The sequence below is a fragment of the Lissotriton vulgaris genome, chromosome 9 (assembly GCF_964263255.1).
Source record: "Lissotriton vulgaris chromosome 9, aLisVul1.2, whole genome shotgun sequence".
Taxonomy (NCBI): Eukaryota; Metazoa; Chordata; class Amphibia; order Caudata; family Salamandridae; genus Lissotriton; species Lissotriton vulgaris.
In genome coordinates this window covers 782,519,498-782,663,676 of record NC_141697.1, presented here as the reverse complement: position 1 = coordinate 782,663,676, position 144,179 = coordinate 782,519,498, and the positions used below count along the sequence as shown (strand labels likewise).

The 144,179-nt window shown below is 44.7% G+C and overlaps 1 protein-coding gene across 2 annotated transcripts; it reads right to left on the bottom strand.

The window, feature by feature from the left end:
- Window positions 1-28,021: 28,021 nt before the first annotated feature.
- On the bottom strand, window positions 28,022-124,996 carry CDCA5 (cell division cycle associated 5). Of its 2 annotated transcripts, XM_086938508.1 has the most exons (8): window positions 124,861-124,996; window positions 97,505-97,575; window positions 78,238-78,300; window positions 76,858-76,896; window positions 74,176-74,214; window positions 71,692-71,730; window positions 62,832-63,413; window positions 28,022-31,327 (listed from the first exon to the last, which is right to left on the bottom strand). In XM_086938508.1, the coding sequence occupies exons 1-8, from the start codon at window positions 124,994-124,996 to the stop codon at window positions 31,247-31,249; spliced, it is 1,050 nt and encodes a 349-aa protein (XP_086794634.1). In that variant the 3' UTR covers window positions 28,022-31,246. The 2 variants fall into 2 exon arrangements, with proteins under 2 accessions (XP_086794634.1, XP_086794635.1); XM_086938509.1 differs by lacking the exon at window positions 76,858-76,896 and having other exon boundaries at window positions 124,861-124,977.
- Window positions 124,997-144,179: the final 19,183 nt, after the last annotated feature.

Sequence of the window (144,179 nt, the reverse complement as noted above, 5' to 3'; positions counted from 1 at the left end):
GTCTGAACCATCGTGCTTTTAAATATAAGCAACTATCTCGAACATACTGTATTATTACCATCATATTTTGATAAAACACTAATGTGGCGAGACCAATTGGCATGGCCAATGCTTGTGCCTATAATGGACGACTTGTGACTCACCCAATTCGCTGATTATAAAGACATCAGAACTCGACTAGTATAAGTTATTGCACTCGAGTTCTGACAGCACAATGCCTGCTGCCTGAGCCGGCAGCAGAGGTGACAGGCAGGTCAGGTCACGAAACATAACTGAAGTCATTGAAATATTGCTTTTCTTTCTTCTGCTCCATGTTAAGTTTACAATTACAAGGAGCGAGAATTAGTATTTTTTGCACTCCTTAAACAGAGAAAAGCTAGACTCTAACTGGATGTTTTCATACATTCCAAGCTACTGCAGCTTTATTTTTTTTTAACAGACTTGTATTGAAGTTTTTCTAATATTTGTTTGCCACAAATATTTAACTGTTTTTCAATTAGTTCAATTTTGCACTGTAAGTTTTATTTTTATTAGTCCTCAGGTTTACAAACATGCTTGCTTTTTTATTTGAAAGAGCGATTCACCAAGGGGCCTATATATCATGATTTGTCATCGACCTTTCTCCATGCCAGGGGGCACAAAACCTAGAATGAGATTAACCAACCATGCAAGGTTTGCCTTGCGTGGCCCTTTGTGGCTTGGTGTGAGGTAACGCAAGGCAGCGCAAGTCACTGGCTTGCATTACTCTGCCCTAGGGAGGCATTCCATGGGTGGTCCACACACCCACTCATGGATTTTGGCACATTCCTATATTTATTATTGGTGGCAGACCTGGGACTGTGGCCAAATACTACACCTCCCCAAGGGAGGCATAACAAGGAGAAATATGCTTATTTCTACCTAGTTTTTTTCCTCTTTATGTGCGCACTGCGGTGTGCAGCACACATAGAAACAGGAAAAGGCTAAGAGGATTGTTTTTGTGCAGGGAGGTGTCCCTTCCTGCACAAAACCAATCCTTCTTACTACGCAGGCACCCTTGCACTATACCTGCGTTGGCACTAGGCAGCAGTTAGTGCACCAGTGCAGACAGAGAGTAGGAATGCGCTGTATAATGTTTAATACAGCACATTCCCCTTCATGCAGCACAGCAAGCTGGCCGGCGGGGTTGCATTGCATGAATATTTCATAAATATGCCTAACGGTTTTAAGCTGTTTGTGGGAAAGGTGTTGGCGTGAGCATGTATTATATGTAGAGCTCCCGGTTTTATGGTATCTTTTTTTTTTAATTTTTCCATCTGTATTTATCCATATTTATTTCATCAACTTTATCTGTATTTTATCCATATTTATTATGAGTTTGGTGCAAAAAATAAAGGTGAAACTGGAATATTTCCTCATTTATTTAACCAATAAATATGCAGTCATGCTTGAATGCCTGCCAGGTTTCAGTGATATGAACACATGCAGAAGATAAATCAATGCATTTATGTGAAAATATGTGCATTTTAGTATCAGCCTTGTGCATATTTACCGCTGTTTAAGCCTCTTTACTAAAATTCCTTTTTTTAACCACCTTACCCATCTATCCACACAGTTATTGGCCTGGCAAAGTGTATTTCGAATGACTCAAAAATCACCTAATTTCTGTTGTTATCCACATTTAAAAATAAATACAGATAAGAAAGTAAACTGTTTCTGTCTGTATTTATCTGGTAAAGTCAGTAAAAACGGAAAACAGGGAGCCTTAAATATATGGAATTAAGTACCCCTGCCATACATAAGGATATTGCAAGTCACCCCAGAGTTCCTTAACCTTATAAACTAACTCAGCTTTCGGCCTCGTTCCTCTATATGGTTATGTAACTCCTCAGAGGCCTGCAATATCCTTATAATGTATGGCAGGGGGTACTTTATATACACAAATAAGTGATTGTGGGTCTAAGAAAAACTGTTGAATTGAGCCTGACTATCAAAGGACTATAGCAAAAGAAGAAAGAAAGCTAAAAACAATCAAGTACCACAAAATATCTCCACAGTTGTAAAGGTACCCATCAGTTTGATAGGTTCCGCCCTGTTCCTCATTTGGGACTCCTCACACCAAGGAGAGCAATCCTGCAACCACTTGGTGTTGAGAATAGTGGTTGCCCTAGTGTGTCATTTGGTGTAAGGCTGTTAACCGTGAAAACTGAGTAAAAGCAGTGCATATAAATAATAATAATAATAATGGTGTGATAATAGTGAAGGGATATCAAATTGGAGAAATGGGAGAGAAAAAACTTTATTACGTATCGCCTATGTTTCCAACGCTAAAAAGTGTGCTAAGATATAGTAGAAAAACAAATATCTACTATTAATGATCTAATAAGGTCAACATGTTTCTGCAGACTCTGGACCCGCCTAGGTGCCCTGCTGCATTCTTCAGGACCACATCTTGCTACTGCTTGTGCACCCCAGTGAAAGAAAAAATGGAGGTGTTTTAAAATGCACTGTTTGCAAAAGGTTTTTTACATTACGTTACTGCAAGCGAACCGATTGTCCCTTGACTGGTTCAAGTCCTCCTTGCTAGAGTACAAAAATAATAGACAGGCGCAACACAACATTTAGAAAAGATCAGTTAGAGGCTCAAGAACACATTTGTTGTTTACAGCATTGTATTTGGTATGTAAACTACATATCCCTATACTTTATTTTACAATACCGATTTCTATATCGGCCAGCCCCGGCTTACCTTAGGGTAAGGAGGTACACTCTACGCCTCACCTGGCTAATGCTCAGGTAGGTGGAGCCCCGCGCTGAGAAAATAAGAGAACAAATACATACAGAGAAAGAGTGTCAATCATACAGCACATAGTGTAGGTCCATGGAGTTTAACAAATCATTGTATAAATGTATTCAGTTGCTCGAGTTTCCATGTAAGGGAAGAGTGTAGTCAAGAACCCTTTCTATATAAGGTCACGTCACCCAAATGCAGTTTTATTAAAGTGACATGTACCTCACAATTCTGGGAGATAATACAAAAAAGCGCATGTAGCCTGGTGATGAAAAAGCTCTCACTCTCGCTGTTTATAGTAGCCACACTAAGGGAAAACAAGGCGAATGCCATGAATCTTTCTTTCAGGAGCGAACTATCTATATGTTGCCCCTGCTGGAATATGATCAAAAAATGCATCTCGTCACTCACATAGATACAGGCGCAAAGAAACCTCAGGGACGCCTACTAGCCCCTGCCAGAAAACCCAGTCATACAGCCTAAGAGGCCTTGTAATGATGTCTTGCAAAGCCCACGAATCACCCCACATGGGGTATCTCCGCGCTGTAGACCACTGGGCTGGGGAACCTGTCCTGGCTTTCCCTGTGAGATGGTCCCTACTGGGTATCTCCAAGGTGAAACCAGGCATCCCCGGCGTATGTGGGGGGCCGTTGTGGAGATGAGGCAAGCTAATGCCCAGAGTTGCCGAGTGTGATCCCTGGTTAGAGTAGGCACAGAGGCGAGAATGATTGAGTCAGCTGATCTTGGTCCACGACCCTGCCGCGTCGGGAATTGAACCCTGGTCCCGGGCCGTCCTCTGCTTTCGGGTCTGCCGCCTCTAACCAGTGCGCCACACCACTCCACTAAGAGGCCATGTTGCCTCGATAGACAAATACAAAAGCTGGCACTATGAAGGAAACCTGCTCGCACCTCGCAGACACCCCAACTCACGACTTACAACGAGGGCTTCAACAAGTTTAACAGGCGCCCTGGGAGCACTCTCTATACTTCATGGGAGCAACAGCGGAACAAACCCAAAACTGATAAATGATGGGTTAATCAAGGTCACTACAAACCTGGGCAAAGGCACCCGGAGCTGCTCAATACAAAACAACGCTATTGAAGATTGGTCCTGGGTGCCCAGGGCCTTAATTCACAACTCCTAACTTCCTCACCACTACAACCAGGGACAGACCAGTGCACCGACAGGCAGACTTATCAGGTATAACACAAAAAATGGAGATAATTGGTAGACAGACCACGACGATTATGTCCTGGAATGTAGCTGGAATATCTAAACTATTACAACAGCCGGCATCACCTCCGTTCCATGCAGGAATTGATATACTCTGCATCCAAGAAACATGGGCCATCAAACCAGTTTCAATAAGGGGATTCGCGGATTACCACAAACCAGCTATTAAGGAGAACATCTTTGGCAGACCGTCAGGAGGCATTTCAATATATACCAGACTTTCACGGAAGATACAATTTAGGGAAATAAAAACAACATCCAATTCGTACATGGCCGGCATTTTGAAAGGCCTCTCATCAAATAAAGGCCCATTGACCATACTGTTAATCAATGTTTACTACAATCCAAATGGACCAGGAGCAAAGGATAAGCTCTCCGAGTTATTAGTAAACATTGAAAATCTCCTCTTAAAGTTTGCTCACATGGATTCAATAATCCTCGGAGATTTTAATACCCATAACATTGGGGTAAAGTCTGCTGAAAGCAATATTTCTTCCGCGACGGAAGCATTTAACTCCCTTTTGCTTGCCTACCAGTTGTCAACAGCCCACTCCGTACTCCTAAAAAACTCCCCAGAAGCGCTCTGCCCGCCAACATACAACAATCATACTACAATTGATTACATCCTGCTAAGCAGCAGGCTACAGAGGCTAATGACAGGGTACGAAGTTGTACAGCGGAAGGAAAGCGACCATGCGTCTCTAATAACAACTTTAAATTCTACAGCAGTCAACCATTTTACGCTAAAACAAATTGGATCAACAAACTGTATTGAACAGTATATTTTGGTGAGAAGGATCAAATGGGGCACGGCTCCTATACACAAGTTTGAGGAATGGAAAAAAGCATGGGTGGAGGGCACACTAAAGGAAACAAATAGGGGCACAATCAAAGAATGGGACCGGTTTGCTCACAATCTAGTATTATATCTACAAGGAGGAAAAACAAATAAAGTTAATCCTTATCCTAGGCATAACCTTGGTTATATCCCTGCAATCCGTGAAAGTGCGAAACAAGTGCGAACCAAACGAAGGATTTACCTGAAAACTGGCCTAACTCGAGACAAAAAACTCCTTCAGGAAACAGCAAAACTACACTCAAAGCAAGTTTGGATCGAAAAACTGAATCAAATCGAAGCAAAATGGCTAAAGATCTTTGGATTGTTGAGTCCCAGCAAAACACAAGAGTTCTGGAAATACCTCAACACCCTCAACCAAGGGAGCACGCTGAGGGAGAACTCAATTGACTCTGACATCTGGACAGCTCATGTGATATCTTTGTACCAAGAGGAAGGTAGCTTAACTCATCTAAATATAGACCTGGACAATGCAACCCAACTGACCAACCTCAAGAACTCTCCAAATATTGCGAAGCAGCCGAGTTCATCAGAAAAAAAATTAGTCAACACAATTTTAAAAAAAATCAGACCCAATGGGGCGCCGGGACTTAATGGACTGCCAGGCTCCCTGTTCAGGGAAGATACAAACTTCTGGACTGAAAACCTGACCATGTTATATGCCGAATGTCGAGCAACAGGGAACGTCCCGGACTCATGGCGAGGGTCACTTCTGCACCCTATTTATAAGAAAGGGCCGAAATCAAACCCACAAAACTACCGCATGATTGCTCTCCTTGATATTGAGGATAAGGCCTACGCAAGCACTTTACTAGCGGAGCTTTCAAATTGGGTCAGAAAGGAAGGCCTTCTGCCTTTCTACCAAACAGGGTTCAGACCAGGAGCCTCAACAGTGGACAACATCATTTCGCTCTCATACCTAACATATAAGGCAGTGGCACGAAAATCTCTTCCCATCTTTGCCTGCTTTATCGACTACACTGCAGCCTTTGATGGTGTCGACCGCTCTATTCTCTGGCAGAAATTGGCAAGCTGGAACATCGACCCCCTTCTACTAAAAGCAATCATATCATTATATTCAAGAACGTGGGTCAGAATTAAACTGTCAAATACAGCAGCCACAGAAAAAATTGACACCAATCGCGGCTTGAAGCAAGGATGCGTTTTAGCCCCGATGTTATTCAATTTATACACCGCAGACATGGGCAAAGCTTTGACTGGAGCATCACTAGCAACACCCCGGGTTGGGCATACTAAGATTCAATTATTGCAGTACACCGACGATTTGGTATTACTAGATCACACCAAAATCGGGCTTCAAAAAAGCTTTAACATCCCTGGGCAATTATAATACAAAGAATAAACTGATCGTGAATGCAGCCAAATCAAAAAATAGTAATATTTGGTTCTTTTCCGAAGAAAAAACTGTTAAAATGGAGTATAGGAAAGTTGACGTTGGACAGTACACAACAATATAATTACTTGGGGGTATGGTTAAGTGAGACAGGGCGCCCAGGAGTTCATCTGGGTAGCAACTCACAGCTTAACTCCTCATGCCACTTCGCTTACCTCTCCGTCGGTACTCCAGGCGTCCTGTGCCATTTGGGGAGGTACCTCGGAAGAGGTAAGCACCATCTTTGTATCTTCAAAACAACGTCGTCATCTCGCAACAGTCACGTGTGCTTAGTGCCTAATGGGAAATGTAGTTTAGTCACCTAGCAACACGGTGTTACCGTGTTAAATCGATTGAGAAAGGTAGTCTATACTGCCAATTTATAAGTCTAGTTTAGTGAGAAAAGAGCTTTTTTATAAAAGAATATTTCTCGATGTTTAAAACGCCATCTTCAAAACAGCAACGTCATCTCGCTCGATGTCGTGGAGGTCACGTGTGCTCAGTGCCTAATAGGAAATGTAGTTCAGTCGGCTAACGACCCAGTGTTGCCGTATTTATTTAGTCGATTGAAAAAGGTACTCCATACTGCCAATTTGTTAATCTACTTTGGCGAAAAAGCATGCTCTATTGTCAAATTTAAAAAAATGCTTTTTTGTAAAGGAATATTTTCCGTTGTTTAAAGGCACAATTATTTTGCTTTTTAATTACCAGATACAAGAACCATGGTAAGATCAACCTATAGCCCTCTAATATTGGTGATATGTATGGTGCCCTTATATTGTAGTGCACATTCACCCAGCATTCTATCTCAACAGTGCTACGTGCAGGCCTTCACAGCCTGCTAGGTCATGTAATTCCGCAGCTGCGAGGCCCAAACATGTGAAGCCAGGAATACTTAATCCTGCAGATTTTAACGGCAACCAACCTATTGATCATTCCATAGCTCAGTGGAACTGGTAGTTTGGCAAGCTATGATATTCTATATTTAGACCCAATTGTTGAGTATCAATTTGCGACCCTACAGTTTCAGAAATGGAGTAAAAGACCATCTTCTATACCGAATCTCACTCTAAACAATAACAATCATATTGGTTTTGGTTCGGCCCAAGCACAAACATCTATCATGACTGGCCCGTATTTATTATTATCCATCAATATCCTGCCTCAATTGCATAATGATTCAGTAGAATGTCATACCTGCAATCGGATTACACCTGTTTTAGAACCAGTGTCTTGTGTTCTACTTTCAGCTTTCCTTTATGACGAGAGCCCTCACCCCATAAGCTGGCCCTTCTCATATGAACAAACAATGTAATCTTTTTTATAGTGAAATATATGCTTGAAAAATGTAACTGTACCTTTGTTGCCAAGTGGATATGTACCCATCATAAAGACATCCAAGGGATGTCTTAGTTTAGACCAATCTTATCAGTATTGAGTTTGTAGACCCACTTCTGTTCTTTTTTGAAGAGATATCTACTGGTATCCAAAACATGGGCTGGAATTACTGGTTGTTCAATGACTGTCCATGTAAAATCGGTGGGGCCATGACCTACTTCTAAGAAGTGGTTTGTCAGCCGGGTCGCTTGTTTTCTGCACCTGATGGTGCTTTTATGCTCAGATATGCAGACCCTGATTTTTCTGGTGGTCATACCCACATATTTGAGCTGACAAGGGCAAGTAATTAAGTAAATTAAATTCTGGCTGTTGCAATTAGTAAAACGTCGCTGCTGCCAGGGACGATTCCTGCCGATGTCCATACTGGTGGATTTTGAGGTTCTCTTCCAGGGGATCCTCATCAATAGTCATAAGCATTAGAAAATTCCCGCCCATGCGCGGGACCCCGGAAACATTATATTATATGTGCCCCACATATATATATATATATATATATATATTACCTACTGGCGGTTGCCAGTAGGTAGTTATAGTTAGGATTTTTTTCAATGTTAAATCTCAAAATTCTATTTGGAATAACTTTGGCACCGGTTGACGAATCTGCCTGAAAATTTCCTGAAAATGGCCTCGTCGAGCTCCGGTCCTTCCTTGAAAGTTTGGGGGGGATACGTCAAGCGGGGGCCGAGATAAAAGGGGGGTCCCAAAACGCGTTTTCCCCATGTTAATTTCCATAGGGCGGTCGATTTCACTTTTAACCCGAACGGCTGAATGGATTTCCACCAAATTTGGCAAAATTGTAGGGATTGGTAGCCTGATGTGCCTTTGCTATGTCTCAAGATATGTGCTGCAGTGGATTGTTGAGTAATTTAGGTTCCAAAAAATATATATATCTATAGCAGCGCACCGGTGCGCGCACCAGGGAGCGCTCCGGGCGCGTGACGCGAGGTGCGCATGGAAAGCTGATTGGCTCTCGGGTGTCTGTAAACATTCGAAACAGTCCAGAGCGGCCACCATCTTGTGTCTCGGTAAAATCGAGACATAAGAGGTGGCTAAAACAAAGAGGGAACTGACCATAAGGCGTCAGGGATAGACCCCTTTGACCCCCTAGGTTTGATGTGGGGGCTATAAAAGGGCCCCGCGGGGCATTTAAAATAAATTTTTTTTCTTCGTTTTGCGCGGGGGAAGCGCCCGGTACGCGCACCAGGTAGCGCACCGGGGAGCGTAAAATGAGGGAAAAAGATGACAGAGTTTTAAAAAAAATGAAGTTTTTATTTAGAAATTGGAGGTAGTTCTAAAAAGAACTTTTTTTTTTCTTCTTTTTGTTGTTTTATATTTTTTTTGTGTTTTTTGAACTTTTTTTGGCTTTTCAAAACAGTTTTATATTTTTTTTGTATTTTTTTAGGGGGAGAAACAAAAAAAGGGAATTGAAACTGGCTCAACTGGAGCAAAAAAACAAAAAACCCAAAAAATTACTTCTTTTTGGGGCACTTGTGATTATCACCTGCAAGGACGATGAGCTTAACGCTTTTTTCGCCATAGGCGATAAGCTTGCCACATGCAGAACAAGTGATTTTAAAATCAGCAAATCTCGGCTGAATGCAAGGCATCACCTCGGATGTTTCTGGTTCTGATGAGGTGGGTTGGTTTCTTTGGGAGGGGGTCCTTGATGACTGGGGGAGGTTACTGGCCAGTTCCCTGAACTCTGCACGAGAGTAGTTGTTTGGGTGCTTTCTGGTCATGTGCCGAATCATGGTATAGTTACCAAAAGAATATTTTTTGTTTGGGTTGCCCCGTGAAAGTTCATCATTGCAGATGAGGCAAGTCACCTTGGGCGCATTCACCTTTTTTTTCCCCTCTGGGATTGAAAAAAACTGCCATACAATGTGTGGTTTGGGTTTGTAAGGTGTATTTTCTTCTGGCAGCCATCTTCTTCTCCCCTCCTCCTCTTCCTCTTCCTCCTCCTCCTGTTCTTGACCACCAATATAATTTGGAGCTGGTCCTCTTGGTGGTTGTGGTGGTGGGGCAGATGCACCAGCTGATGCTACTACTGAAGCCATTATTTGGAGCAAAAAAGTAGAGAGAGCAACAAACAGGTCTTCCTCAGTCAAAGGACAAAGTCAGAATAAGGAAAAAAGGTGGGGTCTTTCATCATTTAGAAAAAAAACTGTCCTGAACCAATGAGAAGTGTTATTTTCAGGTCACAAGACCAGGGGCTTCATCATTATGAAACTAAAACTGTTATGAACCAATGAAAAGTGTTATTTTCTGCTCACATGACCCGACGCGCTTACGCTACGCGCCCGGGGGCGCGCAGCGTAAGCGCGTCGGAAGTTTACGTTGTGCGATCGTATTCGCTCGAGTACTTCCGGGTGCGCTTACGCCGTGCGTATCACGCGGTCGCGGCTACGCGATACGTCACGATCATGTTTTCGTTTGCGATATTGGCGCTCACGGGACGCTCCCCGGAGCGCGCCCGGGGGCGCTTTTCAGAAATACGCTTTTCGGGGCGCACTCCGGGGCGCGCTCCGGGAGCGCTCCCCCCCAAAAAAAAAAAAAAAATGGGATAATTGTAGGGACAGGTAGCCCTATTCTGAAGTGGTTTGTAAAAAAATTAACTTTAGAAAAATATGTATTGTGCTACATTGGGCTTAATATATGTTAGAGCCAAAATGTAGCCCAAATGTAGCCCAAAGTAGCCCAATGTAGCCCAAAGATGGCCACCAGAGACCAAAAATTGTAAATGTAGCCCAAATTTCAACTAGATGTAGCCCAACTGTAGCCCAATGACAGAATGTACCAGAGTGTTAAAAAGAACAACTAGAGTGCTAACAGTCTTATTTATAAAGTGAAACTTATAGTTAGGAATTAGCATTAACAAAACCTATGAAATTCACTGAAAAAACCATAGGTTTCACACCAGTTATAGTTAGGAATTAGCATTTAAAAAACCTATGAAATTCACTGAAAAAACCATAGGTTTCACACCGGTTATAGTTAGGAATTAGCATTTAAAAAACCTATTAAATTCACTGAAAAAACCATAGGTTTCACACCAGTTATAGTTAGCTGGAAATTTTACTGATATAAAACCATTGAAATTCCCACGTTATAGTTAGTCGGACTCACTATAACTTGCGCGTGCAATGCACTGCTGATGACATCACATATTACATCACTCATGACATGGTGAGTGACATCACTCATGACATCACTGATGACACCATCCTTGTGACACAGTGACAGACCTCCTCTCAGTGTAAAGTAACCCTTGAGACACATATTCAAAAATAGAAACTGAAATTTTTAAAAAATGGACATACCTATATCAGTTACAACAAGCAATTCTGTACTTCCACTATCTATATACACATCCACTCATTCACCAACAGTTCTATATAGTCACTCATACATATACTCACTCATCATATGAAGAGATACACCTATACATCCTGTTACACACCGACATTCATCCAAAAGTTACTCACACACATATTCACACGTGCAAATAAACTATTGAACAACCATTTATTTGAATATAGAGTTATACACACACTTCCACCTTACTTCTATTGAAAATTACACATATTTATTCTCTTAAACAATCACTTATAGAAACACATACTTATTTAAACAGGAACTCTTACAATCTCTTACTCTCACATATACTCACTTATATACATCAATATTCATATATACTAGATTAAAACATATGTAGTTACTGATAAAGACACTAGTGAGACAGCCATTCACTCACTAACAAACACATATAGACACTCATCCACCCATACAGTCCTGTACATATGCTGTCTTCAAAACACATACAAACAAAGAGTCAGTCACTCATGCATCTATGTGCTAAGTAATACCCCCACCAAACCATATAGACACTCAAACTGATACTAATAAAAATATCAAATAACCCATATACATACGCATGTAGCTACTTATCAACACATGTAGCCACTTATACACAAAGTGAAACACTAATATATGTATTTAAATATTTAAACATAACTCACTAATATTTATTTTTCAGAAAGACACATATTCACTGGATGGTGTCATCAGTGATGTCATGAGTGATGTCACTCACCATGTCATGAGTGATGTAATATGTGATGTCATCAGCAGTGCATTGCACGCGCAAGTTATAGTGAGTCCGACTAACTATAACGTGGGAATTTCAATGGTTTTATATCAGTAAAATTTCCAGCTAACTATAACTGGTGTGAAACCTATGGTTTTTTCAGTGAATATATATATAAATGAACAATTGCAGCCTAATAAACACCAGGGCTGAATTATGCTGTAAAGAATTTCCATAAACCATGAACAAACATGCATTATAAACATGAGAGACAACAGTAGTTTTGTTTTAGAACGGTTTTAATGCTCAGAAAGCAGTGAAAATTCTCATGAAACACTGAAAGCATAGGAAGCTCCCAGGCTGCATTGCAAAACTACAGTCTAAAAAGACTGAAATGCTAACCTGCATCAATATGCAGTAAACTGACACTGTGCCTTTAAGGCACCCATGACCCCCAGCTTCCCATCATGCCTCAGGGGTGACAGTTAGGTCAGTTGTTCTTTCCGGCTCCTTCAGGAAGGTCCCTGGTAACACAGCTCCACTCTTTTCCGGTTTTCGGGCAGAAAATTCCTTCATTTTTCTGATTTTTTTTGGCTTACTTTGACATTTTACATCAAGTCAAGTAGGTATCTGTCTTTTATTGACAGTTTTTTGAGGCATTTTCACTCAAAATGCCCTCACTCTTTGATAACTGCCCTTCTTGTGGCAACAAGAAGGCTTCAACAGACAGTCACGATGTCTGTATACTTTGTTTGCCTGATCATCATGACCCACAGACCTGTCCTCACTGCGAGCGCCTGTCAGAAAGAACTCTTAAGGACAGGGAGAGGAATCGCATTTATGGCCTAGCCCAAATGTGATCCAGAGGAAGATCTCTGGTAAAGAAGGGCTCCAAGAGGGCTAGATCACCTTCAAGGGACAAGTCTTCACGTCCTTCAGCTTCGGGCTCGGAGCTGAAGAAACAGCTAACGGCGGGTCATTTATCAAACAAGCATTAGAAATGCAATAGGTCTCGCAGCATTAGAGTTAGTGCTTTTAGAATTGTTTATGGGTTTTTTTGTAAATCTTTAGCATGAGGTTGAGGGTGAGTGAGGGTGAGGGGTTGAGGGTGAGTGAGGGTGAGGCTGAGGTGTTGAGGGTGAGTGAGGGGTTGAGGGTGAGGGGTTGAGGGTGAGTAAGGGTGAGGGGTTGAGGGTGAGTGAGAGTGAGGGTGAGTGAGGGGTTGAGGGTGAGTGAGGGTGAGGGTGAGGGATTGAGGGTGAGTGAGGGGTTGAGGGTGAGTGAGGGTGAGGGAGGGTGAGGGAGGGTGAGGGTGAGTGAGGGTGATGGGTTGAGGGTGAGTGAGGGTGAGTGAGGGTGAGTGAGGGTGAGTGAGGGTGAGGGTGAGTGAGGGTGAGTGGTTGAGGGTGGGTGAGGGTGAGTGAGGGTGAGTGAGGGGTTGAGGGTGAGTGAGGGGTTGAGGGTGAGTGAGGGTGAGGGGGAGTGAGGGTGAGGGGTTGAGGGTGAGGGGTTGAGGGTGAGTGAGGGACCGCAAAGCTATGGGGGGCAGAAATACCACAGGAGGGGGCTATAGCATAAATACCACTGGGAGTTGATAGAGCGGGAAAACGGCCAGAGATTTGCAGGGCAGAGAGAGCACCACAGCGAGACAGCAAGGTGCGAACTCTGTGAGATATTGTGACCGGCGCACGGTGGGGCATTCCCAGGGTAGAAACGCACTGGGACAGTGGCAGGACAGAGAACCCGCGCGTAATCTCAAATGACGGGATTACGTCCAAGTCTTTAAACTTTGAATAAGCAGTGTGCCATGAAAATACGTTTCAGGAAAGAAGAATGTATGTTTCTTGACTTAGATTTCTTCTAAGAGCCAGCGGCTGTTTTTTTTATGTTCTCGACGGGCCTGACAATGTCTTCTAAAGCACGGTGAGGGTGAGTGAGGGTGAGGGTGAGGGTGAGTGAGGGTGAGTGTGAGTGAGTGAGGGTGAGTGAGGGTGAGTGAGGGAGGGTGAGTGAGGGTGGGTGAGTGAGTGAGGGTGAGTGAGGGTGAGTGAGTGAGGGTGAGTGAGTGAGGGTGAGTGAGTGAGGGTGAGTGAGTGAGTGAGGGTGGGTGAGGGGGTGAGAGGGTGAGGGTGAGTGAGGGGGTGAGGGGTTGAGGGTGAGTGAGGGTGAGGGGTTGAGGGTGAGTGAGGGTGAGGTGTTGAGGGTGAGTGAGGGTGAGGTGTTGAGGGTGAGTGAGGGTGAGTGAGGGTGAGGTGTTGAGGGTGAGTGAGGGTGAGTGAGGGTGAGTGAGGGTGAGGTGTTGAGGGTGAGTGAGGGTGAGGCGTTGAGGGTGAGGTGTTGAGGGTGAGGCGTTGAGGGTGAGTGAGGGTGAGTGAGGGGTTGAGGGTGAGTGAGGGTGAGTGAGAGTGAGGGTGAGTGAGGGGTTGAGGGTGAGTGAGGGTGAGGGGTTGAGGGTGGGTGAGGGGTTGAGGGTGAGTGAGGGTGAGGGTGAGTGAGGGTGAGTGAGGGTGAGTGAGGGTGAGTGAGGGTGAGTGTGGGTGAGTGTGGGTGAGTGTGGGTGAAGGTGGGTGAGGGTGAGTGAGGGTGGGTGAGTGTGAGGGTGAGTGAGGGTGAGTGAGGCATCACAGCAAACCTGTAGAGAAGAGCCACTATAGTTTAGTACAGCAGTGTCCAAATATGCACAACTCTTGGTACTTAAGAAGGAGCGTTTGCGACCATTTTAGCCGCTCTTCAATGTCACGTTGGGTGTTGACGATTACAAAGTGGCCTATGCTAGAATCAAATTCCTCCGTTTGAAATGACATGGTAGCTGCATTTCAACATGCTCACATATGCACATTCCGCAGTATTCATGTTGTGATTGTGAACACTGTAATGGGGAAACCACCATAACCTTTAATGATGCGCCCACCCAATAAATTGATAAAGCCCAGTGGGCTTCCTTGCACAAAGTCAACAATGTATATAAAAACATCATCTCGAATACTTTGGGCGCCAGGTTTTAAAACTGCTAGTAAATTGTGAGGATAAACGGGGTATACCTAACGGCTGGGGGTTGTTCATGCTGATTTAGTATCTGCGCCATGACTGATTCATCTGTTCCAGTGTTTGTCACAGAGAGACCCGTGGCGTTTTGTGCTTCAAAAGATTGACAATGTAAATTTACATAGCCGCGTGACGTGCCAGCTTACTTCAGAGCTGCCATGTCGTCTTTATCAGGAACAGCAGTTTGAGTGTCGGGGATTAGTTCGACCGAGGGGCGGGGCTTGCGAGTTTACCCAGCAGACTGCAAGCACGCAGACAGCGGTGATTGATGGGATGGGAACAGGCAGGCTGAATGCGGAGATGCCCCTGCGTGCATGTCCTGAAGGGCTCCGCTTGGCCCTTCCTGAGCAGACATTGATACTGGGACACACTGATTACCCCTGGAAGGAGCTGCCGTTGTGCAGACATTCAAATGCAAATGTTTGCAAAGTCTCCCCTGAAGGTAGCCCACCCTTGTAGTTGTGCCTATCAGTTGCAGGGCATCTCATGTCGCTGAGAAAGGAGAAGGTATGTTAATTGGTAAGTAGCCGTCCACTCAGTGGCTTAAAACAAGAAACATTAAATCAGTCCTGTCTGCAGGAGGAAGTGTTAAAGAGACCCCTTGCCGAGATACTTGTGTGTGTGCTATTTAATTAGTAGCAGCTCGGTAATGTAGGAAAAAGCTTGTTTTTTTAATGATCCGTGTCAGAAACGCATTCATTTTTTCCGCAATGCTCAATGCATTATAAAACTGACCAGTCCTGGTGGCTGTCTTCGGGCACTGTGTCGGTAGGGCTAAGAGGAAGTTCCTTATGTACACGTGTCATGTGTACCTACAAAAAAACATTAAAAAAGATCGGGAGGCGGAGAGTTGAGGCAGGCAGGCAGGCATGGGAGGAGAATCGTGATGAAAGGAGACGTGAATCGTGATGAAAGGGGAGGGCAGGAGTGACAGGAGGCATGTGATGATATAATGCGAGGAGTATGGAGATAAAGGGAGCCTTAAATGAAAGAAAATACAGGGGAGGAGAAGAGAAGCACCGTTGTGATGGAAACGAAAGCATAGAAAGTAAAGAAGAACAAGTCGATGGTTTTCATTACGTTGTTTTTAAGGAGGGAAGAGAGGGGAGGGGGGAGGAGAAATGCGAGACGGCGGGAAGGGGGCAGACATGGCGGGGAGGGGGCGGAGCGGGGGAGAGGGTGTGTGTGTGTTGTTAGGAGACGGACGTGCACGCGCACGCGCTTTTAAGGTCAATGCGCATGCGCATAAGCTCAATGCGCATGCGCATTGACCTTAAAAGTCACGGGCACTGCAAGGAATCGCCACGATTCCTTGCAGTGTGGATAAAGAGTGGATAACTCGCAATAGTCTCGCTTGCTCGATGCGCATGCGCATCGACAGGCGAGACCTAAAAAACGACCATCGACGGTAGGCTCGCCGCCGAAAAGAAGATCAGGTTCATTGCCAACGTCGAGGATTCCAGCTCCGTCGTCTAAATCCCCTCTGCTGTCGTCAACCAGGCAACGATCGGCGTCGAGGGAGGTCACACCTCCGCCGTCAACAGGGCGACTATCGGTGTCGAGAAAGGTGACTCCTCCGCCGTCAACCAGACGACGATCGGCGTCGAGGGGCGTTACACCTCCGCCGTCGTCATCTAGACGACGATTGGCGTCGAGAAGTGTGACCCCTCCGCCGTCGTCAACCGGGCGACGATCAGTGCCAAGGGGCGTTACACCTCCGCCGTCATCTAGACAGCGATAGGCGTCAAGAAGTGTGACCCCTCTGCTGTCGTCAACAAGGCGACAATCGGCGTCGAGGCCCAAGATCCCTCCGCCGTCGACAACCAGATGTCGAGGAGGCTATCTTCTTCGGCGCTCGGCGTAGAGGGTGGCCGATACTCCTCCGCCGTCGTCGCATAGACATTCGACGTTGAGAGAGGAAGCTCAGTCGTCGGCTGGTCATCGCCGTTAGGCGTCGAGAGACCATCTTCGCTCGCATCGCTCGCCGTCGAGACATTCGACTCAGAGATTACTTGCTCCGTCAACGCCCCAGAGGTTTGACGTCGAGAGAGAGGGTTCCATCGTCGGCAGTGCAGCGCTGTTCGACGCCGAGAGTCCAACGTTCGTCACCGTCGAGGCATTCGACGTCAGAACACCTGACGTCGAGGCCTCATGAAAGGGCTGATTCAACGGCAAGGGACTCTGTGATTATGGTGACTGAATCGGCTTCGCGCCACTCCTCTTCATCTTCTGGCTCCTCAAAATCACCCTCAAGATCCAGAAGTCCGGTCAATAGATCACCTTTATGACGGACAGAACCTTCTTCGGAGGTGGTGAGGTTGTCCCCTAGATGGTACCAACCGTTGGCGAGAATCAGGGGCTGCCAAGCGGATGCGAGAGTACGCCAGTCCTGAGCACAGGTCTCCACTCCAAAGATTGGTGGCAGAAGTGGACAGACGCAGCCCTCCCAGGCGCCAAGCAGAAAGATCGCCTGTGAGGAGGACATCCAGATCTCGAGAGCCGGTCAGGTCTCGTTCTCCCAGAAGGGAAGATCTAGCCAGATCTCGCTCTCCCAGAAGGGAGGAAAATCCAAGAAGATCACGTGAAAGGAGGCATGGTGCTCATCGCAGGAGTCGAAGAACTCCATCTTCTTCTTCTTCTTCTTCCTCCTCAACCCGATCTTCCAGGAGAAATTATTCTCCCACGCCCCATCTCTAGAGTTTTTCCAGTGGACAACATCAACATTTATCTAGATGTCCTTCAGAGAGGGGCTAAGAAACTGAACTTAGAAATGTCTGTCCCTCAAGTGGCTACGACAGTGATTTTTGAAACACTGCATCAAAAATCTGTTTCTCGCCCATTACTACCCTTGGTCCCGGGAATTATGGATCCTGTCAAAGGCATTTTTCTAACTCCAGCGACTATTAAGGCGGTGCCGGCTCGCATCCAGAAAAAATACAAGCCAGCTGACTCCGACCCAGTATTTGCAAAAGCTGAACCTCCAGCAGACTCTGTGATTGTAGCAGTGGCTCAGAAGACACATGCAGTGGCTGCCTCCTCCTCAGTTCCACCAGATAAAGACAGCAAATCGCAGGACTCGTGGGGTCAAAAAGTATGCAATTCTGCCTCTTCTTCTCTGAAGATCTCCAGTGCAGCCGCTCTATTAGGTAGATATGATAGAGCCCTATGGGATTCCATGCATCGGTTCAAGTCCAAACTGCCAAAAGAGGACCAGAAGGACTTTGAGGAAACACTGACAGAAGGCTGCCTAGTGTCTAACCAAATAATTAGCACAGCGGCGGACGGCGCAGTGCTAGCGGCTCATTCTTATTCCCATGGAGTTTGTGCCAGGAGGTCTTCTTGGCTGCGCCTGACAGGCCTCAAGCCCGATGCACAACAACGCATCTTAAACCTCCCTTTTTCTGGTTCCTCCCTTTTCGGTGAACACGCTGACGAGGAGATGAGTCGAATGAAGACCGAACTGGACACTGTGAAAGCGGTCGGTCTAGAGAAGAAAAAGGAGTTCAAGTGCCGCTTTAAGACCAACAAGGGCAAAGGGGCTCAACAGAGGGTTCAAACCCCTCAGTGGTCCCAAAACAAGAGTCAAGGCAAGACCCAATTTCGAGGAGGCAAATCGGGCAGAAGTAAAGGTCACCAGCAGTCCTCAAACACGGCGAGGGGAGGAAAGGCTTGAGCAGTGGCTTCCTCTGGCGCCGTTGCCCACTCCAGTGGGAGGAAGTGCTTCACAACATCTGGCAGAGTGGGTCAGCATCACAAAAGATAGTTGGGTGCTGAATATACTGCGCAATGGATACATGCTACGTTTCTGTGCGCTCCCAAAGAACATTCCTCCGAAGAAATCTCTTCCCCATCTGCTGGACCTGCTCCGGAGAGAGGTGAAAATTCTTCTGCAAAAAAGAGCTATAGAAGAAGTACCTCCCTCTCAAAGGGGAAAAGGAGTCTACTTCAGATATTTTCTTGTTCCCAAAAGAGATCAGGAGGACAAGTTCAGACCCATCCTAGACCTTCGTCTTCTAAACAAGGTCATTGTCAAGGAAAAGTTCTGCATGCTAGCTCTTCACCAAATATGTCCACATCTGCAAGTCGGGGATTGGATGTGTTCGGTGGATCTGCAAGATGCATACTTTCACATCCCGATTGCACTGCGTCACCGAAAGTACTGGAGGTTTGTGATCGGCAACAAACATTACCAGTACAAAGTGTTGCCCTTCAGGCTCAAGTCTGCACCACGAGTCTTCACCAAATGCATGGCATTGGTGGCGGCTTTCCTTCACAAAAAGGGACTTTTCATCTAGCCGCACCTGGACGACTGGCTCCTAAAAGATCCATCTCCTGTACAGGTAGCAAATGATTTCCAGCTTTGCCTGCACCAGTTGCACAAGCTCGGGCTCCATGTCAACGTGGAGAAGTCAGTCCAACGGCCAACACTGTTCATCCACTAACTAGGCTCCGTTCTGGAAACAAAATTAGGAAAAGCGTTTCCTTCGGAGGAGAGACTTTTTTCTATGAGTCAGAAATGCAGAGTTCTGCTCGAGTCTCGAAACCCAACAGTCCAACAGGTTGCCCCCCTGCTAGGTTCCATGGCGTCCTGCATCTTTCTCATACCGAATGGCAGGTTGAGAATGTGGCCTTTACAGCAGGCCCTGGAGGACCAATGGGACCAAGCGACAGGATGTTGGGAGGACCGGTTCAGTCTGCCTCAAGCAGCGAAGACGTCCATCAAATGGTGGACTCGACCGCAGAATGTTCTGGTGGGAGTACCTTTTCACCAACCTCTCCCAACGCAGTCAATAGTGACAGACGCATCTCTACAAGGCTGGGGGGCACACATGGGGTGCCTTCAGATTCAAGGTCGGTGGTCGGCGCAAGAGCAGACCTACCATATCAACATGCTGGAGCTCCGAGTGGTGCATCTTGCTCTCAAAGCTTTTCTTCCAGCGATCAAGACCACCTCAGTCCTGGTTTAGACAGACAATACAACCACCATGTTCTATATGAACAAACAAGGAGGCACACGGTCAGGCCCTCTCTCCCTGGAGTCACAGGCGATCTGGCACTGGCTTCTCGCTCGGAATCTCTCAGTGGTAGCAGTGCACCTTCCAGGCGAGTTACACATCAAGGCAGACTCACTCAGCAGGCACTTCGAAGATCAGCCAGACTGGGTGCTAAACGACGAGGTAGTAGACAAGCTTTTTCGTTGTTGGGGTTGTCCAACTATAGACTTGTTTGCAGACGACGAAAACAAAAAATGCCATGCCTTTACTTCCAGATACCACCGGCCAGGGACGCAGGGGAATGCTCTGTTGATGGATTGGTCAGAGACATTTGCTTACGCATTTCCACCCCTATCGCTGATCCCAAAGGTGGTTTCCAAACTCCTCAGGTCGAACATGGAGATGATTCTAATAGCTCCGGACTGGCCACCGCAGTGGTGGTACCCGGACCTTCTTCATCTGTCTGTGTGTCCACACAAACGGCTGCCTTGCAGACCAGACCTGTTGAGCAAGATGAACGGGAGGATTCTGCATCCCAACCTCCCGTCACTGAACCGGACAGCATGGCTCCTGAAGTCCTGCAGTACGGACCTCTGAACCTGCCTCTTGAATGTATGCACATTTTCAGAGAAGCTAGGTGGCCTTCCACACGAGCGTCTTATGCGTTCAAGTGGTAGTGGTTTTATATGTGGTGCAGGGAGCGTCATCTTGACCCTACTACGGGGCAGGAGGAGGTTGTTGTACCATAACTCCTTTCCTTAGCAACATCTGGTTGAAGTATGCTTCCATTAGAGTCAGCCATTGTAGCGTATAGTAAATCACCAAGCCAAACTTCTTTCTTTCAAGTTCCAGTGGTCAAGGAATTCCTTCAGGGGTTGAAGAAAGTCTATCCCCCTGTGCAAAATCCTTCTCCTCCTTGGGAGTTGAACCTGGTGCTATCCAAGTTGATTGGGCCTCCTTTCGAGCCCATCCACAAGGCCTCGTTGCAACACCTCTCTTGGAAGGTTCCGTTCTTGATGGCAATTACATCAGCGCGAAGAGTAAGTAAATGTGTGTGTCTTGTAAAGCGCACTGCTACCCGGAGGCGTCCTGGCGCTATAGACCGCTGGGGAACCCGTCCTGGCTTTCCCTGTGAGATGTTCCCTCCTGGGTATCTCCAAGGTGAAACCAGGCATCCCCGGCGTTTGTGGGGGGCCGTTGTGGAGATGAGGCAAGCTAATGCCCAGAGTTGCCGAGTGTGATCCCTGGTTAGAGTAGGCACTGAGGCAAGAATTATCAAGTCTGCTGACCCTGGTTCACGACCCAGCCGTGTCAGGAATTGAACCCTGGTTCCGGGCCGTCCTCTGCTTCTGGGTCTGCCGCCTCTAACCAGTGAGCCACACCAAGCGCTGTGTACTAAAGAACCCTACACTGTTTTCCACCACAACAGAGAAGTCTTAAGAGCACATCCATCCTTTTTTACCTAAAGTGGTCTCTGATTTTCATATTAATCAGTCCATTTCTCTTCCATCCTTTTTTCCAAACCCTACGACCCCTGCTAAGCGGTCTCTGTACTCTTTAGGTCTCAAGAGAGTGCTTAAGTTTTATTTGGAAAATACCAAAAGTATTAGGAAGCCTGATCAGCTCTTTGTCAACTATGGTTCAATGAGAACAGGCTTTCCAGCTGCCAAAAGATCCATCTCCAGATGGATTGTTTCCTGTATTAAATTAGCTTATCAGCTGGCGGGCAAGCCATTACTGTTGTCACCTAAAGCACACTCTACTAGGAGGAAAGCGGCCACAGTAGGTTTCTTACATGATGTCCCTATGTCTGAGATTTGCAAGGCTGCAACCTGGAGATCAGTTCATACCTTTACAAGGAATTACTGTCTTGAATCTGATTCCAGGACTGATACTCCAGTAGAACAAGCCTCTTTGAGGAATCTATTTGGGTAGCCTGCGGCCTGTACAAGCTTAGTTTTTCTAGGCTTAGTATTGATATTACTGTTTTCATTACTCCTTTGCCCGCAGGGAGATGAGGTGAGGCTCGCTATTCTATTCTAATGCTTATGACTATTGATGAGGATCCCCTGGAAGAGAAGAGTTTTTACTTACCTGTAATCCTAGTTCTCTTCCAGGGGTATCCTCATCAAAGTCATAAGCAACCCTCCCGCCTCCCATGGCAAAGGATTATTTTAAAAGTTGGAGATATGGTAAATCTAAATGTTTCATGGTTTTTTCAGTCTCCGCAAAGAACAACTGACCTAACTGTCACCCCTGAGGCATGATGGGAAGCTAGGGGTCATGGGTGCCTTAAAGGCACAGTGTCAGTTTACTTCATATTGATGCAGGTTAGCTTTTTAGTTTTTTTAGACTGTAGTTTTGCAATGCAGCCTGGGAGCTTCCTATGCTTTCAGTGTTCCATGAGAATTTCCACTGCTTTCTGAGCATTAAAACAGTTCTAAAACAAAACTGTTGTTGTCTCTCATGTTTATAATGCATGTTTGTTCATGGTTTATGGAAATTCTTTACAGCATAATTCAGCTCTGGTGTTTATTAGGCTGCAATTGTTTATATATATATATGTGGGGCACATATAAAATAATGTTTCCGGGGTCCAGCGCATGGGCGGGAATATTCTAATGCTTATGACTTTGATGAGGATACCCCTGGAAGAGAACTAGGATTACAGGCAAGTAACTAATCCTTTGGGGAAATGCTGCACAGTTTCCACAAGGGTGATGACCCTCAACCGCTGGCATGTCCCACATGGTACCTACAGCCCGTGTGTTTGTAGTCTTGGGTCTGGTATGCACCAATCTGTCTCTTAAGTTTGTGCCCCGTTTAAATATAAATAGTGGTGGTGGTAACTGCTCTGACCCTTTGTTCAAAATTGACCAGTGTTTTTTTATGATTTTCTGAATATTATTTGATTGAGTGCTGAAGGTGTTCACACACGTAATCCTCTGCATTTTTTCTTTAGGGGTGGACAGTTCTAATAGTGCTTCCCTATTGTTATTCGCAGCTCTTTTCATAGAGCGGTGCACTAGCTTTTTTGGGTATTTTCTGGTGCACAGTTGATTTTCAAGCGTTTTTGTATGTTCTTGGAATGCTTCTTTGGTTGAACAATTCCGTTGAATCCGCAAGAACTGTCCATATGGGAGATTATCCCGAAGTGCCTTAGGGTGACAGCTTTCATAGCACAATAAAGAATTTCTATCCATAGGCTTTCTGAACAGTTCAGACTTCAGACCTTCTGGAGTAGTTGTTATTAGGAAGTCCAGGAATGCCAGCTCTTTCTTACTATGTTCAATGGTGAACCGCAAAAAGTTGTTCCTTGAGTTAAACCACTGATGGAATCGTAATAACTCATCGGTATTGCCCTCCAAACGACCAGGATATCATCTATATATCTACGCCATACCCGTAAGGATGCGTGGTATGGGTTTTCTGTTGTTAAGATCTGGTCCTGTTCACATTTGTGGACATATAGATTGGCTACACTTGGGGCAAAGACACTGCCCATACTGGTCTCAGATGTTTGTAGGAAGAGTGTCCTCAAACAGAAAAAAGTTCTCTTTCATGGCAATGGTGGCTAGATTCATGATCAGGTGTATTGGGGTCATGGAAACCCAGTCTCTCTCTAACAAGAGGTTTTCGATCACCTGTAGAGTGTCGTCCTGAGGGATGGATGTGTAAAGAGACTCGACGTCGAATGATACCAAAGTATCAGTCGAAACGTCGAAATCTATCTCGGGAAGGATCCGAAAAATATCCTTCATGTCCTGGAGAAAGGTCGGCATCTCCTTGACCATAGGTAGTAAGAACACATCTACAAAAGGCTCTAGGAGTGACCGAATCCCAGATATTATGGGGCGGCCTGGAGGCGGTCTCTGTGCCTTATGTATTTTTGGTAGTACATAAAAATAAGGCATGATGGGATTAGTGACCCTCAGGAACTGTACTTCATTAGCAGTTACCCATCCCTCTGCTTGGGCATCCTCCACTATATGGCCTATGGTCTTGGTAAGCCTATCTGTAGGGTCCTCCTTGAGGAGTTTGTATGATCTATTGTCCTTTAATTGTCTCAAACATTCTTTCCGATACATAGTTGTATCGAGCAGGACAATCACCCCTCCTTTGTCTGCAGGTTTTATCGTGAGAGAGTCATCATCTGTAAGACTCCTCGGTGCTTTTTGTTCACTTTTGGGCAAATTCATAAAGGGGTGATGTGCTTGTTGGTATAGCCTTTTTAAATCACTCTCCACGGCCTGTTCGAAAGTCACAACTTTTGCCGGTAGAGCTGCTGTAGGAGGATTAAAAGTAGATGGTCTTTTTAACCCAGTGTTGGTATCAGACAATAACCCATCTTCCTTTGCTTTATTTGCAAAGAAGAAATGGAGACGGATTTTTCTAAAAAACTGTGCCATCACCATTTGAGTCAAAAAGGGGTCTCCGGTGTTAGTGGCTACAAATCCTAAACCCCTATCAAGGCATGCTCGTGTTCTACGTTCAGTTGTTTAGAGCTCAGATTAATTAAGAGGCTGTCCACGCGCTGGATCCTGCCTGCTCCTGTGGGACCTTCCACCTGCTCCGCAGGTCCATAGAGGGGGGCGGTAGGTTTCACTGGACCTGGCCTTGCTGTGTCCGTCTCCTGCCTTGTGATCGACCCAGACCATAGCCTAAAAAAGGCTGCATGTTGAATTTGGGGTTAAATTGCGGACCATAGGCACCTAATTGTTGTGGAAACGGTGGTCCACCATGCATCCAAGGGTTAGGTTGCCACCAAGGCATATATTGAGTCTGGCGAAAGTTTGGTCCTCTCCATACGCGGCGATTACCTCTACCTTGGTTTCTATTGGTTGCCTGACCCGGGTTGGAGGAGTCTGAATCGCTCGATAGATCATCGGAGCTAGATGTGCCATAGGTGGAACCCCCTCTATGCCCATTCTTGTTGAATGCAGATGGGTACATATCCACTTGGCAACAAAGGTACAGTTACATTTTTCAAGCATATATTTCACTATAAAAAAGATTACATTGTTTGTTCATATGAGAAGGGCCGGCTTATGGGCGAGGGCTCTCGCAATAAAGGAAAGCAGAAAGATGAACACAAGACACTGGTTCTCAAACAGTTGTAATCCGATTACAGGTATGACATCCTACTGAATCATTATGCAATTGAGGCAGGATAATAATAAATACGGGCCAGTCATGATAGATGTTTGTGCTTGGACCGAACCAAAACCAATATGATTGTTATTGTTTAGAGTGAGATTCGGTATAGAAGATGGTCTTTTACTCCATTTCTGAAACTGTAGGGTCGCAAATTGATACTCAACAATTGGGTCTAAATATAGAATATCATAGCTTGCGAAACTACCAGTTCCACTGAGCTATGGAATGATCAATAGGTTGGTTGCCATTAAAATCTGCAGGATCAAGTATTCCTGGCTACACATGTTTGGGCCTCGCAGCTGCGGAATTACATGACCTAGCAGGCTGTGAAGGCCTGCACGTAGCACTGTTGAGATAGAATGCTGGGTGAATGTGCACTACAATATAAGGGCACCATACATATTATCACCAATACTAGAGGGCTATAGGTTGATCCTACCATGGTTCTTGAATTTGGTAATTATAAAGCAAAAAAATTGTGCCTTTAAACAACGGAAAATATTCCTTTACAAAAAAGCAAATTTGACAATATGCAATGCTTTTCCGCCAAAGTATATTAATAAATTGGCAGTATGGAGTACCTTTTTCAATCGACTAAATAAATAAATACGGCAACACTGGGTCGTTAGGCGACTGAACTACATTTCCCATTAGGCACTGAGCACACGTGACCTCCACAACATCGAGCGAGATGACGTCGCTGTTTTGAAGATACAAAGATGGCGTTTCAAACATCGAGAAATATTCTGTTATAAAAAAGCTGTTTTCTCACTAAACTAGACTTTGGCAGTATAAACTACCCTTCTCAATCGATTTAACACGGCCACACCGTGTTGCTAGGTGACTAAACTACATTTCCAATTAGGCACTAAGCACAAGTGACTGTAGCGAGATGACGTCGTTGTTTTGAAGATACAAGGATGGCGCTTACCTCTACTGCGGTACCTCCCCAAACGGCACAGAGGACGCCTGGAGTACCGACGGAGAGGTAAGCGGAGTGGCATGAGGACTTAAACTGTGAGTTGGTACCCCTTACAGGGCGCCTGTTAAACTTGTTGAAGCCCTCGCTGTAAGCCGTGAGTGGGGGGTTTCTGCGAGGGGCGATCAAGTTTCCTTCATAGTGTCCGCTTTTATATTTGTCTATCGAGGCAACATGGCTCTTAGGCTGTATGACTGGGTTTTCTGCCAGGGGCTAGTAGGTGTCCCTGAGGTTTCTTTGCGCCTGTATCTACGTAAGTGGCAAGATGCATTTTTTGATAAACGAGTGACAGCATCATATTCAAGCAGGGGCAACATATGCTATGTAGATAGTTCGCTCCTGAAAGAAAGATTCATGGCATTCGCCTTGTTTTCTCTTAGTGTGGATACTACAAACAGCGAAGTAAGAGTTTTTTCAGCACCAGGCTACATGCGCTTTTTTGCATTATCGCCCAGAATTGTGAGCTACATGTCACTTTAATAAAACTGCATTTAGGTGACGTGACCTTATATAGAAAGGGTTCTGGACTACACTCTTCCCTTTCATGGAAACTCGAGCAACTAAATAAATGTATACAATGATTTGTTAAACTCCAAGGACCTACACAATGTGCGGTATGATTGACACTCTTTCTGTGTATGTATGTCTTCTTATTTTTTCAGCGCGGGGCTCCACCTACCTGAGCCGTAGCCAGGTGAGGCGTAGAGTGTACCTCCTACCCCTAAGGTAAGCCAGGGCTGTCCGATATTGAAATCGGTATTGTAAATAAAGTACCTCGATAGGGATATGTAGTTTACATACCAAATACTATGCTCTAAACAACAAATGTGTTTTCTTAAGCCTCTAACTGATCTTTTCAAAATGTTGTGTTGTGCCTGTATGTCTGTTATTTTTGTATTCTAGCAAGGACTTGAACCAGTCAAGGGACAATCGGTTCGCTTGCAGTAACGTAATGTAAAAAACCTTTTGCAAACAGTGCATTTTAAAACACCTCCATTTTTTCTTTCACTGGGGTGCACAAGCAGTAGCAAGATGTGGTCCTGAAGAATGCAGCTGGGCGCCTAGGCAGGTCCAGAGTCTGCAGAAACATGTTGACCTTATTAGATCATTAATAGTAGATATTTGTTTTTCTACTATATCTTAGCACACATTTTAGCGTTGGAAACATAGGAGATACGCAATAAAGTTTTTTCTCTCCCATTTCTCCAATTTTATACCCCTTCACTATTATCACACCATTATTATTATTATTTATATGCACTGCTTTTACTCAGTTTTCACGGTTAACAGCCTTACACCAAATGACACACGAGGGCAACCACTATTCTCAACACCAAGTGGTTGCAGGATTGCTGTCCTCGGTGTGAGGAGTCTCAAATGATGAACAGGGCGGAACTGATCGAAAACTGATGGGTACCCTTACAACTGTGGAGATATCCTGTGGGACTAGACTGTTTTTTCTTTCTTTCTTCTTTTGCTATATTCCTTTGATAGTCAGGCTCAATTCAACAGTTTTTCTTAAACCCACAATCACTTATTTGTGTATTTACTGTTTAATTGGGGAGTGTCATTGTATGTGGTCTTTAAACTTTCCCTTGGACCCCCTCTCTAAAATGGTTGTGTTATAAGGGGGTACTTTGTCCCTTATAATATTTTCCCAGTTCCCACACACACATTCAAGAGTCATTTTCAGTTTTGTTCTTTGTTACAAGATAGAGATCCAGTTGTGATAATACAGACCTCAACACATTGTGCGATTAATGAACCAGGAATAGTACTAGCATTTCATGCTATGATTATGCACAATGACACCGGATTAGAAAATGCAGTTGCTAGTCCTCTAACAGGGGTGAATGTGTAAAAACGTTGGAACTCTCCAATTAGGCATGTCAGCTAATATGTTAAGAAAAAACTAAACATGGTTTGTTGTTCTAACATTTTTTTACTCCCATCGGAAGGACGACAAGCAACCCAATAACGTAAGCAGTTGACGCAATAAAAAAGAAAAGGGTTTAAAGTTAGTTTACTTTTGCTAATGAAATTCGATCACTTATTTATTAATGAAAGTTAGGACTGTGTTAAATAAAATGTGGAAAATAGTCACACACTTTTGTGATTGTTTTATTAAGACCGAAGGCTATAACTAGGTCCAGGCAAAATATCACAAAATTAACGTGTCCATACATTAATTTTATCCTGCGGAACCCTGGTTCAAGAAGAAAGCGTCTTGCGGTAACTATAAAACTTATATCAACAACGCCCGAGAGTTTTTCAGCTCAAAGCAGTCTCCTGCCGATATTCTGCATGCAAGTTTTGCCCTCTTGTTCAGATTTCACTCAATATATCGCCAAGTTAATTTGTTGGAATCCGTTGTAAAAATGACTAATTTTGCGAGAGAAGGGTTAGGGTACTCGCGGCTTCTGGCACCTTTGACTTGACAAAGCCAAAGAAGGCAGACAGCCCTGGAGTGGGGCCTGTTACCACACAGTTTCTTATACATACACTTGGATTCTGCGCTTAAAGGTAGAGTATGATGTAGTCAGCAGCAAGTGCACCCAAGTGTGGAGAGGGAATATGTGCTTCCTCCCAGCGCTTTCGAGATGGTCCTGAAAGATGCATCAAGCACATCTTGCCAAGAGAGGAAGAAAACATTCATAAAATACATTAAAACAAAGCAGAAAACCGATGACGAGTATTACAGAAGAAACTGGAAACCTGCAACCTACAGAAAATACCAGTGCAGCATCTAGTAAACATCTTGCAGAACATGAAAACAGCAAATGTTGTCCCAACCAACTGCAAAGGTTTTTGAACAAGGAAGAACATGGTCAATTCTCTGAAGCTGGTTCTTGTGAGAAACGTCTTTCTTATATTTGTAACAATAGAACAGTCGCGAGGCAGTGTCCAACATCATCATCACCAGACATCATCCGAAAGCTCTTTCTGGAGCTTTTCAACATAATTACGTAAAATATGTATTTCCACACATGTATGGGTGTTATTCACATGCTCTGCGAAGAGAGTGAAAACCAGACCGGCTGTGAGGACCTGAAACACAAAAAACGTGGAAACGCCAATGCTGGTGGACCAAGAGTGAAATGGAGATTGCTCCGAGGTAGGGTGGCACCTTTGAAAAGCAAGCAGTGTGGAGACAAATCTAAGGGTCAAGTTGCACACACAGACATGCAGGAGCAGGGCAGACTTTGTAAAAGCCCCGGCGCAAAAAGGGAACCTTCCGTTGTTTTTACATGCCAGTTCCACTACAAGCTTTGTAAAAGCACCAGCTCACACGAGAACCTTCCCTGTTTCTCTACAGGCCAGTCCACATCAGAAAAGGCCGGAATGCTAAAGAACATCCCCCTTGCACGAACAACTGTCCTTACGTCAGATATATAGTTCCGCGAAATACATTCTAAACAGAATTTCGCATTAGAATGTTCTAGCTTATGAGTTTCATGCCCCTACATCGTTTTTCAGAGTTTTGTGATTTTTGCGAAAAACAGTTCTTATTTACATTACACCCTTTTATAACTTTCCACAAAGTTGACAGGAGGCCGTTTTGGCTGCACTTGGGCGTGTACACCCCCACCCTTATGTGCCATCACTATGTAATGCAAGAGTCCTCCTTTCCACAGTCCCGGAGGTACAAATTCTGTTTTGCTACTTAAAAGCAGAAACACTGTGTTGCTTCTTAAAAGCAGAAACGGGGTTTTGTTACTTTAAAGGATAAAAACTCGCCCTAACACTTGAGAGGGTTGGGGAGCTTACAGTCCTCGTTATTCTACTGCAAAGGGAGCAACTGTTTAACACCTGGGACAAAGAAAAATACGTTTTCAGATCAAAACGATGACACCCAACAGACAGGCTGCTGCAAACCAGACTTGCGTGATGTTCGTCATATATCCGAGACATCCCGGTGCAGCTACTGGTCTGGCCTTCTTAAAGCATCTGAACAAAACTATCCAGACACATGCACTTGACAGGCTGGTATGTTTTACTCTATGTACTACATAGGCCCTTTTAAACACGCACTGGTCGTCGAGTGTATTCAATCAACTTGAGCGGTTGAAGCGAGTCAGTTTAGAAGAGGGCGGTCGGTGGCCCTGTAAAGGTACAAAAATACATCTATTTCACAGAAAAGTCAAGAGAACACATCAATGATTTAAGCTAGTAGCATATGTTTGGCTTCCAGTAGTCGGACTTTCTCCCAGGTAGGCGGGTCACCAGCTCCCTTATCAAGGAGCCGTGCAGTTGTGATGTTTTATTATTGTGATTATGGGTTAGCACCGTGAGACATCTGGTGCACTATGAGGTCTTCTTGCAAAGAGCTTCAGGTTCACAGCTGGTCCCTTGGGCGGTTTGTTAGTTGCTTTGATCCCAAAACACAATCTTCAGAACATTAGCTTGCTCATTTTCCGTGACAAGCAGCGGCACGAGCCTGGGTTGTGGCATGTTGGGAAGTTCTCTGCAAGTCCTCCTGGTATCCCCTTGGACATGCCAACCACAGACCTCCATCCTCGGGACCGCACACACTAGCCACAGGCTCTATGCGTCCTATTATCACACTGAGCAGATGCCCTTCCTACTACCCTTTAGAGACAAAGCTTTAGTGGGTCTCAGAACATCTGATGTTAGCTAACATGGTCAACGTTTTGAGGCTGGAACTACTTAATACTCCAAAAAAAAAAAACAACTTGATCAACAAATGCAGATTTCACCAAGAGAAATCTGCCATTACGGGTTTCAAAATTAGATTACAAGAGCACAGCATCTAGGACATTTCACTGCCTTTAAAATGTACCACGCCTTACCAGTTTGCATAATAGTCTTGAGCCAGCGTTGTATAGACCAGCCTCGGCCCCCTAAAATGGCGCATTTTAATTCTACTAAGAAACTGAAGCAAAAATTCAAACCCGAAGCCTAGGACAGCCGATCATTACAGCAGCTTACAATACGACATCGCTATCATTGTTTCCTAATAAAACCGTTCAGCATTTCCTGACCAGTAACTGAAGATACCATTGGAACCTCGTTTCAAAAAGCATGATGGCTCACAGACGGCAGTACGCACTCTCCAACAGGTCACAAGAGGCAAGCAACATCAAGGTTGACAAATGGCAAAAAAAAAACAACCCCAGAACCTGAAGCCAAAGCCGGATCCTGAAAGACAAATACATGAAGGAGAAAGAGACAGACAGGCCCAGTTCACCATAAGTTAGTTAGTGAATGTCCATCAGGTGCATATTTACAAGCGACCTCCTACAAGAGTTTATGGGCGTTGATGGCCATGCGCAGTTCCAAGAGCTGAGAGGCAGTAAACAATGGCCATTCACTCATTCCACCAGAAGGTCAAACTTCTCCGCTTCTTCAAACTGTGCGTTCATCTGTGCTGCCCAGTGATCCAGGTCAGATTTCTGTAACAAGATAAAGACAAAAAAATAACAGTCAGGACTGCTTATTTCTAGTGGCCAATCTGCACGAAAATGGTTTCCAATATTGTTTCAAGGTCATGACACAGAAGGGTGACATCTTATTGTTTAGCTTTCTGGTAAGGTCCATTTATTTTGCAACAAACATCTATTTTACTCTAGAATAAACACTTATTTTACAGCTGAGAATCTTTTTAAACACCATCCCTCTTCTGGAAAACGTATCTGGTCAGCTAATACCATCCATTCAAAGACCTGGAAGCAACACATTCACTAAAAGAACACAAGACAGCAGAACCTAATGACATGGTTCTCACCAATGTCTGAATGCTGGTTGTAGTCTTCGTCATCAGTCTCCTTTCCTCTTACACATTTGATGTACATCTCTAAAACCAGAGCCGCTGATCTTATAGTGTTCTGTTGCCCCCAACCCCCAACTAAGTTTACCCACTATAAATACCCACATCCATACAGGTCATTGCAACCTAGAAGCTGCAGCATATGCCCACCCTGACCTCCAGTCAGGCAGCAGCTCAGTGTCCCTTGTGCCAAGTCACACACTGTCCTTCTCCTTGATTTCCCCCTGCCCCAACTATATTTGGCAGACGGGAAATCTAGGAAAGCACATGAGCCACAAGTCCACCTCTCCAGGTACACCACTCTCAGCTTCGGTGTAGGGTTGGGTGGATTATCGATAAATCCAGAGCTTCCAAGAACCCGCCCTTTACTAGTGACTTACCAGCAAACCAAATCTGCCACTCATGGAGGACAAATCAGAATTGTAGTTTACAGAGGGAGCAATTGTACTTGCCACTGATCAGCAGTGGCAAAGTGCCCAGAGTACCTAAACCAGCTAACGAAATGCAGCACACAGTCAAAAATACAGGAGGTAGAGGCAAAAAAGACAGGGAAAACCACGCCAAGGTTGCTAGGACCAACAATAGGGACCAGAATCCTTGAAGGAGAGAGCAGAAGAAATAGCAGAAAATACAAAAACGTGTGGACATAATAAATAAAAACAAACAAAACTGCTGTAACATTTTATAGAAATACTGCAACCTAAAACTACGCAACAATCCCGGACCAACCGGGAAACGACCCAGAGAAGTTGAAATGAAAGTGGGACGTGTAGATAGGTTAGTGATCCACAACGCCAGGGCAATTATTGAGGCACAATTTCAACAGCGGTTAGTCTGTTATGCGAAAATGAGAAGAAATGCACACAGATTTCAGCTCTTGCATTATGGCTTGCACTAATTCATCCACTGTGGAAAGACTCTCTATAGATCGTTCTACCGGCTCAACTTGAGACTCTTTTTGACAATGTGTGGCACAGTCTGAGAATATTCAAAAGTGACAAATTGTACACTTATCCACACGCCTCTATGCACCGCAAGAACACTTTACCCATTCACCAAGCACCCTAAAGAGTTATACTGCTGAAAGAAATGCTATGAGTTAACTCAAAGCAATATGTACTCTACAGGAAAAATCAATTTACAGGCTAGTGTTTGTGAATAATTAATGTATATGTATGCGAAAATGGATTGTTTAACCGCTTATGCAAATTGACAATCACTGAGAAAAAAAAATCCAACAGAACAGCATATGTAGGTATGTTGTACTGTAAAAAGCCCAGATTGCATAGATTTTTTAAATATAATAATTTTAAAATCAGCCCTGTACCTTTCTTTCGAAGGTCAGCAGTCTCATAGGCTAGGAGTCTAAAATGCTGCGTCCAGCCTCAGAGGAATGGAAAACACAGTTTACTATAAAATAAAAAATGTGAATAATCTTTGCTAATGATGGTTTTTAGCCACGTTGCACAGCATGGCTAAAGTTTAAAAAGCATATGGGTATCTAGAAAATGTTTTTTTTTTTTTAATGGGCATGGGATGAACAGCAAAGCAACATGAAAGGGAACGCTGACCCATTGCACATAAAGTTGTTGAACATAGCTTTCGAAGCCAGTATGCTACGACGGCTAACAATCGATTGTAATGCTTTTCTGTCGATTATGAGCCACACTGGACCACAATCCGTTTTCTAAAATTCATCAAGAATTTAACAAAACCTACACTGTGTGCTATATTTGGAGGGCACTTAACGGGACGTCTACAAGTGTGAACCCCCAGAGCAATAAGTGGCTTTCTCAAAAAATGTGTATGTTCAACCAAACGAATAGCAAAAATACTTATTGTAAGGAGAAGTTTCTTCTGCGTTGCTGCTCAACCTGCAAATTGTATAAGACATTTTTGTCAACCAGGGAGCTAAGTTAACCAGTGCTGGCACAGCTTTAAACGATATCTCATGGGCCTTGTTTTTAGAAAATATGAGAGGGATGAGAACAGATAAGGTTGTGGACCAAAGGAGTGGTAACTATTTGTTATTTACCATGAGTTCGGTCGCTTTGCCAGTTTGTCTTTTTTTCCCCTCCAGGAATGACAACCTTTGTATTTGATCTGATAGAGACATCTAGTCGAATATTCCTTATGTTTTCCTGTAGTGGGCATTGTGTTGCTGTTTTCCAGCCTTGTCTTTCTGTCTCCACCTCAGTTACTGTTGTAACTTCTTCACAACTGTAAGACTTATTATCTCTGTCCTCCATTGGTTACCTCTGTTCTTAGAGTACCTTTCATTCCTTCACTGCTCATCCTCCCGCTCACTGGCGGAGTACGTGGGTTACCTTTGGTAGAGTTGGATATGCTTTTGCTTACCCCGTCTGGCTTGTGTGTCTTCAGTAATTTCTATGCCGATTTATCCTTCTATAAATTTTTCTTGGATGTATAGGTCTTGGCAAGTATATACCCATCTCTTATAGATGTATTTTAGTGTGTTAGTGTGTTAGTGTGTTAGTGTGTTAGTGTGTTAGTGTGTTAGTGTGTTAGTGTGTTAGTGTGTTAGTGTGTTAGTGTGTTAGTGTGTTAGTGTGTTAGTGTGTTAGTGTGTTAGTGTGTTAGTGTGTTAGTGTGTTAGTGTGTTAGTGTGTTAGTGTGTTAGTGTGTTAGTGTGTTAGTGTGTTAGTGTGTTAGTGTGTTAGTGTGTTAGTGTGTTAGTGTGTTAGTGTGTTAGTGTGTTAGTGTGTTAGTGTGTTAGTGTGTTAGTGTGTTAGTGTGTTAGTGTGTTAGTGTGTTAGTGTGTTAGTGTGTTAGTGTGTTAGTGTGTTAGTGTGTTAGTGTGTTAGTGTGTTAGTGTGTTAGTGTGTGTGTGTGTGTGTGTGTGTGTGTGTGTGTGTGTGTGTGTGTGTGTGTGTGTGTGTGTTGTGCACATATGATCATCTGGCCTTCTATACGGTGTACATGCCTTCTTGGTGAACTGATTCAGCCTTCTTGCTTGCACTTGTCTGCTTCCTTTCTTCTCTTCAGTGAACATCTGTTTTTCAGAGAATGCCTTCTATACCCTCAAGGTCCTCAATGTAAGGACGGTTTCCTTTACTGTTCTTGTTCTCTAGCTCTGCTCTTCAGCATCCATTTTTCTCCATCATTTTATCATTGGAAATCTTTTTTTCCCCTTCAAAATCTTTTTCTCAGGATAGTTTCACCGACGTTCGGTGGGTGCTTTTTATTCGTTATATGTGTTGATGTGGCAGAGCATGCTGTGAATGCTCCTTCCATTTGTTTTTGGCCTGCACTCTTTGGACTATTGTCATTTGGTCACTTTGCATTCCCCGATCTTATGTTGCATTCCCTTTTGGACTGCCTCTATTCCTGGTTCTATACAGTGTTCTTACGGTCTTGTAGCTTTCTACGCCCTATGGGCGCCCATAGTCTTTCTTGGAGATCAGTCCTCTCTGTGAGGATCTTGCTTTACCTGTAATTTTCGGACAGTCCCTACTTTTGTTCTTTAATTTTGTACTTGTTGATACAAATTTTCCCCTTTTTGTCACACTGTTTCCAAAGACTCATTCTCTAAGTGGCTCCCGGTTGTTTGTGCTAAAATAGTCACAAAAGAAACTGGTGTCAGTGGGAGGGAATATATGGACTCCATCTACGTCACATCTGGGAGATGACATCGCGTCGCTCAACGCCCTCTGCCAACGCGCAGTGGTACTGCGGAGAAAAGTTCCAGATCCAGTCTGATGCCTGGGGAGGAATCTAACTAAGATAAGGAATATGCAGCTAGATCCTGTCTCTACCAGATAGGGACTTACCAAAGGTAAATAACTTGTCCTTTAGGAGAGTTTGTAATTCCTTCCCAGAGCATGGTAGTGCTAGCAAATAAGATGCCTGTAGTAATAATAGGAAGTACTCTGTGTAATCCCTGTATGGTGAGACACTTGTGGGGCTCTTAGTTCTTGCCATATTAAATTATTCAGAGCACCCATTGAGGCATTCTTAAAAACGAATGATATTCCTCAATGTCTATGTTTTTAACGTAAAGTAATAGTGGGAGAGTCCCGTTCCCCCCCCCCCCCCCCCCCCCACATATTGGGCTTCGGATCTCCGTCCCTAGATAGCTATACATTTCTTTCTGTAATAACTCCCAAACTACTGAATGGATTTACACAAAATTACAAAAATGTCGATTTCTGGACTAAGATCTACTTCTCTGCCACATTTGGTGTAATTCTGTTCAGCGGTTCAGGCTGTAGACCTGTTCAAAACAATGGGTTTATGAGAATTTGAGAAGAACTGAGTAATAATCCCTGAATGCTTTGGCTAGTGCTTGAGGTTGAGATACTAATAAACCTGTCAGATGATTTGAGATAGTTTTTATGCAATAATGTTGGCTCTGCAATTTGCAAGCCTGTTGGTTCTGCGACTTGCAAGCCAGGCTAGGTACTTACCCATACGTTCGTTCTCCTTATACCTTTTTGGAAGTTATTATTTGCTATTTTGTGCAATGCGAAAAAGTTCTGAAAAAATAAACTTGCCTGAGCTACCACTCTTAGTTTGTGCAAATGGAGTGAGATTGTATGCTCTGCACGCCTCATTCAGAGCCATCTGCAACTGCTGATGGTTCACGTTTTCCAGCCCTCTAAGACTTACCCGAAAGATAATAGCCTCGCCCTTAAAAATAAGCTTTTAGTGCTTCCCAGACCGCAAAATCGGATGAGTTCACATTACGATTTAGGAATTCCTCAAAGGTTTGACGCGTCTGCTCTACCCAAGTTTCATTAGTGAGTAATGTTTTATTGAAAGCCCTTCTATAGTTTTGAGGCTATATGGCTGAAACAGCAATATCTAATGTGTTTACAGAGTGATCTGAAAATGGATTAATAATTATCTCTGATTTCTCGCGACAAGGTATGCAATGTTAAAAAAAATAATACATGAGGCAGAATTATAACTTTTAGAGTGACATGGATATTATTCTCTAATGGGTTATCCAGTTGTAATATCTTGATGTTTTGGGGTTTATTTTGGTTTTTATTGATATGGGATGAATCTAGGGAAATGTACTTGAGCAATTTAAAATCTCTCCCTATCACGAGAAAGCCTGTGGCCTCTTGTGAGGCATTCTATAAAGAGCTAAGCACGAGGGGGAATCTTCTATCAGGCCTTAATAGCTCAGGAAATTAAATAGATTTTGTATCCTAACTTTCACCTAAATCCATCTGCCGTTTGTGTCTGTCAACCCTGATTATTTCGCAAGACAACTCCAGGCATCAAAAATCTACTCGCTGGAGGAGGAGCTACAACAGCAAGCAAGATGGCCGCGAAGTCTCCTGGCTCCGCTGACCTCCGTCTTTCGCTCGAAGATCCTGTCATCTATCCTGATATTCCGCCCCATATCCGTGTCTATGAACTAATCTGCAGTCCGATGGAGCAATCCCGAGACTTTTCAGACATTGTGGAGTGGAGTAATGTCGAAGTTTGACTTGAGGCCTAACCCAGTCTGGAAGCCGGGGTCTCGAGTGCTGGTCCAGCCGGGTCCTAGTTGAACAACAGCGGACCGGTGAGGGCGGCAGGGTCCGGTCCATGGAACTTTCGACATATTTTGGATTGCTTTGCTGCCGATCTGCTACCTGGTCTCGTATCGAAGGTGAGGAGACGAGTGACGCCCGAGGCGGTGTGGCGGGGTCCCTGACCCGGAGGCCTAGAGTTTGATTCGCAGGTGCCTTTGGGTTGGAGACTTGGCGCGCACGAACGCATGTTGACGATCTGTCCCTCACCGTTCATTCCTGCTCCGACTAATCTTCTCCCGGGGAGGGTGACTCTCCGAGGGGATCACTATGCCTGATGTTATGCGAAACCCGGCAGAGCGGGCTAAGTGCGGCCCGTCATTGCGGTTAGTGTTGGCAGCCCTCGAGGCACTTCAGGTGACTATGGAGGCCCAGGTCTGGAATCTGATGTCGGCAGTGGATGGAATTAGAAAATCGGGACCAGACCCTGACTCGTTGCCCAGGACCCGGCGGCCAGCTCAACTCTCGACAGACACCCCAGCGGTGCATTCAGACCCAGTGCATGGAGCTGTGCCTGCCCCTACAGAAGTGGAACTGATCGAACATGCTGAGATTTGCGTATCAACTATATGGTCGGAATCTTTGGTTTCGCAACCAGCGGAACATTTAACTGCTGTTCCCACTCTGGAAACTTTTGGTCGGAACTGTGAGCTGTGTTGGATTGTGTCGCACCCCCTTCCCAGCTGGTCCATCAAGATGGCGGATGGGACAGTGTCTGGCCTCGGAGTTGGGAGGCGCATTGTTGGAACCGGCCATCTACTTTGGGATTTGCCATCCTTTTTCCATCTAACAGACTATATTTCGGCAACTTCTGTGTATATTTTGACAATTTGACGATGGGGCTCTACTTATCGGAGGGAATCAGCAAATTTGATCGACGGGGCCAAGGCTGAGACTGTTGTTTTGGGTTTCACACTATGGTTTCATCGGTAACGGGATTGCTTTACTGCCTGTGCTCTGCTCCTCCACACGTTGTCGTCCCTTCTTCCTACCTCCGGATCGTCACGCCTCCCCTCCCACTACTCAGTACTATTCGACACAATGCCTGTCTCCCCCCTCGGTAGGTTGGACCCTCCCTTGGAGTGGTGCTCCGCTGAGTTTCGACCCACAGTAGACAAGTTAGTGTTTCCTGCACTACTAAGCGCTCAGAAGACTTCTCTCACATCCCACGTCCGATTGGTTTTCTTCCCTCCACTACCCTCCCTCTCCTTCACCTCAGCCTACTTGGTACTGGCATACTGCATCTTTATCGCACCGACCCAATACATTCATCTCTCCCTCTCCTTCCCATTGCCTTATCTGGCAACACAGGTTTGTTAGATCTAATAAGGGCCTTCCTCTGCCTACCAGAGGGTTTGACGACTCAACAGAGTTACACCCCACCGGAGAAGGCCAGAGGGTACCCTATATTAGCACCCTCTCCCCTCCTTTGCCTCTCCGCAACCCTGTGAATCACTCCTCTCGCTGAGCCCGACCCCCCTCACCCCACCTTTTTCCAACCCCATCCTCCTGACATAGGATATTTTTATTCTTCCTTTCCCTCCACCCCCTTCTATGTGGGCAACTTATCCTCTTTCGTGTGCGCCCCTCTCCATCAGCCCTGACATAACCTCCCAGGCAGCCTCCCCTTCCTTTATAGGACCAGGGTTCCCCTCAGGATCTTATTATATCTGCTCTCTGCAAGAAACTCACCACAAACCACTGGACCCCCCCCCCGCTGTGACTCCACACCATGAGTACTTCACACATGCTGCGAGTTACAACTTGGAACATCCATGGCCTCAAGCATTACATGTGGAAAAGTATTCTGGCCTATCTAAAATCCAAGTGGGCGGATAGGGCACACCTGTAGGAAACTCACCTTGACATCATTGAGTCGGCCAAACTGCGTAGGGAATGGGTGGGAAGGGTGATATATAGTAGTGTACAGAATGAGGGAGCTGGGGATGCAGTACCCACTCGAAAATGTGGAGTGGCAACCCTCTGCCGGAAGTCTCTCCCTGTGACGTGGACTAAAACATGGACAGACTGATTGACGATATGTATTTGCAAAACTAAAACTAGGTGACCAACATATCTGTGTGGGGTCGGTCTATGCTCCAAGAGGAGCGAAGAAACCGTTCCTATTACAGCTCAACAGGGTTCTGACGGAAATAGGGACTTTGCAGCTTCTCATAGCAGGGCATCCAGTTCTGGACAGAACAAGGCCATTGGACAAGAACAATGCAGCAGGTAGGGCTCTGATGGGGAACGTGATGCAAGATAACGTTCTAGTGGATAATTGGCGCCGGAGTCACACCACAGAAACAGACTACACCTTTACCTACCCGACTCCCGGTACGCTCTCTCGGTTAGACTACAAGGAGTAGTTTCTTTTCTGTAACTCCAGTTCTGTAGTAGGGGTATCTCTGTTATAGTCATAATCTAGTGAATAGTCCCACCCATGTGCGTGGACCCCGGAGCAATCAATAATAATCTCTAAAGTGTCGAAAAAATGCAGAACTGCATAGACACTTAAGAGAGAATTTAAAGACATATAATGCAGCCCATAACAGGCTACACTGTCCAGTACTTCAGCTAGACATTCCACCAAAAATCCACAAAACAGCAAAGCCTGTCCAGATTTTCATTGTCTTCAGTACAAACCCCTCTGGAAGATAGAGAGGAAGACCTGGACAGACAAGCCCCATAGGCTGCCATTATGTGTCTCAGAATAGGGTACTGTGCCTTTAAGAGAACTTTCCAGAACTTCACAGTATCCCAGAATGCCTTGCAGGTCTCTCCTACTTTCAGTTCTTTTTGAAGGCATAACACGCCAGACCTGTAGCATTTCTTACATGAATATCTCTCTCCACCGGGGAGGAGGGCGGGCGCTTATGACTATAACAGAGATACCCCTACTACAGAACTGGAGTTACAGAAAAGAAACTACTCCTTCTGTAGTAGGGGATCTCTGTGTATAGTCATAATCTAGTGAATAGAATGGCAAGCCCATCCCCACACCAAAGCGGCGGTGGAGAAAAGAGAACCAACACCACTATTGTGCGAACAAATTCCGCAGCGAAGCCTGTCCCACCTGAGCATCTGCTCTGGCATCAGCGTCCAGACAGTAATGCTTAGCAAAGGTATGAACTGACTTCCAAGTGGCGGCCTTGCAAATTTCTGCAATCGGCACATTACGGAGCAAGGCTGTCGTGGCAGCTTTGCCCCTGGTGGAATGAGCCTTAGGCTTACCTCCTAAGGTCTTATTAGCTTTCTGGTAACATAGTTGTGTGCAGGACACAATCCACCTACAGATGGACTGCTTAGAGGTCGCAAGACCCGTCCTGACCGATCCATAATTGATAAACAATTGGTCTGACCTACGAATACCTTTGGTCTTATCCAGGTAAAATTTCAACACCCTCCTAACATCCAGGGAATGTAAAGACCTTTCCGCTGGAGATGAAGGATTCTGAAAAAACGTAGGTAAAGTTATGGTCTGGTTGACATGAAAGTCAGAAATAACCTTGGGAAGAAATTTAGGGTGAGTACGCATAACAACCTCAGCAGCATGAAATACAGTATAAGGTTCATTACAACACAACGCCTGAATTTCACTCACCCTGCGGGCTGATGTAATGGCCACGAGGAACGCCGCCTTCCAGGACAGGTGCTGCAACGAAGCCTTATGAATGGGTTCAAAAGGCTCCTTCATCAAACTGGACAGCACCACATTCAATTCCCAGGAAGGCGAAGGGAGCCTGACAGGAGGGAACACTTTCTTCAAGCCTTCCAAAAAGTCTTTGATCACAGGGATCTGAAAGAAGGAAGTCTGTGAAGGGCTTTTCCTGTAGGCAGTCAATGCAGCGAGATGAACCCTAATAGAGTGAACTTTAAGGCCAGATCGCGCCAAATGTAGAAGGTAGGGAAGGATGACATCTTCCTTGCACGTCGTAGGATCACAGTTCCTGGACACACACCAGATACAAAACCTCTTCCACTTGTAAGCGTAGGACGTCCTAGTGGAGGGCCTCTTAGACTCCTTCAGTATGTCCATGCAATCTTCTGGTAGATTCAAATGACCATATTGCACTACCTCAGGAGCGATGCCGCCAAACTCAAGGATGAGAGGTTGGGGTACACCATCTGCCCCCCGAACTTCGTGAGAAGGTCCGGCCTGCACGGCAACCGTATGTGTGGAAGGAGGGACCGGTGTAGGAGATCCGTGAACCACCACTGTCTGGGCCATTCCGGGGCAATCAGGATCATCCGTGCCCTGGACCTGGACAGCTTGATGAGCACTGCCGGAATCAGAGGGATGGGAGGAAAAGCGTAAACAAAGCTGTTCGACCAGTTGATCCAGAGTGCATTCCCCAGCGTCCCTTGCTGGTAGTACCTGGAGGCGAAGTCTCGGCATTTGCTGTTTTCGGCGGGGGCGAACAGATCTACGTCTGGAGTCCCCCACCTTGCGAAGACTTCTCCTAGTACGTCGTCGTTTATGACCCACTCGTGGTTTTCCTGAATCAGTCTGCTCAGTGCGTCCGCCTGAACATTCTGCACACCTGGCAGATGTGTCGCCGTTATCGTCAATCCTCTGGCCAGAAGCCAGTGCCAGATCGCCTGCGCCTCCCGAGACAGGGTGCGCGATCTCGACCCCCCCTGCTTGTTGAGGTAATACATTGTAGTCATATTGTCCGTCTGCACAAGCAGAGAGTTGGTCCGGAAGGACGGATGAAAGGCTTTCAGCGCCAAGTGAACAGCTCTGAGTTCCAGGAAATTGATGTGATACGTGGACTCCGTCTGAGACCACGTGCCCTGAATCTGTAAGTCTCCCGAATGCGCTCCCCAGCCCTGGAGAGAAGCATCCGTCACGATCGTCTGAGTAGGGATGTCCTTGTGGAAGGGAACCCCTCTGAGGAGATTCTCCGCTGAACACCACCACTTCAGAGACTGAAGAGCATGCAGAGGCAACCGTATCTTGTCGTCCCAAGATCCTCTCCTCTGGTCCCATTGATCCTCCAAGCACTCCTGCAGAGGCCTCATGTGCAGTCGCGCATGAGTGAGGAAGATACAAGAGGCCATCGACCCCAGTAGAGAAGACACCGTCCTCACTGTTGTAGATGGAGCGGTCATAAGAGCCTGAGCCTTCCGAAGGAACGATTTCCGTCGCTCCTCCGAAGGAGACACGCTTGCTGACAGCGTATTGATGGTGGCTCCCAAGTATTGAATACATTGGACCCGGATCGGGACAGACTTGGACATGTTGATGTGCAACCCCAGCTTGTTCAAGAGAACGCACGTCTTCCGGAAGTCTGCTTGAGCTTCTGAGAAGGAGGAGGTCTTGATCAACCAATCGTCCAGGTATGGGTAGACAAACACCCTGTCTTTCCTTCGGTGTGCCGCCACCACTGCCATGCACTTCGAGAATGTCCTGGGTGCAGACTTCAGTCCGAAAGGTAGCACCGTGTATTGGTAATGATTGGCGCTGACTTGAAAAACGCAGAAACTTCCTGTGCTTGTGTGCTATGGGCACGTGGAAGTACGCATCCTGTAGGTCTATGGCGCAAAGCCAATCCCCCTGTTGCAACTGAGGATAAATCTGATGCAACGACAGCATGCAAAACTTTTCTCTGCGAATCCACTTGTTTGCCTGTCGCAAGTCCAGAATGGGCCTGAACTCGTTCTTGTCCTTCTTGCGAACCAGAAAGAACCGGGTGTACAGACCTCTTCCTCTTTGAGACAGAGGTACGTCTTCTATCGCCCTTTTCTTTACCAGGATATCGGCCCCCGCCTGGAAATTGAGCAGTTGCTACTGCGAGCTGACCGGAGGGATCACTGGAGGAGGGCTGATGAACCGAAGACTGTATCCATTGCAAACAATATTCAGCACCCACATGTCCTGAGTAATTTTTCTCCACTCTGCCAGAAAAAATTTAACGCTTCCCCCCACCGGAGCGGGTAACCGATGACGGGGAAGTAACCGCTCAGGGTCGAGACCCGGCCGGGCCCTTGTTCGCGGTAGAGGGCTGCTGCCCACCTCTACCCCTCTGACGTTTTTGGAAAGGTCTCCGGAACTGCTGCTGTTGTTGCTGCTGCTGCTGTTGTCCCGAAGATTGTCCTCTTCCTTTCCCTTGCGAGCCGAACCGCCGTTGGAACTGGCGGTAGGGTATCTTGTCCTTGGGCTTCTCCAAGCCCACCGCCGTCAGGGTTTCTGCCTCGGCCTTCATCCTGGCCATCTCGTCATCTGCGTGTTTACCGAAGAGCGTGTCCCCGGAAAACGGCAGGTTGGCCACTCGCTGTTGCGCCTCAGGCTTGAGAGACGTAAGCCTGAGCCATGCATGGCGGCGCTGGTTGATACCGTGGCAATAGCCATGTGCAGCTAACAAGGAGATATCCGCCGCGGCACTGATGGCCTGGTTCGAGACCAGCATACCCTCCTTGACAATCTCCATGAAGTCTTCCCGCCTGTCCTGCGGCACAAGGTCCGCGAACTGCTCCATGGAATCCCAAAGCGCACGGTCATATCGTCCTAGCAATGCCGAGACGCTGGAAGCCTTCATCGTGGTGGAAGAAGTCCCACACGCCTTCCTTCCTGCCGAATCAATCCAGAGGCTCTCCTTGTCCGGAGGCCCGGTGGAGGACGGAGAGGTGGAATGCTGTTTTCTGGCCGCCGTAACTATCACTGAGTCGGGGACTGGGTCCATCCTCAGGAAGGCAGGGTCTGAATCCGGTGCCCTGTACTTTTTCAACAGTCTAGACGGGGCGGCATTCACCACCGCAGGTGTAAGGAATAGTTCCTGTGCCGGTTCCACCAGTCCCGGAACCAAGGGCAACAGAGGGCGAGACAGGTGTTCTTGTGCAGAGTCTCGAATATCACCGACGTCGTAGGTGTAGGAGCCGTCAACGTGATACCCAACTTCGCGGCCCCCCTCAGGAGAACCTCCTGGAATGTACCAATGTCATCAATAGGAGACACCCTAGTCTCCGGGGAATCGGACAACGTAGGGGAATAGGAGTGGGTCCTAGAAGAAGTATCGGTCCTGGACCTGCGTCTCCTATGGCGCCGTCTGGAACGGGTGGAGGACCTGTGCCTGCTCCTCGAACGTTCCCTCTGTCTGGAGCGAGACTTCGATCTCCTGGGCCTCGGCCGGTCCACCGGCTTCTCCGGGGTGGCCGACTTGGGCTTCCGCGGTTCCTTGGATTTAGGAGTCTTCTTGGGAGGGGTCGGGAGATCGGGCAACGAGGCCGACCTCGGCGGAACCGGTGGAGGCTTGACGGGCAGAGGAGGCAAAGGAGGAGGGGTAGGAGTCCTCGGACGCGGGCCTCTAGGTAACGGAGGAGGAGGTGGAACTGACTTCTTTGGAGTATATACCTCCGAGTACACCGATCCCGGTGACCCACCATCCTTCCCGGGCTGAGGGGAGCCCCCCACAGCCCTAGGCCGCGTAACACTATCCTTCGACGCCGCTGGCCGGTGTTCAGGCGTCGACCGCCGGCCCCTCGACGTCGACCGACCCCTCGGCGTCGACCGTCTCTTCCTCTTCGGCGTCGAACGACTGCCGTGTCTCGACGTCGATCCGGACCATCTTGACGATGACCCTCGGTGTCTTGACGGCAATCTCTTGTGTCTCGACGGCGATCTCTTGCGCCTCGACGGCGACCGCCCCGACGACGCCTTGGAGCGTCTCGACGTCGACGTCGACCTCCTACGCCTCGACGGCGAACGCCGTTTCGCCGGCGAGTGCTTTCGCGTCGACGGCGGGCGACGGTGTCGCCTAGGAGGCGAGCGTCGACGCCGATCCGGTCGACGCCGAGAGCTCGACGTCGATGACAGCGACGATGACAACGTCTCTGTGTCCGACGTTTTCTCGACCCAGAGCCCTGGGGAGATGGGGAGCCGGCCTTGGACTTCCCCCTCGACGTCTTGGTGGGGGCCACCGACCCAGACGGAGAATGGGGACGTGTGCTGGGCTTCCTGCCCCCGGGGAGCCCCCCAGGGGCCTCAGCATGGGCAGATGAAGCCCCTCCAGACCCACCTTGCGTCTTCTGTCTTCTTTCTTCTAGTCCCTGAAGCCTGATTTTCAGTCTGTCCTTCAGGGTCCTGCCAGTGAAACCTTGGCAGATCTCACACTCCTCAGGGATTTGGGAAGAGGGAAGGCAGAGGATACAGACCTCATGGGGGTCTGTCTTGGCCTTCTTCCTGGAGCACTCCTGGCATTTGTCGAATAATGCAGGCATCATGGACTACCAAGGGGTGCAAGAAACCAAGAAGAAAGCTTTAAAGTACTGAAAAAGTACACAAAATCGAATTTAGTGCAAAAATCTCCAACAAAACCCTTGAAAAGGGAGAGCTCAATGCTCCAGGGTCCTGCTAGCAGGAGCCGGAAAAAAGAACTGAAAGTAGGAGACCTGCAAGGCATTCTGGGATACTGTAAAGTTCTGGAAAGTTCTCTTAAAGGCACAGTACCCTATTCTGAGACACATAATGGCAGCCTATGGGGCTTGTCTGTCCAGGTCTTCCTCTCTATCTTCCAGAGGGGTTTGTACTGAAGACAATGAAAATCTGGACAGTCTTTGCTGTTTTGTGGATTTTTGGTGGAATGTCTAGCTGAAGTACTGGACAGTGTAGCCTGTTATGGGCTGCATTATATGTCTTTAAATTCTCTCTTAAGTGTCTATGCAGTTTTGCATTTTTTCGACACTTTAGAGATTATTTTTGATTGCTCCGGGGTCCACGCACATGGGCGGGACTATTCACTAGATTATGACTATACACAGAGATCCCCTACTACAGAACCTCATTTCTCACAGAGTGGTGAAGCTCATCCAAGAATCCCAAATCCTGGAGGCAGCCCTCTCCGACCTCTCCCCGGTTCTCCTTTCCTTAGAACTGGGACTTACCAGTCCCGGTCGCAAATCCTGGCGGATGAACATCCAGCGCTACTGGACCCCTACTAGCAAATCCCAACTGCAGACTCACGTTAATTAATATCTCTCCGATAACCGCAACTCCGTTGACTCAGGCAGGACACGCTGCAGGGTTATCCAGGAGGTCGACAGCCAGTAGGATTGTGGCTGAGTGCTGCTTTAAGGTGCAGTAGCTGGGTAAAGCATGGATTGCCGAGGAACTTGACAGGCAGAAAGCGCGTCTTGTCACACATACGTCTGAGTAGGCCGATCTTTCTCGTGGCCCAGATGGCTGCCGACATGCCGAGCTCCCTATCCAACGAGGAGCTTTGGCGTGTACTTTAAACTTGCTGGGAGTGAAGTTGGAGATCAATAAATTGTGTAGGCGGTGTTGCACATGAAAGGGGGGTCCGGAGAAATTCCCACCGCCTACCTCTACACCGCCGCTTTCCCTCTGACTGACATCGTTTTGGCCATCGAGGCTGCAGGAACGCATTGTAACATACTTCTTGGGAGGTGCCAGTCAAGGCTCGTGATGCCTCGCACGCTGAAGGTTCGTCCGACTCGCCGCCAGTTTGTAGAGTCAGGCTCTCCCTCAAAATGAAGCACCTGAACACCACGCATAGTTGTGACCCTTCTTTATTCAGGAGAGGGAGAGCGGGGCAACCACTACAGCCCGTGCTCCGTTGCGTACTTCGAGACTCCACCTATCCCACTAGGCATAGCAGTGGTCACGTGGTGCAAAACAACTAGAATGTGACACCAGAAACACAGAATTGAATCTACACGCTGCATTATTGTTCAAGTGCCCTGAAAGGAAATGTAGATATGAGCAGTTTATAGAAATAAGACATTTAGAAAACAATACCATTACGAGCCTGCTAAGACGACCACTTGTGATCATTCATCTATAATCCCAAAAGTTATCCAGAGGGCATTTTTAAGGTCTAGTGAGGGTGGGGCAAATACTACTCTAATAAGGTGCCATCTAAGTGACTGCAAAGCTTAATTCAGATTGCTAGCTACATACCAGGGACTTTGGGAGGCAACCCAGAATTGACAGTTTGGTGTGTTTGGAGGCGAGGAGAGCTAAAGCTTGTCCAGTTGAAACAGCCCTACTATTCCATAGATAGCATGGAATGGCAGACTCCAGTGTTCTTTCGGGTACCGGCTTGAAGTTCGTAGTGAGACACTCGGAAGGACACCAGCAGACTAACAACTTCTTACTGATCCATTTGCTCTTTAATTATGACTTTTGTGCATAGCTGCATTGAGCTTATGGTCATTGCGGACATTCATTTATTTTATGTGTGCTGCACTCTTAAATGCACTTTTCAGCTAATGTCACACCAACAGGGATCTAAATTCTGTATTGGGTGAATGCTGCAGCATGATCAGCACATAGATTATGTGGATAATTTCAGCTGTCCTCTTCACTGACATTTAGTACTTTAACACGCCTCCCAATGTTTGTAATGGGGAAAACCCTTGAAATGCACCAATCAAAATGTTGGCTAGATTGCAGAAACAGTGAAAAGAAAAATCATGTCCGGGCCGCACCTATGCCGGGCATTAATAGAGTTGGGCCATTTATTCCTAGACCCAACTAACATTTCACACTACTTCATTTCACTTTGGACATTTGATAAATAAGTTTACTTTCAAAATTTGAGTCTACTTGCTTAAAAATCTCAAAACAACCTTCCCAAAAGCAACAGATCAAGCAGAACCCCTAAATGAGCAGAAACACAATTTAGTGGAGCAAGTGGAAGGGGTCCATGGCTAAGGATGTAACTGACTGACAAAATATTTGCGAGGTGGCTTCATGGATGCAGAGTGAGGAACGCACACTTTTGTGTCAGGTAAGTAATCTTGAGAAAATGTTAAGTCTCACCTCATTTTGGTGTCAAACAAGTGGGCGTTACCGAAAATGTTTCTGCACCCTGTAGTCCCTTTTCAGCAACCTAAACAAATAGGCTGGATCACCTAAAGGTAGAGGGTACTGCAGGAAAGAACATGAATGACCAGGCACTGCTATGTTATAGTCTTAGTGCAGACTTCAAGGAGGTAAAGTTTCAGAGCCGGGTCTTCAGTCACACTCTGGGGGGGAAGAATATATTTTTACTTCAGCTGTAACTTTAAAGTGAAGACACAATTCAGTGCTGTTAGGGGTACACCTCAAATAAAAATTTGCTTTAGTACTATCTTGCCAAATTTAGGCTTAGGTTGAGGCTCACCCATTACCATGAAGGTTTTCAGTACTGTGGTCACACGCACCTCGCTTGGTGTGACATTTTATATTTCTATTCTGAGTTAAAGATAACCCAGGAGGGAAACAAACCCCATAAAAACGTTAAACTAAACCCAGTCCGAAGATTGCAATTGACTAAAGGACGTTAACCCATTATAATACCAAGAAATACAACCAAGAAAGTAACATGACAAGAAAGTAACTTTGAAACATGAATCTGAAAGGAACAAAACACCTGACATGTAGACATAATTCTATATAGGATTAAAAAGCAACTCCTGCTCACATGAGGGACAACCTAGATGGAGTCTGCCACAATCTATTTGCAGCACGCCAGCTACTCCCGCAATACTAGGGACACCCGCCCTGGCAACAGTGAGCAGAGTGTTTCCGGTTCAAGCAGGCTTGCTTGCCAGTGTTCGCTGGAGCTCTGAGCTGGCAGCGCTAAGGGAAACCTGCTGAAGCCGAACACTGCACGAGGAGATGGTCTGAAGACCGGGGGCCACCGTAGTCTGTGCCAGTAGCCCTCTGCTCTCTGCCAAGATCCCCCCGAACACTGCATTATTTCACCAGCTCTGGTGCCAGCAGCAGGGCAAGCAGCCGCGTGTCGGCGCGTAGTCGGTCAGTGGCCCTAGAGTCCCCAGATTGCCTCAGCCGGCCACTCACAAGCCGCAGCTGAGGCTTATGGAGCGCAATGCAACACAGTTGAAGGCCCCAGTGTTCCTTGGTGTCCCCGCTGACTGAGGGCGTTTTTTTCTCCTTCCTACAGCCACCATCAAGCAGGCAGAACCACCATTCTACCATTGGGGACAAGGACAACAAGGAATATTAAGGGAGCCGCCAAGGGGAGAGATGGAAGAGATGGCAAGAAAGGCAAAGCAGTGGCAAAATATAGGCTGAGAGTAAACTCTGGTAGGACAGTGGCATTAGAGTCTCTGTACAAAGTAGAGCCCCTTTTTCTGCGAAGGCAGCCCGCCTAAGTGCTGCTTGAGGTCAAGGAGTACTCCAGGCCCCTGTACTCGCTTTGGCATACAGCCCACACCAATTTTGTTCCAACTTTTTGCAGTAACAGCCAGATAGCAGGAAATAAAAAACCCCAGTAAAAGTTTGAGGCCTCGAGTCACGCTATGCCCCAACACGACTGGAGCAACAAGTGACCATACAAGCAGTGCAGAATATGGAGCAATGCAGCCTGAGCCTCAAGCCTTCAACCTCCAGTCTGAGCGCACTGAGCTACCCCGACTACGCCTCAAAAATACCCAGAAGAAATCATCTGTTCCAGCAAGAGAGGCCAAAGGAAGTCAGCAAGCCAGAGCCATGTGCTATGCAGTGGGCTGGGAAATCACCCACAGAGTCTTCTAGCAGAGAAGAGCGGCAAGCTTGAGAAAAGGGGGAAACAGAAAGCAGCATGGAGGGAGAGCCCAAGGGAGTGCACTAGGGCATAAGACACCACGCTTTGGGTCAATGAAAATGACAATGATAACGACAAAGCACAGTCAGGCAGCTATCATGAGGCGTCCCAGAAAAGGAGGGGTAGATCTGCCATGACCGAAAGAGGTCTATAGGCCTGCAAGGGTGAAAGTGCAGTTAAAGTCCTAATGCATGAAATACACATCACGGACAACGCTAACTAATTCGGTACCTCTACCATTTGAACATGGGCACGTGTGGATGATGCCAGTGTGATAGAACTTTCTTCAAGTTCATTAGTAATGCCTTGCCTAGAGCGTGTTCCATTCAGCGATCTGCCTTTAAAGACAGGTGACAGGCCACCCGCAACAGAAAAAGAACAAAGCAGCAGACGTGGCTAGTGACAATATGGAACCAATTGAAGCCACTCAAACCACCCCGTTGTCCTTAAAGAGATGGGATGACATGAGTGGAAGCAGATACACTGTATGGTTGGATGAGGAGGTGCTACAGCAAGGACCAAGGTTGTCCAACAGGATGGACACAATAGACATGCCATCTAAATATTATGAGTAGAAGGCCAAAGAGACAAGCCATAACCTGTTCAAAAATCAAGATAACCTTTTGTCCTCGATCAACGTCACTCTAGCGGCAGCTACCAAACTCCCTCAAGTGGCAGTCACACAAACTAAAGGTCCAAATGTACACTATGCAAACTACAGCATTGGCCATTGCAAACAGTCACCAAGCTGGAAAACCTGGAAAAAAAAGAGTAATCATGAAGGACTACCACTGTAGAGCCATTGCGGATAAGCTCTCAACAATGCCTGAAGTTTTGACAACCATGATTTCAGATCTGAAAAATCTAAAGTTAAACAATGGACTAAAAACAAGCTCAGAACCAAACGCTGAAAAAGAGGTAACAACCGTAAAACAAGACACACAAAATTCAAATAATATCATGGAGCCCGAGGAAAGAAGCACGCTTTAGCTGAGTTCCAAGCAACAGTCACCACCCTACAGAGAGACTCTACGACAAATATTGCTGGAGCAAATAGAACCAGCAGCCACAATAACAACCAACCCCGGCGGACTGGCATGACCTCAGAGGGCAACAAGACTGGGACTAAAAGCAATACAAGCCCCACAAACAAGGATCACAAACCTTTATCAAGACATGAGAAAAAAAGGCTAAAGAAAAAAGAAATGCTGGAGACTGCGGACTAAGCCCCTGTCCAAAACCAGAAAGAAAAGAGCTCAGGCTAGCCCAAGTGGCAGCCAGAAGGGACCCCAAACAATAAAGAAATGGGGCAACCACACAAAGCTTGCTACAAGACATCCATTACTCAGAGATCACTCCCAGCTTCCACAATTTCATTATAGAATACAGTGAAAAAGGGGACCTAAGTGAGAAAAAAGTAACTGAAGGTAACAGCAGATAAAGGCTGGCAAGGGATCCAGACTCGCAAGGCCTCTACAATGCAGGGCTCTGCAATGCCGGGCAGATTCAATCACACTAAGAAACATTGGTGAAGGCCCTCCGAACAGAACAAAAAAAAATCTAGCCTCAAGCTCATAACATGGAATGTGGCAGGAATTGTAAGTACATTAAACAGCAAATCGGAGATGAAAAAGATGCAGGAGGGTGAAATTCTCTGTATATAGGAAACATGGGCAACTACGGAAGTACACTTACGTGGCTTCGCTAGCCTATACATACCAGCTAGAAAATAAAATTTCTACGGCTGGCCCTTGGGTAGCCTTGCAAAATATGTAAAGCATGCAATAGAAGTTTCCATCAAAAAGGTTAGGAAACCGCTGGACATGCTACAGCGAATCGTGATAAATGGGATATTTGATGGCAAAACAAGAAAGGAATTTTTAATCATCAACATGTCTCTCAATAGCAATGGCCCCTTGAAGCTGGAGACGACAAAACAGATTATCGCCACTTTAGAAGAAGTGCTATGTGAAAATGCCGCATTGGATACAATCATTACAGGGGATTTTAACCTTCGCCACATGAGCCCGGATAACAGAAATGGTACGCCTACAGAAAGAGCATTCAATAACTTCCTATGTGTTTACAAACTAATTTCAGCAGAGGCCTGGATTGAGGAATAGAGTCCTAAGGAATCAAATTTTCTCACCTTCAATAATCATACAACAATTGACTACACCTTCACTAGATAAAGCATGAGGCGCCGGATCCGAGGCTTCAAGACGTACCAACATGAGGCAAGTGACCATGCAATGCTCATTACAGAATTCAACCTCCATAGTGAACATTGAGAAGAATTAGAGGTCATAAACCACACAAGAGGAATAGAGAACTATAAATTACTAAGGAAGATCTGATGGAACCCACCTACTGCAGCAAAATGGGAGACTTGGAATCAGGAATTAAGATGCACGGGAGATAGTGTGCCACCCACTCCATCCATCCAGAATTGGACTACCTGAATAGAAGAGCTGCGCGCAGTCTTGTTGAATGGAGCTAGAAAAGCAACCCACAAGACGGCAGGGAACCCAGAATGAAACTGGAAACTGAAGCCTGAGGAAGAGCACCCGCACCCTCAGACACGTCAAAAGGGTATATAAAAAACAGGGACTACAGAGGCAGAGAGCATTTATAAACAAGCCAACCGGAATCTTAAACACCTCATATTGAAACAAAAAGTTATGATTATTCAGAGGGAATGGATTAAAGTATTTGATCTATGTAAAAACAACAAACCAAAGCAGTTCTGGGAGTACATATCCAAGATGGAAAACAAAAAACAGACAGGCAAAACAGAGTGACGGCGGAAGCCTGGTTTGTACACATCGATACCGATGGGGATGATGGACGGAGCGTTGGAACAAATCAAACACTCACCTCTACTCAACAGATCTGGGTTTAATCCATCATCATTCTTTAGCTCACTCCACCACCCCAGTTCAGACATGGCCATATGCAAATCAGTCTGACCCAGTGCCTTATGGGAACAGTCCAGCCCGAACTGCCAAGCCATGTCTTCCCTGGACCCGAAACAAACATCCTGGGACCGGTTTCTGGCTAATCAGCCGTAATCAGCCAGGCTAGCTTGAATCCAGTGGCAAAGTGAGCAAGGGACCCACATCTGGGCATACCCTGCCAACTCAGGGCGAACAAAGCGATACCAAAGGGGATGATGGATGGTTTGTTCGCCCTAAGTTGGCAGGGCATGCTAGACGTGGGTCCCTTGCTCACTTTGGCACTGGATTCAAGCTAACCTGGCTGATGAAGGCTGATAAGCCAGAAACCGGTCCCGGGATGCTTGTCTCCGGTCCCGGGAAGACATGGCTTGGCAGTTCGGGCTGGACTGTTCCCTTGAGGCCAAGGGTCAGACTGATTTGCATATGGCCATGTCTGAACTGGGGTGGTGGAGTGAGCTAAAGAATGATGATGGATTAAACCCAGATCAGTTGACTGGGGGCGAGTGTTTGATTTGCTCCAATGCTCAGTCTATCATCCCCTCTGGTATGGTTTGTACACATGGCGGAAATTTACACGACAAAATCAGGGTGCCAAAGTAGCAGACGTTCCCCATGGCCTGAAGGCGCTGCTCTAGAAGAAGAGGTCTCATCGTATGAGGCTGCACAGCACAGGAACCCAAAGGCTTACTGGGCGGTCTGTGCAAACAGGATACCAAAGCTTGGGCGGAGATCCTATCCACTCTGTACAAGGAATGCAGAACTTCGGGGGACGTACCGGACTCCTGGCGAGGCTCCTTGCTACAACCAATTTACAAGAAGGGTGAAATAACAGACCCAAGTAACTATAGGCTTATCGCCTTGCAGGAGATAACTACCTGGATCGAGGACAATGGACTCTTACCTTTTTAATCAAACCAGGTTCCGAAAAGGCTGCTCGACCACAGAGAACATAGTGACATTATCTTTCCTAGCACAACAGGCAAATTCAAGAAACAACCTGCCAGTATTTACATGCTTAGTTGACTATTCAAAAGCCTTCGATGAAGTAAATCGAAGCAAGCTATGGAATTAACTGAACAGCTGGAAGTTTCCAGATATTCCTTGGTGAGAATCAGACTGGCAGGGGTCACGGTCACACACAAAATGTCTACACACCGAGGCCTAAAACAGGGCTGCCCTTTTGAGCTCCAACTCTTTTCAACTTGTACATGGCTGACCCGGGGAAAGCCCTACAAGGTGCAACATTGCTAATTCCGAAAATTGGACAGTAAAGGCTACGGGTGCGCCAGTACGCGGATGATCTGGTGATTTTAATCACTCCAGAGTCGGATTGCAAAGAGGTTTGGATGCACTGAACACCTACAATGAGGAGAACGAACTTCTCTTCCAGGGGATCCTCATCAATAGTCATAAGCACTGAATATTCCCGCCCATGTGCGGGACCCCGGAAACAATATAAAAATAAATATGTAAAAACACATATCTCGCTCCACATATATGTACGTACATATATTATTTTTCTCACACCAATGCAGCTCCAAAACGGAGGCTAAAACAATGTAAACACATGTACATGTACTGCAATTAGTAAGGAAACAAAAAACACATTAGGTCAAATATCCCTTGAACTTTGTGTTTTAATGAGTAAAACCACTCAAAAATCCTGTAAATTGCTTATAAATAGACATTGTTAGCCCTAAGGCTGCATTGTAAAACAATAGCATAGAAAATAAAACCATTTTCAACAAAAAACTGGCACCGTGCCTTTAAGGCAGCCATGACCCCAGGCTTCCCATCATGCCTCAGGGGTGACAGTTAGGTCAGTTGTTCTTTCCGGCTCCTTCATTCAGGACCCTGGCGAAACAGCTCCCTTTCTTTTTGACTCTGTCAAAAAATATTCTTGTTAATCTACAATTTTTGCTTTCACTCAACGTCTTTTAGACCTAGGGTGCTACTGCTACCTTTTTTAGGCTTAAAAAAGGGATTTTTCTGTCAAAATGCCTTCCCTCTTTGACAAATGCCCTTCATGTGGAAGGAAGATGGCCAAGACTGACACACATTCAGTGTGTATCCTGTGCCTACCAGACTCATTCTTCGAAAACCTGTGAACACTGCCAGGTTTTAACATCCAGAACTCTCAAAGACCGAGAGAGAATTCGAGTTTATGGACTCTGAGAGAGGAAGATCTCCCAAGAAGAAGAAAAGTCGGAGGGCGCGGTCGACGTCGAAAGAAGCCCCGACTTGTACACCTTCGGCCTCGGGATCGGTGCCGAAGAAGCAGTCGACGGCGACGAAGAAGACGTCTTCAGCGTCGAAATCCAAGGTACCTCCGCTACAGACAGCGTCGAAGGGTAGGTCGCCGTTGAAGCAGAAGAGCTCGATGGCGAGCCAACCGGCGTCGAAGCAGCATCGTCATGCTGTGACGTCGAGGCATTCTCCGTCGACGCCTGGCAACCGGCATTCGGCGTCGAGACAGCCTTAGTCAACGACTAGTCGTGGTCGTTCGGCGTTGAGGGAGCCTGTGCCGACACATAGTCGATCGACGTCGAAGCAGCCCACGTCGACGCCTTGTCAATGGCGTTCGACGTCGAGGCAGCCTCCGTCGCATTCGGACAGGCGGCATTCGACGTCGAGGCACACTCAGTCGCCGCCAGAGCATCGGCGGTCGACGTCGAAGCAGCCTCCGACGTCATAGAGCGTCTCGCCGTTGAAGGATGCCTGCTCGATGTCGAAGGACAGTCATCGACACTCTAGGTCGGCGTCGAGGAGATCACGGTCGACGTCGAGAGAGCGTCTAACTGCTCGGCGTCGAAACAGCCACCGTCGACGGATCAGCGGAGATCCAGGGAGCGGGGCGACTCGCAGTCAGTGAATATCTCTCCTACAAGATCACAGGATAGGTCGCCTTTGAAGCAGGTGGTGCAAGAGATGGATAGTGAGCCATTGGACCAGCCTCAAGTCCTAAGGTCTCAACTGGGTTCCCCAGGATCAGCATCGGCTGCAGAGGTGGAACAATCACCAATACAGGATCCTCCCACCCAGAGAAGGAGGGTCTCAGAAGAGAGGTCGGTCGAGGTCTTCCTCTAGACGGTCTCTGGTGAGCCTGTCCTCATCCTCCTCGGCATCTCGAAGTGGCAGATCCTCGGATGAAGAAATCAGCTCTTCGGATAAGGAGAGGTCCAAGTCTCCCGCAAGGTCGCAGCAGGATCAAGCGGATCAACCTCCTCCACGTTCACGTTCGCCAGTGAAGGATCGTACCCAAAAATCTCCTCCTGTTCGTATTTCCCCATGGTGGTATAGACCTCTTCACCACTGGGTCAAGGACAAGGAGACAGCGGATCGGTTGAGGGCGTATCGAGATCAAACCTCCCGCCGCAAAGAACGGTCTCGTTCTAGAGGGCATTCAAGTGAAAGAAGATCTAGTCACAGGGAGCGATCTCGTTCTAGAACGCGCTCAAGTAGGAGAAGATCCAGGTCCAGGCGGACTCATAGCTCTTCAAGTTCATCTAGGACCCGATCTCACAGGAATTACTCTCCGACCCTAACAAACAGTCCACGCTTGAGAATATCTCCAACTGAATATATTTTCTCGTTCTAAGACATCTTGGGCAGGGGAGCCCTGAAGCTAGGAGTGCCTATGACCGCTCCGCAGGTCAAGAAGACGGTCATCTTCGAAACCCTGCAGCACAGAACGGCACCCAAACCCTTATTGCCGTTGGTCCCGGGTATCATGGAACCGGTGAATGAAGTCTTCCTGACTCCGGCAACGGTGAAGTCAGTCCCAACGAGGATTCTCAAAAAATATCGCCCTCCTGAAGAGGATCCTTTGTTCCTCAAGTCTGACCCACCGCCACATTCAGTAATCATTGCGGCGGCTAAAAAATCCAATGCGGTGGCCTCCTCATCCACGGTACCGTCGGATAAGGACAGCAAGTTACAAGACTCATGGGGGAGAAGAGTGTGTAACACCTCAGCCTCTTTCCTCAAGGTCTCCAATGCGGAAGCTCTGCTGGGCAGATATGATAGATCTCTGTGGGACTCGCTTCAGAGGTTTTCTGCAAAACTTCCTCAGGAAGATAGAAAAGACTTTGAGGAGATTCTGATGGAGGGCAGTCAAGTCTCCAATCAGATTATAGGGGTGGCGGCAGATGGAGCAACGCTGGCTGCGCATGGTTATGCGCATGGAATCACAGCGAGGAGATTCTCGTGGTTGCGCCTAACAGCATTGAAACCAGAGGCTCAAGCCAGAATACTGAACCTTCCTTTTTCAGGCACATCTCTCTTTGGGGTCAGTGCTGATCAGGAGATGCAACAGATGAAAACGGAGTTTGACACCCTTAAAGCCGTGGGACTTGAAAAGAAAAAGGAATTCCGGAAGAAGTTCCATTCAGACAACAAGGGCTCTTCGAAGCAGAGGGTTCAAACCCCTCATTGGCTAAAGGGCCAGAACCAGCAAGGCCAACAAAAATCGCAATATAAAAGCAAGCGCAATTCCAAAGGAAACAGGAATCAGCGCCAAGGCAACAGTTTCAATAAGCCTCAGCAGAAGCAATGAGTCTTCACTTCCCCCAGCGCCGTTGTCCACTCCAGTGGGGGGGAAGCATTGCACATCACAGGACAGAGTGGCAGGCCATTACAAAAGATCAATGGGTGTTGTCTACGCTGCAGAATGGGTACTGTCTTCGTTTTCATAGTCTACCTCCACCCGTTCCTCCAATGTCAACGTCAAGCCACCAGCTACAAATGCTAAAGAAAGAAGTTACGACACACCTCGAAAAATCAGCCATCGAGAGGATGCCGGTGGCTCAAAGGGGGAAAGGAGTCTATTCGAGGTATTTTCTGGTAAGAAAAAAGGGCCAAAAGGCAGAGTACAGGCCCATTCTGGACTTGAGAACACTCAACCCAAATGTCAGAAAAGAAAAGTTTCGCATGTTGGCGCTTCATCAAATATATCCACATCTCAGGAAGGGGGATGCGTACTTTCATGTCCCGATACGGCCCGATCACCGGAGATTCCTTCGATTCCGGGTGGGGACCTCCCACTACCAGTTCAAAGTCCTGCCGTTTGGGTTGAAGTCGGTCCCCAGGGTGTTCACGAAGTGTGTCGCAGTGGTGGCGGCAGCTCTACGCCGCAGGGGGGTCTTCGTATGCCCATACTTAGACGATTGGCTGTTGAAAGGTCCTTCTCCAGACAACGTAAGGAATCAATTCCAGACATGCATAGAACTCTGTCAGCGTCTAGGCCTGCATGTCAACTACAGCAAGTCTGTCTCCAAACCCACTCAGAAGATTCACTTCCTAGGAGCTCTGCTAGACTCCGAGGTAGGAAAAGTGCTTCCTTCGGAGGAGAGACAGTTTTCGATAACGCTCAAGTGCCAGCAAGTTCTTCGCAACAGGACTCAGAAAGTGCGAAAGATAGCCTCCCTCTTAGGGTCGATGGCTTCATGCATCTTCTTAGTACCGAACGCCAGACTTCGGATGCGTCCTCTTCAGCAGGATCTGGAGGACAAATGGGACCAGCAATCAGATCGCTGGGACGATCAGATCACTTTGTCGGAGGTAGCTCGAACTTCCATCCCGTGGTGGACAAAGAAGTAGAACATGCAGGTGGGAGTTCTCTTCCATCAACCTCCTCCTGTACAAACGATCATCACAGACGCGTCTTTACAAGGCTGGGGAGCGCACATGGGGCCTCTCCAAGTGCAGGGTCAGTGGTCGTCCAAAGAAAGCACCTACCACATCAACTTGCTGGAATTGAGAGCAGTCCACCTGGCTCTCAAAGCGTTCCTTCCCTCGCTTCAGGAGGAAATGGTTCTAGTACAAACGGACAACACCACCACGATGTACTATTTGAACAAGCAGGGAGGAACACGCTCAAGGACTCTATCACTGGAAGCTCAGCACATCTGGCATTGGCTTCTGGCTCGCAAGTTGTCTGTTCAAGCAGTCCACCTCCCAGGAGAGCAGAACGTGAGGGCGGACGCACTAAGTCGGCACTTCGAAGACAGAGAGGACTGGGTTCTCAACGACGAAGTGCTAGAAGACATTTTCCAGTCTTGGGGTCGTCCTTCCATAGATCTCTTTGCGGACGACGTAAACAGCAAATGCCCAAGCTTCGCCTCAAGGTTCTACCGACCAGGAACGAGAGGGAATGCTCTTTTGATCGACTGGTCAGGGGAATTTGTGTACGCCTTTCCACCCCTTCCGCTGATCCCGAAGGTGGTGAGCAAGCTGAACCACTCGTACACAACAATGATCCTGATTGCCCCCGACTGGCTGAGGCAATGGTGGTACACGGACCTACTTCACCTGTCAGTGTCTCCTCACAAGAGGCTTCCATGCAGGCGGACCTGTTATCGAAGATGAACGGGAGGATTCACCATCCCAAACTTCCGTCACTGAACTTGGCAGCATGGCTCCTGAGGTCATTCAGTACGGCCATCTAGGACTGCCACAAGACTGAGAGAAGCACGACGTCCTTCCACAAGACACTCTTACGCATGCAAGTGGAAGAGGTTCTATATGTGGTGCATGCAGAATGGTCACAATCCGGTGAAGGGTCACGAAGAAGCAGTTCTTCCCTACTTATTGTACCTGGCTAAAGCAGGGTTGAAGTTTAATTCCATTAAGGTGCATTTAGCCGCTATAACTGCTTATAGGCGATCACCTTCACAAACCTCTTTTTTCCAGTTACCAGCGGTAAAAGATTTCCTGCAGGGTCTGAAAAAGGTGTACCCTCCTGTACGTCCTCCTTCTCCTCCCTGGGAGCTGAACCTAGTACTATCAAAGTTGATGGGCCCTCCTTTTGAGCCCATTCATAAAGCTACTTTACAGCATATTTCCTGGAAAGCAGCATTTTTGGTAGCGATTACGTCAGCCCGTAGGGTGAGCGAGATTCAAGCTCTCTGTACCAAGGAACCATATACAGTGTTTCATTTGAATAGAGTAGTGCTGAGAACGCACCCTTCTTTCCTGCCGAAAGTGGTGTCAGATTTTCATATCAATCAGTCGATCTCCCTGCCCACTTTCTTTCCAAATCCCTCTACTCCAGCTGAGAGGGCTTTACACTCTTTGGACCTGAAAAGGGTTTTAAAGTTCTATCTGGACAGGTCCAAGTCTATTCGGCATTCTGATCAGTTATTTATTAACTATGGATCAATCAGAACTGGTCATGCAGCATCAAAACGTTCCATTTCCAGATGGATCGTTTCGTGTATCAAACTTGCTTACCAATTGGCGCAAAAACCTCTGGGGTTTACCCCTAGAGCGCATTCCACTAGAGGTAGAGCTGCCACGGCAGCTTACTTGCATAATGTGCCCATGTCTGAGATATGTAAAGCGGCGACCTGGAGGTCTGTCCATACATTTACCAGACATTACTGTCTAGATTCTGACACGAGAGCAGATACCCAGGTGGGCCAGGTCTCTCTGAGGAATCTGTTTAACAACTGAGTTATTGGCTGTTATGGTTTGGTTGGGTCATGTACTACTCATTTACCTGCAGGTGGTTGATGGGCTTGCTATTCTATTCAGTGCTTATGACTATTGATGAGGATCCCCTGGAAGACAAGGATAAGTTACTTACCTGTAATCCTAGTTCTCTTCCAGGGGTATCCTCATCAAAGTCATAAGCAACCCACCCGCCTCCCCAGGTAAATGAGATTCTGTACTATTACAATCTTATGGTTGAGCCCTGTCTTCACGGTTATGCAAAGAACAACTGACCTAACTGTCACCCCATATGCATGATGGGAAGCCTGGGGTCATGGCTGCCTTAAAGGCACGGTGCCAGTTTTTTGTTGAAAATGGTTTCATTTTCTATGCTATAGTTTTACAATGCAGCCTGAGGGCTAACAATGTCTATTTATAAGCAATTTTCAGGATTTATGAGTGGTTTTACTCATTAAAACACAAAGTTCAAGGGATATTTGACCCAATGTGTTTTTTGTTTCCTTACTAATTGTAGTACATGTACATGTGTTTACATTGTTTTAGCCTCAGTTTTGGAGCTGCATTGGTGTGAGAAAAATAATATATGTACGTACATATATGTGGAGCGAGATATATGTGTTTTTACATATATATATTTTTTTATTATTTTCAGGGTCCCGCACATGGGCGGGAATATTCAGTGCTTATGACTTTGATGAGGATACCCCTGGAAGAGAACTAGGATTACAGGTAAGTAACTTATCCTTCTAGCGAACCCTAGCAAAACCAAAGTCGTGGTCTTTGGCCACCACCTGAAAAATACTCTTCTAAGGTTGTGGTTGGGCAGCAAGAACAAAGCCACAGAAAGAGCATACCACTACATGGGTGCCTGGCTAAATGATAAAGGAAAGGCAACCATGCACCAGTTAAAGACAAAAGCCAAAATACAAGCCACCATATATGCATTGTTAAAACTACAGGGCAAATTATAATACAGTGCCAATAAGAAAAAGTCACAAATTTCAAACTGCTCGCAGTAGCTGGGTGCGCAGCACAAGCATTCCCAGGGAAGATGGAGAAGATAATGGATAAAGCTCAGTGCCACAGTTACAAAAGGCTTTTTGGACTTGCTAAATATACACGTAATGGCCTGATCCGGCTAGAGTTTGGCCTGGTGCAACAAAAATATAAATGTAGGAGCACCCTGGTAAAATACTGGTTCAAGACACTGTGGTAGAGTTGGACCCATCTACAGCTAGTTGGCCCCTAGAGGACATAAACTACACAGCAATAAAAAAAAGGTGCTAAGCAACCAAATCCTTCAACTTTCAAGAAAGGACAACATGGCCAGATTCAAGGATATCAGGCCGCTGTCAGGCCTAATGAAATCATATGAGGCAAACAACATTCAGCCATTAATGAATAGAACCTTAGGAAAGAAATGCCTAAAAGAGATCCAACAGGTGCGCACAGTGTTGTTGCCAATAGAGGACTTAAGTCCTGGCTGGAAATCCCTGCTGAAGATTGTCAGATGCAGGATGTGTAACTTTCGATCAGAGTCTATGGAACATCTAATATATTGCTGCCCCGCCTTACTTCAAAACCACCGGAAGTCGCTAAAACCAAGGTTTATAAGGTATGGGGTTAAAACATGCACAGACACAGTTGCTTTGCTCTCGTCTTGCACAGAGCCTTCGGACAAGGCCGAATTTGCCAAATTCATTAGTATCGTTCAAAGGGACCTGAATGAAACAAAATTAGATGCAAACTGCCCCGCACAAAATTGATCAATCCTAGACCATGACACAGGGGACATGTTCGGCAAAGCCTGGACAATGGTTGGATTGGAGGCCACAGAACACATTTGGCAACAGCACACCAGAAAACAACCCCAAGGCGCTCAACAATCAAACGACGAATTGAACAGTCTAAACTAGCATTAAGGTAACGCTTTAGGTCTCACAACACACCTCTTCAGGACTAATGGACCACGGGTTCACACTGTGCAAAGCTTTTTAATAGGCCACATTTTAAACATCATTGATATTGACAGGATTCCCTGAAGTCAGGAACGTCGCTGGTATAAACAGGCTTTTAACAGTAGAATCTTTCCTCGAAAGCTGGGGTATTGAGGAGGCGCCAAGGACACATTTGAAGGCCAGAATGGGGGCATGTAGCACACTATTTTTGCACCAAGTCATCATTTACAAAAGGTGTGAGGTTCGTTTTTAACTGCCATTTTATGTCACTGATGCGCAATTTGCAAAGAAGGTCAGAATAAGGGCATGTATCACGTATTTTTGCACAAAGTCATCGGTTACAAAGGGGGTGAGGTCCGTTTTTAACGGTTATTTTATGTCACTGATGCACAATTTGGTATGATTTTAAGTAATTATGCAATCAAAATATTAATTCATTGAGTTCTGAAGGAACCCTAAAAATGTAAACCAAAGATAAACTAGAAACCTTGCAACCTGGAAGCCTGAATCCTGATGAACCAGACTCCAACCTAAGAATATGAGCGCATAGGGACATGAAAAAGTCTGGCACATCCTTAGAGTTCCTTTAAAAATTCCCATTCTCAAAGATTAAACTAGATTAAAAAGTAAAGAGGAAACGCCAAAAATAAACTCCACTGGACTCACCTCAATTTGTGGAATCTTTCGTCTTTTTCTCTTCTCTTTTGCCATGGCAATTCCCGGAATATTAGTGTCCAGTTCTTGTGCAGCAATGTGTGACATCATCGCTGAAGAATCTGCTTGCTTATCAGGTCCAGACTCGCGCCTTACTCCAGTCTTTGCCGCCACAGGGGAGACGTTGGCTAAAACCTCCTGCGAAAGGAGGTTATCAAATCCAAAGAAGGACCTGCGACTCAGCCTGGACTGATTTGGTGTTGATGTATCCGAGGAATCCTCCTGGGAAGCAGCATGACTTTCTGTGGCAAATGAGCTGCGGTAGAGGGACATCTCAAGGCGGCTGTAAGATCTTCGCACCTTCTTGGCCATGCCAGAGTCCTCTTCTCCCAAGCAGGGCAAGGCATTGACAGGAATAGGTGACAGTACATTACTGTTGTTGTTCTCTGCAACCTGATCAATGAAGACGGCTGAATTCTGCAGCGATGATGAGGTTGTGCTCAGCACAATGGAAGCACAGGAATTTTCCCTGTTGCCAATTCCACATTTAACTGCTTTCTGTTCCGTGTTTTCTTTTCCGGCCTTTGAAGAAACCTGCAATTAAATAAATATTTTAAACTGGTATAAAAGATGAATGGCCTGGTAAATTAGGTAAATAGCTGTTTTTTTCTAAAGCTCATTTTGGTACAGACCAGCAGGCACTCTCCAAGTTAAGCCTCAACGACCTTCTTTCAATAGGAACGGATATATTTAGGATTAAAATCTCGCCATTTGACGTTCTAAAAATTATATAAATTGCCCGATTACCGGTTTTGTAACCCTCTCCCTCCACTGTCCTGCTTTGAATTTGCTTGTGATCTAGGTTGCAGCTTGAAACTAGAGCAAGAGGGCAATCCTGCTTACGGAAATTGAAATCTGATCCTCAGATGAAACCACATTGCATCGCAATCTAGCTGCCTTATGAAAGCAGGCTCTTAAACAGGTGGGAGTTTATGGCGATCATAGGCACTGACGCTTTTTGAAGCAGGACTAAATGTTACTCTGGTAAGTAGAGGAACTCTGCATACCGACTTAAGCTCAAGGTGACTGTGGGGAGGGTGGTGAACTTGCTTTAAAAGGCACTGCGTGGCAGGCCAACTTATTTTCTGAGCTTAGGGAGGTCAAGCATTCTGGTTGCCTCTGGATCCGAATGAACCAAATACCAATGGAATCTTCCTGAAGCCAATTACCTCATTTTTGGCCTTTGACATTCAAGGGGGGGGGGGGCACATCTAGATTGTATAAATGAATCAAAAACACTTCTTGTGCCCATGACTATCTTGTCTAGCACATCAAGGCCAAGTCCGCTCATTTCCACAGTAATAATGAAAACTTTGTCAAAGAGGATCAGATTGAACACAAGACTGTCTAAAAACTACAAGGTCACACCACAGGACTGGCTGATGAAATAACTTGTTTGCACAGGAAATCTCTTTTTAGTCAATCACAGATCAAATAGTGTTTATATTTATCAGACTAGTCTCCCAAAATTCCTTAACAAATAATACTTTCCTGACCTGATCAACAATCTATAAAGACCTTGATAGAAGTGGAAAATTAGAAAAAACTTGGTAGGGTAGGTTGGAGATTTTGTTTTAAATTGCCAATACTGCGGTCTGGGGCACAATCTTTACAAATAAAATCCTTCCTCACAGCCATCAAACAGACGCAAACAAGAATATTCAAGATTAAATAGGCTTTGCCTCCACCCACATTTCCACCCCTCCTGCCTCCCCCCACCAGGGACATATTAGCGCTGGCCCTCATCAACTGTCATGAGCACACGACCGCCTAAATATCTTCACGCTTAACTTCAATGGCTTGACGTCCTGCATTAAAGTGAAAAATACATTGACCTTCCTGGCCTCTAAGCACATTGACAAAGCCCTTATAACAAGAAACGCACCTCTCACCAAAAGGATCAGATAAGCTGAAAAGAGCCACACCCCTGTGAACTCCGCAACTGAAGAACCTGAAGCTACTCCCACCAGAGTAGGCTCGGTCTACGCCCCAACTGGTGGCAAATATGCCTTAGCCCCACACCACCCCTCCCCCCCGCCCACACCAGCCTCAACCAGCCCCTCATGTAAGTCGGGGACTCCCATGTGATAGTGGTTGGGGACTGGATTTTAGCCCTAGAAGCTGTTCTGGACCGCACCGGCCCCATGGACGCTCAATACACGTAGGACTGGGCAATCCTCCAAGACCTCCATGATGCCCAGGGCCTCTATGACATTTGGCGGTGCCTCTGTCCCACCAAGAAGGAATACACGTTCCTCTCCACAATACATGGCACCCAGTCCCAGCTTGGAGACTGCTGAATCTCCCAGCCAGCCATCCCCCACAGTACTAGAATGTACTATCCAACACAGCTCCCTTTCAGACCATGCGCTGGTCTGCCTAATTATTGACTGGGACATCGAGAAGCACTGAGGCCTCCACACAGCACACTTCAAGTTTAGACAGGAGAAGGCCCAATTGAAGTCTCACATGACGACCCACCACACAAATAACAAAGGCTCAGTGAACTTGGCTTAGCTTCTTTGAGCAGCAGCCAAGGCCACCCTTAGGGGGCCAATCGATGTGGAATGCTGCACTGACAAACTTGGAGTGCAAAGACAGACAGCCCTGGAAAACCACATCCATGCCCATACTCGGACTTGCATCAGAAGGCAATTCCCCGAGAACAGCCACAAACTAGACAAGGCAAAAATGAAGCTTAAATCCCTTTACAAGTCCCAAGCAGAGTACGTGCTTTACAAAACCCACCAGTCCAAAAAGGGGAGAAAACGGGGAGGCTTCTGGCCGCTGAACTGAGGCCGCAGTGGCCATCTTGGCAATTAGGGACGACACAGGGAGTTCTCCACACCCCACAGTAGATCGACACTTTTGGGACATATTATACTAAGCTGGATGGCTCCGACTTTAACAGTGACGTAGACCCTGTGAATGCCTTCCTGGATGTCTTGCCTTTTCCAAGGCTCAACACCGATAGGCGGCACTTCTCGAAACAGAGCTCTCTAAAGAGGAAATACCTCAGGCCATCTCCTGTCTTCCAAATAATCAGATACCAGGGAGGACAACTTTACTGGTGACTTTTACAGATGGCTTCGTGAGGACACTGTGAACGGTCTCAAATGCACCTTCTAGGATGCAGACATCACCACACCCCCCTTTACAACTTCCAAACAAGACTGTGATCTATGTCCTCCAAAAACCTGGAAGGGGCGTTTTACTGTGAAGTAGCTACTGGCCTATTTTCTATCTCAACTCAGACATGAAAAACCCACAAGAATTTCAGCAAAATGTCTGAAGTGGGTGATCCTCCACCATGAAACATTGTTCTCGGGTGGGGTTCGTACTAAGCTGCTCGCCTCGCTGTCAAAGCATAAAATATATGTGAACCATTGTTCAACGATTTTGAAATAGTCCTCCATTTTATATCGGCCTGTAGACTGTTTTCGTAATATATGCTCGGGTTATGTTAAATGCTCGCTTAGCAGAAGCCTGTTAAAAGAAACTTGCAGGTTTCCACTCTGTGATCACAAACTGTGAGAATGCAGGTGCAGGGTGTGAGTATATCAATAGAAGAAGTTTCCACTCAGGTTTAAAGAATGTAGGGGCAGGCACGTCAAAGCAGCTTTATCTTATAAATGTTTGATTGGGGCCTTAAAAACTAAGAAAAATAATTAGGAACAAACCACGGATTTTGTGCTAAGACACTCGGATGTGAAACTAGGATCTGCTAGATTCTGAGTGGAGTGCTTTCAAGTTCTTGATAAGGGTGTCCTTGCAGCTGCAAGTAGCAGATTTAGCCCTAAACATTTACCCTAATGTGTCACCTCATGTAAAAAAGGCTTAGCGTAACCCCAGTGAGGCAGAACACTTGGCAGTTTGGTCAACTGCGTATTCTCGCTTGAGCTTGGGGCAAATAATCTTCTCTTTATTCCCATACCAAGTCAGAGTACAGTTTTTTTTTTTCAGATAATTGTGTTACCACACCGTGACCACTTACGAATCCTGGTAAACCTACTCGGGATAGCCAAAGACTTTGCGGAGGAGACTACGGCTCTTGCACTAGACGCAGAAAAGGAGTTTGACCACATTCAATGGGACTACATGTTTTGCACTTTGAGGCAGCTTGGTATTGGTGAGGACTTCATTTCGAAAGTCAGGTGGTTGTATTCATCCCCCACAGCACAAGTTAACGGCAGAGGTTTCCTCTCGGGTCTATTCCTAATCCACAGGGGCACCCGTCAGGGCTTCCCACTCTCCCTGCTACTATTCCTATTGGCGATGGTAAACTCCAGGCAGCTGTCTAGAGTTTCAAGGCTCGCTCATCTCGGGTATCATCACCCCAGTGGGACAGTCAAAACTCTTCTTATATGCAGTTGACCTTTTACTCACTCTTATGGGCAGACTTTTTAGCCCTCAGGCTATAAGATCAACTGTGACAAAATGAGGCTATACCCATGTTCATCTTCACGACCAGAACGGCCATTGTGAACTTACCATTCCAATGGACACCGCAACACCTGAAGTACCTAGGTATCCTCGTACCCAGAGGCTTGGAGAGATGGTCTCTATCAACCTGGATGTGCTCATTGCCCGACTGCCGCAGACTACGCCAAGTGGACCCATCTCAAGGTGTCTATGTGGGGGCGCTTACATAGTGGTGAAAATGATGGTGGCACCCAGATTCATCTTTGTCCTGGGCATGTTGGCCATTATAGTGCGGCCCATCACTCTCTGTTCCATTGACAAGAACATACGCTCCCTTGTCTGGGGCACAATAGGTCCCTGTTTAAATACATGTAAACTGAGCGCCCACTGTAGCAGTGGGGGCCTTGCGCCTACCCAGTATTGAACATTATCATATGGCATTGCACCTTGCCCAGCTGTCCTCTAGGAGACCCGGTGTTGAGCCCCTGCCCCCATCTCGGTGCAACTTGAACGTAATGCAGCTTTATGTGGCTGGCCTAGACCTGCTCTATTGTACTCTCCTCAGCACTGCTCCACAATCCATCATACTAACCATAGGGGAGCTTTTGAATCGAGTCCACAAACTACTGAAAAGCCTCGCACAGCTACATTTGCATGCCCCCATATGTAACAACCCTGCCACAAATGTCGAGGGTACACCAGTGCTTTGGGGAGCCTGGTGGACCTCTGGGATCAACTTCCTGAATGACCTTGTGGTAAACAGAGACATGAAATCATTCAAGACCCAGCAGAAGGAATTTCACCTCCCTCGCTCACAGCCCCTGCTGGCCCGACTCTGTACAAAATGGTAGAGACGACTTCAAACAGAATATGAGGAGCAGGACTCGAAGGAACAGATAGAGAAACCCGTGAGAGTCCAGGATGAAGTGTGGTCTTTTTGAAACGATTCAATATTGGTATTGGACACCTCAGAAGTCGGCAAGTCTGGCCTCGCCACCACTCCCGCTGCTGGTGCTGCCCCGCACGTACTCCGAAATAACACACGTCCTTTATGATTACACAGTAGAACTCCAGCAGTAGTCAATGGTCGGATCCATACTCCATCTATTAACCTGCCACATATTTTACCAGGCGCACTTCTCGTGTTTCACTACACACAAGACCTCCCTGGCTTCAAGCCACACCCATAGCTCTCTCATCACGGCACTGACCAGAGCCAAACTCTGCATCCTACGACATTGGAGGTCACCAGAGTTGCTCATGAGACGAACGGCTGTCTGCAATGTAAAAAGTGGGATAATACGACATATATATATATATATATATATATATTCATTCCAAAACCTCAATCACACTCGAAAAAGGGTCCGATGCGCCAGGATACAGTCGTGAGGGTTTATTTCAAGATAGGTTCACAGCGCGAACAGAGTTTCAGCGTTTCCGCTTTCTTCAGGGCCTGTTACAGATGGCAGAGCCTCACACCTGGAGGCCATTTAGATGTATAGTTGACCAATTACAGTGATGTCTTTGCCGAGGCCCCTCCTCTACCTTGAAGATGGGTTTTAAATTGCGATGGTAAAGCAGGCTACTGCATGCTCGTACTTGCAGTCCGTGTATGGATCCCCCTTTAGTAAGTGGGAAATCCAGAGCACCATGTGGTGTCCCATCACTGTGACCCTCAGAATACAAATCCCCAGCGGCTTGCTTTCCTCTGTAAAGTCCTCACTGAGACTTCTTGATGCTCCCTGCAGTCAATGCTGCTCCTCTCTCCTCACGCAGTGGTATCATCACACTGTGGTGCTTTGATCTGCAAGAGGGGGCACAGCGTTTGTGCTTTCAGACATCATTCCAAAGATTTGCTGACCAACGCGGTGCTCCTGACTGAGAGGGCGTGTCGGAGAAGCCAGTGCCTGCAAGACTGGCATAAACACGTCAAAAACCCCAATCACACTCGAAAAAGGGTCAGATATATATATATATATATATATATATATATATATATATATCTCGACTCCAAGACCGCATTAAGCTTTTTTTCTGCAATCTGCCCCCCCCCTGCCTTGACCCACATCAGCCCCATCTGGTTTCATTCAATTCCATGCGGCACTCACAGTCCGGCCTGAGGTCCCCGCCAACCACAGCAGGCTGTGCAGATAATAAGGCTCAGAAGCTGCTTATCGCTGCCACCCTTTGTCCATCGAAGGTGGTGCAACAGATATGCCCTCGGCCTCCCTTACCTCCTGGGCACAGGAGCCACCCAACCATACCTCCTAAAATATTATATACATACCCTCGCTCTATGCCTCCTCCCTCACTCCAAACCCTCTCTTCCCAGCGTGGGTCTCCCCCTCAACCCTACCAGTCAAACCCCCCCCATCCTCATTCTTCTGCTACCAAATCCAATTCGGCTTAGCCTTACATCACCATCAAATAAGCAGTTTGCCTTAACTCTGTCGCGATCAACATCAGCAACCTCTCTACTGCTCACTGAGGGCAAGTTTGTATTACGAAGAACCTTGTCTTTCTGAATCATCATCTCAAATACAAAATGTTCACTTGTTGTGAATGTGGTGTTCACTTTATAATATCTTAATTAAAAAAAATCGAGACAAGGAAAAAAAGATTAAAAATGCTGATAAAATACAGTGTTCCCAAGAAGAGAAAAAATCTGTACACTACCCCAACACTGGTACTTCAGTGGTGCCAGACGAATGGCACTATTTGTTTGTATCACAAACGATTGCTGCCCTTAAAGAGAATAGAAAGTAAAGGACAAGGGCTGGATGCAAATCATCAGAGTACTGAGGAAGGAGCAAGGCATCTTCCTCGTCATCCTAGGATGCATCTTTCTGTGGCAGAGAGTCAGAATAAGAGGCAAAACGTTAATGGAGGCTCTGCTTATAGCTACAGTGAGGTAGACGCTCATGATTAGTCAGGCTCTATGACAACTGTTTGAGCTTTTGTAATTTCGAAGCATGACAAAGGTAGAGCTCGGGCCAAAGTCAGTTCAGATTTCAACATGGGCGTCTGCAACAGATCATCCTCTGGTGGTGGCGGGGTGGCAGGAACCAATGTGGCTCTTGGGGCTGGAGTAGAAGTATGTACAGGCCTGGTAACCGGTCCAAAGTAGACAGACTGCACCATTAAGGGACCCACTGGTGACAACCAGACAGGAGTCCATCCGCAGTTTAGTGGAGCCAGAAGTGCACTGAATTTTTACAATATGGCCGTATCAATCTGCTGGGAGGTCAACGACGTCCCGGGGAACTCGATGCACCGTGGAACCAGCTGAGGAATCCGCTCAGTGACTAGTGACCTCGACAGAGTGAGACTTTAATCTTGGCACCTTTGCACCTTCTCAGTCATCAGACAGGCAGGATGGTGCAAGGCACTGCTGCAAAAGTTGCACAAATATCAAATAGATGAGAGAAGCAGGGATTGCGACACAGTTAACTTTCAGTAAAGAGTTTGCTGTCTGCTGCACAGGACTACAATCTGCTCAGACGATTGAAGACTTACAAGGTTTTATAGTAGGAAAGGAAGTGCTTCCCAAGAACGATCTATCTCAGGCACTGTGGCTCACCCTATTTTCAAAAAAAGGACAGGAAATGGGAAAAGAGAGAATGGGTGGGTGCAATTTTCTTTGACCCATATTCTCATCCAAAAGGAAGCACTGTCCAAGACTAATCCCTCCTGCGCAACTATTTATGGCAATTAAATACTACACATGCAAGGAGAGACTTTAACAACCCAGGAAACCCCATCTAAGACAGCAAATAAGCCATTTAGGTTCAAAGGCTCACCTGGCAGGAATGGACACCACCTTTTAAACACTCTCTGAAGAATAGGAATGTTCTACTCGGGATTTCTGCACATCAAACATGTACGAAAAGGTTGAAGAAAAGAGAGACTATGTATACTGCTATAAAGAGGCCATGATGGTCTTATCTCCGACACCCCACCATTCATGAAGCCTCTGATTGAAACTGGTTCCTAACTAAATTCTAGTAATTTTGTAAAAGAGGCCAAAAAGACACCTCACAGTCAAAATTGTTTCTCAACAACTGTATTTTGCCTCTGGAATTCACAGACAGACAAGTCATTCATGGTCTTAAAAAACAGAAGATTTGGGGACAATCTCTATATGAAGAGAAATGTTCCAAAACAGGTATTTTAAAAAAACACCACTTGGCCAGGCAGGTTCAAGAGGGTACTAATAAGGTAGCCCCAATATTCCTAACCATTTGCCCCACAAACATGTTAAACTAACTAAATTCGGAATCAAAGGCCATCATTCGGTCCCATTAATCTGCAGTTTCTATAAGTGGCTCCGAAGCCAATATCTGGCTATAGTGTTAGCATGCTACAAAAACAGATTAAATGGCCTTACCCTTGGACTGCATCGCAGGACTGGTGTGGAATTTAAAACCTGTCAGGAAGGGAAAAGTGTTACAATAAAAATAATCACAAATACTTTGGCACATGATAAGAAGGAAACTGGAGAGGGAAAAACATGACATGATCAGCTCAGGCAGTGGGTCCCATGCTACCTGCAGTTATGCCATTGCAACATAGACTGGATTATCAGAAAGGAACAAGGCCGGAACAAAAAGCAATTTACGAAACAGCAGACACTTTACATCAAAGCCACAGTACCACCCACATTGCATAAAAACACAGAACAAGGAAAAAATAAAAAAATAGACACTAAAGGCTTCAAATTAAACTCTCCTCAGTTTACTGTTTTACAAAAATTATCCAAAACATCCACTTATTATGGGATATATTAAATAAAAAAAGCATCAGGGCATTGCATGAATAAAGGGCAGGATGTCTAGAGACTCCACACCATGCACTGCAAGTCCGTACTATATGCTATTTGTATAGCGCACAGCTAGTCTAAAGGCAGTGGATCACTGTACTGAATGCAAATCTCACACAATATACAATCCTCTTATACTTTAGGTAGAAGTGGATACTAATCACCCTCTCTCATTTGTTTTTCATTTAATCATTAAGCATCCTGAACAAAAGTACTGTACAGTGGATCACTGCCCATAGACCTTAGCAAGCAATGGGTAAGAATATGACACTGAGAAGATAAACAAGTAGTGGTGTACAGCGAGATAGGTGCAACAAAAACAGAGGTTGGTGTAATTGCTGCAGTCTCACATCCCACAAATTGCTTTTGTCATAATAGCATCTCCTTCACAACTATTTTTAGTACATTTTACAAAGAGCTTTATTGAAAGTCAGAGACAATATTAAAAAAAATTACATAACAATTCAAAGCACAAGTGAAATCGATTGCCAGCTAGGCAATATATGTAGATGCATACATTTGAGACAGTAAACAGCCGATTTAAGAAAGCCTGCTTCTATGCAGCACACATCCTCATTAATTAGCAAATGTGAAAACCTAAGGGCGACTGCATTGTGTAAATCTATTTTGCCTTAAAGATGGAAACATTTTTTTTTCTTAAAAACTACAGAAAATGTACAGAAAGAGATAAAATGCAAAATATTTTGGGCAGAGACGCTACCACAAGAAACTACGCATAGTCGGTCTACTGAACTGACCCAGAATGAAGAATAAGTGGCCATAGCTGTAGCAACATTTTTGGGTTGGACATGGATCATTAGAGCAAGGCACCCGTCTGACACCTGTTAGTCGTCTAACTGATTGTTTTAATTGTACTGTATTTTTGGTACGTCTTTAAGCGTTGATTTAATCCTGTTTTATGTATCTTAACTAATTACCTTGTATGTTTGGTTTAATTTATTACCTGGTATGAAATGTGTTCTGAAATCAATGGCTAACTAAGTTTCAATGTGTTTTTATTAAGTAGGGCATATGCTGTAATTAGCTAGAACACAGTGTTTTAGGATTGTCGAAATAAAGACGTATGAACTGAACTGAATAAAACATGGCAAATTGTTCTAGCTCTAAACCTCCGTTACAGAGGTCTCTGCCAACTACCTCGTACAAATGTCAGAAGCAGCTCAGTCCAACAGCAAGATCAAAAAAAGAATTACATATTTGCCCCACCGATGGCTTCCTCAGCTCTGCACTCTCTCTCAATTGACACTTTTGTTCCAAAAACATATACTTAACATGCTTCTTATTCTCCTTTCACATAAATAGTGGATTCTAGAACAAGGAGAACCTACCTGCCCAACACTTCTAGGTTCTGCTTAACAAATGCGAATCAAGGTATTTTCTTTTGGTCGCACTGTAAGCAATCTTTAAATATAGTCCGATTTAGGACAGAGTAGGAATTATTCCAGATGAAAGCCAGAACAGTAGGATGCCAGGTTTTACATAATTCTCAATGTAGGATAAACCTAATTCTTCATGACAAACAAAACGGGGGGTAGAATGGGGGAGGGAAAGAAGATTGATGCAAAACTGTATTCCTCTACTTGCAGTGCAGGGCAATCTGTGGAACCCCAAATTCCATTTCCATAGGTCGCAGCCGGTGCACACTGGGACTTGTAAATCTCCAGAAAGGGGGCAATGGGCTTGGCATTCAAGGAATGACAGATTAAAATAGAACTAATAGCTTGAGTAAGCTTTGAACAGCGATTAAAGAGGTTAATAGCCCAAGATTCAATAACTACCTCCAAACATGGAATGTTAGGAACACTTTTTATTATTAACATTTGTGAAGCTTACGAAATCGAAGTAACGTGCATCTGGAATGGCAACAAGTGCTAAGTCCCAATACACAAGTAAGTAGGCTACAACCTTTTCAATTAAAACGGAATTCATCTCGTTTTTGATGATAGAAAAAGTTCACACTGGGTGTTTACTCTCTAAAGCAGTCTTCCATATGAATGAAAAAAGAAAATGCAGCTTAGCAGGTATACTTACTCTGGGACTTGATCGAGGCTCGCCCACAACATGAGATGGCTGTAAGAGAAAAGAGATCCAAAGTGAACACCCCTTCTACACTTCACATCATTCTATTGATGATGTACAAATCCTGGTGCATGAAAGCGCACATCACTTTAGGTATCCGATCCCGCTCATTGGCCAGAATCTCTTTGTTGATCAAGTCCTTTAAACGGTTATAATAACAATAATCTCTAAAAACAACTATTTTCAATGTGCAGCCCACAATAACCAAGTATCCTTTAGTAAAGTAAACAAACCCCATTAATAGAGTTTGTCTGGAAGGGTAAAATAACCAGAGGTGCTTTACTTTCCCAAAGAGAAGGGAGGACTCCGTTTCCCAAACTGAAAGGGTCATAATAAAAGGAGCACAATTAATGATCATGGGTCAACTTACCCCTTCCCAATTTATTCATCATAGGGGCACCCCTTTTCCTTCTATGACAGTGACCTGGTAAACTACACAAACTGGTTAATAGCACAAAGTGGGCCGAGCAGGATAATATTTGCAAAAAGCAATGATACAGCACTTTGAGAATCTGCAAGGTGAGAAAGGAGGTGATGTTAGAGATTACCGATATCTAGGGGTCAAAAAGTATTGAGAGATATAAAAGGGTTTCTGAGACTGCAGGTATTTATAAAGGATATTTGTCTAAGATTCGTTAAAGCATAATAGCGTTGCAACAGACTGGATTAGCAGAAAGGAACTAGGCAGGAGCAAAAAGCAATTTACGAAATAGCAGACACTTTACATCAAAGCCACAGTACCACCCACATTGCATAAAAACACAGAACAAGGGAAAAAATAGACACTAAAGGCTTCAAATTAAACGCTCCTCAGTTTACTGTATGACAAAAATTATCCAAAACATCCACTTATTAGGGGTTATAATAAATAAAAAAGCATCAGGGCCTTGCATGAATAAAGGGCAGGATGTCTAGAGAAACCACACCAAGAGCACTGCAAGTCCGTACTATATGCTATTTGTATAGTGCACAGCTAGTCTAAAGGCAGTGGATCACTGTACTGAATGCAAGTCTCACACAATATACAATCCTCTTATACTTTAGGTACAAGTGGATACTAATCACCCTCTCTCTCAGGTGTTTTTTTCATTTAATCATTAAGCATCCTGAACAAAAGTACTGTACAGTGGATCACTGCCCTTAGACATTAGCAAGCAATATGACAGAGTGAGTAAATAAATAAGTATTGGTGTACAGCGAAATAGGAGCAACAAAAACAGAGGTTGGTGTAATTGCTGCAGTCTCACATCCCACAAATTGCTTTTGTCATATTAGCATCTTCTTCACAACTATTTTTAGTACATTTTACAACGAGCTTTATTGAAAGTCAGAGACGATTTTAAAAGTATAAGCATAAAAATACAAAACACAAGTGCAATCGATTGCCAGCTAGACAATATTTATAGATGCATACATTTGAGACAGTAAACAGCCGATTTAAGAAAACCTGCTTCTATGCAGCACACATCCTCATTGATTAGGAATTGTAAAAACCTAAGTACGACTCTGCATTGTGTAAATGTATTTTCCCTTAAAGGTGGAAATAAAAATTGTTTTCTTAAAAACTACAGAAAATGAATAGACAAAGATAAAATCCTAAATAGTTTGGGCAGAGACGCGGTCACAAGAAAATACGTATTCCCTCTGTCTACTGAACTGACCCAGAGTGAAGAATAAAACATAGCAAATTGTTCCAGCTCTAAACCTCCGTAACAGAGGTCTCTCCCAGCTACCTTGAACAAAGGTCAGAAGCAGCTCGGTCTAACAGCAAGATTAAAACATTTTTTATCTATTTGCCCCACCGAATGCTTGCTCAGCTCTGCGCTCTCTCTCAATTGACACTTTTGTTCCAAAAACATTCTTAAAATGCGTCTTATTCTCCTTTCACATAAATAGTGGATTCTAGAAGGAGAATCTACCTGCCCAACACTTCTAGGTTCTGCTTAACAAATGCGAATCAAGGTATTTTCTTTTGGTCGCACTGTAAGCAATCTTTAATTATATAGTCCGATTTAGGACAGAGTAGGAATTATTCCAGATGAAAGCCATAACAGTAACATGCCAGGTTTTACATAATTCTCAATGTAGGATAAACTTAAATTTTCATGACAAAGAAAACGGGAGGTAGAATGGGGGTGCGAATGAAGATTGATGCAAAACTGTATTCCTCTACTTGCAGTGCAGGGCAATCTGTGGAACCCCAAATTCCATTTCCATAGGTCGCAGCCGGGGCACACTGGGCCTTGTAAATCTCCAGAAAGGGGGCAATGGGCTTGGCACCCAAGGAATGACAGATTAAAATAGAACCAATAGCTTGAGTAAACTTTAAACAATGATTAAAGAGGTTAGTTGCCCAAGATTCAATAACTACCTCCAAACATGGAATGTTAGGAACGGTTTTTATTATTAACCTTTGTGAAGTCTACAAAATCAAAGTATTGTTCATAACGTGTAGATGGAATAGCAACAAGTGCTAAGTCCCAATACACAAGTAACTAGGCTACAACCGTTTCAATCAAAACTGATTTCATGTCATTTTTGATGATAGAAAGTGTTCACACTCTGTGTCTACTCCCTAAAAGCAGCCTTCCATATGAATGAATAAAGAAAATGCAGCTTAGCAGGTATACTTACTCTGGGACTTGATCGAGGCTCGCCCACAACATGCGATGGCTGCAAGAGTAGAGATACAAAAGTGAACACCCCTTCTATACTTCACATCATTCTATTGATGATGTACAAATCCTGGTGCATGAAAGCGCACATCGCTTTAGTTATCCGATCCCGCTCATTGGCCAGAATCTCTTTGTTGATTAAGTCCTTTAAACAGTTATAATAACAATAAAACAATAATAATAATCTCTAAAAACAATTATTTTCTATGTGCAGCCCACAATAACCAAGTATTCTTTAGTAAAGTAAACAAACCCCATTAATAGAGTTTGTCTGGAAGGGTAAAACAACCAGAGGTACTTCACTTTCCCAAAGTAAAGTGGGAGGACTCGGTTTCCCAAACTTAAAGGGTTAGAATACAAGGAGCACAATTGACAGTTTTTGAATCTCGCAAGCGGATCATTTGTGAGGCCACACACATTTTCAGGTTTTGATTACACCCTACAGAATAAGAGATCGTGTAAAAGCCCCTCACAGTAAGATTCTAGACCTCGAAAAGAAGAACTAGAAAAATGATCTGAACTGAACTGATCTAGAGGTGGATATGGAAACTATGGAGGGAAGGAGTTAATGATCATGGGTCAACTTAGCCCTTCCCAATGTATTCATTATAGGGGCAGCCCTTTTCCTTCTATACCAGTGACCTGGTAAACTACACAAACTGGTTAACAGCACAAGGGCCGAGCAGGATAATATTTGCAAGAAGCAATGATACAGCACTTTGAGAATCTGCAAGGTGAGAAAGGAGGTGATGTTCGAGATTACCAATATCTAAGGGTCAAAAAGTATTGAGAGATATAAAAAGGTTTCTTAGACTGCAGGCATTTATAAAGGATATCCTCTAAGATTTGTTAAAGCATATTAGCATGTTTTAGAATTAACATGGTCAAGAACATGGGTCAGAATCTTTGTCAGTGTGGGCAACGTAAATGGAAAGCAATCTTTCTCAGATCACCCGCCACACATTCACTAACCCTGGGGTCTAAATTGGCTCAGTGAGTTTGCATAGAGGTCTTGATCTTCGTTCCTATCCAACCAAGGTGCGTAGAAGTTACAAATTATGTCAAAGGAGGCAGAGGTGATAGCAGTTGCAGCGGAATTTGTCCCAGATCACTTGACTCCGAGATTACCTCGGGGATGGAAGGAGGGAGAATTTAGCCGTGGGGTATTTGCAGGTCACACAAAATTGCTTGCCTTTACTAAATTATGGCTCTGTGACATCACTAGATTATACAGAATTCGGACTATAGGGAAGTATGGACATAGGGAAAATAAACACTTATTTATTACACAACTTTTTATCTTAAAATATTCAATGCCTAATCCGTATAGAGCACTTACCAGCGTCTTACGAGGGAGTATCTTTCTCACAGTTATGGAACGCTTTTCAATTAGAGCCAGAGCCTAAAGAAATGAAATAGTGTCAACTTGGAAGATTACATTTTATTTCACCATAACATCAGCACTCTAGAATAGTTCTCTGGAAAATTAAGTGGGTGGGAAACAAAGCAAACCATTTTTCCATCTCTCACTGATCACAGAAGGTATCAGAAAAAAACGTTACATACCTCCTGTGAAGCTGGCTCTGATCGATACTCTGATCTCTGCAGATTGCTCATCTCTTGAACAGAGATACATAGAGATAACCCCCACCACCCCCCAAAACTTTTCACAAGTTTTTACAAAACACTTTATGCACCAGGGCATTATACAACAGAACAGACAGGATGATACACAACCACATAACGGATGACATTTGATCCGACAAATTACATTTCTCAGATGTTTCAAGCCAAGCAGAAGTGAAAAGGTCATAGGACTGTGAAGGGAGAGAAAGGGAATGCCTGAACCTAGAGAAACACTATACATCAGAACCAGTGTCAATTAAGATTAGGGCTCCTAATTTTAAGGTATTTTTTAAAAACTTTTGCATCTATATTAATCCAAATTTATTTTGCGCTTGCTGAAAAAAAAAAAAATAACGTGCAATGGGTATATTTCCATATTTTTTTTTAAACAAATTTTATTGACAGATTGCACATATATTGCAGCACTCCGCACTCCAAAGTAAACTGCACAGTAAATATAGAGAATCAAGAAATTGGCAATCAATGCATCATTTTGGATGCAAATGATTTATCAAACAGAAGAACTCCAGCCCCCCCCCCCCCCCCCCCCCCGGTTCCCCTCACCCCCACAACTCCCTCCACCCGGATCCCGCCCGCCCCGAACGCACAACAACGTCTCACAGGTCTTCCAAAGCACACTACTGTCCAGTATAATATGTACACCATCCATATGGCTTTCCTATCCCATCTCCTGATCCGGCTCCCGGTCTACGGGGGGTTCCAGCCAAAGGCCCCTATACTCTGCCCATCTTTTCCATATCTCGTAGTGTTTTCGTGGGCAACCTCAAGCTACGAAAATCGGCTGTTCCAGCCCCATACAGTAATCCAGGCCCTTCTTCCATACCAGGACTGAGGGAGGCCGGGGGTCTTTCCATGCCTTGGCCACATCCCGTTTGGCCAGAGTAAGGCCCAGTAGTAGAAGATGCCTTTTGTATATATTGCCCCCCACCCCATCCAGTACATGTAGCAATTCTAAGTGCGGTGTGCGTGGTAGCTCCCAACCCAGGACCTCCGTCAGGCAATCCCACACCCCCCTCAAAAACCTTGCCAACGAAACACAGCCCCACACCGTATGTATCAGTGTCCCCTCCTCCCTGCCACACCGGAGGCAATCTGGGGAAGCAATAAGGCTCGCCACAACCTCTCCATCGTAAAGTAGACTCTATGCAGATATTTAAATGGAATTAGTCGTAACCGCATTGCTATGGCAGCACCCCTGGGAGCCGCCAGCGCCTCACGCCAGTCCTCTTCATATTTCCACATTTTTTTAACCAACAAATATTTACTCATCTTTGAATGTCAAAGGAGGTTTACCCATTTACAGTACAATACAGTCATCTGAAATAATCTGCATTGCAAAACAGCTTAACCAGCTTTAGTACTAAGCTCATTTCAGTTGAATTATGAAATCTTTTCATTTTTTTCTTACTCCCCTAACTGTTAATTTAGCACGCATGATTGACAGTAGGGGAAATTGTTCAGAAGAATACCTATTTTCAATATTATTCCATATTTAAAAATAAATAAACAGGAAAATAGATTGCCTTCTGATTGTATTTACCAGTAAAAACAGAAAACCAGAAGCCTTACTTGAAGTGTGTAAGTTTCTCACTCAATTGCATTTCCCCTGCAGATTCTTCATTCATCAAATCTGGATACGTGACTAATAACTCTTGGGTTTCAAAGTATGCAGTCTCTAATCAGTCTTTAGTCAGTGAAGCAGCAGGAAGACTATTAACAAACGAATAGACTAATTCAAATACAGTTTAGATCCAATGGAACAAGGAAAAATGGGTTTACTTTTAAGGACATTTTGTCCTTGGCTAATACTATGGGTGGCAAATCTACCAACAAAGCTTATAAATTAATTGTCCTTTGAACAAAGAAACAAAAAACAACAACAACAAAAAATACTTTAGCGAAACAGCCTTTCCATCACAACTGTGTAAAGTCTTAAAATAGTGGAGCCATCTCCAGTTGAGGTACCAGTGCCCTATATTGTACTGTATAAGATGAAACATGCCAACCAGCGGTTTTAAAATCTGCACATCTTCCTTTGAAAGGTGTGAAAATACAGGTTGTCAGTCAAAAGAAGCTTAAGCAGGGCAAGAAGCTTCAGACCGGGCAACCTACTGATATTCAACCATCTGGGCTTAACACAGACGTTTTGTCATCTTTTGCCGGACATCCAACATGTCATTGAGCAACACAGCAGACCGATTACATGAAGAGAACCCCATCTTTTCATAAATCAAACGCACAACAGCAGGATGTTCAAGTATGGGTGCAAACGACTGGGTTTTCTGGAGAGGAAACTCTCCTTTGTCTCTATAGAGTCACTAGAATCTGAAACTGTTCAAGCCAGTTAATACAAAATTGAAAAAGCAAAAACCAAACCATGAGTCAATGTTGAAGGAAAACAGTTAAATTTAGCACTGCACCTTTTGTCCGATTATCAGAAGCAAAACGCCAACCACTGTGGGTTTCGGACATTTGCAAAAATTAGACACACCCTCATGTTGTAAATTGTTTTTGGGACTAAATTTGAAAAATAAACATCTGGCGTAGGCCATAAGCGTCCACTTAAACATTTCTTTCAAGCACCAATTAACTGCATGAACAAAGATCTTGTCCCTGGTTGCTCAATACCAAAGCATGCTTTAAGGACCAAATAGATTAAAGTCACGTTGTCCACATGCACGCAATATTTATTAATCGCATTACTTCCCAGGTGATCATCAGCAAGCACATCCCTAAGTCTTCCTTTTAAGGCTCGCCTATCAATTCCTCAAGGGATAATAGACGAGAGTATAGTGGGCAAACCAAGGTCTGAAACCCTCGCGGATTTTGGACAGTTCGTGTGGTGCACTCATGCGGAAAGCGCATCCACATCAAAGCCATCAGCCTCCCTCCCACAGGCATCTGTTGCTTCCCCAGCGTGCGCAGTGCGCGCTCTGCCTCACTTCTCCTCCCCCCTAATTACATTCCGCTTTCACGGTCGCGAGGCCGTGAGCTTCACTTCAAAAGGGCCGCCAATGCTTGTTGTGATTCTTATCGTAACAGAACAGGCATCTGGTATTTTTAAACATACAAGATGTGGACTCTTTCTGATTCTCAGGCTTGTTACACTACATGTTCTTTCTCCCCTTCATTATTAAATCGCCCACAACGCGGTCTAATTGAGTTGTCAGTATCCTACAAACATCACTTTTATTCATTCCAAAAAGTATGTTAACTTTCTATAAGCGGCACACTGATTTGCATGTATTCCCGTGTCCTGAGTTTAACCAGTAACTCGTCAGTATCATCTACACTAACTTTTGACCTTCCCGGTTTTTGATGCCAGAGTTAACAGTATTTAGCTGCTGTCACAGACTGCGCACAACTTCGGCATGCTGGCCGTGACGTAACTCAACTCCAGTATTTTCACCAGCTGGTTGACAGTTCTATTCAAGACTGAAGCCGAGCACTGGTGACCCGATAGCTCCAATACAGGTAAGCAAATTCTCTCACGTTTGCATACTTCACATGTGCAGAGGGTTTACATCCCTGTGTGCATTTTCTAATATTATCCACTCTAAAAGACGGATTAGGAAGCGAGCTCCCATGGCACCCGCGAATCTCCCCTTTTCAAACACTCAATGCTTCAGTCTCCATAGTTTAAAAGCACGTGGGGTTCTATTCCCTTGCGCAAGTGTCGGCATTTCCAATTCACCAAGACGATGTAGAAAGCAGGTTCTCAGGCACCAGCCAATTTATTTATTTATTTGTTTATTTATTTGCAGGTTTATATCGTGCTCGAATCGACTCCCGAAGGAATATCTCTGCGCCCTAAGAAAACCACATGCACAATCAGGAAAAACACTTACAAAGATTTAGTTTTGAAACAGAAAAGTTTTAAGCTTTTTCCTGAACAACAGATGCTCCGGGCGTTGCCTAAGAGCCAAGGGGAGTTTATTCCATAATGTGGGTCTGACCACAGACAGAGCTTTGCTTCCGTGTCTGGCCTTCTTTGCATGGGGCACATGCAATAGAAGCTGGTTACTAGACCTAAGGGAGCGAGCAGGAGTAACGGTACAAATTTGTCTGTCAGATATGAGGGACCTAGTCCAATTAGACTCCTGTGAATTAGACAACACGTCTTAAACTTAATCCTTTGGCGAACTGACAGCCAATGTAGCTTGTCCAAAAGAGGTTTGGACGCAGATCTAAGAGGAGCGTTCAAAACCAACCGGGCAGCAGTGTTCTCCACAACTTGGAGTTTGGCTAATACTCCCTCATTTGCCGATAACAACAGCCAATTACAGTAGTCAATGCGACTAAGGTTGAGAGCCTGCACCAGTGTTTTCCTGGTGGAGTCAGGAAGCAAGGGAAACACTTTGCGTAAGAGGCCTATCACGTGGAAACATGAGCTCACAATGTAGTTGCTACGCTGCTTCAGCGAGAGCTCCTGGTCTAAACGTACTCCCAAGTTCTTCACGACCTGTTTGGGGCCGGGGACTGGCCCGAGCTCTTGTGGCCACCAGTCCGGGGTCCATAGGATTTTAGCCTCCCCAAAGAGCATGACTTTGGTCTTCCCTACATTACATTGTAGGCAATTTGATGACATCCACCGAGCCACAGCCTTCATGCCTGGGGAAAAGGAGGTTTTAACCTCAGCGGTGAGAGACTTAAAAGGAAAAAGGAGCTGGGTGTCATCCGCCTAGGACATTGGGATGAAACCAAAAACTCTCATAATTCTTGCTAGGGGGGCCACATAGATGTTAAAAAGAGTCGGACTCAAACAAGAGCCCTGCGGAACCCCCTTAGTGATCTCTACCTCCACCGAGCGAAACTCACCCATGGTGACACATTGGGTGCGGTTGGATAAAAAGCTCCTTAACCAGGCCAGAGCCTTGTTCTCAAGACCGATGTTTGCAAGTCGTCCAATCAAGATGTTATGGGACACAGTATCAAACGCCGCCGATAGGTCTAACAGTATCAGGACAACAGAATAGCCCCTGTCCTGATACATATGCAGATCGTTTGTGACTGACAGTAGTAGTGCTGACTCTGTACTGTGCTTCGGTCTAAAGCCGGATTGAGAATAATCCAGGCCACCTGACTGTTCGATAAAGTTCAATAGGTGTCGGTTTACATGTTTTTCTGTGAGTTTACCCAAGAAAGGAAGCAGAGATATCGGTCTGAGATTGGACAGGTCCGTCCAAGGGATTGCAGAGTTTTTTCCGAATAGGTCTTACCAGAGCCTTTTTCCACCCCCTAGGGACCTCGCCTTCAGTCAATGAAAGATTCACAAGTCGCTGGATCCTAGGACCCAGCGCGCTGCCAACCACAGGCATTATTCTAGCTGGAATGGTATCAGATGGACAGCCACTCTTAATCTGATTCATTAGAGATTCTACTTCTACTAGAGAAATGGTAGGGAATGTAGCGAGGGTGCGCGTAGCAGAGTTAGGTTCTTCCACGACTTGTGGTCCTGTTGCATCTCCACTAAAAGACAGATCAGAGCTAATGATTTTTTCATATATCCCATCTACTTTATCAGTGAAGAATTGAGAGATTTCATCACACAGTTGCTGTGATGCTAACTCAAAGCTCTTGCAAGCCACAGGCTTAACAAAAGACTGCAAAATTTGATATAAGACCCTCTGAGCATTACCAGCAGCTGTAATTTGGGACGTAATGTGATTCTTGCGCGCCGTTCGAATGGCTTTATGATATGTAGTGAGGGCCTTCCAGTAACGGTTCTTATCGTCATCCAAATGGGATGATCTCCATGTCTTTTCAAGTTTTCTGGCGACGTGTTTCAGGGACCTTAAATGTTCCGAAAACCATACTTCCTGCTTGTGTGCCGGACGTGGATTGAACAATTTTAAGGGGGCAATAGCATCCACCGCAGTAGTGATTGCCCATTCATATTTAGTTAGAGCCATCTCAATGCCCTCCGTAGGAATAATGGTAGGTTCAACAAACATCTCATTGAAAGCTTCTAGGGTCATTTTATGCCATTGTCTCAGTTTAATGGGCAAAGCCACTGGACATGAAGGTAATTTGCAAATATTGGGAGTATAAGATTCCACAATAAAATGATCAGTCCAGTTGACCTGTGTCGGGGTAGGCAGTTAATTATGGGGGAGTTGGACAAGATTAGGTCCAAGGTATGTCCTGCCTGGTGCGTTGGACCAATAATAGCCTGCATTAGGCCCAGTAAAGACAGATCAGTCAATAAAGACTGTACCTCTTTACACTCCTTTAGTTCACTATGCACATTGAAATCCCCCAGAAGTAGGAAATCACTGTCTACCTTGACATACGGTGTCAGCGCCTCCCCTAACGAGATGGAAAAGTGGGCACATGGCCCGGGAGGGCGGTACACCAATGCCCCTTTCCGGCTGACTTTGGATGAGATGTCAATTTTAAAGATCAGCAGTTCCAGTTCTGGGGTACAGTATTCATCTAAAATAGAGAGGTCTATTTCCTGCTTATGAACAATAGCTATCCCTCTCCCTATCTTGATGGGGCGGTCTAACCAGACTATTTTATAGCTGTTCGGGATCCCTAAGGTGATGGCAGGGACAGAGTGAGGTTTCAGCCATGTTTCTGTTAGAAAGCATAGGTCCGGTTCTGCAGATGAGATTAGTTCCCATACCTCAGTAAAATGCTTTGGCAGCGATCTAGTATTGCAAAGCAGATTCTTACATCCAATCTCTTTGCACGCACTCAGTGCTTTTATCCCCATGTGCTCTGGCCATTGTCATTCTACAAGCAGAGTAACCGTGATGCGCTTTCTCAGAGTGGTTTGCAACCCCTTTGCGATTTCCAACTGGACTGGCGTCTACTCTTACAAGCACAGAATGCCTCTACACTAACATGCTTGTTTTGCTTATTTATAATCTCCAAGCGCTTTACCTCAGCGCCACCACAGCATCACTCAGCGCCACCACAGCATCACTCAGCGCCACCACAGCATCACTCAGCGCCACCACAGCATCACTCAGCGCCACCACAGCATCACTCAGCGCCACCACAGCATCACTCAGCGCCACCACAGCATCACTCAGCGCCAGCACTGCATCACTCAGCGCCACCACAACATCAATCTGTGCAACCATTCAACAACAACTGGTTCAAATATGTTCTCTCAATGTTTCAAGCTTTATTACAAATGTCACAAAATGATGTTAATATTTCACTTCTGTTCCTGGATTTATCATCACAATAAAATACACTGAACATAATCTTCACAAAAGCTATTTACAAAAGTTTAAGCTATTGCCATTATAAATTACAATCACTTTTATTTAAGTATTAATTATTTTAAAAAATTAAAAGCCATTGTTATTTGTAATATCAATACATCCAAGTCACGTAAATACAAAACATGTTGCATTACAAATGCTATAGGTGTCACATTTGCGAAAGTTATAACTACTGGCATTGTAAATGACAAAGCTATTAATTTAGCTATTTTCAAAACCACACAAATAAAAAAATTGTCATTTACAAGACCATTAGCTCAAACTTTCATAATGCGATACCTATTGCATTGCAAATGCTTGTTCATACAAGAAGCTATATTATAACACAGGCGACAAATGACTCACTCACAAATCCATTGACACCAAGTTCACCTCAGTCCTGCGTTTACTAATCCCCACAAGATAACACTACATTAGGGTGCTACTAAATGGTTTAGTATGCTCATTTGTAAATACAATATAGTCTCTACTTTGCTCCTTTTATACCATCACTCAGCGCCACCACCGCATCACTCAGCGCCACCACCGCATCACTCAGCGCCACCACCGCATCACTCAGCGCCACCACCGCATCACTCAGCGCCACCACCGCATCACTCAGCGCCACCACCGCATCACTCAGCATCACCTCAGCACCACCACAGCACCACTAAGCAGCGGGAAAGAATGCTAGGCAAAGAGAACGTTACATCATGTATAGAATGTAGGAGAGTAGGATCTGCTTCTGATAGTTACCCCCACTTTTTGCTGATGTTTAACTTTTTTCGACTTAATCTGGCTGGGATCCTGCTTTTTAGGACCTCAGCCTAGCTGCTTTCTCTTATTAACTGATTGCATGTACTTTAGGTACATTCCAGATTGGATTCTGGGGTACCCTTAAGAGTCCCTAGTATATGGTATATTATATACCTAGGGCATAGGTACCACAGAGGCCTCCCAGGGGCTGCAGCATGTATTATGCCACCCGAGAGGCCACTCAAATTGACATCACAGGTCTGCTACAGCAACCTGTGTTAGGTGGTGCATGCACCCCTTACTTGGATATAGGTTCACTATATCTACCTTATCACTGCACATATAAACCTATCAGTCACCCTTACGGCAGGCCTGATCAATCCTGAAGGCAGGGTGCTGGGTTTTATGTGAGAGGGTGCCCATGCATGAGCAGGGCCCCTCTGCAGCCATCAGAATCTATTCTCCGGGGTTGTTCTGTGATGCAGCCATACCATATACTCTTACGTGCATTATAACCTTGCGGTAAATGCTAACTTTAAAACGGCGCGATACAAAAGGAGATGATGGACGGAGCGTTTGAGCAAATCAAACACTCGCCCCCAGTCAACAGATCTGGGTTTAATCCATCACCATTCTTTAGCTCACTCAGCCACCCCAGTTCAGACATGGCCATATGCAAATCAGTCTGACCCTGTGCCTCATGGGAACAGTTCAACCCGAACTGCCACGCCATGTCTTCCATGGACCGGAAACAAGCATCCTGGGACCGGTTTCGGATTCATAATCCTCATCAGCCAGGCTATCCTGAATCCAGTGGCCAAGTGAGCAAGGGACTCACGTTTGAGCATACCCAGCCAACTTAAGGCAAACAAAGCGAAACCAGAAACCTGTCCTGGGAAGCTCGATTCCGGTCCAGGGAAGACATGACTTGGCAGTTCGGCTGGACTGTTCCCATGAGGCACAGGGTCAGACTGATTTGCATATGGCCATGTCTGAACTGGGGTGGCGGAGTGAGCTAAAGAACGGTGATGGATTAAACCTAGATCAGTTGACTAGGGGTGAGTGTTTGTATTGTCAACGCTCCGTCCATCACCACCTTTCGTTTTTCTTTAACTTTAAAACGGCTGCACACAGAACTGTCGTGTTTGGTGTTAAACACCTTGGAATCATACCTCCACACCACTAACTGGTGTGAGAGGTATGATTCCACACTTCTAGATGGAGAAATATGACAACACTGGTACACTCTGTACCAGCTTTCTCGACCCTGGCATCACAAGATGGGTGCTACTGGTGGAGCAAGGTGGCAAACACAACATTTTGTGTACCCCCCATGAAGTCAATGTCCCATAACAATAATGTTTACTAATTGCATGTTTTGTGAAAATAATCAACCATAGAGTAAGATGCATACGTTAGTTTTTTATTTTTATTTTAAATTACACATGGGGTATACTAATTCTGCTTATATGTTGCAATAATATTAGCCAATATGTATTGTTGTTGTGTTGTGGACTAATGCATAGCTTCAATATAAACAAAATGCTATTTAAATGTGCTTTTGTATATGTTTTTTGAAAAGAGAGGGTCGATTATGTAAGTATAAAACGCATTTGTGTGGCATACTGCTAAGTAACGACTAACGGGATACATTAGCATGGGGGAGGTATACAGAATGGGTTTCATTACTATAATTAACATGGATTTTTGTTTGTTTCTATGATAGTTCCGAATGTGGCCTGTGAGGCCTAGTGAGAAAATGGACGCTCTGAGCTACTGAGAGTGGGTATTGGTCTGCGCAGGCTCGTCAAAGATTTCTGCCAGCGCAAGTGAGCTGACTGTGCTTGAGGGAGAGTTCAAGATTACCTCACCCGGAACCTAGGATGAGTGCCAAGCCCGAAAGATCGGATGCGCAAACCATGGGAAAGAAGGGCAATGTTACTAAAATGTGATGTGCCTAGGCTACGGACTGCTTAAACAATAGACTTTTATAATATTAGCTGAATCATGTGAATAACAAATGCTGTAATGGTGAGGAAGTGCACATCCACCCGAATGTGTCCAATCAGAACACAAGATGGTGATGTTAGTTACTTTTCTAGATAGATTAATTTGAGAAATAAGGTATAAAAACCCCTGGACTTGTAAGGTTGGGGTCGCTTTTTCCATTTCTATCGGAGATGCTGCCGGTTTGCTGACCGATTCCTGGATGTAAGAACTCTTATGTTTTTTCCTTATTTGTTTGCTTTGCAGGACTGTTAGGATAAGATGAGGGTGATAGTCAGGGATGTTAGGAGAGATTGAATTTGGAACTATCTGTTCTTTGCTAAACTTCACTAAATTCTATAATAAAGCGATTTTTCTGAGCTCTTAATAAAATGATCATGTTTTTGAAATGAAGTTTAAGAATTTTTGAATAAATAAATGCATAATGTCGGACATACTAAAAGTTTGCTCTGAATAAAAATTAGATAAATGAAGAATTAAAAGCTGGTCTTTGTTTCTTCCTACGCCTAATTTTCGTTCTAGCAGATCCATTGTCATTATGGTGGTGTGCCTGAATATAAATGTTTAATATGAAACCATGGTAAACTATTTTTGAACTTTTAGTGTAAATATTAAATAGGTTTTAGACGCTCCACCAAATGTTACAGCATTTCTCCATTGCGATTCACCAAAAGCCTTGAAGCCAAGTGTAAGTGAACAGGGTAAATGCGCAGTTTTATGGGCCCCACTGGTGCATGTTTTGAGTGTTTAAAGGTTTCAGGGAAATGGTGAGTGATGATTAGAAATCATTTCTGGAGCCGTGCTGTAGCACTGCCAGCCACAGACACTAGTCTGCCCTCCTGCTGCCTGACGACACTCCAGCAGGGGAAGGCTGGACAATAGGTTTCCTGTCACAGGAAGCTGTAATCACCTCCCAGACAGGCTTTAGTGAAATGGGACTGGGTGAGTGCACTCCAAGAGTGCTTTGATGTCTGCACTGGGGGCACATTTGGTGTCCCTGTGCATAGTCAAGCCCAAACCGGTTGCAGGGGCTATCAGCCCCTCTTGGGGACCGTGCAACTCGAACCCCTGGGCACTGTAACCATGTGCAGAAGCCTCTGCTTTCCAGCAACTCCTGAAGCTGTGCTTTGGGCTACTTGTAGTCCAGACCCCAAGCAGTGATTTCACCGAAGATTACTGGCCTACACTCTACGAGTGATCCGTGGGCTGGTATTTTGTGATTCCTCCTGAGGTCCCTTCGTGATCCCCGGTCCGTTGGCCTGTGGGTCCCTGTGAAGGCAACTTTAACTTTCAGTGGACTTACCTAGTTGCTCCAGACATGCCCAGACTCTGCAATGCTTGGGGAGTCCAGAGGACCTTGCTGGTCCTCACCGAAGCATCTTTTCTCGGACCGCGTGGGTTGCAGTTGCCAAGGCTTGTTGGTGTTCAATCTGGACACTGACCACCCCCCAGCACTCGACATCCTTCGTGGGACAGCTCGCCTGCGGACTTTGGTCTTCGACGACTCCTGGTCCCCGTGGCTGCAGAGTCAAGCTTCACCTCTTCTCATCTGAAGAACCAGACATCGGTGGGCATTCGTCTACCAAGCCCCTAGTCACTGGCAAGTGACCCAGACTCTGTCCCCTCTGCTTTCAGGTTCTTCTCAGCTTCGATCCAGGCTTGGATCACACCGGACACTTTCCCTTTCCACGGCAGCAGCACTTGGCAGAATCACACCTTTAAAACAACGAAGAGTCCCGACACCATTTGACACCTATGCACCCGGCTTCCCTGGGTTAGGTAACACGAGTACTCCGGTGCTCACATGGGTTTTGGCCTTCGAACCTTCTAAGTTTGAAAGGGTTTGCTCAAAGTCCTCTCCCAAGTGTCCTTAAACTTAAAAATTCCAACCTCGACTTTCCCATAGGATTGTACGGAACTCGCAACTGTGTTCTCACACTGCACAGGTCCCCTGTGGGTCCCCTGTGTCACTACCTTAAGGGGGTTCCTTGGGGTCCCAGCGATTCTACATGCTCTGGGCACTGTGTCGAGTCTAATCATGGTTGGTATACCACTTTTAGTATATGGTTCGGTCTCCCCCTGGAGCCCGCTGTGTATTGTGCTATTTACTGTTGTTCTAGTACTGTAATATTGTGTGCTTTTTCTCTAATCTCATGAAGAGGTTAGTAGAGAGTGTTTAGTAATAAATACATACATTTTATATATACCTTGTGTGGCTCTTTCATTTGGTCATTCAGGAAGTTATAGCCTGGTAAAACAAGCTGCTTTACATTCCTTTGACACTTAGCCTGAAGGCTGCTCTCCATAGCTACCACTAAGATAGCTTTCAATAAAGGTTGTCTTTTAACTAATCATCAATAAGGGTTGTTTGGACTGGTACAAGGTGCCCACCATACTTAGTGGTCAGCATATACCAGGCCAACTTCTCACATAGAACAGATTTGCAATTGCATTAATGTACTGCTTTATATCCCAGAGAAGGCGCCAAAATACTTTCCATGGATGGGCAGTACGCTCCTCCGTAACATTTTTGAACATTGTAACTATCGGACACTAGTATCCTAATGAAGCTGGCTCTCTCCTAAATTAATGTAGTACACAAAAAACATATACTAAAATTCCTAGAGAACGCCATATTGTTTTGTCAACAGTGCGAACATATTTTGAGAAATTATATAAATTAAATTTCCTGGCACAGGTATAATCCCATAATAAAATAACTGGGCACTAACTTATATTTAGGAAAACAGCAGTATTCTGACAATGGCAACTCTGACGAGTGCCCACCATTTTTATCCCAGCAAATTGCCTTGGACCCAGTTGCTGGCATTACTTTGTTCAGCTATACCACACAAGTTCTTCTGCTCTTCTTCTGCTCTTTGGCCACAACTGGTACTTTAACAACATTTCCTGAGAGACCTAACGTTTGACAATCTTCAAGAGGAATCCCAAAATGGTTCTGACCTGTTGCCTGCTAGAAACTGAGAACTAATTTTGGATATGCATTATGGAAACAAGATCACCAGAAAGGCGATTTCAACCATGAGTCTGCACATCACTCCCATAAATTAACTACCTTGGAGTCAGAATGTCTTCTAACCTACTTCCTATCCATTCCTACGGATACGCATGAATTCTCAACTGAACAAGACAAGTTTCTCAGTCTGCATCATTTATCTGAAACCAACACATTTCCTGACTCTCCCGGTAGTGTTACTCTGCCTAAATGGAGCTTCCTCACAGACATACCAACACTGATTTGTACTGTCAATTTGAGAGGATCACATCTTTACCACATGCCGCTTTACGTGGGATCCTGGTGGTTCAACAGACTACCATTTATCACAAGGTCCATCTTTCAATGTACAGCTTTACACTGAAGGTAGTGATGTGGCTCAACCAATCAGTGAAATGTTTTCAGGAGCCTAGGATTTCTTTCAGGATAAGGGTGCAGAGTGGGACCAAGTAAACCCAAATGTAAGCTCTAAACTGTGTATTGTACAGTGGCATCTTCAGGTGAATTGAAAACAGATCATATCTGGCCTGATACCCTCTCTGGTTGTAACTATGAAACCTCATTCTTACTCTTGTCTCTCCACTGAACACACTGTCTATCCAGCCCTACTCTATAGTGACATCAGACACTCGCTGGCCCTGCGTAAATGTACTCTCATTACATAGTCAAATTCTCTATTTAAACTTGTTGAGAATTTGACTAAGGGAACTTTTTCAGAAGTCCCGGGGAAGACTTAGTTAACCGGCTCAGATTTTGACAGTCTTTTACTAGTTTCACCCTGGTGCTTTATCTTACTCCGGAGCTCACACCTGTGCACCTGGTACACACCTATATCTCTTGACCTTCAGGGTAATGAATTCAAGCAGGTTAAGGTTTACTCAGGGTTGCGTTTTTACGGTAGAGCCTCTAAAACTCAGTAGACAATGATTAATAGAAATCACTGTTCAACTAGCACTTTTATTACATGAGGAAAAGTACTTCACTTCTCCACTCAACACAATAATGAACACAAAGTCAGAAGGCAAAGTTTAAAAATACTTGAGTGAGAGGCTGATGCGATTTAACCAGCGACCAGGAGTGCAAACCTCGACATGTGCCCTAGGAGTGAATAAAGATGACAGCCTCTTTTTATCAATGTTTCCAGTCTACCCTTCCTAAGGAGGATGATCGTTTTCTGGAGAGTAAAAAATTCAGAAATAGTAGTTCCCTTCAATGTTGCACCTCACTTGACAGTTGTTTAGCTTTCATGCAAGCTTGGTCTGCTACTGTTAGGGGGGGGGGGGGTGGCGAAGTGGTGCACACCTATAACAGGACTGTGCTGACCCTGTCCCAAGCAACTTTTGCTTCCACCAACATGAAAACCTCTAGTGAACGAGGGTAGAGAAAGAAGATGCTGGTGCAGGGGACGTGACCTCTTCGCTGTATGCAGCTCGGTCAAGTGAGTCTCTGGTGCAGAAGCGCTCTCTGGGGTCCAGGTCAAAAACTCCCACCCCAAACAAAAAGGTGCTCAAACCGAATCATCACAGAGGATCCCCTCAAGACCAAAGTCACCACCACTCATGGTGACTGATGATCTTTAACACCAAGCCTCTTGAGGGGAGTTACTTATTTCCTTGGGCAAGCTACCCCTCTTCAGCAGTCTGTCACCTCCTTTCCACAATGCAGCTCTTCTAATAGAAGGTTGCATAGCTTTCAGGTTCCTGTTTCCAAAACTGGCAAAGGGAAGTTGATAGTCTGAGAACTAAACACTGGCAGAGGAAAGCGTTTCACTGTTTCCAGATGTGAAACCACTGATTCTACTGCCAAGAAGTCACAGAAGATAGGCGGCGATGGGAGTCTACTGTTAAGTTAACCCAAATTAAGGGGCCAAATGAGGGTGAGTATGCCCACTTAACTAACTAACTGGGGCAGCACTTGCAGGAACCTTAGAGTAGAAGAGGACAAGGGCATTCGCCACATTTCAAAAGGACTTCACTATCTCCAACCCTTTCCTCCTTGGAATCGGAGGTTGAATGTACTATAAAAATCTCAAGAATGGCTGGAAAAGCCCTGCAACCTTCATCTATTGTCTGGCGGGCTTGCTCCAACTGACCATCTTATGTACCACTTGAGTGCTGGAACTTGAAATGGATTCCAGTATGCAGTCAACTACCACACAGCATTCACTGTGCGCAGTGTACAGATTAGCTTTCTGCAAAGCAGTCTAAAATATACCAACCTTAAAACATTAACCTCAGGACCCAGCATCATCACTGGCGGTTGAACGGGGATGGGGGTTGAGAAGCCAGCTCTACTGCACAGATCTTAGAGGTTAAGGCTTGGGTTAATGGTTTATATCAGTGATACTCAAAGTATGGCCCAGGGGTTGCTTGCAGCCCTCCTGGCCTTTCCGTGCAGCCTCTTGTGAACAGCAGCACTGGTCTGCTGTTTACTTGACTCAGCACTAACATTCAGAATGAAAGTAACTAAGGCGTTCTGCACAACTAAACTCTAGAAACACCGTTATTTATTAAAACACATTTTACAAGAATGTACAAATATGATAAAGTCTCTTCAAAATTCAAAAACATGTATTACATTAACATGCAGAACCTTTTCACCGTAGTAAATCTGAAGATATCACTGCACCAAGAGTTTTTTTCTTTGTTTTAAATGACAATTTTCAAACATGAATTTAGAAAAAGTCATGCTTCCACCGCCTCAGACAACAATGCCAATACTGAACTAGGAGGCAAGTTAGTTGTCAGGTGCACCCTTCAGGATGACCTGGGTTGCCATTATAAAGGGACCTCATCATAGTGTATTAAATCAAACACAAGAGAAGGAAAAGGCGGCAAAGTGAGGAAAAGACCAATTACTGAGGCTCACACACAATTTTGTCAAGTGGGGAAGCCGGGAATGAGCCCAGGTTTTCTGGATTCACGTTGTGCAATATATGCTTCACTTCCCCTACATCCACCGTACAAAACCCATATAGCTGACCGCCACCCTGCTGTGTAACCCTCAGTCACGCCACATACCATATTTTGTGCTAGTGAGTACCCAGGGCGTAGAAGATCCACTTAGAAACCAGACTGATAACATTTTACAGATGCCGTAGGGATGAGCCAGGAGCGGTGACAGTGACAGCCAATATGTTTTATCTAAAATTAATCGAAGATAAATAAGGGAAACCAGAAGAAAATAAATAGTTACAGATTTTTTAAATTGAAGAAAATGTCATTTGTGGTCCAGCTAAGGATACCTAAAATTCCGGTCTTGCTTCCATATTACAAATTCACATTTTTGGCACAATGCTGGTATAATGACCTCAGTCTTAATTTCTCATGATCTTCATTAGATCATGCAGAATTAGAGAAAAGAGTTGCGTGGGAATTGAAAGCGGACCATGGTTGCAAAGTCATATGAAAAAATGTTTAATTTCTCATCCATTAACTAAGTTCAGAAGCATATACAATGCAGGCCCCTAAAAGGTTTACCTTGGTCAACCACCCTCCTCACCTTTTCCCTTCCTCGTGCAATGCCTCTTCCTTTCACCTACACCATTTTAGGCTCCCTACCATACACATTCTGCATTCCACACTCACAGCTCACACACTTTTACTTAGGCCCACATGCCACTCGCACCACAACTACACACTTTTCAATCTTTGATATTAAAAAAAATAGAAATTTGCAAATTCAACAAGTATTGAAAAGCTATCTTCTCAATCTTACACAAAGTCTTAGAACATTCAACACCTTCCAGGAATGTTATACTCCCTCAGTACATGTTCCAAAACATGCCCATCAACCTCCCTATGATCCAAAATCCAGGACATATTGGGCAGGACAAGGGCAACAAGTTGACATTTATTTTACCCACTGGACGAGTAAGCCCAAAGCCCTGCAGCACCAACCCCTCAAATGCCAGTTTACACTACCATAGTGAAGAGTGTGTGCCAAGAAAGGAAATATTTGAATTCATCCATAGAAAGTTTCTCACATTTCTATATGATCGTTAACATTAAAGCCTTTAGTATTAATGCAAACTCTAAGAAAATGCAGTACGCTATGAGCTCAACAAACATTACAGACAGTGGTTCCAGTAAAACAGGTCCTTGGTTGCCAAATGTCACTATTGAGGCTTATAATTAGGGCGCATTCTGTAGGCATTATAAATTATAATGCCTACAGAATGCGCCCTAATTATATGCAAAATACACGTAGAATAGCATGAAAGTAAGATTGATTAATTGTTTGCTTTCACGATAAAGATGCACATTTTCAGTGTATATTTTAAGTACAATATCTGAGGCATCATTTCTAAAAACATGTTTAATGCATATACAAGAATAATCGATAGTTGGTCTAAAACCATCATCCATGGGCAACTTAAAAATAATTAGGGGTCTGAAGCTTCAAAAAGAAAACAACAAAAAGTGCACCTAGAGGTACACGTCCTAGCCTTGGTGCAGACTTACAACTTTCAGGAATTCACTGGAGTAAAATTGTACTTCTAAAACTTTTGTGGATTCCATTTTCAAATAAGCAAATATACAAGTATCTATTTAGTGATGTCATAATCTGCAGAGATTGCAAATTTTCTTTCCCTACACCTACCTTCCCCCGCCCTGTAAAAGGTTTTACTCTTGCACTTAACAGTTTTAAATTTCCAACTTTTTCCAGGGTAGGAAGAGATTGGAGAAAATTAATATCCCTGAATGCTTGTGGGTGTGCACAGACGCAAATGATGGCAACGCTTCCAAACGACTTCCAGCTCCACTAAGTAAATTCGCCGATGGTGGCAAAATCAGGTCCTAGTATGAATCCAAACTCTGGTAAGAGCCCAAACATAAATCAGATAAGCCATTATCAGAGTTTTGCCAGAACGCTGCCACAATTTGTCACCTTGCTGTATGACACCAAAAGATACAAGTGGCTTTTTTTTTTTAACAGGACCAGTGAATTTCTGCAGTACCTCATCCCTAGGACAAGTTTAATATTGTATAAAAATCCACACATGTTCCCTTCCTCATTATTCCACCCACACATTCATACGTGATCACAGAATGGAAAGCATCAACTACCTTTTTTATCATGATAGGAATAATGAGTTTGATGCAGGCTGTGGATACCATATTGAATTGAAAATGCTGGTGAAGTGTCAACCTAATAACTTCTGAAACCATTGTGCAATGAGAATGTGAAATAAAGCCTAAATCAGATCAAGCAGTACTACAAGTATCTAAGAGAAATAGTGCAGTACAATGTCTTCAACCTACTCCTCTTTACATATTGCTTCAGGGGCACAAGATCCAGAATCAGTTAGTACCCTACTAGAGTAACTTTACCAAAGGATTTTGGAATAAAAACGTTCTAGTTTCTTCAAGAGGTTCCGGATTCAATGTCTTGTTACTTGAGAAAGCCTAGATTCCTTCAGCAATACCTTCCCTATTGCGGAGACTAGTACTGAATTACAGCTGGCATGATGGCTCAATTAGGTTAACACCTGCAGGTGACACATACTGTGATCTGAAGGTCATATATTCATATTTCAGAAAGGCAGACTCAGATTTCCACCCTTTTGACAGCGGTCAATGGAGTACAATAAAAATGTGAACCGTATTAGTTAAAATTTATAGGAATTTGAGGAAATGCAGCATTTAATACTTCATAAAAAGCCATTAATCAAGGTGTCTGCTCCCAGAGGACTAAAAGAAAATATTATGCCTTGACCAGCCCTGACCACTCTCTAGAACGTTCAGAGCTAATGTAGACTGCCCAACACCCAGGAAGAGAAACTAACATAGTAGATGTGCTGGGAAATGATTTTCTTCCAGACCAATTCATTTAGCTAAGAACACAGCCAAACACTGCTTGAACTCTAAGAATCGTGTAATCCTCATCACTCATATATACAGATTAGCATATAACTAATTGATTGATGCCCAGTTGTAGCAGGAAAAGAGTATTTTACTCACAGGGATATCGAGGACTTGCTTCTCACTACCAGATTTGCGTTCAGATCTTCTCTTGAGGGGAGAATCCACACCTAGGAAACAGAACGAAACGCAGTGGGTTTATGTAGAGCTCATATATGCTGCCTTGGCTATTAGAGCTTACAATTAGACCAGCAGATTACATAAAATTCAAGTGATTTGGGTATGACCCAGGAATGAGATGCTTCGCGATGAACCCTGGCATAGCGTTTACAGCGAATCGTGTCAAACTCTTTGTTTAACCCCTTCCATGCTGATGACGGAATCGCTCCGTCATCAGCTACAGTTGAGCTGTGCTGATGACGGAGCGGTTCCGTCATGGCCCGGCCGCCGCGCCTGCGCGGCGCTGATTTCGCGCCTGCGCGGGCGTTCTAAAGAGCGGGGCGGGTCATGACGGAACCGCTCCGTCACCAGCACAGCTCAACTGTAGCTGGTGACGGAGCGGTTCTGTCACCAGCATGCGGCGGCCGCGCGGCCGCCCCGCCCCTTTAGCGCTGCGGCGGAATAGCCGCCGCAGCGAAGGGGTTAAAGAACATCCCAACAATCCCTGCTTCAACTGACGGGAAAGCACACGCTAGTCCCCTTCTAGATCTTTTTACAACAAAGGGAGTTTGGCCCATGCGGACAGAAGTGGGGTAAGGGCCCAAATACTTTATGAAAAAGAGAGAGGAACCCACACTTCAATAAGTTTCACACCATTTAAATTTGGGATGAAAAAAGATAAACAAAGCTTAATATGTTTATCTGGGCGATTAGTTGCGCCGTTTTATTTATCAATTTTATCAAAAAGTAGAAGTCACTTCAGTCAAGAGAAATCTCAATATCTTGAACGTACTCACCATGAGCGTACAACAAGAAACTTAAATCAAAAAGTGCATCGTAACAACAATTTAACGCAACATACAAAACAGATTGTAGAGACATACAACTAATAAACAATATAATATACAAAAAGCATGTGCTATTGTTTCACAAAAAAGGGGGAATTATAACCATATTTTTTCATGACATTATTGAAAAATTATTAAATTTGACCAACAAGGAGCCTATTAATGGGTCTCCAAAAGAACAAAACGACCTCTCAGTAGAAATGTTAGCAGGCTTGTAGTTCCTAGCAATCTAAACTGTTTATCAGAACTGAGGACTTGATCCTGTCCGCCTACGCGTTTCGAGTTTGTGAGGTTTCTTCTCAAACTCTCTTCAGGGCCAAATGAATTCTTTTCCCAGTTTGTTAAACCTATTAATAAAGACACAAAAACATTTTTTTGGACACTTGTTACCAATTGCTCCCCTCAACCTGCTCTCGCCTTCTCTTATATACAACTTTAAAATGACACATACCTCTGGGGAATTGAGGTGATTCTGTTCATCCAACCCACTTGTAAAGATTTGTAGGGTCTGTGAGTTTTTCTAAAAAAACTGGGGGGATTTTTATGAGTTGCCGATCATATACATTGGTTTTGTAATTTACATGGACGGTAAAAAATGCCAAATTTCTCATACCTGGATGTATGGTGCAAGGAGAATCAATATTTTGCTGCAATTTTCAGATTATAGGTTGTTCATTTTCCACATAGTTAACTGCAAGTAAAGCAGGCATATTACTCGCTTGTTTCAGTGTGGATTACAATGAGCTCCCAGATGTTGTATTATGTTGGCAGGTAATCACTTACTATGTTTTGTTCTGCTCATCAAAATTCAAAGTTGCCTTAGTTCTAAGAAGAGACCGGGTATGTGCCGGTAGCCCTTCTGGAGCGCCCTCCGGTGCCGTGGTTCTGTTTGGAAAAAGCACGGGCGGCGGTTAGAAATCACTCGGGAGCAATATCGTCAGTTACAGGGGCACGGAGCGCGCGCTAAGTGTTTTTAAACGAGCCGTGCCCTGAAACTATCTGGGTCGGTTTTACGAACAAGGATTTGAAAGCCGTAATGCTATTTCAAGTTATTCTATGTTGTCCAGACATCGCGCTGCCGAGAACCGCCGGTTAGCTTAATGCTAAATGGTTGTCGTACCTTGCAGCTTTGCAGCGTTCTTCACTTCCTCATTCCTTCACACAAAGTGAATGCGGTTTCGGTTCCCTCAGTGTCTCGAAGAGGTGAACTCCTCCTTAATGAGCCAATCGGAAGTGGGATGTTTTACATTCTCATACTGATGCATTATGGGGCCTGGAGTCCATTCAATTGTGAAGCCAAATTACAATCTAGAAACTTCACTCATTGAATTCAGACCGGTATTAATAGTGTTAAACCGGAGTATCAAATAGGCCTCTTTTCGTAGTAGCGCTTTCTCCACATCAGGCGATCTGTGCTGTGGGTCTATACCGGCCAGGACTGTCCATGTGAAGTCTGTTTCATTATGGTTTGCAGACACAAAATTTTCAACCATTGGGGCATTTTGCACTTTTTTCTTTAGCCGAGAGCGATGTTGGGTTATTCTGACATTAACTTGCTGGCATGTTTTGTCTATGTACAATCTGTCGCAGGCGCACAGAATCCCATAAATCACATTTTTACTTTTGCAGTTTGTGTGTAAACTGTGTCTCCATTTTAAAATGTATTTCAATATCAGCATCTCATCACAAATAATTAATCTATCACATCATACAGGTTTACATTACAGATGGTGAGCGATTCACATCAAGGGAGGGACAACCCATCTCATATGGTCTAGTCTTTCTGCTGGTTCCGTAGGTATGTAGAGAGAGGTTCCCAGATATCTTTTGATGCTGAGGCATGAGGGGGCTCCTCAGCATAATATTCCAATTGGTCTGACAGGGCACCAGGTCAAGTATACAGCGTTTGTGTTTAGGGCTTCCTTTCCCTCCCCAGTGCATCAACACCCTTCTTTTGGCCAATAGCAGGGCAATCGGCATCAGTTTGCGGCAAATAGGTTGGATGCCTTTGGTCAAACAAAGGAGGCATACCGCCGGGTAACATTCCACCACCTCTCCCAAAATTTTAGCTACTTTGTTCATAGCCTCGGAAAGAATGCGAATTGTGCTAGATGTAGAGCACTAGATGCTGACTTTATGCACCTGGCGTGGAGCTGCTCGAAGGTGCACCACTACTGGATACAGGATGATCTGTCTAAATTTATTCGTGTGAGCTCCATAGGTAGTGACACACACGAGTTTGTCCAACTCTTTTTTAGTTTTTATTTTAAGAGCACGCTACACCCCCCGAGAGGAATTGCTTAAAATAAAAACTAAAAAAGAGTTGGACAAACTCGTGTGTGTCACTACCTATGGAGCTCACACGAATAAATTTAGACAGATCATCCTGCAAAATTGGCATTTGTTGGAGGGATTAGATTTCCCCTTGCAAAAACCGATTTTCGCGATGAAGAAAAACCCAAGCATCGGTCAACAAATCATTAGAGCGGATAGCTTTTTACCAAAACCCAAAAGTGATCTAATTTCCAAATGGAACCTCAAACCCATCACAGGCCACCATAAATGTGGTACGTGTGTGGCCTGCAATAATGTTGTAGAGGGAGATGAATTTTGTCATAACGGCATAAAATGGAGACACAGTTTACACACAAACTGCAAAAGTAAAAATGTGATTTATGGGATTCTGTGCGCCTGCGACAGATTGTACATAGGCAAAACATGCCAGCAAGTTAATGTCAGAATAACCCAACATCGCTCTCGGCTAAAGAAAAAAGTGCAAAATGCCCCAATGGTTGAACATTTTGTGTCTGCAAACCATAATGAAACAGACTTCACATGGACAGTCCTGGCCGGTATAGACCCACAGCACAGATCGCCTGATGTGGAGAAAGCGCTACTACGAAAAGAGGCCTATTTGATACTCCGGTTTAACACTATTAATACCGGTCTGAATTCAATGAGTGAAGTTTCTAGATTGTAATTTGGCTTCACAATTGAATGGACTCCAGGCCCCATAATGCATCAGTATGAGAATGTAAAACATCCCACTTCCGATTGGCTCATTAAGGAGGAGTTCACCTCTTCGAGACACTGAGGGAACCGAAACCGCATTCACTTTGTGTGAAGGAATGAGGAAGTGAAGAACGCTGCAAGGTACGACAACCATTTAGCATTAAGCTAACCGGCGGTTCTCGGCAGCGCGATGTCCGGACAACATAGAATAACTTGAAATAGCATTACGGCTTTCAAATCCTTGTTCGTAAAACCGACCCAGATAGTTTCAGGGCGCGGCTCGTTTAAAAACACTTAGCGCGCGCTCCGTGCCCCTGTAACGGACGATATTGCTCCCGAGTGATTTCTAACCGCCGCCCGTGCTTTTTCCAAACAGAACCACGCCACCGGAGGGCGCTCCAGAAGGGCTACCGGCACATACCCGGTCTCTTCTTAGAACTAAGGCAACTTTGAATTTTGATGAGCAGAACAAAACATAGTAAGTGATTACCTGCCAACATAATACAACATCTGGGAGCTCATTGTAATCCACACTGAAACAAGCGAGTAATATGCCTGCTTTACTTGCAGTTAACTATGTGGAAAATGAACAACCTATAATCTGAAAATTGCAGCAAAATATTGATTCTCCTTGCACCATACATCCAGGTATGAGAAATTTGGCATTTTTTACCGTCCATGTAAATTACAAAACCAATGTATATGATCGGCAACTCATAAAAATCCCCCCGGTTTTTTTAGAAAAACGCACAGACCCTACAAATCTTTACAAGTGGGTTGGATGAACAGAATCACCTCAATTCCCCAGAGGTATGTGTCATTTTAAAGTTGTATATAAGAGAAGGCGAGAGCAGGTTGAGGGGAGCAATTGGTAACGAGTGTCCCAAATACATTTTTTGTGTCTTTATTAATAGGTTTAACAAACGGGGAAAAGAATTCATTTGGCCCCGAAGAGAGTTTGAGAAGAAACCTCACAAACTCGAAACACGTAGGCGGACAGGACCAAGTCCTCAGTTCTGATAAACAGTTTAGATTGCTAGGAACTACAAGCCTGCTAACATTTCTACCGAGAGGTCGTTTTGTTCTTTTGGAGACCCATTAATAGGCTCCTTGTTGGTCAAATTTAATAATTTTTCAATAATGTCATGAAAAAATATGGTTATAATTCCCCCTTTTTTGTGAAACAATAGCACATGCTTTTTGTATATTATATTGTTTATTAGTTGTATGTCTCTACAATCTGTTTTGTATGTTGCGTTAAATTGCTGTGTTACGATGCACTTTTTGATTTAAATTTCTTGTTGTACGCTCATGGTGAGTACGTTCAAGATATTGAGATTTCTCTTGACTGAAGTGACTTCTACTTTTTGATAAAATTGATAAATAAAACGGCGCAACTAATCGCCCAGATAAACATATTAAGCTTTGTTTATCTTTTTTCATCCCAAATTTAAATGGTGTGAAACTTATTGAAGTGTGGGTTCCTCTCTCTTTTTCATAAAGTCCCCTTCTAGATAGCATAAAAGTTCAGGCTTCCTTGCTAATTACTCTTTCTTTAGCATTTCAACCTGTTAAGTTTTCCCTCACACCTAAATATGGTTCACATTAGAATACGGTCTGGTGATATTTACTTGCCTATCACGAACCAATGTGAAAAAACGTATAAGTTCTTGAACAGCATGGGCAGACCAAATGAAAACCAAGATGGGCCTAACAAACAGGCATAATGAGATATTGACGAAGACAAAAGGTAAGAGACTCGAAAGTACACGGACATACATACATACATACATACATGTTCACTAGGCAAAGCTAATTTTGACAGTGAGAAACTGACCTTCAAACCAAAACCAGACCTGATGAACACACTCCTAGGGGTAAGGAGGAAGGGCTGAAAGCCCGCCCTGTCTCCACGTCATGCTCAATCACTTTTTTGTGGTTCGTGATCGATTTGCTAGAGACTACGCTGAGCCTTTATTCCGGAAGATAGCTAAGAGTGTGCATGAGTTGAGGAGGATGCTGCCAAAACAATGGACCTCCCTTCATCAGATAGCCAGAGTGGTAGACTTGTTGTCTTTCTCTATTCAGGACATTTTTCTGGGGCACCTACATTTTTGGGCCCTCCGACTGCTGAAAGCATCTCACCTGCGCTGCAAGCTCACAAACTCCCAGAACATTCACATGTCAGATGAGGCCTAGGAGGAGCTAGAGTGGTGGCTTCCTCAAATGAGGCGTGGAATGGTTGTGCCATTTTCAGCTAGCAGTTGTATCTCATGATTGAGTCCCTCACTAGAGGTTCAGGTTGGGGAGCTCGTTGTGGGGAGTTAACTACTGGCAGAGGATGGTCCATCACGGAACGGTCCATACATATCAATTTCTTGGAGCTGATGGAGGGTTCCTTTGTAGTCAAATGTTGAACCAGATACCTGGTGCAATCTTGTGTTCTTTTGAACATGGACAACATGGCGACAGTTCGGTATATTAACCATCTGGGAGGTACATGGTCCAGAGCCCTCTCAGTTCTGGCAAAGAACTTTTGGGAGTACTGCCTGGAGCATCATGTGCGCAGGCAGAAGACGGATCTGGTAGTGATCATCCAGGTGTGGAAGTCGCAAGTCTGGTTTCCAGTTCTGATGGAACTTTCCTGGGCTTCTCCAATCCGTCCACACCACAATCCTCATCTACCGAGTGATCTCTCCAGGAATCCCGTTCACCTAGTGACGAACAACAGCCTTCAGTTTATGGCGTGGAGGATTACAGGTCTCTACGGCAAGTCCATGGCCTATCGAGAGATGCCACGGACCTCCTCTCTCGAGCTTGTGCGGACAGTTCTGTCAAGAGGTACCGATCAACCTGCTCTCGATGGATGGGCTGGTGTTTACAATGAAGTTTGGATCCAGTTATCCACATTCTACATTTCCTGGCCTCTTTAGCTGCGGGGGGAGGTTGGTGGTTCGGTGAGACAGCTTACAGATCAGTCAATATGTTTTGATTGCTGATCTCCGCAGGCCATGCCATGATGGCGGTACTACCAATCGGAGAACACCCGCTGGTCAAAAAGCGCCTATGCTGCATTAGATTATCCCTTCCTCCGGAGCCCAGGTAATTGGTCTTTTGTGACGTTAATAAGGTTTTGGATCTCGTCTTCATGTCAAAGTAATAGGTACATCTACCGGAAACAGTTTACAGCCAAACTGGCCATTCTGTTGTGCCTGATCTCCTGCAGGAGGGTGCCTGATGTTAGAGCCATGGACATTACCGAAAGATCATTGACTCCAGAAGGGGTCACTTTCATGTTGCTTGACAGACTAAATGTAATTTCCGTGTGATTTCTTATCCCGCTTTTCCTTAGTCACCCAAGTTGTGCTTTGTAAGATGCATCAAGGCCTATGACACTAAGGGCCAGATGTAGGAGCCCAAATACCGGTCGGTAACGGCCGATTTCGGCCGTTACCGACCAGTATTTGGGTTTTGTAATGTAGGGGGCTAGAAAATTACAGAATCGGTATTTTTACCGATTCGGTAAAATACCGAATCGGTAAATATACGGATTCTGTAATTCAATATGTAGGTGGCACAGTGTACAGTGCCACAGGCCCTTAGAAATTCGTTATTTACCACCCAATACTATTGGGTGGTAAATTACGAATTTGTTTACATGCACATCTGTGCATGTACACCTGTGCTACACATGCCCTAAGGGCATGTATGTGTGTCACAATGCACACAAGCCAGAAACAGGGGTGCAACAGGGTGTCAAAGTGACACCCTGTCCCCCTTCGAAATTCAGTATTTTTACAGATTCGGTAATTACCGAATCGGTATTTGCTATTGAATCCTATGGGCTTCAAGGCCCATAGGAATCAATGGCAAATACTGATTTGGTAATTACCGAATCTGTAATTACCGAATCTTACTGATTCAGTATGTTTACCGATTTTTTTTCCTACATAGCAATTACCGATTAGTAAATACCGAATCGGTAAAATTCGGTATTTACCATTCGGTAATTTGCTATTACCTACATCTAGCCCTATGACAGCAAAGCCACATCCTAACATTGAGAAATACCTGTTGATTGCTTTGAGGAGACCTTTATGAGCAGTCTCATCACCAACCATCGCAAGATGGGTGGGGTGGATAATGCAGGAAGCTGGAGTGGATACCAAGAATTGCGGACTACTCTCTGCTCAAGGCACAATGGCCTCAAAAGCCTTTGCTTTGGGAACCTGCTTGGAGGATATTCTGAATGCAGCAGATTGGTCCTTGAATTCAACCTCCTCCAATGCTGCTATGGTGGTGTAGAAGCTTTAAACTAGCATAATCCTGCCATAGAATGAAAAAAATCCTAGCTATCGTAAAGGAAAGTTTCAATTGTATTAAGGACTTTGAGACGAGCATTAGCCCGTCCTCTGGTGAATCATGACCCACCCAGGTGATTGGATCAGCTTATTGATGTAAGTAAGACTGTTATTTTCAATTTGGTGTCATTGTTACAGGATGATTAACTATGTTGCAAGCTTTCATGATTTCTTTGCTGTTGGCTTACACTGTTATAGCTGGGTGCAATACTTTCCAGCATAAACAAGTGCTCTCTAAATTACAGGACCTGTAATTTAGCAAGAGTAAGAATCTTCCAAAGTCGGCTGGATCGCAGGAAGAAAGAGGGCGATAGAAGAGGGATAACACCTTTTAACACCTTTTACAGAGGCTGGCAGCACATGTTTAGATATGAACATGTTTATTTGGAAATTAATTGTTCCCTTGGGTTATGGCAAATTAAGTTTCCTCTTGTTGTTGACACTGTTATGGTGGCCGCTATTCAAAGAAATCAAGAAAGAAGAGCATAATCCTCGCCTCCGAGTCCTTAAAAGAATTGAAGCTTCCTGCTATAATAGCTAGGAAACTTTATTCAAAACGATAAACTGCATTTTCAGCTTAAGCATGAAGAGCAGCGAGATGTACTTGTGTTTTCCAGATCTGGTTAAACTATTGCCTGCAATAAAAAAATTAAAAAAATAAAATGGCAGCTTTGGAAAGTTGCTACTTTTTAGGTCGAGCTGACCTAGCATTCAATGCGAAAGCATTGAATGCTGTCAGCAAGACAACTAATGTTACCCGTATTTGGGAATGTGGACACGAGAGGGTGCACGAGCGCAGAGCGCAGATTTCACCTCGTGGGCGCGCACGGCGCCGTGCCCCCTCTCGTGCCTCATTCCCATGCGCAAACACACTCCACACTCACGCATGCGCACATACACAGCCACACACATACTGCATACACACACGCAGACCCACGAGCACACACAGACACTTTCGAACACACACGCGCGTACATCCCCCTCCCCTCCCACTCACCGGGCTCTTTCGGCGTGTTCCATGTCTCCTCTGCAGCACTGGTCGGGCACTCACCGGGCTGTTGCTGGGGATCGGGCTCCTCTCTGCGGCAGTCTCGTCTCGTCGCGGCACCAGGGGGCAGGACTTCACTTCCGGGGCTCCCTCCAGCACCTGGGAGCCCCGCAACACTCTGGCTGTTTTGCTGTTGGCAGCCCCGGGACTCTCTTCAACTCATGGGAGCCCCGGGCTGCGGAGAGGCCATCAGTCGGCCGGCTTCACTTCTTCCTCGGCGGCGGCGGGCGGGACTTCCTGCCGGATTGCAGGCCTTGACCCCGTCTCGGCCAAAAATGCATGACTTCCGGTTTTCACGGAGCAGGGCTGCGGCAGTGATTTCTTTCGGGGGCAAGAGCGGTAGGCACCCTCGAATTAAAATATAATTATATATGCGAGGTGGGCACTCGCAAAGGACCTAAAAACGGGTCCCGTAAATAATTAGTTAAAGTGCACTCGGGGAAAATGCCGGGTGGGCACCGGCCTGGTTTCAGTATGGTTACCCATTGTCTCTCGCATGTCCTATCCCCATCCACATCCTCTCTCCTTTCCTTTTCTCTCGGTCTATTGACTTATCACCCATCTATTACGCGCATTAGTGCCGGCTGCGTCATAGCACTTTTAAAATAATTATTTGCTATCCTGCTGAACAGCAGCCACGCAGCTGTCACCATGGCTGAAATCACTGCCAAAGCCAATAGATCTCATAGGCTTTATTAGTGCTTGTTCACTAATAACTATATAATGTGTATGTATGGCAGTCATCTTACTTAGTGTCCCAGTACATGGTTCTTAAAGGAAACACCAGGAATGAGACTCACACGATGCCCAGGTGAAATTCAGCGAGCGTTCGCCAACCCATATGAAATGGTGCAGTTCAGCCTGGAAACTGCACACAACAACTGAGGGTTGGTGCAGGAGGCACATGTTCTAAAGCGTCAAATTGCTGTCTGCAAGGAAGAAAGAAAGGTACGCACGGCCCGGCCCAATGTTAGCTTTACCAGAGACTCCGCTTTTTCATTTTTTATGACGCACTCATGCATACTCGGTCACAGGGATGACACGATAATAATTGAATATTTGAAACAAGCTTTTTCGTTCCCTCTTGGCAGTGGCTCTTGGAACCGCTAACTACTAACCTATCCGCCATCAGCTGTCACATTTTTGCAGAGCCTGTCTTCTCGTGCCCTTTCATGTTTTCTTCATAGCCCGTCATCTGCGGGTATTTTCTTGTGACTGAATTTACTGACCTCTTTCCATTCCACTTGTATTCATACAGTCTGTCCTTGGCGAGGGCGCCTGCATTTGTTGTTGGTGTCAGAGAGGTGAACTGCTGCGCGGTGATCTGGTATGTAACTATCTTAGAGTGAACTATCAGAGTCTGCATGCTGAGGATATGGGATCTTCTAGTTCTGCTCTGCAGCGTTTGAAAAGGGGGGGTGGGGGGGGGGGGAGGGGATTCAGATTTGCGCACTAGGACACATCATTTCTTGGCTCACACCATTTCTTGGCTCACACTTAAGACAGTAAACCTATCTCAGCAGGTCTATTACTTGGAGCTTAGCAGTGTTTATCGAGTACTTTGCAAGTACCTCGATCGTGCAGAAGATGGTGCTGAGACGTTCCCTGTAATAACACAGTCCCATCGCCGCCAAAGCCATGTCTGCCCTGTCTTGGCCTCTCCACTCTTCCTCAGTTTCAGTCTCACTCGCTCCTGCCCCTTCACGGTCTTGCTTCTGTTTATTGTATTTGCACAAATCTAATATCTTGGTCTATTCCTTTTCAATAATCAGGCATTTTTGTTTATTAGGTGTTTATGTTTCTGATGGGTTAATTTATAGGCACTTTCTATCCATCCATCACGCCCTCAATCCATCACGCCCTCACTCACTCCATCCATCACTCCATCCAGCACGCCCGCCCTCACTCCATCCATCACTCACTCCATCCAGCACGCCCGCCCTCACTCCATCCATCCATCACTCACTCCATCCAGCACGCCCGCCCTCACTCCATCCATCCATCACTCACTCCATCCAGCACGCCCGCCCTCACTCCATCCATCCATCACTCACTCCATCCAGCACGCCCGCCCTCACTCCATCCATCCATCACTCACTCCATCCAGCACGCCCGCCCTCACTCCATCCATCACTCACTCCATCCAGCACGCCCGCCCTCACTCCATCCATCACTCACTCCATCCAGCACGCCCGCCCTCACTCCATCCAGCACGCCCGCCCTCACTCCATCCAGCACGCCCGCCCTCACTCCATCCAGCACGCCCGCCCTCACTCCATCCAGCACGCCCGCCCTCACTCCATCCAGCACGCCCGCCCTCACTCCATCCAGCACGCCCGCCCTCACTCCATCCAGCACGCCCGCCCTCACTCCATCCAGCACGCCCGCCCTCACTCCATCCAGCACGCCCTCACTCACTCCATCCAGCACGCCCTCACTCACTCCATCCAGCACGCCCTCACTCACTCCATCCAGCACGCCCTCACTCACTCCATCCAGCACGCCCTCACTCACTCCATCCAGCACGCCCTCACTCACTCCATCCAGCACGCCCTCACTCACTCCATCCATATCGCCCTCACTCACTCCATCCATATCGCCCTCACTCACTCCATCCATATCGCCCTCACTCACTCCATCCATATCGCCCTCACTCACTCCATCCATATCGCCCTCACTCACTCCATCCATATCGCCCTCACTCACTCCATCCATATCGCCCTCACTCACTCCATCCATATCGCCCTCACTCACTCCATCCATATCGCCCTCACTCCATCCATATCGCCCTCACTCCATCCATATCGCCCTCACTCCATCCATATCGCCCTCACTCCATCCATATCGCCCTCACTCCATCCATATCGCCCTCACTCCATCCATATCGCCCTCACTCCATCCATATCGCCCTCACTCCATCCATATCGCCCTCACTCCATCCATATCGCCCTCACTCCATCCATATCGCCCTCACTCCATCCATATCGCCCTCACTCCATCCATATCGCCCTCACTCCATCCATATCGCCCTCACTCCATCCCACTCACTCAGCGACACCACAGCATCAATCTGTGCAACCATTCAACAACAACTGGTTCAAATATGTTCTCTCAATGTCTCAAACGTTATTACAAATGTCACAAAAAGATGTTAATATTTTACTTCTGTTCTGGGATTTTCGTCCCAATAAAATACACTTAACACAATCTTCACAAAAGTTATTTACAAAAGTTTAAGCTATTGCTATTTTAAATTACAATAACTTTTATTTAAGTATTAATTATTTAAAAAAATTAAAAGCCATTGTTATTTGTAATAGCAATACATCTAAGTCACGTAAATACAACACATATTGCATTACAAATGCTATAGGTGTAACATTTGCGAATGTTATAACTATTGGCATTGTAAATGCCAAAGTTATTAATTTAGCTATTTTCAAAACCAACACAGAAATAAAAAAATTGTCATTTACAATACCAATAGCTCAAAATTTCCTAATGCGAGACCTATTGCATTGCAAATGCTTGTTTATCTGAGATTTCCATTAGCCGTTTCTGATCCAAAATGCTGCTGTCCTCAAGACAGCTTGCTGCACTCCTCTGCAGAGGTGAGACGACTGAGGAAGAGGAACAAAGGATTTACCGAAGGAAGGAGTCATGACCTCCTCTTGGCATGATGCCCATAGTGGGTGTAAGATCAGGCAGTGACCTTCAAAGGTGAAGCCGCCTTTGAGGGGAAAATGCTAGTCACACTAGGAAAGGGCTGCTCTTTTGTTTAGGCAGGCAAACTGGCATCACAGAAGAGAGGAAACTAGTTATCACACCCGATTCCCCAAGGGGAATGTAGCCAGCACATAGCCACACCCATGGCTGGACTAGGGAGTTCCACACACCAAGAGAAGGGTTTGGCCATGAGGGCAGAAAAGTGTTTTCTCGGATGGCTAGATGCCACACTTCACAGGAAGTCATCAGGCGACCTGGCTACTCAGTTGCATCTACCCTCCAAGTTCATAGCCGGCATAAAAGTGGCACCCCTGCCACCCAAATCTCATCTCACCAATGACTTGGAAAGAAGACTAAAGAGGAACTGTCCTGCTGTTCCCTGCATCCAGCAAAGGGAGGTTGCACCAGTGCCTCACTCGTGGGAAAGTTGCCCATGGGTGCCAGGCAGAAGAAGGGACTCTGAGATTCAGTTGGCTGACTCAAGGCTACAAATTTTGGGAAGGCTGCACCCTTGAGAGCCAGGTGCCCGGAACTCTAGCTACTGCTGGATGCCGAGGTACAGCATGAGAGACCCAATCCTGACCTTCATGAGAAGCCCCCAAATTTGCTAGACCTGGAAGGCTGTCAGAGTGCCTTCTGGGCACCCTGCAAGAAAGTTATTGCCAACTAAAGGAAACCGCTGGGATTGCAGCTACCCGAGACCAGTAGACAGGTGGCAAACAGTCCTATGCTGAGCTTACCCAGACACTATGGTAGATCAAACTCTGAGACCAAAGTTGCCACCCCAAGCTTGAGGACCACAGGAAGAACTCCCTGCGCCAGATCAGCATTCATTCAAAGCATCATTGGCATCTGTATCCCTTGCATCAATACCACTTCCACTGACTTAACCTCATAGCTGCTATTAAACATTCCTCCCCAGTGCTGCGCTGTCCATTAGAACTAGTGCTGAATGGACGTTCAATGGTCGTGCGCAGCACTGGGGAGGTAGTGCTGCCGTCGGCCAATGCACCGAGGCAGCACTTAAGGGGTTAAATAGTGGCCATTTCTAAAGATTCTTAACTGGACTGGAGACTTCTAAAAGGGGCAGGAGCTGTCCCACTGAGCCAGTTTGGTCCCTGCTACTAGTCCCACATCGGTTTTGGCCTGTCCTACAGTGCTAGATAGCTGTTTTCAAGTTGCTTGTCATAGCTAACGCCAACAGATATTGCTGTTGATGACCATGATTTTTTGCACTGAATGAAAAAGCAGGGACTAATTGTTTCTTTTAAGAATCATATCTCTGGATACCTCCGGTAGATTTCAGTTGTTGAGGTGTCAATGTAAAGACAAAAATATATTCTATTTCTATGAATTGGTGTTGGTGTTGGTTTTTTCTTGTGTAGTGTTTTCTTTTTGTTTACCGTTTCGTGACTTCCAATTCCTTTACCCTTGTTCCTTTCATAAAATCTGACTGCTCTGTGCCACAGCTACTCAGGACTGGGGTAAGGTTTAAAAAACAACCTTACTGGACCTTATACAGAATTATGACATTATTGCACAGAGGTTGCACCACTCCATATAATAATCCACATCCTCACAATTATGTACACAGCCCAGGCCACACTAGTACAAAATTAAATGATGTGCACAACATCTAGCGATGCCGGTGGGAATACTATACGCCGATAAAATTGGCTGGGAGTAATCAAGGTCACTATGACTGCTGACATGGTAAAATGTCAAAGTATCACACAAAATACACACATATTACACATCTACATCTAAAACATGGAAATGTCACAATCAACATGCAAGTTTGACAGCTGTCATATCCATTCACTACATCACTCCTTGCCAATATTGATCGTCATGCTGGTCCTTGTAGCAAGCCACCCGGCACTGACGCAGTGCAATCGCGCATTCCCATCACCCTGACAGCCAGGCGCTACATAAAGGGCAAATAGAAGCAAACACAGCACATTATCTCAGTGCCTAGTTAGCCGCCAACTAAGGTTCTGTGTGGATCAAGCTGAAATACAATGCCTGCGTTACACCTCCCAGGGCTAGCTGTCACACTACACTGGTAATGAGGAAGGTCCAACTGGAGGGAACACGTGCATCGCCTTGCATCAGGCAGGTTATGTGAGCTTCTGCTGCCAAAGCGGTGGACGCAGCCAGGCATGGTCCTCACTCCTTCACCCTCTACTCGATGACTGCTCATGTTAATCAATGGCACAGTACAGAAGGGTATTGCCAATAACAGGCTCTCTTGCTTTATGAAACTGTAGTTAATAGGATTGGACATAGAAGGGAATTTTCAAGAGAAACAAACATGTGTACAAAAGACCATGCATAGGACGCAGAATATGGACAAAGAAAGGGGAGAGGAAAAAAAAAAAAGGACATGAAATGTTGCATCTCCTCTTATTACTAAAGGTTTATACAGTACTACCATTTTTTTTTATAAAAGACGCAAGAAGGTGCTAGATCCCAGTGATTATCTGGGCTCATCAAGGTTATCTACAAGACACAGGTGCTGATATCTCCCAATCAAGAGTGCTCACTTAGGTCTAAGTGCTCACCTAAGGCCTGCCATGATCTATTTGATCAAGGAGGATAACAGCCTGACAACACCAACACCCAGCAGCACCTCAGGCAGATGGGTGAAGGGCCTCCCCAGAACTCCTACTCACCATGTGGGGGCCAGAGTCAAACCTTAGCTACCATTGAGCGAGTGACACAATCACCTTGGTTGCACTTCAGTGATGCTTATGAATAGCTCAACAAATACTTTAGTCATAACAAAAAAATTAAAGTAAACTATCCTTACTCCTACACTAAGCCCAAGAAGAAATGTTCAAGCTTTTTTTTTATCTCCCTGATACTGGAGGTGAAAACAACTATAATAGAACCATTACGGATTTAGATGCTCATTTTAATACTCACCGGTTGAAGACTTTAAGCAATTCAAACAAGTAGTGGCAATGCCAATAGGTCTTCTTATGCATGCACTGCCAGGCCACACCAAAAAATCCATGTACATTTGTGATTGCCCTCCTCCCACCTGTGCTGCTGCCAGAGAAAAATGCCATAAATCATCTAGTTATCTACAACACTTTAATAGCATTAAAATGAGCATGTGTGTGCCCCGCAAAGTTTACGGTCAAGTAGCTGAATAAATAAATAAAAATTACCAGAGCTGTGAGGAGAGCAAGCACTTTTTTTGTGGAAGCACCCTTCTGCTCAATCAAAACATATACTCCTGTCTCCCAAAATATGGACGAAGCCAAAGCCCCTTTCCTGGTGACTCACATAATTGTCTGGCGACAACAGCGCTATTAAGTCAGACCATTAAAAGTGTTAATCAACTGTTTCAACGCCAGACTAAAGGAACTTGCAAGCACAGAAACCAGCCCTAACAAAGACGTCAGAATGCAGAACAAACAGGGGTGTTGTTCATCAGTTCTACTTTGCCTGATACGCAGACAGCCTGGCGAATCTAAACTTAGAAGATCCTACACCACCTATCTGTGGGAATCAGCTTTTGCCAAACTCTCTGTAAGAACTGGAGGGGCCTTGTCACATCAAGATCAATTGAAGGCACCACAGCATGAAACGTGCTTGAACTGTGACAGAACGAATCACGTTGCTTAGATGGTGTGCGGTTATAAAATGCAGTAATCCCATTAAGATGGTACCCCCAATCAACCAGCCAGACTCCAGGAAGAGGTCCATTGGATGTATTCTTTAATCTCAGGAGTACAGGAACCACCAACCTAAATATAGCTTCCCTCATCAGCAACTGCCAAACCCAGAATCTTCCTTTGATTACCTATGGAGGACATTGCACCCTTCATAATAAAAGACAACTTCCAACTTATAATTCTAAAAAGGAGAAAACAAGAAGTGTACATATTAGTAAATCTCTACAATAATTTGCCGCAAACTAATTTGCTAAATACCCTCACTGAGATTGCAACAGCTTTGCAAGAACAAACCACAAAATATGCAAAACATTCATGTATAATAATTTGGGGGGGGAGACTTCAATCTTCACTTATGTATGAACAGTAAAAATACCAAATGTGGCATTACCGATGAGGAGGACATCGGCATAATCCATTTCTCACATTCCGTTGAAGGTGAGAAAATGAACGAGGTCATGGCTGAACTACAGCTAGGTTTTCTAAATGAAAAAAAAAAATCCTCCTGCTCCCTTTTCGCCAACGTTCAACGGAAGAGGATTAACAAGTCTGATAGATTACATACTAATTTCTCCCTTGAATGGGACAGCTATCGATTTGTTTGAAGTAGTAAAAAACCCACTGAGTGACCATTTTCCAATAGTTGCATCCTTTGCGGAAAATAGACCACACAAACCCATTAACATAATGACCGTTCTAGCCCAACAAGAACTTGCAATTGGTTCCATGAACGGTTATACACTTAAATGGGGGAAAATTGATAAGGAAGCCACAACTAATAAAATAGTCAAAAATTGGAGTGCCGAAATTAGGAACTGTCTTGATCTGAATCTACAACCAAAGGTGGTCCTTAACAGTTTTAACGCCGTTTTGAAAAATATACATAAAGAGTTAACTAGGACTTGTAAGCAAAAGTCAGAAATAAATCAAAATAACAGCTGGTTTAATTCGGCATGTACAAAGGCACACACAAAACTAAAAGAGGCCTTGAATAAGGATAAGAGGGACAGAGCTGAGATTGGCAGACTAAGGAAAGAGTACGCTGTCGCGATCAGGTTAAGAAAACAAGAGTTAAAAGTCGATCTATGGAATCGCCTCAGCAAAAGCACAGAGTTGAAGGATAGTGCAATGTTCTGGCACATAGTAAGGTCACCGTTTTTAACAAATAAAAATGAAACACCCTCCATCGACGTCGCTATAAGCGAAGATGAATGGGTGGCTTACTTTTCAAAAGTTTTTAGTAAAGACACCTCAATAGACATTGACCACCCAGTCCCTCTAACGCAGGTTACATACCCAATAAACCTACAATTCTCCCACAAGGAGGTTCAACTGGCATTAAAAAACTCAAAAACTGGCAAAGCCCCTGGTCCAGATGGGGTCCCAGCTGATGTTTTTAAACATCTACCAGATCTCTGGTCCCCCATACTGACCAATGTTTTAAATGCAACACTAAAGGTAGGGCTATTAGATTCTTGGAAGTCATCAATATTGGTCCCGATCTATAAGAAAGGGGACCGAAATACTTCGTCCTGTTATAGGCCTATCTCCCTCCTGGACTCGCTTGGGAAGATGGCAGGGCGGATCCTTCTCAATCGACTCCAGGAGTGGGCAACTGACCAAGGAGTAATATCCGATATACAATACGGCTTCCGTGAAGGCCTAGGAACAGTCGACCAAGCACTTAACCTTTCCCTCCTAGCGGGTAAATACATGGAGGCTAAGGGGTCCACACTTTACATGGTCTACGTCGACCTATCAGCGGCGTTTGACTGTGTCGCTCATTCAGCATTATGGAATATAGTGCTGAAAATGGGCGTTGACCCAGCGATTGTTGATTTCCTGTGTGAAATGTACACAGGAACTACAGGTAGGGTAAGATTTGGGACTAAGGGGGAACTTACAGGAAGCTTTAGGGTGGAAAAGGGGGTCAGACAGGGCTGCGTGCTGGCCCCCTTTCTATTTACTGTCTACACTAACGGACTGGAAGCCGCGATGCTTCAAGGCAGTAAAGATTTACCTACAATAGCTCGTCGGCAAATACCTGCATTATTATATGCCAACGATGCCGTCATTTTAGCAAGAACCCCAAATGAACTCCAATGTGCAGTAAACAGATATTGTGCGTTCATGGCCACCTTGAACTTAAAACTAAATGTTAAGAAAACTTACACTATGCAAGCCGGGAAGGGGTCCGGGAAGCACCGAAGGTTGTTTGTAAAAGGTGAATCACTAGATAGAACGGCAACCTACCCATACCTGGGGATAGTAATAGACGAGAAGTTCAAGTGGATCCCAGCGGTTAATGCCAGGAAACTTGCCTTCTTGAGGGAAACTGTCTCATTAAAAGCATTTTCACAAAAGCTGGGCCAACGTCCAATACAAGCAATGAGAAAAATATATAATGCAAAATGCATATCCACGGCAATATATGGGGCAGGAATATGGGGATATGTAAATGTGGAAGCCATTCAAAAAATTGAGAATTCCTTTTTACGATATTTACTTGCGGTCCCAAGGAATACCTCCACATACGCATGTCACACAGAATTGGGACTAGACTATATAACAGACATCATAAAACTACAGCCAGTAATGCTGTGGCGTAGAATATGGGTTACAGATCAATGCCATTTAACGAGATCCATCATTGAAGACACTTTGAGTCTCGATCAGTGTAAAAAAATCAAATGGCTAACTTACGTCAAAGCAATTCTTGAGGACTTGGGCTACAAGAAATATTTTGATTATCCTTCTAGGATAAATGAAATTTCTAAGGCGGATCTAAAAAAAGAATGCCTTGCACATCTGAGGCAGATACGCCTAGTAACTGAGATCCACAAACAATCTGTTCAGAGAGCCATACTAGTGCAGACTGTCTTTGAATCGGAACCCTATTTGTCTTATAATCTAACCCAATACGAAAAAATGCTGCTAACTCGCTTAAGGTTTGACATGTTTCATTTGCTAGTTTCCTTTCCAACCCAAAACGACTGGGCGTCCACACGGACATGCTGTCCATGTGATTTGGTATCTACACAATCAACCATACATACTATCCTATTCTGCAAATTCTTTGTAGAACCCCGTAGACGTTGGTTACTCCCCATCCTAAAACTTTGGGGGCTTCGCCAATGCCGTCCTGCATTCTTGGCACTACAATATTTAGAAAATGAAAAATATGCTAAAGCAATTGTACGTTTTCTTAAATTTTGTATTCAACATCGTCGCAACCTATGAATTGATCTGATTAGGAGAGATACAATGAAGGCGCACAAATTTCTAGGTTCTAAGATGAATATAAATTGTATGATATATCTTGCTGCTTCCTTTTTATTTGACCTGCTTTTTTAAATGAATTCTATTTTTTTTTTAGAAAAAAAAAAATTGTTTTTAGCATTTTAAAATTGTGATCTTAAAACATGATCAACTTTGTAAATTGTATTTTATGAACTTTTATGGTGTTCTTATCAAATGAACTACCGAATAAAGTATTTTTGAATTGAATACCTACCTAACGTTCCATAGGTTGTGACATTGGAAGGTTCTAAACTCTGACTCCCATAACATAAGAACCAGATCACAACACATCTTTCCCCCAGATCATAAACAATATGAGATTGTGCTCAGACAGGTCTTTCTCGGACACCAAAATATTGTCTTGAAATACTCAAACTCTAGGTATTCCCTTTAAAACCTTCAATATCACCCTTTGGAAATGGGTCGCTAAACCATATGGCATGCAGGGAAAATCTTTAAGTTCCCAAAGTGTAATTTTCATACACCGGGACATATTCAGCAGCTCCTAGAAGTTGGCTGCTTTTATTCAGAGCAGCAACGTGCAGGAGAGGGAGCTTTCTCATTTTAAATTCCAGCTGAGCCCAAAATAAAGACCAAATGTAAGGGGCAATCAGACCTTTTTTTGAATGAGTATCCTATTTGGAAGCTATCAGGAAATTCATACACTGCTGCACATGCAATGGAGGGGATACAAAGGCTCACGGCTAGCTATTATTTCACAGGTACCTAAGAAGCACGCTTTGACTTTGTTTAGTCCCTGTATGGAAGACATATGCATGCACTGAAAGTAGGTCAGATGTTTTGAGCTGTCCCAGTACTCAAACAAATAATTTAAATACTATTTTTTATAGCGCTACTCATCCCAATCTAGCCTGCTGGAGCACTTTACTTTACACAACACACTGATAATAAATCACATGTGCGCCAATCAATGTACAAGATGCATTACATAAGAAAGATATGTTTGGCTATCCAAGTATTTACACAAATACCAATTTAAAAAAACACCATCTTGTTAATTTTTTTTAATAGAGCTACTCATCCCAATCTAAGGTGTCTGAGCTCTTTACATCACACATACACACTGACAATACATTGTGTGTGTGTAAATCAATGTACAGGATGTTTTATGTAAGACAGAGAGGGATGCAAGGTGTAGGAGTCAAATGTCCTTCATAGCTTACTGTGGTATATTAGAAGGATTACAATTTATGAACTGCAAGCAACAAAAGGATCTCTGTGTTAAAAGTCACAAATAAAGCAAATGATGCCTAGGACACTAGTAGCAGAATCTATAGTAATAGGTGAGATAGCTCAATTGTCTCCCCCTACGACAAATATATTATCTTGAACAAAATCAATTTTTGTATTTGTTTTAGTGAAGTTTCCCACCCCTACAGAGAGAACACTAAATACTGATTTGGGAAACTTCACTAAAACAAATACAAAAATGGATTTTGTTCAAGATAATATATTTGTCGTAGGGGGAGACAATTGAGCTATCTCACCTATTACTAAAGATTCTGCTACTAGTGTCCTAGGCATCATTTGCTTTATTTGTGACTTTATCTACCTAGATGCCTGTGGCTTACCGGGTCTGCCCTGAATTTGAAGAAAACTCTGTGTTAAAAGTAGCATCCCACTTAATAATTTACATAAAATAAAAATATGCCATCTGTGTGTCACATGATGTGCTTTGCAGGAAACATATTAACCCTCTATGCTACTTGGATTTATAACTGGAACAAGACAAAACACATATCTCCAGCAAGTGCACTAACTTCCAGAGTTATCCTATTATTTTTGTTCCCTGAGCACACAAACATCTATGCAGCAGGTCCCTTAACCCCATAACATATCTTAAAATGCAGACTTTGCAATCAATGAAGCAGAACAGATTTATGGCCATGTTTTTCCTTGTTGCCAATATCTTTGTGGCAGCGCTAAACAAAAATGTATGACAATGCAGAGATTTTGGATTGGGGTTGCGTCACTTGATGCAACATCTCATTTGTTAAATATTTTAATGCACTCAAATGTACTCACAATATACCTGCTAAACATATGTGTGAGATGTTAAGATCTGATGTCACTTCTTGTGATACCACATGCAATGTCACACGCCATGTCACTCGCATACTGCCTAACTTAGTTAGTCCCCTCACTTTTTTAGGTCTGGCCTAGGCAGCACTTGCGCCGTCTCTTCGAGACATACTGTATTCAGGAGATGGGCATGGCGCTCCACCCACTTTCTGCCCATTTTTTAAATTGGCTCCTGTCATTGTCCTTTGTAAATGGTGCCTTGTCATTAATCAATAGGCTTAGTAGTCTCTGCTTAGTACCGCCTTTTCTCTTCTTGTAGCCTCCAATGAGGACACGCCCTGTTACATGTGTTGTTACTCTGTACATTTTAATTACAGCCTCGCAGTACTATTTTCTTCAATGGTTTTCTCCTGCCAGGACACGCTCTCCGGCAGCCCGTTTAAGCACCAGTTACCTAGTTCCTAAGTGGCAGCTCACTGCACTTGCTCTTTAATAATGGCGGCCGCACGTCTTTTCTTTTGTTGCTCGTGGCTTGCCTAACAAAGTTTTTGATTTTTTTTTAATTTAAAGCTTGCTGTTTACCAATGGCAGCTGCACGTTTTCTTTTGTTGTGCAGGGCTCGTCTATGCTTTTGCCTTTATAATTTTTTCTTGTTTGTGTTGGGTATAATCCCTGCTCATTGCATTCCGAAGTCGCTCTTGACACAACCACTGTAGGCTCTGCAGTGCCTGTCCAGTCAGACTTCACCATTCATATGCCACAGCATCCCCTCAACTCAGACTGGCCTCCTGAACAGAACACAGCACTGCTTATCCTCTTATCCCAGGCTCCCTGCCTGTTCCGCCACAGCTGCTCCTCATCTTTCTAAATCCCTCCTTTTCCATCACAGTGCCCTGCCACTGGCAGCCACAGACTGCAGATTGGCATGTTCAATGGCCACCACCTGAGCTGCAGGCTAACCGCGAAGGAAATGGTCACCTTGAAGCACTCTTTTTTCATGGTCATTCAAACCAACAATACTACTCACGGGTTAAATTATACATGAGACTTCATTCAAAAATTAAGAGTATACTCCAAGACTATACTTTTCTACGTTTTAGTTAGGTTGTTCTTTTGTTTGTTTTACTTGCTTATAATATTAAGCGCCACAGAGGTAAATCTTGCATACAAATTCTCAAATGTTACTTTCAGGAGGTGTTGAGATTTATGGGTTGCCATAGTATATGCTATTTTCCAAATAAAACGTGCACAACTGTGCACAGAACCAAGGTTAACAAAGAGTGCGCATGCGTAGATGAGGAACGAGAATTGCTTGTTGCGGTTTGTAGGTAATGCGTGCTGCTGAGAGCATCTAACTCAATGATAAGAGGCTCACAGCATTGCAGAAGAGATAACGCAAAGCTGCACAGGACCTGAAAACATGCCAAGGGCGAATTTTGTACAAAGAAAAGTTCACTTTTTAACAAAAGTAAAAACAAGAATTTGCAATAATACAACAGGTCTCGCCTTACTAAAGGTTTGAGCTATTGGCGCTACAAATAATAATGCAACGTCAATAGCTGAAACTTTGTTATGCGAGACCTATTGTATTGCAAATGCTTGTTTAGGACTCATGCCATGGGGATAAGGAATTCAGGGCGCCAGACTCGTTGGAAGTTCCAGTCAACGAGGTAAATAGTGCAGTCCTGCCAAGCATCACGCATCGGGTGTGACACTAACGCATTTCAGTGTGGTGTTCCGCATCACCGCACTGAAATGCATGGTCACGCATTTTAATGTGCCACTGTCTCACTCTGCTGTACCCATGCTAAAACTGGCTGCGCCAGGCTGCTAGCGCGCATGCCGGCACCTGTGACTCCTGTATGCCAGCTCTGCTGCTCCCGCAGAATTGCCGGCCCAGCCCCTGCCGTCAGCAAAGGCTCGGCCAGTAAATAGTTAATGAACACACTTTGTACACCGCTGCCGCAGACTGCTACAATGTGTCTTAATAGCCGCCCTGCTGGCTGCACTGAAATTCCCGCCCGCGTCACTCACTACAGCCAGGAGCCTGACTTCACCTGGCCGAGGCAGTCCTGTGCTTAATATTGACACCCGGGCTGGGCCGGCTGCCCTCAGCAGTGGTTGCCTTGCAAGTATTGGCTGTGGCCGCGGGGGGAATGAGACTTCACGTCCTGGCTGATAATCCTGGAACTAAGACATGTCGGAGGATTCAGGAAGCGGGCACTTGACTGGAGGCGTGTGATGTCCGCGTGGAGCGAGGTAATCTCGGCTTTTAATAAGATTTGCTATTTTCATAGCATGCGCGCTGAGTTGCATATTCTCATGACAACTCTCACATAAATAAACAGAAAGGCACCCGCATGTAATCACGCTGTTAATTTGCATCCAGTTACGGTAAATGTTGGATAAATAACTAGTTGGTATTTCTTCCTAGTCCTTTTACTTGTACTTCCTGTCTCAACGGCCTGGCTGGCTCTGTCACCTGGCCCACTAAGAGACTCTCCTGATTAGGCTGTCAGTGCCCGGTGCTGTCTGTGACAGTTGTAAGTCAGCTGACTACTGATTCACTGTATTAAGCAGCTGAGAAGAGATCTGTGTTCAGGGGCCTCTCGCATCCTGCTCGCTGTTGTACACTCGGCCCGGGTCCCACGTGGGACAGAGCAGCGTGGAGTCCAGACTGATCCTTAGCTCTGTGTTTAAGTGACTGCCAGAGAAGAGCCAGGGGGTCCAGTCGGCATAGGCTGGCTGAAGCACTGGCAGGATCTGTTTTAATTGTTTTTCTGCTTACAACAAGGAGCTTAGGGGAAATAAGAAACAGGTCGTCCCCCACTCACTATACTGACAACAACACAAGACCTGATCTTATGGTGAGTTTACTGTTCCTGGTCAATACCAACCTACAATTCTATCGGGTTGGGGCTGTAGCCATTATCATCTGGACAGCTATTTACTAAACCCGGCCCACCTGTTATGGTAATGTTATTAAAAGAAAAGAAAATGGCTGGATTCACTATGTCTCCAACCTTGCTCTCCCTCCCCTTCCGGGTATCAAGAGTGAGTAGAGAAAAGGTATAGGAGGAAGAAAAAATGTGAGAAAAGGGAGTGATGGAGCCTCACGGGAGTAACACCATGGAGGCTTTGCAGGAAGGTACTCGCCTGCCGCCTAACGCCGTGATAACGCCGGTCACCAGCAAGACCCCCGACTGACGGGAGCAGTTGGATGAAACTATTCACAATCAAGTGACAGCAGCATAAGCAGCTAGGAGGTATAGGTATGCCCTCCGAAGCCTACAAAACGGCACATGAGTGAATTGGTGCAAGGTGGAGTGATAGACCCAAGCCCTGAAGAAGTTGCTGGTAAGTAGTGACAGAGGCAACAAAACATGTCGGCTTTTTAAAAAAGAGCAGACACGCAGCCCAGAATAAAGTTGAGAAGGCCAGCGTGATCTAGCTCTGTTTTAATTACACACAGGATTAGGGTGCATCATCTGCGACACTCTTCTCCGCATCTGTTGAGTCAATACTTACAGGGCACCAACTCTTGGTGTGCTGGCAAGTGCTGTCCCCCTAGCACCATTTACTGTCACCTATATTCCATTTCTTTTCGCACCACACTTTTTGGTTGGAGTGGTGGATGCTGATGATGAGAACCTAGGCGGCAGGCGAGTACCTTCCTGCAAAGCCTCCATGGTGTTACTTCCGTGAGGCTCCATCACTCCCTTTTCTCACATTTTTTCTTCCTCCTCTACCTTTTCTCTACTCACTCTTGATACCCTGAAGGGGAGGGAGAGCAAGGTTGGAGACATAGTGAATCCAGCACATTTTCTTTTCTTTTAATAACATTACCATACCAGGTGGGCCGGGTTTAGTAAATAGCTGGCCAGATGATTATGGCTACAGCCCCGTAGGTTGGTATTGACCAGGAACAGTAAACTCACTATAAGATCAGGTCTCGGGTTGTTAATTGTTTTTCTGCCAGCCATCCGGTAGCATGAACAGGTGTGTCTGACCAAGGCAGCGCATAGATCCCAAGATCATGTTCAATTTCCTACCTGCGCCCCAGCCCAGACAGGCAACACTAGAACTTCAACACGTGTCTAACTTTAACACTTGCTGGAGTCCGAAAGAGCTGAGTAGAGGTGGTGCTCATCATTAAAAGCCAGGGCAGGCACTGGCAGGCCTCTCACACCAGCCGTGGTGCCATCAGTGTTGTACAACTGGGTCTTCTCACCAGGGTCCAACCTGCGCCTGACATGACTGTACTATCAGGTTACAAGGGCACTAGGTTAGTACCCTTCCAATTCTGGTGCTGTGCAGCACTTTTAAGATCCTCTTAGAGTTTCCTATTGCTCAAATGGGTGTCATTTCTGATATTTTATTTGTTTCTCTCGTCTTCATTGCTGGATTTTGCTCACGAGAAGGTGTCACTCATATTCCTTGAAATGTCACTCATAATTACACTGAAATAATAAAAATGTCACACGTAGCAATTTGAAACCTTGGCAGCAATGATAGTGCTGAGCAGGCTCTCCCACCTCTAACAGATTAGGAAAATAGAATTCGACGGCGAGTCAACAACTAACCTGCCATTCACAGTGACAGTGAACTGTCACAAAAGAAGGAAGGCCAGTAAAACTTCCAGCCTAGCCCACAGCCTCCCAAAGGCTGGTGGGCTAGGACTGGTCAACAGTACAGCAACGAGAACTGTTTAGAATGAGATGTTAGTGTGTTTGAATCCAAGTTAAAAAAGAGGCATAAAGTCTACTAATCAACACTAGCGCACGGCGTCATCACGCATCCCGTTACCTTGAACGCAAAGTCGGGGATGTATAAAGGTTAACGGAAGAGGCCAGTATCACAATGCGGACCCTATGAACCAATTCACCAGTGACACAGATCGACAGGAGAGAACTGCGACTATAAAGTTATGCAGTGACTCCGGGGAACATGCCATGTATCCAAAACCACCATTGTCGGATCGAATCTGACAGCCAAGGCACAGATCGTGTTCCAGTTAACTCTCAGCTAAGTGCATTACGCGCGTCACAATACCAGGCTTACTACAGCACCTTCTTGCAGTCCTATGCTCCAGCCTCCAACTGGTATAGATGTATCTTCCTGAAATCAGTCAAATGCAGGAATGTCATGACGTTGCACTAGCCCAGCTAAGCCACTATTTAAGAGATCCGATGATAGCAATAATACTTCGTTGGCAAACCCATCGTAAGGTCACTCCTATCGAATTCAACAATTTTAGTACCGCTCTACTCACCTTGCGGGCTGCCGCCTCCGCTGCGGCTCCTGCAACCATGCATTTTCGGGTTTGTTGTCTTTTCACTGTTCAGATCTGCAGATCTCTCTCGCGCACAAAAAGGATGCCGGGAGGAAAGTTCAAATTGCCCGCCCATGTGGAGCCGGAAATGACGCACTCAGAAGGCGTAATGCAGAGTCTGACAGGGGGGCGTTTACCATTAAACTAGGGAAGTAGTAGACGATGTTTTCTGAATCTATCGTGGGACTAGACAGAGCATTATCCAGTGTTGTTAATCTTGGGCAGACAAAGCGAACCTACTCATGGTCGTTCAAAAATGTACCCTTTCGATAAAGATTTTACCAAACGTAAATAAACTGTCGGACATTTTAGAAGCTGTACCTCGAGAGTAGGAACGGGCGACCATGTTAGAGTGACTTTTCCTATTTAATGCAACGTAGGTTCCTTCACGGAGTGAAACTAACGAATGGGCTGTGTAGGCTACGGCGAGAGACACTCATTTTCAAACTATAGGAAACGTAAGAGGTTTAACCAAAATACTTCCCTGATTATGGAAGCGCGTGTTACTGTCAGCCTTAAAACAATCAAATGGCAAGATAACGACCTCTTGAGAGTTAATACTAGGCATTTAAAGAAAGACAAATGTTTTTTAATTCAAATTCTGTCTCCACCCCAGATCATCCTGGACCTGGAGGCGAACACTTAATTTACCGTGACAGCTTTTAAGCTAATGGAGCAGATTTACTAAGATCCATGCAGCGCCATGATGCATGAAAATCTGAAGGGATGCATTGTGCAACTAGAAAAATATAGAGCACTGTCATGTTTATGATTATATTAACAGTTCCGTTATGTTAATGAATCCTGTAAAGAGTCACCAAATAGACTCATCTCTGACAGGGGAACAGAGGGAAATAGGGAAGAAGGCTAATGTTCAGAAGACACGTAGTGAGTTAGGAGTAGGCCTGTCTAAATAAATAGGTTTTTTAATGCTTTCCTGAATTCTGGATAATGAGGTACTGACCTTGTTTTAGTGGGGAAGGAGTTCCATAGGAAAGGGACCCCTGAAAAATCTTGTTCCGCCTTGCCTCTTCCTTTTACATTTAGGACTAGACTAGTAATTCAGTTGGGCAGAGCTTAATGAACACATAGGAGTATTAAGAAAACTCGACACTTGTGAGAGCTTAACTGGTTTATTATCAAGCCAACACGCATGCTCCAGAGACATGGAGCGAAGCTGCGGTCAGCTCGGCGATCAGCTGGTAACTGTCATCTCTGACAGTTATCAGCTGGTGACCTCACTGCTGGGACGGTGTCCTCGCAGGGACACTAACGTGCACACTAAGTAAGGTGTCCTGTGAGGGACACACGTATAACAAACACAACACACCCCCCTCCTTTGGGGAGTACAGGAACCAATGGAACTAGTAGGGAGCGGGAAGCTCCGCTACCCACATATGTAGTCCTTAAGTTTAGCCGGCGGTCTCAACAGTCTACCAGCCCTGCTAGTGTCCACAGGTCGCGTGAGGTCATAGGTTGGAATGGCAGTTAGTCTGCGCCTTGCGCCTGCAGGTCTGGATGAAGAAGCAGAACGGTCCGCTGGTTGGGTGTCTTCATGTATGCCATCATCGCTTCTCATCCCTGGGGTTGCAGGAAATTGAATGTCAGATTCAGTGTCAGAAAAATAAAGTCTTGCAGTACTTCCCTCATGCGTCCAGGATTGCTCTGCAGTGGCATCTAAAGGTGTGTTGTCCACTCTATCGTTCCCGGGATGTTTGTGGGCCGACAGTGCAGAAAAGTGCCAGACCTTCCCATCACTCAGTCGTGCAGAATTACAGTACACTTCACGAACTGTAAGAGGTTTGGTGTATCTCTCTTGACCCGTGCCAACATGTCCACTCCTTACCTTCACCACATCGCCTGCCTTGATTTCCACCTCCTTGCACCAATGTTTTTTGTCATAGTAATTCTTGCTCCTGGTTTGTGCTTGGGACAGTTTTTCCTTCACCATCTCTGAAGACCAGTGTACTCTGCGAGCAGCCTTGACCCAACCCACATTGTCCTTTGTAAGTGGGGTCCGTCCGCGCATAAGTTCAAATGGGCTGTGGCCAGTAGACTCACATGGCGTTATTCTGTAGGCCCACACTGTTTTCATTATTTCTTTCTTCGAGTCCAGTTGGTTTGAGGTGGCAATCTGTATGATACCTTTAAGTACTCTGTTAAATCTCTCTACGGCACCATTGCCTGCTGGGTGGTATATTGACGTAGTCTTGTGTTCAATGTGGTGCCTTTCCATGTAGTCCTTGAAGAGGTGAACTGTGCGCCATTGTCGCTTACCACTTTTTTCGGTAAACCTTCGCGCGTTAAAGTGTCTTCCAAGAATTGGACCAAGTGCTGAGAGTCTGCCTTTCTGGTAATTCTCACTTCAGGCCATTAAGTGTAGTGGTCAATTAAAACAATTATGTATTGCAGTTCATTCTCATCAGACACCGGTCCCATAATGTCTACTCCAATTCTTTCCCAAGGCGTGGATGGGCTCTGTATTGGCTGCAGGGGATGTCTGTAAGTCACTTGAGTTTTGTCAGCCTCCACGCATAACTTACAGTTCCTCACATATCTTTCAACGTCTCGGCTGATACCCGGCCACCAATACATGTTTTTCACCCTGTTCTTACTTTTCGCGATGCCCAGATGTCCCTCATTGCATACTTCCAGTATTTTCTCCCGGATATTCATCGGCGGTACATATCTTCCGCTTCTCATAAGTAGTCCATCTTCTATGGACAGTTTATCCTTCACTTCCCAGAAGGGTTTCATTTAATCTTTTAGTTTATTCTTGCTGGTCCAACCTTCTTTGACCATCTGGATTACCATACCTATGTCTTTGTCCTTCATTTGTCCCTCCAACCATTCTTTCTTCGTTATCCTGCTGGAATTTTCCCATACATTAGCTATGCATGAGTCATCTATTTTGTTTGTTCCTGTGACATCGTTGGTCTTGATAGGCATTCTACTTAGAAAATCAGCAACCACATTCCTTACGTCGGGGACATATTGTATGTCGTACATGTAATCAAACAGTCGCACGGAAATTCTCGCTAGGCGTGGTGAGGCTGTGTATAGGCCTTTTGTAGTAAGCACTTTTGTTAAAGGTTTGTGGTCTGTGCACAGGTGTATCTTCCTACCCCACAAATACTGTCTAAAATGTCCAAGGGCCCAAACACAGGCCAGTGCTTCTCGTTCTATTACTGAATATTTGTCTTCGGCTGGAGTAAGGGAGCGTGAAGCAAATGCGATAGTATATTCTGTTCCTTTGGCATCTTTCTGTGTTAGGACTGCTCCAATGCCCTTGTTGCTGGCGTCTGTCGTCACATAGTTATCCAGGGTAGGATCAAATCCCTGCAAAGGTAATGCTTTGCACATATTGCATTTCAAGTCTTGGAATGCTTGCTCACATTCGTCCGTCCACTCAAATTTGTTTTTCATTTTCAGCTGTTGCCTTAAGGCGTATGTTTTCGTTGAGAAGTTCTTGATAAACTTGGAGTAGTACTCTACTAGTCCGAGGAATGACCTCACCTCATCCCTGTTGGTGGGTACAGGCGCTTCCTTGATGGCTTGGATTAGTTCATTTTTGGGACTGATGCCATCGCCTGTTATCTGATGTCCCAGATAGTTGACAGTTTTGCACGCAAATTTGCATTTGGAATGCTCAGCCGTTAGACCCTTTTTGTTCAATAAGTCCAGGACTTGCTCAACTCGACTATCATGTTCCTCTCTTGACTTACCCATTACCAGTATGTCGTCCTGGAATAACAGTATCCCAGTGACGCCCTCAAAAATGTTAGTCATCAGTCTTTGAAACATTGCAGCGGCTGAAGCTAACCCAAAAGGAACGCGAGTGAACCTGAAACAACCGAATGGTGTGACAAAGGTAGTTAAAGATTTGCTGTCCCGGTGTAGCTGGACCTGATGGTATGCTGATTTTAGGTCGATGGTGGTAAACCACTTTACTCCCTTGGTGGTGGACAGCATCTCGTTTGTTTTAGGGAGTGGGTATTGCTCTACAATGATGTTTTGATTAAGATCGAGGAGATCAATGCAAAGTCTTAGTTTCCCATTGGGGCGTTTCGCTACGACAAGTGGTGCGACCCACTCAGATGCCTCCACCCTTTCTATTATACCATCAGTTAGCATTTTCTCAAGTTGATTTTTAACTTCTTCCTTTATTGCAAAAGGTATGTTCCACGCTTTATGCACTGTGGGAGTGGTGATCGGTTTCAATTGTATTTTATGCTGATATCCCTTAAGTACTCCAATATTCCCACTGAACACCTTAGGAAATTTCGCCAGTAGTTGGCCTGCGTAGTCGTCGGTGTCTGACATGCTAAGCACAGGTTCATGGCTGTTTGGATCCAGCTTGATTCCCAGACTACCGTGTTCCATCAATCCAAGTACAGATGGTCCTACTTTTGATATATACAGTTTACACTGTGCCTCTCTGCTCTTGAATATGAACCTGAGTCTCCTGTACCCCAATATTTCAATGGGTTTCTCGTTGAATGATTTAATGATAATGTCTGGTTTATTGAGTCTCGGACCGATTACTTCCTTAAATTTTGCTTCCCAGACCTTTTCATTCACAATAGTGTAAGGTGATCCAGAATCTGCTGTTATGTTTATTTCCACACCCCCAATGGTCATAGTACACATAGGTTTTTTAGTCTTAGCTCCTTTTCCAGTTTCTTTTACTTCCTCTTCTTCGTCGTCTATGTTGAGGATGTACATGTTGATGTCTTCATCCGTGTCTTCATCAAACTTGTCCTCATCTTCTACCACTGCCTTTGCATGTCGTGGTTTTCTTCTATTACATGCCTTGTTAAAATGTCCAATTAGGCCACAGAATGTGCATTTCGCTTCGCGGGCCGGGCATCTAAAATCATACGCCATGTGTGCAGTGCTTAGGCATCGGTAACAATATCCTTTTCCCCGTTTCTCATGCCTTCTTTCGGGTTGGAAAGTGTCTTTCTTTCTTACAGCTTGCTTGCTGTCCTTCCAACCCTTATGACCAGAAACCTTGCTGACATGGTCACTTTCTTTTTTTAATTTATCATCCTTCAACACAGCTTTAGCACATCATCCAGTGAGTTCAGCCTTCCTAGCTATGTCTATTATGTTCTGCATTGGGTACTCACCCTTTGCCCAAAGGTTATCTTGGATGTTTTCATTTGACCCTTGCATTACTATTTGATCCCTTATTAGTTCATCGTGGAGACCAACGAAATGACAGTTTATTGCTAAGTCTTTTAGAGCAGATACATAATCGTCTATAGTCTCCTCCTTCCCTTGTTTCCTATGGAATTTTTTTTATCTGTCTACCCCAACGCAAACTGTGGGTTTATAGTAAGCTTTCAAGTCATCGATAGCGTTGGAGAACACATCACCATCATTTACACCTCTTGTTTTCTTGTAATTGGAATTATAAACTTTTATTCCTCCTGCACCCAAGTTGTGTATTAACATCTTGTACTTCTTTTCAGGTTTTAATTCAGCATCTTCTTCAATTGTGGAAATATAATTGAGGAAATAGTACCTCCACTCTTCCCACTTTAAAACTGGTACACTACCTGCACGCAGGAATGACTCAGGGGGTGACAGTTTCCAAATGCAACCAGTAGCTAAGTCACTCATTGTGATTTTATTGTGTAATGCCTTCTGTTGAAAAAAAAAACCTTTTATATGTAATGCACTGCTGCACCAGTATAACCTTTCTTTACTTCAGGTGGGTAGATTGTACTAAAATCCCATGAGCGTTTTGTAATCGCTAATTGAAGTCAGTGTGTTCTGCCTTAAAGTACAGAGTTTTTAGTTTAGCTCGAATTTACCGTTTTCACCTTTTTCTTGTAGTTGTTCCGATGCACATCTGCTCCTCCGGTTACTGTGAAGAAGAGATTAAGTTGCGTAGTGTTTGCTCTCTGCGCTCACTTCCTCGTTTTCCTTTTGTGAGCTAGACCACTGAATTCAATATATTTCACTTTGACACCTAAAATGTCTGCCAACGTCAATTTCGTTATGACCCGATGACGTGATGCACGGCTCCGATTCTCCTCAGCTGCTCGCTGTCAGTTCTCAGCTGTGGCTGTCCTTTTTTTCCGTTGGTTTGGCAGTTGAACATTACTTCAGAGCGTATAGTTCTTTTTTCCAAATTGCCCAGTTTACTTCAGCCTTACAATCATTAGTGCCGCTTATTATCGCCTTTTATTCTCTCCTCTGCGCGTTAACTTCACACACTTTGCCAGCGCGTCATTACACTCACTGTGTATTTTCTCTCATTATTCTTTCTTTTTCCTTTACGATTTTTCCTTCATATGGCCGCTCTCCATATGTGCGTTTGGTTTAGTTGGCGTTAACTTGCCTCCTCCTCATTTTGTCAACGGAGACGATTTTTATAGACTGCTTTAATTTTTTCCTTCCGTGGGTTCGTGCGTGTTGGCTCCTCGTCGCCAGTATTATTAAGAAAACTCGACACTTGTGAGAGCTTAACTGGTTTATTATCAAGCCAACACGCATGCTCCAGAGACATGGAGCGAAGCTGCAGTCAGCTCGGCGATCAGCTGGTAACTGTCATCTCTGACAGTTATCAGCTGGTGACCTCACTACTGGGACGGTGTCATCGCAGGGACACTAACGGGCACACTAAGTAAGGTGTCCTGTGAGGGACACACGTATAACAAACACAACAAGGAGTATATTTATATAGTCAGTTTGTAACAAAAAAAAGGGTACCCCTAATAACGTTTCTGTAGTGATATCGCCGAAATGATGAATAAGTGCAATACACACTTGTGAGTAGAAAGAAATCTTCAAATGTATTCTGTAAGCTCGGTACATAAATGCATGCAGAACGGTGGGGAACTGCCAGCCAAGTGAATCATAACATTCTTAGCTTATAACAACAATTCAACATTCTTATTACATCCATATGATTCTACAATGATACTTAAAGGGATATGCCAATCACTACACATTTCCTTTCTTAATAAAATAAAACAACAATAAATAAATAAATAAATAAATAAACAGAATCTTCAAAAACGAACGAAGTGTTGAAATTTTTGGGGAGTAACAATACTTCTTCCAGATTTGTTAGACTTGTTCACAAAGATGATGTTTTTAGTCACCACTCCACTATGCACCTCTGATTCCCCAGGCATACAAGATTCTCCCATAGTACCATGATTAAGAGATTCAATCTCTTCAAGATCGTACCCCAACCGATTTCCACCACTATCTTTCTTTTGAGAATCATTCTACACTCACTCCAACTTCTGAACTTCGTGCGACCTGTGGAAAAACTAACAACTAAGGATTTGGGGAATTTTGAGGATTAGGATTAGATTCCATATTCAACTCATTACCCTTTTCAAGAGAAGGAAAGACATCACACCACCAATAGTCTTTTTTTCTTTCCAAATTATCATTACTCTTGACCATTGAATCACCCGAAATGGCAATGTGACTCATATGATGTACAGTACCATCATCAAGTTCAACAGTATTCCTCATAAAACTTAGACTGTACTTTACCCGTTTTCCTTCCAGATTTCACTCTCACCATTTGTCCAATCTTAATACACACTTCCTTGGTACCATGTTTTGCATCAAAATAAAGCTTGTTCTTACACTGAGAATTTAAAATGGATTCCTTTACTTGCTCAGAATCCCATTCATATTTTCTACTACATAACCATCCAGGGTTAATTTTGCAATGGGGAAACCTTCCCCGCATCAATCCAAAGGGACTCTATCCAACCGTGTCATGGACAGTAATCCCATATGACCAGATCAAATTGTTAAATTCGCAATCCCAGTTTTTATTACCTTTTTTTAGCTAACTGTAACACACACTTTAAAACTCTGTTCGCTCTTTCAACAACTGAATTCCCACTGGGATGATACAAAGCAGTGAATTTCTGTTCAATGCCAGTATTGTTCATACATTTTTTCATTAAGTCTGATTTGAACTGAACTCCATTGTCGGTCAAAATCGAAGCCGGAAAAAGCTCTCTTAAAAAACATTTCTCTAAGAAATTGACCGATCTCCAGCCACCTAGAAAACAGATCAACAAGAACCAAAATGTACTTAGTAACACCATCTTGTCAAATTAAAGGTCCCATAATATCTAAAGCAACAACTTCCCATGGTAAATTTGGACAACTGAGAGATGACATGGGAGGATTAAGTGTCTTATGAGTTTTGTCTGAACTTTCACAACTGACACATGCCAAAACATACTTTTCTAAGGCCACCAGTATAGAGCTTTAATATTCCTCTTATTGCGAGACACTCCCGGATGTCCCTCATGCCCTATGACAACAATTTTATTTCACATACCTGAAGGAGGTACAATTTTCACTCCTCAACAAACAAACTCACCATCAAGAATTAATTCATCACAAACCTCCAAAAATGCTCTTAACTTAACATCAAGCATGTTCTCTTTGGACCATCCATTAATAACCTTATTTTTAACAGTCATCAGAACTTCATCCTTCAAATATTCTTCTTCCCAATCATTCTTACGTAGTCCAACAATGTCGCTAAACACTACAGCAACACAAAAATCAGACCAGGGATCAGGATCAACTTCCTTCAAAGGTAAAGGTAATCGACTAAGAAAGTCAGCAATTACATTCTTTACTCCAGGGACATATTGTACATCAGAAACAAAATCGTGAAGTCTCATAGACATCCTAGCAAGTCTTGCTGACTCCCTTGAAAGACCTTCAGTGTTAAGTAATTTGGTAAGGGGTTTATTGTCAGAACGTAAAACAAATTCTTTCCCCCATATGAATTTACTAAAATGTTCCAAGGCCCATACACATGCCAACGCTTCTCTTTCTATCACCGAATACTTCTCTTCAGTGGGAGACAGAGAATGCGATGCAAAAGCTATTATAACTTCTTTACCTTGTTCAGAAATTTGCGACAGAACACCCCCTAAACCGGTTCCACTTGCGTCAGTCGTGACAATAGTATTAGCATGTGGATCAAAACCTTGTAATGTGGGTGCCTTGGCAATGGATTCCTTGATGCTATTGAATAACTTTTGACAAGCATCACTCCAAAAAAAAAGTAACCTTGTTCTTCATTAGTAAACGCATGCCATATGTTTTCTCTGAAAAACTATTGACAAATTTCGAATAGAATTCTGCCAACCCAAGAAAAGATCTTAGTTTGTCCTTTGACTTTGGAGTATGGGCATTGAGTATGGCTTCTACCAAGCTATTCTTAGGTTTAATGCCAAAACCACCAATTTCGTGGCCCAAGTATGTAACTGATTTTTCCGCAAACTTGCATTTGCTACTTTCTGCAATCAAACCATTACCTCTGAGAATGGAGACATCCTCTCTCAGAATGCTATCATGGTGAGCCTTATCCTTCCCCATAAATAAAATATAATTGTGGAAAAATACGACTTCTCGAATGTGACCAAATAATTTTGACATCAGCCGCTGAAATAATGAAGCGGCTGATGCCAATCCAAACGGCATACGCTTAAATCTATAACACCCAAATGGTGTGCAGAAAGTAGTGAACTGTCTACTGTCTTTGTCTAACACCATTTGGTGATACGCAGCAGAAAGATCCAGAGTAGAAAAATACCTAGCATTGCGTGTCAGGGATAGCATCTCATCGATCCTGGGAAGTGGAACCTGGTCAACCAATATATTGCTGTTCAGATATCTTAAGTCCACACATAGACGGGCCTTTCCATCGGATTTACGGTCTACGACCAATGGAGAAACCCACTCTGCTGCTTCTACAGGTTCACTTACATTATTTGCTAACATTTTCTCCAACTCCCCTTTTACTTCTTCCCTAACTATAAAGGGAATATTTCTTGCTTTATGGATTTTAGGAATTGCTCCATCTTTTAAACTAATTTTATGAGTAAAACCCTTCAATTTTCCCATTCCACTCGTAAACACTTCTGGAAACTCTTGTGTCACCCATTTCTTGGTGTCTTCTGCCTCGCATGACACCAAAACCTGCTCCTTACTGTTAGGGTTGAGAATGATGTCTAACAACTTCTGGTCTTTCCACCCCAACACAGATGGTCCTTCCTTAGCTATATACAATTTTCCTACAGACTGTCTCTCCTTAAAACGAAAAATTAATGTTCTGAAACCTAACATGTCGATTTTTTTCTCCTGTGAAACTTTTGGCGGTCACATCATTAGGCTCTAACCACTCCCCAATATTCTTTACAAAATGACTTTTCCATACATCTTGTGAAATTATAGTAAAAGGAGATCTCGAATCTGCAGCCAACTGGACTGTAATACCTCCTAGGGATTCGTGACACAGAGGTGTGGAAGAAGAATTACCAGTGATATTCAGTGCCACTTTCTTCTTTTGAACACAATTAACTTGTACATCATTGTCACTGGAATTTGGGGAACTTATTTCCTCCACTTAAACAGGCAACTTTGCCTTTAGACTTTTTCTTATGCCTGCGTCTGCAGACCCTAGAGAAATGTCCAATTAACACCTTAACCGCAGCGGTTTTTCCGCCGCAGTGCGGGCGTTCTATTGAGTGGGCGGGGCTCCATTGGCCGCTGGCCGACAGGAGCACCAGCGAGGTAGTGCTCCCGAGCACAGAAGGGGTTAAACCGCATTCTGACATTTTGCAGATTTAGCAGGACATCTCTCATAAGCCACAGAATGTGAGTAACTACTACATCTAAAACAGATCAGATTACTAAATTTCTTTTGCTCGGTGACATCCGCTTTTCGTTTGTCAGTGTAATCTGATTTCTTTTTATCAAATTTTGCACCCTTGTAGTTCTTATACATTGACTTTTTTTCAACAACTTTCCCCACAATTTCTTCCGAACTTTTTTTTGTGTGAAAGTGTAGCTTTTGCACAACGTTAAGACAGTTCTGCCTTTTTCACCATTGTAATGATATATTTCAAACAACTTTCGCCTTCTACCCACAACTTGTCCTCTAAGCTCTTGTTCTTAGTGTACATAACCACCTGGTCACGTATGAACTCGTCATGTAGTTGTGCAAATCTACACTTACTTGCTAATTTCTTCAACGAGGAGACATAATCCTCAATTGACTCGTGTTTCTCCTGCTTCCTGTGTAAAAAAAGAATGTCTAGTTACTGCAATACAGACAGAAGGAGAGAAATGGTCATCAAGATCCAAAATAGCTAATTTAAATACATCTAAATCTCCTTTTGATCTTTCGTGTCTATGTAACTCATTAAATATGAGTAAACCTTCAGGACCTACAGAGTACAATAACATTCTCTTTATCCTTTCAGGCGAGAAACTTCCACTGACATCTTCGAGATTTGCAATATAATTGAGAAAATATTCTTTCCAGTCCAACCATGCTACAATAGGTTCGCCAGGAGTAGGCAAAAATTACTTGGGAGAGTTAATATGCAAATTTGATGAATTGACATCTCCTGCAGTGTTTGATCTTCATGGAACTGCATCTGTAGTATCAGTAGGCATGACTGGAATAATATAAATGTAAGTATAGTAAACAGAATTAAGTTGCCAACGAAAAATTAATAAAGCACCCTGAAAATTGCAGATTAGAATGAAAGACCATAAACACGAATCGGCGAAGTTCAAATACAAGTGGTAGCAAGGAAGAGAAAGTAAAACAATGTAACCCAACCAAAAAACAGTTCAGGCCAAACCCCGAGAAAAATAGTGCTGCATGCACTTATGAATGTACCAGAGAAGAAAAAAAAATACAGTCAGGCAAATACCGTGCGTCACTGTGTTACAATAACGATGTGGATCCGTTGTTCGAGACCAGTGAAAAGCTTTGAGGAAAGTTTTACTCCACTGCAATACAGTTTGTGATGCTTCCGATTGAAGACAGCTTCGGAAAATGTTTAAACACAAAGCGGCAGTGCTCGTTGTGGTGTCGTAGCCATGGGGATTAGGAATCCAAAATGGCCGCAAACGTGAATTTGAAGCACGCTGACGTCTATTGCCCAGAACGTGACCTCGTCATCCTCAGCGCTTCACTGCCAAACATCAAATGTGTTCGCAATTTCGGAACGTAGAACAAATGGAGCGTGAAGAGCGGAGCGCAGAGAGTGCATGAATTAAAAAAAAAGGTGAAACAGTTGAGTGCCGGTTGTACCAGTGATAAGCGTCGGCTACCTGTTACTGCCCAAACCACACTGAAAAAAAATATATATATATAACCAGCTGTGGCTCACCTTGAAGAGCTTAAACCTTAAAGCTAGGATTGCTTTCCGAACAAAGTGTCCAAAATTCTCATTGGTCCCCTAGACTGCTTCCTCCCGTGGCTCACCTCGCATCCAAGCAGGAAACTTCAGGTCATTCATGGGTCAACTAAAAGCACAAATCCTTTGCTGTGAAAGTCGCACTACTCCATTCAAGAGCGCTCCAAGATATCCCTGACAGCTGCAAAAATTGTAGTGATATCGCCGAAATGATGAATAAGTGCAAAACACACTTATGAGTAGAAAGTAATCTTCAAATTTATTCTGTAAACTAGGTACATAAATGCATGCAGCTCAGTGGGAAACTGCCAGCCAAGTGAATCATAACATCCTTAGATTATAACAACTATTCAACATTCTTATCCATATCCATATAATTCAACAATGATACTTAAAGGGATATGCCTAACCCTGGGCGAAGAACTACGCTCCGTTCGCGGAGTTTGCGGAGTTTCGGCAACTCCGCGCTCCGCGGAGAACGCGAAGTTGTCGAATACTCCGCAAACTGCTGCGTAGCATAGTTCTCGCGCGCTCAATAGCATTTTCGCGTGCGCGAGGATGCTTGTCGGTAAGATCGAGTTGCCGAACACTCAGAAACTGCAATCTGGCACAGAATAACTCGCGAACACGTTAGTAGTGACCGGAAATAAGGGGACGCGAGCGGGCGGGACAAACCTCATGGGTAACTTTGCGCGCTACACATCCCGAGCATGCAGGCAATCAATCAATCAATCAATCAATCAGGATATTTGTATAGCGCGCTACTCACCCAGAGGTTCTGAAGGCGCTTGGGGGAGGGGGGTCCGCTACTGCTCAAACAGCCATGTCTTGAGTTGCTTCCTGAAGCAGAGGTGGTCTTGGGTCAGGCGGAGGTGGATGGGGAGGGAGTTCCAAGTCTTGGCTGCCAGGTAGGAGAAGGATCTTCCTCCCATGGTGGATCTTCGGATGCGTGGCACGGCGGCGAGGGCGTGGCTGGTCGATCGTAGCTGGCGGGTGGGAGTGTAGAAGGTCAGGCGGTTGTTGAGGTACCTGGGGCCCAGGTCGTGGAGGGCCTTGTGTGCGTGGGTGAGGAGTTGGAACGTGATTCTCTTGCTGACGGGGAGCCAGTGAAGGTCTCTCAGGTGTCCGGAGATGTGGCTGTGTCGGGGGATGTCCAAGATGAGTCGTGCGGAGGCATTCTGGATGTGTTAGAGTCTTTTCTGGAGTTTGGCTGTGGTTCCGGTATAGAGGGTGTTTCCGTAGTCCAGTTGGCTGGTGACGAGTGCCTGTGTGACCGTCTTCCTGGTTTCGATGGCGAGCCATCGGAAGATCTTGCGGAGCATGCGTAGGATGTTGAAGCCTGATGATGAGAAGGCGTTGACTTGTCTGGTCATCAAGAGGGAGGAGTCCAGGATGAAGCCCAGGTTGCGTGCGTGGTCCGTTGGTTTGGGTGCGCTGCCCAGGGCAGGGGGCCACCAGGAGTCGTCCCAGGCGGAGGGTGATGATCCAAGGATGAGGACTTCCGTCTTGTCTGAGTTCAGTTTCAGGCGGCTGTTCCTCATCCACTCAACTACGTCTTTCATCCCTTCGTGTAGGTTGGGTCTGGCGGTTCCTGGGTCGTTGGTGAGGGAGAGGATCAGCTGGGTGTCGTCGGCGTAGGAGATGATGTTGAGGTTGTGTTGGCGTACGATGGCTGCGAGGGGGCTCATGTAGACGTTGAAGAGGGTGGGGCTGAGTGATGATCCTTGTGGTACGCCGCATATGACTTCGGTGGCCTTGGATCTGTACGGGGGGAGGCGGACTCTCTGGGTTCTTCCGGTGAGGAACGAGATGATCCACTCCAGTGCCTTCTCTTGGATTCCGATGTTGCTGAGGCGCTGCACTAGGGTGCGGTGGCAGACCGTATCGAATGCTGCGGAGAGGTCCAGGAGGATGAGGGCCGCTGTTTCCCAGTTGTCGAGCAGGGCTCGAATGTCATCAGTGGCTGCGATGAGGGCGGTCTCTGTGCTGTGGTTGGCGCGGAAGCCAGACTGCGAGTGGTTGAGGCTGGTTGGGCGAGCGCAATTGGTGATCCACTGTGTGAGGTTGTTGGCTGCTTGGTTGGGGTCCGTTGAGCTGGCGGGAGGGTTCTGGCTCAGTGAAGTGGTTAGCTGGTCGGTGGTGATCTTGTTCCAGTTCCTGCGGGGAACCTGTTGCGGGTGGTGGTGAGTCGTGGTCTTTCTGAAGCTGAAGTGGACGCAGCTGTGGTCTGTCCAGTGGAGTCCGGTGGAGTGGCTGAAGAAGATGTACTTGCTGGAAGAGAAGACTGGGTCAAGCGTGTGTCCGGTGTAGTGGGTGGGGGTGTTCACCAGTTGCATGAGTCCGAGGTTGGCGAGGTTGTCCAGCAGGGTGGTGGTGGTGGTGTTGTCGTTGTTGTTCTCCAGGTGGAATTTGAGGTCCCCTAGGAGGATGTAGTCAGCGGAGGCGAGGGCGTGCGGGCTGATGAAGTCTGCGATGTCTTCGCTGAATTGTGTGCGAGGTCCTGGAGGTCTGTAGATGAGGGTGCCTCTGAGTGTGGTCTTGGGGTCGGTGTGTATCTGGAAGTGAAGATGTTAAGCGGCTGTGAGGGTGTCGTCTGAGTTGGTCGTGATGCGGATGGTGTTCTTGTGGACGATGGCGATGCCTCCTCCTGTCTCGTTGACGCGGTCTCTTCGGGTGATCTTGTATCCGTCCGGGATGGCGACGGCGATGTCGGGCGCTGAGGAGGCGTTCATCCATGTTTCCGTGAGGAAGGCGACGTCTCGAGATGTGGTGTCTAGCAGGTTCCAGAGTTCCACGGCGCTCCCGAAGACGAAAAATGGCTCGCGAACGGGTCAAGCAAGCTACTACGCATGCTCGCGGAGCTATGCGTAGTTCGCGGAGTGCAAGTGCATCTTCGCGTAGCTCTGCGGAGTGCGGCTACGCGAACTACGCCCAGGCTTAGATATGCCAATCACTACAGTTTCCTATATCAGGGTAAACAAAATGTATATGAATAACTCTATAGGAAACATCTTTAAACGTGGAGCAAATATCTGTAAAAATATGTGTACAAACCCATGGATACTAATTTATTAGAAATTACTATAGTATTATTGGCTTTGTATTGATCAAATGAATTATTATGCCAATATGAGACTGATTTAAGATACATGTTATCATTAGTTGATTAATGAATGTATGTATATATATATATATATCACGGCTCCGAAATCCTAGCAATACCCAGCCGGGTCCCAGGAATCAGCACTCTCGAGCACAGCAGTGTTCTTTAGCAGGGAAGTTTATTCAAAAACAGACGCGTTTCGGGAGAGCCCTCCCTTCCTCAATGTTTACATCAGATAGGCAGTGCGCAGCGCCATTATCTATGTTTGCAAAATAACTTGATACAAACAAAGGACTAATCCTCGCACGCAACACTAGGCGCCATCTTTGAGTGTATAATTTCAACACAGTTAATATTGAATTGCTAACAAGTTAATAACAACTGAATACTGCCGTGTATCGGCACAATTGATATCTTATAAAAACCATATATTGTACACATTCCAATACATTCTTTGGCTAAGACAGCAATACATTGTTGAGAAATACTCAACCTCCGACAAAATCACAAAGCTCAAATGTGACCATGTCGGATAATATCTAGCCGTGGATATATATATAGGGTCTCCTTCTTTTGATACATCTTAAACAATGATTTGAATAATAAATATGAATTTCTAATAAATGAGTCCCATGGGTTTGTACACATATTTTTACAGATATGCGTGTAGTCGGGACATGATAAAAGAGGGGCTTTTATTATGGAGGGATTTGAAGGTAATATATCCGACTTTGAAGATCGTTCTTTGTTCTACAGGCAGCCAGTGGAGATTCTTGATGAGCCGTGTGATATGGCATTGTTTTGGTTGTTTATGGATTAGACTGTGACACAATTAACACGGCAGTCAGGTTTCTACCCTGAATATCGAACCCACAGTATCGGTGGAACAGGACAAAATATTGAAAAAAAAAAATTGACCTGTAACGAAGTCTTGATTTTCTATATCTAACTCCACCTATATGTAAGTACTCGGTGCATGTATCGTCATGGTACATAGATATAGTTAGGAATCGTAAATCTATACTTCCCTGTATGAACTTACCTTTCGATTTCCCTCTATATTCTTTCTACGATATTCTTCTACCACAATATTGTTGGTGTTCATATTCAGTAGTGCAACCAGCAGTCACAAATCTCTAAGTGGAGTTTTGCAGTTATAATCCAGTACCAAATTTTTTAATTTATGCAGTCAAAGGACATTCTTGAGAACAATTGTCGCTCACATGACTGCCCTATGATGATAAAAGCCTAATTTACTATGGGCCACATGCATCAACCTATTTAGGAAGTGCAAACAGTGCGAATCGCAAAATTCGGCCGTTTGCGATTCCTAAATAGGTTTCTGGGATGCATCAAGCATTTTTGGTGAAATCGCTATTTTTAGCGAATTCCAAAAATGCGATTGCTTTTAAGGAATCGCAAATTTGCTATTCCTTAAAAGCAATGCATGATTACTTTTAAAATTGCGAATTCGCAATCAGGGGGTGCAAATTACCACGAGGTTGAACCTCGTGGTAATTTGCGAAAATGTGTCAAAATGCCCAAAGATGCATTTTGAAACACTGTCATGTTACAGACACACATGTCCTTAGGACGTGTGTGTGAAACATGCACTTCAAAATACATTTCAGGGGTGCAGGGGGGGTCCTTTGGACCCCCCCCTGCACCCATGGAATGCATTAACCTTTTGCGAATTCCAATTTGCGAATTCGCAATTCCCATTGATTCCTATGGGCCAATGGGAATTGCGAATTTGCGATTCGGTAAAAATTGCGATTTTTACCGAATCGCACATTTTATGCAATTTCAATCATGCATCCCGTTTTGCGATTCCTTATTTGCGATTCCCTAAAAATCGCAAATAAGGAATCGCAAAAATGGACTTTGATGCATGTGGCCCTATGTTGGAAAATAACACCATGCCCCCCTCTGCCTTAGGCCAATGTTATGCACCCGTTTCCATTTAGCGTTAGATTTTCATGCTGCACTAGGTTCTGCTACTTTGTGTGAATTTTGCCGTTGTAGGTTAGGATGAAATCCTGTTGCTGTTTGCGGCATTTTGGGACGAGCATTTTCATTCATAATCAGGTGTTTTGCAGTAGTTGATACTTTTTTACGCTCATCATGACTTTAGACACAAATAACTTAGCGCACAAAAACTAGTCAACTCCTCCATTTGCACTGTGTTCTGTCAAATATTTTTTGAGTTCTGCGAATACCTGTCCTATACTAAACAATAATATATCTAGGACCACGAGTACTAGCCTGTTAGGTGCTAGAACGTCTGTGTAAAGAGCGGGAGGAGGCAGAAATAAGGTTTTAAGTTATTTATTCTTAAAGTAGTATTAAGACCCACTGGTGCTAGAGTCCAGGCATTTCTCCAGTTCAGCTCCAACCGCTTCACTGAAGTAGAATCTAAATCACTAGGTTACAACAAAAGGATTCTGAATTACATAGCAAAGAATCTAAAGAGATAACAGAACTACAAGACTAAATGAAAGGAAAAACTACAATAGAAATAGAAGACATATACCACATGTTCCTTTCTCAACAAAATAAAACAAATAAAACAAAAAAAAAAAAATTAATCTAAAACATAATCACAAAATTTCTTAGGCAATTTGACATTTCTTCTAGATGAAATAGGAACATCCAGAACAGAGGAACTCAAAGAAGTATCATTCCCAAGACCAGTGTCCGCAAGATCAGAGGGAGGCAAACAGGCACTGTCAGGAACAGGATCAAAACATTTCTCAACATTGTCACTGGAAAGAGCAGATTCAGAAACAGAACAAGCATTGTCATTGTCATTAGAATTGTCATTAGAAAGAGCAACATCATTAAACAAGGCACCATCTCCCATTTTGGAAAAGAAACGTTCTTGGCCAGGTTTAAGAACTATCACAGAACTCTTACTCCACCAACCCTTGTCCTTGAGCAAGACAGTGGAGTTGGTGACGTCCTCTACAAGAAAAGGTTCAGAGAACTTAGACGAACCCTTGGGAGTAAAAGATGGTTTAACAACTCTTACCCAGTCGCCAATAGTAACATTTTTGTTCTTAGAATGATGGGACAAATCATGATAAGCCTTACCAGACAAACGAGCAGAATAAATATTGTCCCTGGCCTTAATGATGGAATCCTCCAAACTGATCTTATTAGATTTAGTATTGCCAATTAAAGGCATGAACAAGCATCTAGGTTCCCTACCTCTCATTAAAAAATAAGGAGAGATACCAGTGCAAGAATTGGGAGTCAAGTGGTAACTCCAAATCTTTTCCTTTAAAAACTCCAACACATCAAGTTTGCTCTCTAAAGCGGCCTGAACGCCCTCCTTAAAAAATCTGTTAGCCCTCTCCACCTGACCATTGGAGCGAGGACTATAAAGAGGAGCTCTGACAGCAGTAACACCAAACTTATTCAAAAAGACTTGCATCTTACTGGAAACAAATTGGACCCCATTGTCCGACATCAAAGAAACAGGTGCTCCCTCAACCCTAAAAATGTTGTCCAAAAAACACACAACTTCATCAGTGGTAGGATGTTCTACAAAAGACAAATAAATCCATTTGGAAAAATCATCAATTAACACAATGAGAAACCTCATCTCTCTACCCAGACACTCAAAAGGTACAGAAAAATCAATAGAAAGTCTTTGCCAAGGACCTGTAGGACCACTATCTAAAGACAACGGTTCAGAAGCAACCTTCCAGTGCTTATCAGAATTGATGCAAATAGAACAGTTATCAATGAATCTTTCCACAGAGGCATCTAAACCAGGCCACCAGTAATGACACTTCAACAGCTTCTTGGTAGCAGACACACCAGGATGCCCAGAATGCGCTAACTGAATAATTCTATCCCTAAGACCAGCAGGAGGGATGAACAAATCCTGTCTTAGCAAAAAATCGTTTTGAATAGACAATTCCTCA

Bases quoted from the DNA above. Each gene is read 5' to 3' on its own strand.
- CDCA5 (XM_086938508.1), bottom strand. From the start codon at position 124,996: ATGGGCGGGCAATTTGAACTTTCCTCCCGGCATCCTTTTTGTGCGCGA. The intron at 78,301-97,504 runs GTGAGTAAAATA...TCATTTCTTTAG, and splicing joins AGCAAGTCCTCGATATCCCT to GCTCTGGCTCTAATTGAAAA. The intron at 74,215-76,857 runs GTAAGTATACCT...TTTCTCTTACAG, and splicing joins AGCCTCGATCAAGTCCCAGA to CCATCTCATGTTGTGGGCGA.